We start from the raw sequence: 142889 nt of genomic DNA, 5'->3' as shown, positions 1-142889 counted from the left end.
ATTTATATGGGTTCGCCGGGTCGTCCACCATATCCGAAGGGACTATCCAATTGGATCTAAGGATCGGGACCTCCCCTCGGGATGCGATCGTCCAAGCAACATTCATGGTGGTTCGGGACCTTTCAGCTTACAACGTTCTACTCGGGAGGCCAACTCTTAACGCCTTAGGGGCGGTGGTTTCTCCAACACATATGAAGTTGAAATTTCCAACCACAGCGGGAGTCAAGGAGTGCTCTTCGGATCAGCGACTCTCCAGACAATGTTATGTGAATTATCTTAAGAAAGTCAAAAAAGCCGAGAGATCGGGCAATACAATGAGTATTGAAATTCGGGATGACCGGGATGAAGAAGCTATGCGAGAGAGCCGAACCAGTTGAAAAGCTTGAGCGAATTCAACTTCATCCGGATCTTCCCGAGAGAGGGACTATGATCGGGTCCGAACAACCTACGGAATTCAAGGAAGAACTCACCGAGTTTCTCCAAAACAACCTAGATGTATTCGCGTGGTCGGCCGAAGACATGCCCGGAATAGATCGAAGAATTGCAGAACATAGCTTATGGATAAGGGACGATGCAATTCCAATGATCCAAAAAAGAAGGAATTTTTCGCTCGAGAAACATGCTGCCATCAGGACCGAAGTGGAGAAACTAGAGCAATCGGGTTTTATAAAACCCATAGAATGCCCAACTTGGTTGGCGAATGTAGTCATGGTGAAGAAAGCCAACGGCAAATGGAGAATGTGTACAGATTACACGGACTTGAATAAAGCATGCCCAAAGGATTGCTATCCACTTCCTCGGATCGACCTTTTGATCGACGCTACAGCGGGACATGAAGTATTGAGCTTCATGGACGCTTATTCGGGATATAATCAAATTATGATGAATCCCAAGGACGAGAAGGATACGGCCTTCATGACGGATCGAGAAAGCTACTTTTATAAAGTAATGACATTCGGGTTGAAGAACGCTGGAGCCACTTATCAGAGAATGGTAAACAAAGTCTTCAAAGACCAAATAGGAAGAAATATGGAAGTATATGTGGATGATATGCTCATAAAGAGTATCGTCCGAAGAAGTCATTTGGAAGATCTTGAAGAAGTTTTTGATACTTTGAGAACATACCAGATGAGGCTAAATCCGGAGAAATGTGCTTTCGGAGTTTCTTCCGGAAAATTCCTTGGGTTTATGGTATCCCGAAGAGGAATTGAGGCAAACCCGGAGAAAATCAAAGCCTTGCTCGAGATGGAGTCGCCAAGGACGGTTAGAGACATCCAATGTCTAACCGGAAGAGTAGCAGCCTTAAACAGATTTATCTCACGATCGGGTGAGAAATGCTTGCCTTTCTTCAAAGCTCTTAAAGAGCTCGGGAAGGCAAAGGATACCTTATGGACCGATGAATGTCAGCAAGCGTTCGAGAAATTGAAGGAGAAGCTCGGGACTCCACCTCTCTTAGCTCGACCTTCAACGGGAGAACAATTATTCACATACTTAGCCATTTCTCCAGCGGCAGTAAGCGCGGTCTTAGTAAAAGAAGAAGGTACTTCACAAAACCCTATCTATTTCATAAGTCATGTTTTAATAGATGCCGAGACACGATATCCGGATGTGGATAAACAAGCCTTTAGCACTTGTAATCGCGTCTCGGAACCTCGACCATACTTCCAAGCTCATCCAATTGTAGTCTTGACCAACTTCCCGTTGAAGAAGATACTACAAAAACCAGACTTAGCCGGAGAATGGTCACATGGGCTATTGAGTTGAGCGAGTATCAAATTGAGTATAGAACTCGTCCAGCCATAAAGGGACAAGTTCTGGCCGACTTCATTCTTGAGAATAGCATGCCTAGTTCGGGAGTAAAAAATTCACCCGGTCCAGAGTTATGGACTTTACATGTTGACGGCTCGAGCAACTCTTCGGGGAGTGGAGCAGGACTAATGCTTATCAGCCCGGATGGGTTCACTATTCATTATGCTTTAAGATTCAACTTTAAAGCCTCTAATAATGAGGCCGAGTATGAAGCCCTCTTAGCAGGACTAAGACTTGCCCGAGCCCTAAGAGTCCGAGAATTGGAAGTCCGAAGCGACTCGCAGTTGATCGTGAATCAAGTTCGTGGCGTGTACGAGGCAAAGGAAACAAGAATGGCAAATTACTTAGCCAAAATTGATGATTGTCGCCATTATTTCGATCATCTTGAGATAAAGCAAATTCCGAGAAAGGAAAATGAAGTAGCAGACGAGTTATCCAAGTTGGCTTTATCCAAATATTCGACCTTGGGCTCAGCCGTTTATATTGAACAGTTAGAAATTCCTAGTATTCGGGAGGCCGAGGCGATGGATATCGAAGAAGAGCTTAGTTGGATGAGCCCAATTATAGCATACTTGAAGAATGATATCCTTCCGGAAGACGTCAAGGAGGCTAAGGCAGTTAGAAATCAAGCAGCGAAGTTCACCATTATTGAAGAACAACTTTACAAAAGATCGGTCACACAGCCTCTTCTAAAGTGTGTTGGCCCTTCTCAAGCTCAATATGCCTTAGCCGAAGTACACGAAGGAATATGCGGAGCGCATATGGGAGGCCGAGCTTTGGCCCATAAAATAATACGCCAAGGCCTTTATTGGCCGACTATTCAGAAAGATGCCGTAGAATATGTCAGAAAATGCAAGCAATGTCAACTTCATGCATCTGTCCCGAAGACGCCGGCTGTCCCTCTTACATCCGTCTCCAGTCCGATTCCCTTCGCCATGTGGGGAATGGATCTGGTGGGAAAGCTCCCTAAGGCCGCCAACAATAAAGAATATTTGGTCGTGGCAATCGACTATTTCACTAAGTGGGTGGAAGCCGAACCTCTCTCATCTATTACTGAGAAACAAATGGAGAAGTTCTTCCAAGAAAGAATCATCTACAGATTTGGAATCCCAAAGATCCTTGTGACTGACAATGGAAAGCAATTTATCGGAGCCGGCTTCAAGAATTTTTGTGAAAGATATCACATTGAGCATAGAACATCATCCGTGGCGTATCCGCGAGCAATGGGCAAGTTGAAATAACCAATCGGACGCTGTTGGATGGAATAAAAAAGCGCTTGGAGACGAGTCGAACCAAATGGGTGGAAGAATTACCAAGCGTCCTTTGGTCATATCGCACCACGGCTAGAACTCCTACGGGAGAAACACCTTTTCGGCTAGCCTACGGCACAGAAGCACTTGTCCCGGTGGAGGTATTGGCAGAATCAAAGAGATATACTGACTTCAATGAAGAAGCAAACGAAGAAGGCTTGAAGAGTAATCTTGATCTAATAGACGAAATACGGAGCATGTCAGAATACCGGAATCAAAGATATCAAAACCGAGTAGCTGGATACTTCAATACTCGGGTAAAAAATAGAAGACATCGTACGGGTGACTTAGTGCTCCGCAAAGTTGCGGCTTCAGACCCAAGAAACCAAGGCAAGCTCTCACCCACATGGGAAGGACCTTATCTCGTCGAACAAGAGACGAAACCAGGAACCTACAAGCTAAAAAGCTTGGCCACGGGCGAGACAATTGATCGAACTTGGAATTCCATGAACCTTCGGAAATTCTATCAATAGAATTAATCCAAATATGTAACATTTGCAGGTAAAGTCGAAAGACCATTTGATTTTCAATAAATCCACGTCTTCATTGCCGACATCTATCTCTTGGAATTATTCAATGGCGTTACACTCGGGACCTCACTCGGGTAGCCACACGGGAGTTTTCCCCACCTCTCATGAAAGTCCAAGTGAGAATCTCATGAGATGGAATTATTCAATGGCGTTACACTCGGGACCTCACTCGGGTAGCCACGCGGGAGGAGAATTTCCCCACCTTTTAGGCCCCCTCCTAAGAAGAGCCCGGGAGAGTTCTTAACAAGCTTAAGAACCCAAGAGCGCTCTTCAAATCAACGAAGAACCCAAGAGAGTTCTTGACAAGTTCAAGAACCCAAGAGCGTTCTTAAGAAGAGCCCGGAGAGTTCTTAACAAGCTTAAGAACCCAAGAGCGCTCTTCAAATCAACGAAGAACCCAAGAGAGTTCTTGACAAGTTCAAGAACCCAAGAGCGTTCTTAAGAAGAGCCCAGGAGAGTTCTTAACAAGCTTAAGAACCCAAGAGCGCTCTTCAAATCAACGAAGAACCCAAGAGAGTTCTTGACAAGTTCAAGAACCCAAGAGCGTTCTTAAGAAGAGCCCGGAGAGTTCTTAACAAGCTTAAGAACCCAAGAGCCTTCAAATCAACGAAGAACCCAAGAGAGTTCTTGACAAGTTCAAGAACCCAAGAGCGTTCTTAAGAAGAGCCCAGGAGAGTTCTTAACAAGCTTAAGAACCCAAGAGCGCTCTTCAAATCAACGAAGAACCCAAGAGAGTTCTTGACAAGTTCAAGAACCCAAGAGCGTTCTTAAGAAGAGCCCAGGAGAGTTCTTAACAAGCTTAAGAACCCAAGAGCGCTCTTCAAATCAACGAAGAACCCAAGAGAGTTCTTGACAAGTTCAAGAACCCAAGAGCGTTCTTAAGAAGAGCCCAGGAGAGTTCTTAACAAGCTTAAGAACCCAAGAGCGCTCTTCAAATCAACGAAGAACCCAAGAGAGTTCTTGACAAGTTCAAGAACCCAAGAGCGTTCTTAAGAAGAGCCCAGGAGAGTTCTTAACAAGCTTAAGAACCCAAGAGCGCTCTTCAAATCAACGAAGAACCCAAGAGAGTTCTTGACAAGTTCAAGAACCCAAGAGCGTTCTTAAGAAGAGCCCAGGAGAGTTCTTAACAAGCTTAAGAACCCAAGAGCGCTCTTCAAATCAACGAAGAACCCAAGAGAGTTCTTGACAAGTTCAAGAACCCAAGAGCGTTCTTAAGAAGAGCCCAGGAGAGTTCTTAACAAGCTTAAGAACCCAAGAGCGCTCTTCAAATCAACGAAGCACCCAAGAGAGTTCTTGACAAGTTCAAGAACCCAAGAGCGTTCTTAAGAAGAGCCCGGGAGAGTTCTTAACAAGCTTAAGAACCCCAGAGCGCTCTTCAAATCAACGAAGCACCCAAGAGAGTTCTTGACAAGTTCAAGAACCCAAGAGTGTTCTTAAGAAGAGCCCAGGAGAGTTCTTAACAAGCTTAAGAACCCCAGAGCGCTCTTCAAATCAACGAAGCACCCAAGAGAGTTCTTGACAAGTTCAAGAACCCAAGAGCGTTCTTAAGAAGAGCCCAGGAGAGTTCTTAACAAGCTTAAGAACCCAGGAACACTCTTCAAATCAAAGAAGAACCTAAGAGAGTTCGAAGGCGTTACACTCGGGACCTCACTCAGGTAGCCACTCGGGAGTTTCCCCCACCTCTCATGAAAATCCAAGTGAGACTCTCATGAGATGGAATTTTATCCATGAGATACATTTCTCCCCAAGTCCTTCATTCGGGACCATATTCGGGACCATGAAGACACACGAGACCAGTCAACAGAGAAGCTTAATGCATCAGTTTGAAGAAAACAATAAGTTGCGCAACTATTCAAGACATTTGGCCAAAGGGACCAATAGTACAGAGAAAGCGCAAAGTTGCGCGAAATTCAAACGACAAATATTACAGAGAAAGCGCAAAGTTGCGCAAAATTCAAACATTGTTTATAAAAATTCCAAACGTTTCCCAGAAAACGGAAGGAAGAAAAGGTTGAAGTCTTTCACTTCTCAGGAGAATTCTCAAGCTCGGGAGGATTGTCTTCACCAAGCCCGTCGCCAACGGGAGCTTCCTTCTCAAGACTCTCTCCGGAGCCCCCGCTTGATCTTCATCAACATAGAGAAAAGGGTCGGGAGGGCTAAAGGGTTCTTGGCAGTTAACCCCTTCGGGTACGGCTCTTTGAAGAGTCTCATAAACTCTACCGTCTAGCATTCCGCCTAATTCCTTCGGGTTAGGAATATCGACCCGTCGGAGAACAGCAGTGAAAGCATCATTAAGCCCGAGGCGGTAGGTAGAAGCAGAGAGAGCCACCTGGAGATTCTTGAACTGAGAAGTGCCGAGGTAAGAAGTGATGATCTCTTTCTCGGACCACCTCGGGCACCTCATCGGCACCGACGGGAAGTTGCCCGGCAATGGACTCCATCTCAGCTTTCTCACGCCTTAACTTCTCCATTTCTTGAAGGGCCTCTTCCAAATTTTCCTTGGCCTCGGAGAGTTCCCCCTGGAGAGCCGCCTTGCTTTGAGATATCTCCTTCAGCTTCAAACCCCTTTCTTCGTCACGTTTCTTCAATGACCTGACAGTCTTAATAGACTCAGAAAGGTCTGCGGCGGTGCGTTCCTGATCTTCCTTCAGCTCTCGAAGCTGATCTCTCAAGTGCTCGGAACGAATGAGGCACTCGCCCATGTAATGCGCCCCTCCAAAGAAGAACCTAGAGAAAATACGGAATACCAAGTTAAAGAAATCACTTGGAGAACTATGAGGGACTAAGGATGGAGAATTACCTGTAGGCGTTGGCATAAAATTTGTCGTCCGAAAGATCCTTCAGATACTTTCGGTCCGAAGGGATCATCCCCTCAAGAAGCCAAGATCTGGCAGTGTTGGAGTCCCCCAGCACGGTGTCCGAAGAAGTCAGATCCCAGCCGGGAACGAAGACAGGGGGACTTTGGAGAGTCCTCCTCGACAGCCTTCTCGCTCTCCCGAGCCCTCTTCAAGGGCCTTCCCGAGCGGCTTGAGGGAGAGGCCTGGGGAATACCTATCTCAGGAGGCCCCCCTCCCAAGGAGACGCTCTTCCTTGCCGTCTTCTTGCCCGAAGGCTTGGACGACCCCGGAGCGCCGAGAGCTTGGACAACGGGACCTGTGTCCGAAGCGCCACCTTTCTTCGCTGGCTTTCGGGCGAAAGCCTCTTTGACATTCCCGGTTGTCAATGCCCGAAGAGCGTCGATATCCAATTTGCTAGACACTGCGACAACAAACGAAGAAAGTCAGAAAGTGCAAAGATAAGAAAAATATACAAAATTGAAGAATGTCAATGAAGAAGGGGCTCACCCGGAGAAAAGCCCCACAACTGAAGAGCAGCCGGATACTCAGGTAAATATCCGTGAATTGCGGCTGAATCTCCGCCGACTTGGATGATCTTTTCTAAAGCTGCTTCTTCGGCAGCGGATAACTCAATAGGATTGTTGAGTCTTTTAAGATCAGAGTTGGATTTCTTCACAAAAGAAGTTGGGAATGGCGGCGGAACTGGGGGCTGACAAAAGAAAAAGTGATGTCTCCACCCTTTGGTGGAGGTAGGCATAGACTTCGGCAAAATAATGTTGCCTGACCATTCCACAGCGTCGGTTGCCCGACGAAGAAGAAGAGAGACCCAACCCCCTTTTGATTGACTCTTAACTTCAAAGAAACGATGAAGAAGGGGGAATGTTGGTTCGACTCCCACATTATGACAAAAACCAACAAAGCAAGAAACACTTCTCCAACTATTCGGAATAAGGTTGGAGGGAGAAATTCCGTAATGGACGAGAAGATCTTCAAAAATTTTCTGAACGGGAAAGCGAAGACCTCCTAAGAAGGCATCGTAGTAAAGGGAGAAGGCCCCGTTCGGGGGCTCTCCCACCCGACTAGAAGAAGACGGGAGCTGAAAGAGATAGTCTTTTGGAATTTCGCAGAAATCCCTTAGACGCTGGAGATATTTGGGGCTGAGATCTCCGGGATAGAACTCGGGACCCGAAGACTTGAGGTTATAGTCAATGTGAGAGGGCGTCTTGGGTTTGTTCCTTTCTTCGAGAATTGCTTCTTCGGAGAGCAATTCGGAGAAAATAAAAGCAGGCCAGCGATTGTGGCAATCTTGGGGACGAGAAAGGGGTGGACGAGGCGAATAATGTCTCTGACTCACTCGGAATTTACTAGGAGATTGATTAATACTATCAACCTCCCGTTCATCCGAAGAATCCATAGAAAGACCAAGGTTGACTAAGTCCGTTCCTAAGTCGGAGCAAAGAGGTTCTTGGTCAAGAGGGTCGTCCCTAGCTAAGTCAGCAGTCGCTCTCACAATACGAGAGTCAGAAGAGCCAGAGAAAGCATCTTCACTAGAATAATGCGTGGATTGGGTTCGGGAAGATGTCTCGGGACTGGAGATCGTGGCAGTCGGGACCTCCGATCGGGCAGGGGGCTCGGGCTATTTCCTTGCCTTTTCTTAAGTTATCCATAATAAGGAAATGACAAAGGAAAGAAATGAAGAAAAGTTAGAGAAACTTACCGGTTTGAAGATTGGAATAGGGAATAGCGAGTTGGAGAAAGCAAGCAACGCAGTCAGGGGACTTCAGAGGGAGTTTGCAAGCAAAAAATTGAAAATGAGGTTTGAACCTCTATTTATAGTGAGGAGTAGGAAGATGAAGAGACACATCCAACGGCTGTGAATCAAGCAAAGCGACGGTTGAGATCTGGCACATGAAAGGTCGCAATCCAACGACCAGCAATGAACAGACACAACGGTCAAGATTAAGGGATTCAAGATCTCAATCAAACGGCCCTTGATCGAATAGATCAACGGCCGAGATAACACGACCATTCGCATATCAGGAGCAGCAATAAATGTGAATTAGTACGACGGTTGGGAATTGCGAAGGCCTTGGAGAAATAATGGCTCTCATTCAAGACGACGTCTTAAAAGTTTCTCCAAGAAGAAAGAAAATTTTCTAAGAAGCTTGGGAGTAACATTCCATACGTTCGAGAAGTCAATCGCACGGAATGGGGGGCTCTGTTGTGGGGAAATATGGTCCCGGTCCTCCCCCCTCGGGAGAGAGGCACCCCCCTCGGGAGAGATGCACCCCCCTCGGGAGAGAGGCACCCCCTCGGGAGAGATGCACCCCCTCGGGTTGATGATTCTCTTCCCTCATAAAGGGTCCCGAGTGCCTCACTCGGGACAAATACATCTCTTTTTGTCATCTGGTTTCTTCCTTGAAGAAGGTCCCGAGGGCCTCATTCGGGAGAGACACCTCTATCTTGGCAGATTCATTTCTTCGTTGGAGAAGTGCCACACTTGGGAAAAATATCCAACTCTAGCATTTCTCAGAAGACTCTCTTGACTAAGTCAAGAAGAGTTAGTTACTCATAAACACTCAGCATATCTATTCCGAGAATTGGGGAGGTGAGTCATCATAACGGCGATATCAGGTGCGACAAAGAAGGAGCCGTTATTCCACTACACTCACTCCTCAACTATCGATCCGGAATCTAAGGAATCGCCGCCTCCAGGTAACTTCTATATAAACCTACCTCCAACATGGAGAAAGGTAACGATAACTTTCATCGAAGTACTTACTCATTACGTTCTTGAGAACTCTCTCAAGAACCATTATTGTTACTTAGGCTGATTTGAGCGTCGGAGGCGGTTCCCCGGCCAAAACTAGGCCGGACCGTTCTTGCTTTCTTTGTGTGTGCAGGCATCTCAGTTATTCCAACTTGGTTGGAGAGCTCTTAAGGTGGTCATCTCAATATCCGACTCTCGAAAAAATTAAATAAAAAAAAAAAAAAAATTTTTTAAATTAAAAAAAAATAAGAAAAAGGAAAAAAAAGAGAGAAGAGAGAAGAGACAAGGAATTTGATGATAGAATTCGGCTAAATAAGGCTTACATCTTTGGAGCTCATATGAAACTTAGTCTACTATGATAGATAAATAGTACAAAACCTGAAGTGAGCTTCACAAATCGTGAGCCTCTATTAGTCCTCAAATCAAAATTACAAAGAAATGAACCAAATTTCAAACATAATCTGGTCAAACCCAACAAAGATTAGAGCCGGTTCAAAATGGACTAGACCAGAGAATAAACCAAGAGACCCATAAGATTCAAAGCGAACCAAATAATAAATCTAGATTGGAAATAAGATTGACACAAGGACCGTCTCACCCTAAAAGACATTGGGGAACTCTCGTGTCTTTGAACTAAGATTGTAAGGAATTCTCTTATTTTTAAAAAATTTATAGAGGTTTGTTTCTTTGTTTATTGTATGTCGCTTAGTGTTGCCGGAGCTGAAGAGGGAAGTTGTAAAATGAGATAGGAGGCATTGGTGCCTGTGGTGAATGGATGTTGCTGAGATGAAAAGGGAGAGGGATGAAGTGGTTAAAATCCGACGAAGGTTACTCGACTTTCTCCAGTAAGTTAACCAAAAAAAAAACCTGGAGATAACCGGCGATGAAAATTACCCGTAAGTAGTGGGAAAAATCTAAAACTTTAATGAACGGTTCAAACTTAATTCTATAAATTTAACTGTAACATCTCAATGAGTGTTTAGTAAAGTCAATATACACATCCGTTCAACTACATTTTAGCCAATATATAATAATATTATTATTTTCTGAAAATATCTTAACTTTATGTTTTAAAGTATATATAAACTAAATCCTTCCACTACCCAACAAATGGTCAAAGCAACTATTCCAACTTATGAATTTTTTATTATTATTATATTTTTAGATTATTTTGTGAATTTTTTTTGTACACACCTTGATTAATCCTCAGATTTAACTTTAACCCTAAGGTTGCGTTTGTTTGCTGGAATAAAGGTAGGGTGGGAAAATTCTTGAAAAAAAATGTAGATTTCTTACTTTTCCTTTAAATCTCAAAATGGTAGATTGTTTCTCAAGATTTCAGACTGAAACAAATCATCTACAGTATCAGAAAGAATTCTCATAGTATAATAAAGTAGAGAAGAAGCTTGATTTCTAACCTTAAAAGTTCGATGCTGAGTCCAAGTTCGAGTTTCAGTTTCCATGCTTCTCTGCTACTTAGATTGCTGCATTCCCAGAACTCTTACTGTTTTATAGAAATACAAAGCTTATTGATTCCTTTTAATGATAAATAAATCAACATGAGGAGATCCACGCCAAAACTCTCTCTCTCATGCAAGCTTAGTAGAATGCAAATGAGCAGGGAAGTGGCTTGTTCTTCATTGGTTTTACTCATTATATATTATTAGGTAATCCAAATAAAAGGTGCCAAATGGTACTTTTATTTAAAAAAATCAATGACTCATGGAACTGATGAATGAGCAGGGAAGTGGCTTGTTCTTCATTGTTTTTACTCACTATATATTATATTAGATAGGTAATCCAAATAAGAGGTGCCAAATGGTACTTTTATTTAAAAAAAACCAATGATTTATAATATGATCTTAAAAATTAAAATTTCCTTGATATCAGAGGCAAATCATATATTTAAGGGTAATTTTCATCTGGACCCCCTGAGGTTTGGTCCAAGTCACTTTTAGTCCAGTTTAAGTTTCCTTTTGCATATGGCTCCACTGTAGTTTCAATAAATGATTAAATAAGGACAAGTTAAACAGAAACTGTTAATTTAATTAAATTTGTGACAAAAATACCCTTGTTTGGAATTTTTTATTTTTCTTCGTCCCACGAACGCTTCTTCTTCAGCATCGAATTTTCAAGCGAGAATGGAAACCCTAACAGCAATAACTTAACTCTGATCGTTCTGAATTCAGTTCGGATAGGGATAATCTGGTTGATGAAGTTTTTTAAGCATATACATTTCAAATCACAACCTCTCAAACCCTAAAAAACATCAAAATGGAAGTCATGAGGAACAAATTTCAAATTTCAATTCGATTCTGATCTGAGATGAAAGATTATTCGTCACATACCATACCTATTCTCACCACTGGTTCTCTGAGAAAAAAAATTCAAAACGATGGATCCACAATCCAAGAAAAACAAAACAAGAGCACCTGCAAAAATGAAAAAGGAAAGTCAAAAGCCAAAAAAAAAAAAAAAAAAAACTGACTTTTTCTATTAGACTGTAGAGGAACTTCAACTCGAATCCATCTAAAATAGAAGGGAAAAAAAAAAAAAAAAAAAGAAAGAAACAAAATTATAAATGGGTATATTAATGTATTCAATAATCTCCCACAACAAAATAACCGATTGTCGATGCTTTTCTCTGCGATTCTACAGAATGAAGCAAAATATCCACTTCCAACAAAAATAGCAACTGATCCAAGCTTGAAACATGAGAAATGTAATACTTTTGAAGAGCGATTACCCGAGTTGTAGACAAAGACCAGTAGTATTAGCAGAAGAATAGTAAGTCGTCCTCATTTTCTTTTTTTTGTGCAGTCCCATGAGGATCACAGGTATGGTTTTTATCTCCAAATGTGGCTCACTCTCAGATCTTCTTCTTCGACGGCGAATGTATTCCGACTCTGACCGATAACTGGACAAAGGGAATCGTGACTGTTTATTATTTATTTATTTTAAGGTATTTATTTTTGTGTATTAAAATTAAAATAAATAAAAAAATCCAAATGACACAAGGGTATTTTTGTCACACAATTTATTAAACTAACAGTTTCTGTTAAGTTTGTCCTTATTTAATCATTTCTTGAAACCATAGGGGAGCCATATGCAAAAGGAAACTTAAACTGGACTAAAAGTGACTTGGACCAAACCTCAGGGGGTCCAGATGAAAATTACCCTATATTTAAATTATGTATAAAAGTTACTTTAATGATGTAGACTAAGAACACGTAAGGTGATCGAATGAACTTCAAATATAATTAAAAGGAAGTTGTCAAAAGAATTCAAATCTTTAACCTCAATATGATTGTAACTCCCTCGTGATATTGCATCAATAATTATATATATATATATATATATATATATATATATATATATATATATATATATATATATCATACTACTATAATAAAAGCATGTACTCTACTTTTTTCGCAAATCTTTTTCTGTCCTTTTCTGTCCTTATCATTGTTCCAAATACCAATAATGTTGTACTATTTGCTATTTCTTTACTTATTTTTACAAGGATAATTTAGACATTTTAGTCATAAATTATTATTAATTTATCATTAATTTAATCCCTCTCTTAATTTCTCTCTCAATTTATCTCTCGACCTCTTTCAATCTCTCTCAAAGTCTGTCACTCTCTATATCCCTCTCCCTCTCTAATTCTCTTTCCCTGAATCTCTCTCTAAATCTCTCTGACGACCTCTCTCAGTCTCTCTCAAAGTCTATCGCTCTATATATCCCTCTCCCTCTCGAACTCTCTCTGAATCTCTCTTTGAATCCCTCTCGATTTCTCTGAATCTCTCTCTCAATCTTTCTTTTCAGATAAAGATACATCTTATTCTTTCTCTTCTTGCTGTTTGTTGGGTGGGCTTAATTTGTTCATTAGTTTTAATTGATCGTGGGTTCCAATGATTTCTCTGATTAATTAGGTTTTTATGCTAATATTTTCTTGCCCTGTTTCCTGCAGTTTGATTTAGAAGTATGAACTTCAAAAACAGGAATTTGCCTTTGGAAAACAATGTTCAAAAAGTTACGATCAAGCTCGATACTCTTTTGAAACCTGATGGGTCTGATAAGATGGTTATTGAAGAGTCTATAAGTTATAATAATGGGAAGCTTGAAAACAGGAAACTTGAAACAACGATGTCGTTCAAAGATTTAGTCTCAAGAAGTGAGGAAGCTGAATTAGCTTCTTCAACTGATAACAAAGACAATGACTCTGTTCGGATTCAAAAACCAAAGATTTCTCTTCCTGAACCAGAACCATTTTTATTTGTCTCTCCAAGGCTTGTAAGTGAGCTTGATGCTGCTGTAGTTAATATTCAGAAAGTATATAAGAGTTACAGGACAAGAAGAAATCTTGTAGATTGTGCTGTCACGGTGGAAGAGCTCTGGTTCGTCCTCCTTTTCTTACCAAAAATTGCCCCTTTTTTTTCTAAAGATTTTGTTTCTTTTGATTTGTTTGGTTTGGTGGGTATTAATGGATGAGTTATTGCAGGTGGAAGGCATTAGATTTTGTTTCATTTGTATTTTTCTCTTTCATCTGATTTTCTAAATTTTGCAGAATTTACATCTGCAGAGGTTCAGAACAAAGTAATAACTGAAGAGATATTCTCTGCACCTTCCGCTGAATCGAAGGTAAGAGCTTCTTGAAGTAAACCCTTGCACAATTCAAGTTCTTCTTTTGGTATATTATTGTTAACTCATGTTCACAGAAAAGCAAGCTATAATGGGTGAGGTGGGTTGCCTTCTACTTCTCTCTTCCTCTCAATTTTAAAATTTGAATTCGATGTTCTATTATATTCGAGAAATTTATTGGGTTTCTATGTATTTGTTCTCTCCTTGCAGAAAGATAATTAGAAGCCGAACGATGGAGAGAAGAAGGAAGATGGATCGATAATGGTGGTTTTGAAGGTCGACATGCATTGCGAAGGATGTGCCAAGAAAATAAAGCGGGCTGTCAAGGGTTTTCAAGGTATTAATCCACTCTCTATAACTTTTTTCGAAGTGCATGAATCATGAATCTTGTAATTTGGGTTATGTCCTATTCAATATTTGTGTTTGTATCTCCAATATTTTCTTGCAACTGAGTGATGGTCTATTCTTTAATCAATAACTTCTTTTCAACCGTATGCATCACCTATGCTCGAATGATTATCTTTTCTTTGTACAGTGGCACCTAGCAACATTCTGGTGCAGTTATGTAGAAACTGATTTTCTTTGATGTGTTACTGCAAGAGAATATCAGAAGGTGTGTGTGCATTATATATGATCCTTCACGCTCCAATCAAGGGGTTTTAGCTCTCAAGGCTATGAAGCTGACGGACTCTTTCATGGATCTTCGTCGCAATAACAATTTTTCTAGGGAAAAGTTAGTGCTGGTTCCTTCATGTTGTTAATGTATGGAAGATTATTGCAAGTTCAAATCTCATCATATTTTCCTTCTCCATATCAGTTGAGAGAAAAAAAATTGATGTGGGTGGAGTAGATACCGGTATGTTCTCAGTGACTCTTTGCACAATTTACATGTATAATTATCTAAAGTTTTGGTAGGATTGGTGATGTGCGTTTGAGTAATCAATTTTGGTCATGGTCCTGTCGTTTTGTGTTCATACATCAAAAAGCAAGAGTCATATTTGTATACTGACTTGTGGAAGAATAGCTTATTCCTCATAGGGTTGCTTATTTCAAGAGTCAAATTTTAAGATTCCGTTAGTCTTTTATTTTTTATTTATTTTTCTTTTTTCAGGAAAAAAGTGTGAACTTTCCCCAACCCCACGATTTCAGTTTCTATTTTTATATTGTAAAAAAAAATCTAATTCTCTCCCATTCTTATAAAAAAACCATATTCTTTTTTTATAAAAGCCAAAAATCCTTATATGAGATTCATTTTTTTTTAGCTGATATTTTTCCAATATTCTTGATATATTGTCACCTTACAAGTCTCATTCTTCCTATCTAAAATCTAAAATAAAAAAATAAAAGAAAAAATAAACAAAATTTACCCCACTACTAAGGTTGGAATTCAACTCTTCCAACTATTTTTCAGCTTCCACTATTCAACGAAAAATTACCTTGTTCTTCTCACATTCTCCTTCCCTCCCTTTCTCAATTACCCATTTTTCTTTAACTTTTTCAAAATAATTACGTTATTCCTCCATTCACATTCTCCTTCCTCCCTTCCTTGTCTTTTCCACTTTCCTTTTCTATTTTGAAAATACATCTCATCTTGGTTTATGTTTTTTTCGGTAAAAAAAAAAAAATCTTTGTAACCTTTATATTTTTATTTTATTTAAATTTATAAGACCAAATCAAGAAAGATAATATTCAATAGATTTCACATAGACCACGAATCAGCATTCACACCCAAAAAAGGAAAAATAATTTCATTGAATATCCAATAAGGAAATCAAATTAAATTAATTTTAAAAAAAAATTACCATTCTTCTCACGTTCTCCTCCCCTCCCTCCCTCTCTTACCCACTTTCCTTTAACTTTTCCAAAATAATTAACTTATTCCTCTATTTGCGTTCTCCTTCCTTCATTCTCTTCTCCACTTTCTTTTTCTTTTTGAAAATATAGCTCATCTTATTTTGTATTTTTTTCCAATAAGATTCTTACTTTTTAATTTATTAATATACAAGGAAATGAGCGTATTTCTGCATTTGTTTCTTTTTTTATCGCATGATTACTTTTATACTTATGATAGGACCGATCAATCTCTATTGTTTTTATCTTCATGTGCAGGTTTTCATGATGATAATAGAATTGTATTAAATTGCAAAGAGATATTAAAGACACTCCTGAATAAATAAGTATATGCATTGTTTGTCCCTCTTACTGCGTTTGCAAGTATTTAAATAATTCAGTAGTATCGATTTTCTTTTATGTCATTGGCTATATTGGAAGTTATAGAGTTCACAAATTGCATCGAGTCCCTTTACAAAACCTTTTGATTACTTTGCTCCCAATCCCTTTGCAGGAAAAAGGAGGTGCAATGGGAGTCACTTTTGAAGATGCATCTAGGAAGTTCTAATATTTATCAAGTTACTTCACTTTTTCTCCTTCACCATCACTGATTTCAATTTCAACATCCTAAGGAGCTTTCTCATATTCTCTTATCTTTTATTTGCAGTCAACAAGCCACTGAAGAAAACCTTTCAAATATATACCCTAAAGCCTTCATTTGAACTGCACAATGTTTTTCACTAACATGGTATTGTAATTTTTTTCCCGGTTGGGAACTTGGTAGATCTGTGTTGTATCAATCGTTTGTTACACTGTCAAATTGGTCTTTGTTTATCTATGTGCTTTGAACTGCCGCATCTTCTTTTACTTTGTTCCGTTTCTTAAGTTTAGAACATCTAAATTTTTGAGTTGATCTTTTTGCACATATCCATTGTACCATTGAAGTACTACTATGAATATACTTAAGTGGAGCAATACTTCTTTCTTTAAAATGGTGATATTTGAGATTTAACGCACTGTACTTCAAGCTGGGTTTCCTTTTACAGAAGATAAAGCTCAAACATTTATGAAGAAATTTATCTTTACAAAAGCGGCATCCATGCTCAAATTTTACATAATAGAAAAAGCTTTTACAAATCTACATTAGGTCAGTTACTTGTGAATATGATGAATTTGTATTTTTAGGTTATTTTAAATTGCTTTTACCCTTTGGTGTTCTAATATAAATCTAGAATAAAAACTAAAGCATATCCAAGGTGCTATAAAAGAAGAATAAGCACGTCAAGATGCTATAAAAGGTTCTTCTCGTGTCTGTGCATATTATTAAATGAGTGAAGACCATGCTTTTGGTTATTCTAGAACATTCTATTAGGGAACAAATTTCTAGAATATTCATGCATTTTAACATTGCTTCCTGTGTTTGGAGAATTACAGATTAATTGGTAAAATTTCAAAGATCTCACTCTCTTAATCCTTCATATATGGTCACGTGCATTTGCACGTGCGTAAGTTTGCTAGTATATATATATATATATATATATATATATATATATATATATATATATATATATATATATATATATAAACTCCAATCTTGGTAGCCATTGCCTCCAAGTTTCTTTGATTACAAAATACTTGATTCTGAATTTTAAAAAATCTTAAAATTAAGTTTTTTTTTATTATAATATTGACATCGTCTTGACCATTAAAATATGGTGAGCATCAAAGTCATTACAGTTGTTACCTCAATAAAAGTTTGCCAAAAACTTGTGAATGGAGTCATGAATTGATTTAAGAATTTTAAAATGAGATCTGGAAATTTTAGCATAAGAGAAATAATAGATTTTTTTAAGGATCTCTTTCTTTGCATTCGTTTTTCTAGATCTAATTAGCTCCTGTTAGTGGTTTCCAAAAAAAAAAACTCCTGTTAGTAACTTCATAAATCTGAAATCCTACTTGACTTATTTTCTGTTGTTGGCCATGTAGCTTCAAAACAACCTTCCCATTGCTAGGATAGCCATTCCTCTGAAACTTGATCTTGTTACATCCGTTATCTTTGAGATCACGCCTAAAAAGCACCAAGTGATTTACTTCAGTTTTGAATACATTCCTGCAAATATATGCCCCAACTGTATTAGAATAGGACACAAGAGCTGTGACTGCCCCTTTAAGACAACAAAAGAGTTGGCTCAATCTATTTCATCAGCTAAGGCTGCTGATAATCTCAAGCTTCTACTCCCCAAATCAGCTATTCCTGCTAGAAGAATGAGTCTACTAGGAGAGATTTACAAAATATATGATGATCTTTTCTTTGGGTCCATACCTCTTAACTCCGCTGATTTGAAAGGCATCCCCAACCCCCCTATCGAAGCACTTTACACAAAAGAAAGACAACTGTGTATTCTCAAAACTTTCCTATGGATGGCTCACACTTTTAACTTGGAGATTCCCAGATATCATGCCCTAAATGATCCCATTCCAAACAATATACATCATTAGACCATTAAAGGACCGAGAGCAATCCAATGAACAAGACCCACCAGAGTTTGAGGATATGGAGTTCTCTATATCTCAACCCACTAAATACAACTCTCAGCCACCAACCTATCTCACTCTTGCAACTCCAACAGCTCCACATACCATCAACACACATAACTCCACTACCTCATCATCCTTAACTCCACTCTTCCAACACTTCCACTGGATGATCCAGCAGGTTCAAAATCAAGGATTCTCATCCAACATGACAGGTACACAATCTGCAAATATTGGTGAAGACAACAATAAGTTGTTAAACAAGGTTGACAAGCCTAATTTGTCTCAAGATTTCCCTTCTTTGACTTCATACAAGCGGAAGTGTACAATCAAAGAAATAGGGGAATCATCTGAAAATTCTGATATTTATTTGAAAAGCAAAAACTCAATCAAACTGATTTTGAGGTGGTGATGGCAGACTGAAAATTGCCATCAATGGAGCCATGATTGCCTTTACCTTGAACTGTCGAGGACTTGGCCAACCCTCGACACAAAGAGAGATCAAAGCCAATGTTAGGAAACTTAGGCCATCACTTGTGTTTCTATCTGAAATTAAAAGTTCTTCTGTTTGTCCTAGATCTTTCACTAGAAAGTTAGGTTTCGAGTCCTATTTTGTTGTCCCTCCACTTCACGGGAGTGGAGGTCTTATTTTGTGTTGGTCCTCTTATGTTAATCTTGATGTTTTGTGGTCCTCTGATTGGCGTATTCATATTCTTGTATCTTACAATTCCATTCAATGGACAATGATTTTTCTTTATATGAGCTCCTATGTTAATATTAGAAAATATCAATGGCTGACCCTTCATAATTTAGCTGAATTTGTTGATAATGCTTGGATTCTTGGGGGGGGGGGGATTGGAACTCATACCTATCTAGTCATGATAAACTTGAGGGTCTTGAGCTAAAACATCATAGAACTATTGATTTTCAAAACTTTTCTTTTGCTGCTAACCTTAGCTCTGTTCAAGATCATGGAACACGTTTCACTTGGTGTAATAAACAGAAAGGAAGAAGGAGAGTTGAAGGTCTCCTTGATGGATTCATGGCTAACCCCTCTTGGATTAGTTCATTCCCAGAAGCCTTTGTCCAACACTATGCAGTAACTAAATCTGATCATTGTGCTTTATTCCTTTACCTTGACCTCCAAATCCTAAGAACTCGAAAACCCTTTAGATTTGAAAAATTATGGACACTTGAACCAACTTTCTTTGATGTTATTTCTGAAAACTGGAAAACTGAGGTTAGAGGATCTCCTTCACACATACTCACTTCAAAACTTCTATTTCTCCAACAACTCGAAAATGGAATTGGTCATAAGTGAATGACCTACATAAAAAGGAATCTCAAATCAGATTGGACATTGAAAATCTCATGAAATGTCCTATGAATTTAAGAGATTTAAATTGGGAAATATTTGAAAGCAAGCTTCTTGCATCGTTTAGATTGTCTCTCAATCAAATTAATCAAAATGGCAATAAAATTCTAGATCACAATGGACCCAATTGGGAGACAGAAATACACAATTCTTTCATATTACAACTATGAAAAGAAGAGCAAGAAACAACATCCGATCCTTAAACTATAATGGAATCAGTCATAATGATCCCAAACACATTGAAGCTGCCTTCATTTCTCACTTCAAATCAGTTTATACCTCTTCTAAGCCCAAATTTGAAGATTCCTATCTTGATTTTATTAGAGGAAGTATCAATGATGAGCATACCAATATCCTGAATTCCCCTGTAAATGATGAAGAGATTTACTCCACCATCCTCAGCATTCCAAATCAAAAAGTTCCTGGACCTGATGGCTTGTCCAGTGGTTTCTATCATTCTGCTTGGGAGATATGTAAGAAAGAAATTCTTGATCATGTCAAGAACTTCTTTAGATCTTCATCCTTTTCATCATCCATTAACCATACATACATTTCCTTCATTCCTAAAGTGGAAATCCCCTCTTCGGTGAATGATTATAGACCAATCAGCTTGTGTAATGTCAGCTCTAAAGTCATCACCAAAATCATGGTCGATAGGATCAAACAAATCCTCCCCAGAATCATTTCCTTCAATCAGAATGGATTCATCAAGGGAAGACATATCCAAGACAATATCTTAATTGGACATGAGGTCATGCACAAAATAAATCAAAGGAAAAAGGGAAGAGGGGTATTATGGCTGTCAAACTCGACATGAGTAATGCATATGATAGACTTTAATAGAATTTCATTGAAAAAGTCTTTCAAGCTTATGGCTTCCCACATCCTTGGGTAAGTTGGATCATGTTCTGTATTACCACACCTCAACTTTCTATTCTTATCAATGGAAACCCATATGATTTCTTTAAACCTGAGAGAGGTTTAAGGCAAGGGGATCCCCTCTCCTCTTATGTGTTTGTCTTATGTGCTAAGGTGCTTTCCAGCCACATTGAAGAAGCTAGATTGAAAAAGAAAATCAAAGGGATCAAACTAAACAAAGGAGGAGAAAGCTTATCTCATATTGCATTCGCAGATGACCTTATCCTGTTTGGCCAAGCAAATCACAAAGAAGTCACACAGTTTCAAAAAATCATTGACAAATATTGTCAAACATCTAGGCAAACTTTAAATACTCAAAAGACTAGAGCTCATTATAGAAAAAGCACTCCCAATCAAATAAAGAAACAGCTGATAGAGCAATTTAATATGATTCCTACTTCCGAGCTGGATCTTTATTTGAGAATCCCTCTTCAGTGCAAAAGCACTGTAATGGTCTTATTGAAAGAGTCAATAGCAAACTTCAAGGATGGAAAGCAAAACTCTTAAGCTATGCTGGGAAAACAGTCTTAATCCAATCAGTGACTCATGCAATGCCGAGTCACTACATGTCATGTTTTATTTTACCAAAAAAGATTCTAGCTACTTTGGAGTTAGCAAACATAAATTTTTTCTGGTCAAATGGTGATAAAAATCATTTACACACTATTGGTTGGAACACCATTTATCAACCATAAAGGGATGGAGGACTGAATGTAAAAATCTAGAAGCATTTAACTTACTCTCATTGCTAAGAAAGTCTGGGAGCTTATTACTGAGAAAGACTCCTTGTGGTTCAGAGTTATGATGGGTAAATACTTAAAAAACAATAGCTTTTTACATGCCTCAGTTCAGCAGAACTCGTCATGGTCGGAAATCTCTGATCAAAGTGCGAGATTTGATAATGAAGAACATATTCTATCTGGTTGGAGATGGTGAAAATATTGATCCTTGGAGAAATAGATGGATTCATCCATCTGTACAGCAGCAAATTATACACCCTCTTCCTATTAATGCTCCTAACAAAGTGTCTTCTTTCATCAATCATGCAGCCTCTTCATGGATTCTGGAGATAGTTCATCAGTGGTAGAGCCCCGAGATGGCTCAACTTATTTAAACATTCATCTTCCCTTAACAAGGAAGAAGGACAGAATCATTTGGGATCAAACCAATTCTGGAGACTTCACTGTGGCTTCAGCCTATAGATTATTCAGCAACAATGAGGGTCTAGATTGTCATCTTCCATAGCTGAAACTATGGCATCTCCCCTGGCGTCGAGAACTTTACATTTCATTTGGAAGCTACTTCATAAGAAGCTTCCTACTACCAATCTTTTGAAAAATAGAGGATGTAAAGTTATTGATGTTTGCTCTCTGTGTTCAACTGAAAATGTTGATCTTAACCATATCCAGTGGATAACTTCAGCAAAAAATCATAAGATGGAAGGACAAGCTCTAACACTTCACTTAACTACACTTTGGATTATATGGTCCTCTTTCAACAAGGCAACCCATGGTGAATCATATAAAACTCCAAAACAAGCGTGATGGCTTGCTCTATCTCTGAATGTTGAATACCACCACTCATCTACTCATGGAGATAGAAGCATAAAGAGAAGGAACAATATTCGTTGGTTTGCCCCGCCAAGAGACTATATCAAATTCAACATAGATGGTTCATCAATGAAGAATCCAAAAGGCAGCTTTAAAGCTGGGATCGAAGGAGTAGCTAGAGATCACCTGGGTCATTTCATGCTTGGTTTCGCCTTCCCATGTGACAACTCCAAAGCTGTACAAGCTGAAGCTGAAGCAATGAAAAAAGCAATTCAAATTGCAATCTCATATAATCTTAAGAAAGTGATCTTTGAATGAGACAATGAAGCAATAATCCATCTCATCAATAACAGGGAATCAGCGGAACCATGGAGTATCAAGCATATATTAGAGGACATCCACCTGATGAAGAAAGAATTTGATTTTATTACATTCACCCACACTTTGGGGGAAGGAAACATTGTTGCTGATAGATTAACTTCTTTTGCTGCTTCTAATTAATCTCATTTAGTAGCCACTTCTACCCCCCTCTTATACAATGGTATTTGTATTTTGATGCTATAGGTGGTACTTACCCTTGAGGTTTTTCTTTCAAATAAATGACTTTTAGCCCCAAAAAAAGAAGGAAAAAAAAAGAAGCTACCAAGATTTAAATATCACCTGTATTATTTCATATCGGTCAATGCATATTGATATCACAAGCATACGGTATAACACAAGCTAATACGCATTAGAATTTTATTTTTTCTCTATCATTTTTCGTGTATCTCAATATATTATAAATGAAAAATTACATATAGACCCTTGTATCTACAATCAATTACATTTACTACTCGTAAAAAGAAATCATACCCTCTTATTTTTAAGTAATAAAGCTAAATGATGATAAGACAAGTAAGATAGTATTTGATTTTTTTTAGGGATAGTAGATGTAATTGATTACCAATTCAGTGGTCTGTATGTAATTCGTGCTATATCAATGGTGTCTCCCTTTTTTTAAAAAAAGAAATACCTTAGTTTTTTTTTGTGAAAAAAAGAGAGTTATGCTGGAGATGCAAAGCGTTACGTACCGGACGATACGACTCAAGGAGATTAGATATGTCAATACGGATATTTTTATTGTCGGCTCGATACGCATCCATACGTAACGAACCGGGTTCAAAAAGGTGGAAAAAGCAAGGGTTTTTTGCAGAAGCGGAACTCACCTATCTGGACCTCTTTCGACCTCTCTCGCTACGAGTTGCAGAGTAGTAGCTTCTTCTTCCTCTTCCTCTTCAGCTTCTGCTTCGGTAACTTCTCCTACTATATTAAGTAGTAGCTTTCTCCTCTTTTCTTCGTCTTCTTTGGCCCTATCGCTCACTCTTCCTTCTTCGTTCCCACAGCTGTCTCCAGCGTTCAAGGACAGAAGCCCATCTCAAGGTTTACTCCCAGATATCTTCAGGTGAAACTTGAAATCGCAGTCATATATCTATGCATTATTAGTAATAATAATGAATTTTGTCATTTTGGTTGTAACTTTTTTGTTCTCCAATTGGTGGTTTTTAGTTTCAATGTGAGTAGGAATTAGGATACAATGGCTTTCATGGTGACTAATACGGTTTCGTGGTTAGATATTGGTCCAGTTTTCTTTCTTACTTTTTATATACAGGACGGAATTGTTGTCTGTAAGCACTTGTTCAGGCTGTAATATTATTTACAGGAATCTGTGGGATCAACCCGAATTCCTGCTTTCAATGTTATTTATTTTTGAGTTTCATTGTGATTTCTTTTCCCTTTTTCAGTCCATCAATTGCTATAGTCAATTTACTGGTTTTTGAAAAGCAATAGCAAAGGGATAGATATTTGCTAGTAATCGTCCATAAGAAACCAACTATGGGCTAAACCAATCGGACCAATAGTTGATTGGGTTATCCATGTATAGGGTGGTGGAGAATACAAAAAGAGTATATTTGCAGGGAACTAGTTACTGTTGTTGATAACCTGGGAAGTGTTTCAACGATTCTTGAATTTAGGCTTTCAGAGAGTAATGTGGTTCCAAAGGCAGAGCTTCGGATTGATTGTTTAAAACAGTGCATGTGATCTATCTACCAAAAAGTTATCATGTAGTCACTAGATGTTACAAAACGGGGAAAGAATCCTAATAGATGGCTAATTACTTGAAAAGCTCCATTACTGTCATGAATAAAAATACCCAGCTATATGCCCAGTCAACAAACACTACCATATGCTAGGAACCTTATGGATGACTAATGTCTTTCTGTCTGTGTTTTTGTTTAATTTTTCTTCTTAGGAAAAGGAAAAAAAAACAGAGCTGAAGTGTTCATTATTACAATCTTTGGTTGCTTTTACTTGTTACTGAACTTGAATAAATGTGTTTGTTTAAGAATAAGATCTTTCATGAGTATAATGAATAAAATCTGATCTAAAGAGTTGTCATGTCTTCTTGATGGTTATGAAATACACATGTTTAAGTAATTGGTGCATGATAGGATGATTATTTATTAGCTACATCTATTGTTTTATTTTTAATTAGACCATTTCCTTACATACTTTGATCATTTCCATTCAATTCCACACCTATCGATACGTGTCTGATACAAAGCTAAACGTCTCTTAAAATCACCTGACCGATACATTACCAATACACAATACTTTAAACCTTGTCTCTGGGTCTGTAATGCCTAGCCTCTGCCACACCACTGCACCGTCTGCATCCTCTGCTTTGACTCTGTCACAAGCTGATTGCAGAAGCAAATCTCCGTTTCCAGACCTGAGTAACAGTTGATGGCAGCAGCGGACGATGAGTATCTATATTTTTGGTAGCTTCCTTCGTCTTCTCTGTAGTCCATTTATATCTATGTTTTTCTTCTCCCATCAATGGTTGGGATGAAAAATGAACCTGAACCAACTTTCCCTATTAAAGGATAGTCCTTCGTCTTCTCTAGAGAGTGTAGTTTACTTCCCACTTCATTATTTTCCTAAGTTTGCATGATCATCACTACTAGCTCTTTCACCTCATGATGATTCAAGTTGTTCTTTTTCTTTTTGGGCTGGTGAGAATTGAAGGAAGTGTCTGCAGGTAAAAATTTTCTTAAATATTTGTACCAGGCCATGATTGTGGAACTTGTTGGCCTAGAACATCACGTGCTAAAGTTTGGAACCAACTATACGCAAGCTTGATCTCTTACTTCTAAACTTAGCAAGTCCGTATTGGTTTGAACTCCATTGACTGATCCATACCATCGGAAGTTCTGAACTAGCCAGACTCAAATGTTTAAAGCACAATATTTTAGTCCTTATGATTGGTGACAACGGTGCAGGCTATGGCATTGCTCAATTGATTAGCAGAAGTTTAATGAAAGGTGGATTGGGTAACTTTGTAGTCGTTAGCCGGGATCTTCAAATCTGCAATTCAAATTCGAAGTATTAAACCTCTTTTTATGATCTTGGCTGAACATCTCTTGAACTTTTTTCCAATCATAGCTTGGAAACCCCAAATCAGTCTGCTGTGTCAACTATCGCTTTAGATTCTGACATTTAACCCTCATTATGAAATTGTTCTTTAGAAGATCCATAAAATGACTGCTTTCTGTGGATGTTCTGTTCCATTGCAAAGTTGCATTGTGTTGGACAGTTTTGTTCGGTATTGCTCCTTTTTTTGGGGATTATGTTTTCTTTTCTGTTTTCTGGTTCCATCATTAACTTGTTATTGTGTATATTGTGTGGCGTAAATGTCTGTTGCGTAGTGAATAAATGCCCATAATTTTGGCCCTAGGGCATCCGTACTAAACATGTATCACATCATTGCCATATTATTTCATGTATTTCTGAAATTATTGTTGTCTAGTTAGTAGTTCATTTAGTACTCATACATGTCCACACCTTTTTCCATTTCAAAATTTAACTAATTAATGGTAAAACACCCTTATTTATAAGATCTTGCTTCTTTCCATTATGTTGTTTCTCTGAAAGTTTGTGGGAATGCAGAGAGACAGACAGAGAGAAAGATGAGGCTTTTGACGCATAACATGCTTTCTAGCGACATCAAGGGTGTGACAAATGGGTTTCCACTGCGTCTTGAAGTGGAGAAATCAGTAACAAAAGAGGTTGAGTTTAACTCAGATTTCCTAAGAAACATGTTCCCAAAGATTGAATGGAAGGCACTCATCGATGCTGCTCGGTCGATGGGGTATGCAGAACTACCTGAAGAGACACCTGAGTCATCAATGCTCGAATCAGATGAGTTCCTCAAGAAGTTTCACCATGCTCTACTTGAGCTCCATCTTGAAGAAGGTGCACTGATCTGTCCTGAGACTGGTCGGCGTTTTCCTGTCAACAAGGGTATCCCAAACATGCTCCTCCATGAAGATGAGGTCTGATTGGTTGATCTCATAGTTTCTTTCTTTGTCAATTGATATTGGCTGGAGCAGGAGGTGCTGGAGTTGGTTTACTTAACCCAACAGCCTAGCAAGATCCGGTTGGGCTGACCCGGAAGAGAAAATCCAAGAAGCTATTGAGGCATGTCCTGTTAATTGCATCTGGTATGAACTATAAACTAAACCAAACCAGTTTATAAATGCGTGGTTGGGTTCCTTTACCTTACTCTCATTTATGGACCAGAATTGAACCGATATGGACCTGTTACAATTGCCATATTTATTGGTTTACTTTACCTTACTCTCATCGACTTGGCCTATTTAGCTAATCAAATGGATGGGTTGGCTGGGTAAGATCTTGCTAGGCTGGTACATCTAAGGCAGTGGTGCCTATGGTGCCTGGTGTCATGGACTCCATTAAATCTCTCAATTGCACACAAAAAATGCTTCCTTTCGAATCAAGGAAAATCGGTTTATTTCACTTACATTGGTATAATCTGTCGCACGAAAAAATAGTTCGATTCAGATCAAGAAAAGTGCAACCGATATCAAACGAGTTTATGTGACATCCATCCGACCCGGGGCACCAAGGTACCACCACGTCAAACCCACCAGCCTAGCAAGATCCGGTTGGGTAAGACCGATGTCAAGAACCTTTCTAATGAGATTTCATGGTGTGTTGATCTAATCCGAATCAGGGTTGTGGAGAAGTCCAACTTAGCAGCCTTAGAATTCTTAATGTCAAAGCAGCCACGTGGCAATGTCAGAATGAGTGCCGGAAATGCAGTTGGACAACCAACGAGCTCCCGATGTATTAACTGAGCTGGAGAAGTTTCAAACCAGATTTGTTGATGCCAAAAGAAAAGCCGCCAAATCTAGTGACTCAGAGGTAAGGCGCAGCAACGAGGATTTCAACTTCGAACTATTTCAGTTTGATTTGAATTTAAATGGGCGGATTTGATTTTGGTTTTTTGTTCTAAATTGACACCCTTCAAAAATGTGGTGTTCTTCTTCTTCTTCAGGAGTCAGATCTCCAAAGAGAAGCCAGAATGTCAGCCATTCACACCATCAGATCATTCTCAAATTGGTGGCACTGGGCAGCGCCCAAATCTGGAGAATCACCGGCTGCAAAAACCTGCCAGAAACTGATTCCAGTTGCCAAAAAGCCCACCACTTCACCAGGTACAGACAAGCTTAGAGAAGCAGTTGCTGCCAGGAGACAAGCTGCAAAAGAGAAAATTGGATCCTCTTCATCTAACAGAAGTTACAGCCTAGATCATGAAGAATACTGGAACCCATCTCCCCTAATACTTTCAGCAGCTATAAAAACTGATCAAAGCTCTGACCCTAATTCAACTCCAGGGTCTAGGTCTAAGAAGACAGGGTCAGGGTCAGAGGTCAAAGATGAGTATTTTCTCAGAGAAGATTACAATCAAAGTGATCCCAACCGATGGAGGATTCCGGTGGCAACAGCGATCATTGGGGCGGTGGTAGTGCGAATTCAAGTCGGAGACCCAGGGCCAAGTGGAAACGGTGGTGGTTTGGACAATCATGTTACTGGCTCCATGGTGTTACAGATAGTTAATAGCAACTGGTTACAGGTTATTTTGGCTGGGTTACTTGGTATCTTATTGGTATGGCAGTGGTAGAATTGTTGGGTATTTTTAGAATCAAGAGAGACAATGAATGCAGTTCACACAAGGAAAAGATAGAATGTATAGCACACAAGAATCTAGTTTGATCATTGGCAAGAATCATTTCTATTAATAATTATAAGGCATAAATGTGGCTGAACTGTCATGAGATTTGCTTGGCTGAACTGTCATACAAATCCCGCCGTTAAATTTATTGTAATAAATCTGAACCGCTTATTCAATAATTGGGATTTTTCATCACCAAATGCATCAACTAAGAAATGATGGAGGTGACTACGGAACATACGAGAATGTTGAGAATGGTCTGAATGACATTTCTGAAGAAGTCGACCAGATGCAGCGGAGTTCTTAAAAAAAAAAAAAATCAAGAACAGGGCGAAATTTGCAGGAAGGTAACAACACCAAAGAGGCCACGATTGGCAGAATAAATTAAAAACTTGAAAAATCCAGAAGAAAAGGAAGAGACAGAGTTGAGGTTAAAACAGAAGACGGGAGCCATTTACTTCAAATTTCACAACTGCTGAACCTCTGAACCAACCCTAACCCCATTCGATGACGTTCTTGGTTCCGACGATTCATAGGAGGAACAGCCTTATTGGATTCTGTTCTGATAATTCTCCAGTAAGAGATTGGTTCGGTTTGTATTTTCATCTTCTGCTCTGTTTCTATTTTCCCTCGCTTTATCTTTTTTCTTCTATTTGGGTTAATCCTTCTTATTTTTTCTCCTTCTTCCCTATTTCTATTTTTGCTTATTCTTCTTCTTTGTTGTTTTCCCACCCCTGGTTGTGGGATTTTGTTTTTGGACATGCTTTCTTCATTGGATCTACAATGAAAGAAAACCAAAACGAAAATCCAAGAACCTTTTCTTTTCATCTCCTTCAAAGGTTGTTTTACTCTTTTCCGATTGTCCTCTAATCACAAGTCTGCAAGAAATGATTGGGCTCCGTTCCTCTAAAACAAAAGAGAATCCTCCACAAATTACAGCTCACTTTCAAGTCGATCCAGTTGATCTAGGGAATTCAAACTCTGTTTCAGTCTTTTTAGCAGAGAAGTAACAATTACATTTCAATAAGAAAAAAACATAAAGATGAGAAGAAGACCAAATCAAAATGGGAAGGGAAGTGAAGTCAACATCATGAAAATTTCTAGATATGCATGTGACAGATCACGTTATAAGCGAATGAGACTTTAAATTTTGTAAACTCACTTTAAATGAAACTATAAGGAAGCAGTGCAATGTGAGGCTGAATTAAGGCATATCCTCTGCTGCAATAGGATGGGAGCACAAAGACAAGCACCCATCAATCAAAGGTACAACAAGATAGATACTTCAAATATGCCTTCTTTGCTTAGCACGCTTCCAGGACTGCTTCCCCTTAATCTTCCATTTCTGGTTCCCAAATGTCTGGTTCTGGCCCTCAATCTCTCGAACCTTCCGTTTCCTACAAAAGAATACACCTCAGGAACTTAGCAACAAAGGTTTGTGCTTATAAACTAATGTATCCAACAGATAATATCATCATTCAAAGATGAGAGTAGCAAACCAGAATGACACTACTCTGCAAGCAAAGAGTTCTGAGAATAAAATTAGTCTCCATGAACTTTTCAAGGGAAGAGTATCAGCTATCAATCTTTACACTACATATCCTATTTTGAAATACTTATCCAAGGGAAGTAGCAAAACTCCGTAAATTGAAATATTTATCTAAGACAACTAGCAAAACTCAAAAATCATGAAGCAGCATTTGTACCTATACTGCACCAGGGACGGATCGGAAAGTAGCTCATCTGCAAGGGTTGCTTTCCTCTCCTTCTTCGTAAGCCTACCTGAGTAAAAGTCTGATGCTGACTCGACCACCGTTCCAACCTGATTAAGTTACAAACAAACAGAGGCTTTGCTAATTATAATAAATTCAAACAAATCAATTAAAAGTTTTTATCTGCTTCACAAAAGTACATACTTCTGCCATAGAAAAAGAAACGAAAATATACTGCTATAATCCATAACTTGCCTGGAAATACTTGGGGAGCGTCTTTGACTTTGCACCGCCCTTTTTATAATGCCTCTTTGGATCAATAACACTACGCAACTGTGTCACCAACAATTAAAAATATCAAAATTAAACAACCATATCTAACACTTCTCTGTCATAATAAAATCACCAAACTATAAATTAGAAGTTGAAAAAGCAATCTATGCACATATTATTCTGGTTGTTATTGCATTTAGTAAAAGGGTTCAGAAAACCTACAGAACAGTAAAAGATAAACCCAACAACGATAATATCTTTTATCAGGCTTACTAATACATACCTAAAGAACTAAAAACTGACATGAGACTCTTGACCAAAAGATCAAGAATGAAAGAAATTAACTTGTCTCACAAACAGCACATCATCGTTTGGGGGAATAATATTATGTGTTTGCTTAGCTTAACCAGAATCGCAATTCTGACAGGATAACTCAAGAGTAGTTCTAAAGACATACCAACCTCAGTGAAGCAAGGTGGTTGTCAGAGCCTAAGTCAGTCAGAAACAACCAATTGGTTACCATGACTTCTTAGTAAAACATATTCAACAAAACTGTTTCCAGCTTTGCATTACTAAACTTGTAACATCGTAACAAAATCATGTACAGCCTCAGAATATAGGACCAAAACTCTGAAAAACATTTACTAATCATGAAGCTCCATTTATACATTAAAAAGGTTGACAAGATTCATCATTTCTATCAATGTAATATGGTGCTTTTCTTTGCACTGCTTTAAGGTTTGTCTTTATCATTTTTTTAATAAAGTTTTTAGTTTATCATCAAATCTTATGGGGGATAAATCTTGTCCAGCTAAGGAAATCAAATTCTGAAGGTTGGTTATGGGACATAAGTTGGGGAGGATTGGTTGAATTCACTAATAAAGTTCATTAGAATAACCCAGGGTCAAAAGTGATACTCAACACCGAGGAGTTTATATATATATATATATCAGTTAAGATATTCTCCCCATCTACTATCAGAAGACCAAAGGAGCCTTTCAAGTTTCAAGCATGGGTAATGTGAGACAAGGTATCATTCAAGCTATCATATGATATTTGTAGAGAATAGAACTTCTTACTCTTCCTTGTCCATCAAAACCTAAGTGAGATAGGACTACGAATTGAGAAGTCAAACCAGTTCATAAGTTAGATCAAGATAACATTACTAAAACTAAAATTAACCTGAAATCAACTTGGATTTGCCTGACTCCATATGGTGAATTCAACCAAAATCAAAATTCATATCACCACACACACAAAAAGACTAAAATCAAAATTCTGAGAAATTACGTCTAGCATCAAAACTAAAATTAACCTGAAATGCCTGACTCCATATAGTGAATTCAACTAAAAATCAAAATTCTTATCCAAAAAAAAAAAAAACAAAACAAAAAATCAAAATCCTGAGAAATTACATCTAGCATCAAGTTTTGGAGAAGAACATAAGAATATACCAAGCTGTATAAATGAACCAATTCAACAGACCACTACAACATCATGAGTAAATGCCCTAAGGAACTTCCTTCAAAGCCGCCAGACAATAACAAAGCTAAATCAGAATCACCGCTAGGAATTGCACCATGTTTATTTTTGTACAAGTGGGATGCACTTATTCCTGAGTGTCTTAATCCTAGAAGTGTCTTTTTGACTGCACTTAAAGAGGTATCAACCCAGTGAGTTAAAAAAAACTTCATCACACATTCTAGAGCCTACATATGCAATTATAGTTGTCAACGCAGCTGGGGAAGAACCAAGGTGATGCTTGACAACCATGATGTGATACTTCAGAAGATGTGATTGTACATGCAGAAGAGACATCATGGACTTCATGCAACTAGATCAAGCAACGATGTATATTTCCATGTAATGGAATGGGAACCTAAAACCTGTTTCCTCATGTAAACTTCTGAGGGGAATAAAATGTTCCCACCAAAAAGTGGTGGAAAACATTCCATTACTTTTACTAGCAGTCTGAATTTGAAAAAAAGATACATTTCGATATGAGATTGAGTCACAAGAAGTTGCCCTGTACATCTACTGAACCATCTTGAAAACAGGATCCACTCCAATATGATGTTGTTACTAAAAGTTCTACTGTATACTTACCAAGCCATTTTTTCCTGAAAGGATAGAGGAGCAATGGGGAAGGTATGCAGCTTGTATAAGTGTCCAATTTTGGTGCAATAAATTTAAGTTGATAGAAATATAGAATACATGAAGGGTTGTGAAGGATAAGGATGAAAAAGAAAAAAGCTGAGGTGCCTACTCTTTGTTATTCTCTTCTCTGTTGTTATTTTAGAAGAGAAGAAAGAAAAGTTGCAGCAGCAAGTAAAAGCAGCAGGGAAAATGGAGAGTTGAGAGAGAAGTATGTGGCAGAGACTGAATTCAATCAATTAATTTTCTGCAGAAACGTTACAGCTTAACTAATAACAACCCACTAAAAACAAGGAGCAAAGTTCACAAATGTAAAAAACAGGGAAATAACTAAAACGTATAAAACAGAAACTAAAATTTGAAAAATTCAAATCTACTAACCCAAAACTTCACAAAGCAGTCCTAAACACTCTCCCCGAAGGTTTAGAAAACAACCTTGTTACCTCTGCATAGGCAACTCCTTGACAACTATCGTACAAACTATGAAGCATCAAGTTTGAGAAACTTGTGATGTGAACCTCAACTGATGACTTAGAAGACTAAAGTTACGCATACAGCAATTTTGTAGGTTGCTCCAACCCAGCCCTAGAAGGTTCATTTATGTTGATGCTTTAACATAAAAAGAAGTGAAGTCAGAAGCCGCATGATCAGCAACTATCTTGTAGGCTATAGAAGTGATTGGAAATTGGCTCCAGTTAGTGAGGGCATTTTGCCCACAAAAGAGTATAACATCCCATGGCTTTTCCTGGATTTAGCATTCCTATGATATGAAAGAAGCTCTTTATGGCACATTAATGTCCTCTCTTCTCTCTCTTCAAATATTAGTTGACTACACGTGCCTAAGATCGCAGGGAGTACTTTCATCCAACATGACTATTCTTCTTGGTCCACAAATGATCTAGAAATTTTTAAATAACCTATAGAATTTGGTACTGGTGGAATAAAGTAGTTTTACAGAGCAAATATATTTTATCAAAACACAAAGAAGAGAAGACCAAAACATTGTTGATGTTAATTTTCGTGTGAACAGCATCACAGCCCCCATCACACAGGCTTATAAGGCCAGCATTAAAAGGTCAAGCCTGTGATAAAGACAGCCCCAGCAGGGCTTTAAGAAGACCCAACAAAATAGCTCCATGATTTTGACAAGGCAGGCTTTTAACTGGTCAATCCTAGTCGATTAGGTTCTTTATTTATTCTTGCATGATTAAACAGCTGGATCACAAAGAGCTAGTTTCTTTTTTCAGTCACTCACTACCGTTGTTAGTTGTTATACTAAACTTTCTACTTTAGTAATTGCTATTGTTTTTGCAAGGAAATTGACAAGGAATCATTGAATGAATCTTTGAAGACATTGCTTGCAATCTATCATGGGACAAAATCTCCCGTTCAACAGCTGAAATAGCTGTGGGTGAAAGACCACCCAGGACTGAGCACGTCTGACCCTTTTTTCTATCGACCTCTCTTTTGCTTTGCAATCAACTTTTGTGCCTTGTATTCTACTGCAACCTATCACCAATCCTACTACAATGACTTTACCCTTACATTAGGGGATCTAACTTTACTCTGAGATGCCCAGTGCCACCACCTCCACCACTGCCAGCCACCAACACCATCACTATCTCCAACTCCACCTACACTCCACCACCACAACATCCACCTCCACCAACTAGGATTTTTAGAGATGGATCATAAGTCAATGTAACCAGCCCATCCCCATTCCCCACCACCCCACACCCCCAATGGAGGGAAAAAAATAAGACCCACAGAAAGGCCTATGGAAGCCATGAGTTGAACCCAAACAGCCCCCCTGTGCATGCAGCAGCAAGGGATGGCCGAATACCCCTAGGGTTATTTTGGTCATTCTCCATGCCCCTCCTTGGGTGTCGTTGGCCTAATTATATTCCTCGTCTTTTGAGAATTCTAAATCTATCTTCTCTTCTTTGATTAGTTGAGTCACGGTCTAATTATCTAGTTTTGTGGGAACCCTAGTTGGAACCTAATTACAAGATTCCTTCGAGATAATGTTTATTTCGTTCGTTAATTTTTTGGCCCTAGTTAGTTGGCAAGTAATTAGAGTTTCATTAGTAATCTAAATGTTCATTTTTTGTTAAGTCCCAGTCCAAGTCCAAGCTTCTTTATGTAAGGCTATACATTGCCCCCACACCTCAATAAGAAATCAGTTGAAGATTAATAATGAAGCTTGGAGTCATGGAGTCAACCACACGGCCTGGGCTGAGTAATTTTCTGAGAATTTCAGCATCCTTCTTCAATTCAATACAAGCATCCTCATTTTACAGCAGCAGCCACCTTATCAAATACATACAGCTCTCCCCTCCATTGCAGCCCTATTCCAGCCCCTTCCCGCCCCTTTGCAGCCCCTACCCAGATCATCTTTCCCTTTGTGGCAGCAACAGGAACAACCCCTCCCCCCCCCCCCCTTGTTCTGAATCTTGCGGCAGAACTGAAAGAAACGAAAAGAAAGAAAGAAAGAAAGAAAGAAAAGATAAATAATCAAGGATCTTGAAGAATTCAAGATTCCATCTAAACTTCCTCCCCCTTTGCGGCAAGACCGCAAGCTCCCAAACTGCAACCTTCTACTTCCCCCTCTTTTCCCAACCACTAGTTCTTTCCTTTCCCAAGTAATTTTAGGTATCTCAAACCCTAACCTTGTTAATCCAAATTATCCCATTCTTCTTCCCATCAACCCTAGTTCATACAAGATGATCTTTGGGTACCCCAACCCTAATAATCTCAAAACCACTAGCCATCCTCATTTTTTTAAACCCTAAACCTTTCCCTAAATCTTCCAAAACCAAAATACTCAATATATTACCTAATTTGCTTCACCAAACCCGTCCCATAGGTTATCCATTAATATCCAGCCACCTCAAAGTATACCCAAACTATCCCATAGAAAACCACAACCATGTTATTAGTCCAAATTTGTGCTAGTTCAAATTAAAGACGGTCCTGGAAAGCTAACCCAGACCTAATAAGTTGCCAACAACTATGCTGCATAAACTCTTCCACATGAATGAATCTGTAAGCATTTTCTTAACAGCCCCCTCTCCTAATAAGGGTGGTGGGAGCACCTAGCATTTCTAAGATGATAACTAATCACATCAAGTAATGGTCGTGACATTGTCAGCCAAAATAAAGATGCAAGTAACCCGCTACAGTTCTCATGTTTCATCTCTTCATAAAGAAGATATCCATAAAAATATGTACTAGGCCTTTCCAGGCTGCAAAATATGAGAATCACAACAGCCAACAAGATTAACCATTTTTATAAGCGCCCAAGTCATCACAAGCCTAAAACTGCCCTCAGATCAGTTTCTAGAGAAAATTTGAGAAAAGTCAATTTTGAATTGAAAACAAGGAAAGACAACACACCTTTATCATTTGCATATCTTTCTTTAACTCCGGAGTGATGGTTGGGGCAGGCATATCAAACCTGCTTACACAAAAAAGTAATTATAAAATTACATTCCAACGTGCAACTGTGAAAAGTTTGTCAGCATCAGCATCACTTACCAGCTTTTACCAGCTGTATCTTTAATTTGTTTCCGCAGAAGCTTGTTCATCTTCCTAGGGTCATTTGGTGGAACAAAGAGTCCATCAATAAGCTCACTTTGAGGCTTCCATACCAGATTTTGGGGTAGCTTCGGTAATGCTTCAGGCCCACTTTTTTTCGTAGATGGGATAACTATTTTTGGCTCCCATGTAAGGCCAGTGCGTCTCTCAGGCATTCTATTGGAATCAAGACTCGAACAGTCTGCCCCAGCTACTTCAGGCCCATTCTTTGTCATAGCTGGGATAACTATATTTGGCTCCCATGTAAGGCCAATGTGTCTCTCAGGCATTCCTATTGGAATCAAAACTCAAGCAGTCTGCCAGGCAGTTTTTAATACAGCAACCTATATTTTAATTAAAAAAAGAAAAAATCACATTATCAGGTTTGGAAAAATCAAAACGCCAAGAAGAAAAGGCTGTCGTCAAAACCACACTTAGGTGACCCTTAATTATGAGAGGAACCATTTACATTGGAGAAAAGATAACCAAATAAAACAGACACTTGAAAAGAGGATCATAACAATGTGTCAACTTCAGAGAACATCAATAACTAGGTTTAATATTCAAACCTGCTCAAATTTCCTCAAGCTACTGCTCAACTTGTTCTAACCCTGTCTCTAATTGAATACCATAAGTTGCTTAAAGACGGATCCCATACTTTCATTTATGATGCCAGTCAGATTATCAAAACATAATAATCCAGGTTGTAAACAAACCCGGAACCTATAAACAGTGCTCAGGCAAAGAGTAGAAAAAGAGAGACATTGGCAAAGAAGCGAAAGTCAGTAATAGGAGAAACGGCTGCATAGTTAAACATGGCTCTAAGATACCAGACAATACATTTTTGTACCAAGTAGATACGAAATAAAAACAGCATGATGGAGATTGTTAAAGATCTGTGTGGAGTAGCAGTGACAAGTGTAAGAATGGTGAAAGTCAAGGTAGTGACTTCCCGATTACAATTGAATTATATGAAGGAGCATTGTTACGCCCTGGTTTGTTTGTGGTTATCGTGGATGAGTTAACCATAGACATTCAAGAACAGGCTCCTACGAACAGGCTCCTTGGAATATGATTTTTACTGATGATATTCGGTAGATGAAAGAAATGCAAGGATTTGTGCCAAGTTAGAGTTACGGAGTCAACGTCTGAACATGGTTCAGGATCTCAATCTCAAGGCCCATCTCGCCAACTCAATTAACAAAGATACAAGTTGACCTGAGATCTTGAAGAGATCTCACCGAGTTGGTGAAATTTTTTTCCCAACTCAAAGTTCTAACTTGAGGGGCATTACGAGTCATTTGGGATTGAAAATTGCTGTCCAGCTTATTTCAGCCCTTCTAAACAAACTGATGACCTCAAATCTATGAAAGCAGAAGTAGTATAAACGAAAATTCTACTTCACAGCTCAGACCCTGAGTTGGAAAGTGCTACGCTAAAGTGAAACCTTAAAATTGCCTATTGTACACACAATATACTCATACATCAATGCTCAAAGTTCAAAATTCAAACTAGTACAATCCATTACACACATTCATAGTTCAAATTATATGCCAATCATCAAGACTAAAAGATCTGTGCAAGTTACAGTTCCATTGAGTATAATTAACATTGAATATTGGGAAAATTCAGGTGTTCTCCAACAGCTGCGACACAGAAAATTTTCAAGGAAGGCCTTAGCTTTCCCCTATTTACTAATATCAGAAAATATCAGCACATATAATTGTAATTGTAATAGGTGCTACAACTACTAAAATTCTTCTTGAAAACTCAGCTACCCTGCATCATTGGCTCCGCAATAAGGGGTTGCACAGCAATGATTCTATGCCAAATTTGCCCAATTCGGCACAGAATGCACATTTTGCTTCTGTGCCGAATTGGGCAAATTTGGCACCGATTTTGTACTGAAATCTTGTAGGGTTGGGATGGGCATGTTTCTCTGGCAAACCCTTCTTTGCCGAACTTCCCATCAAAAAATAACTGCATAACGAAAGACAAGGAATGATTGTTCTCTCTGAAGTTACAATCCCTGCAGCCTTAACGTGATCCTTCATGCCAACGACATTCTTGGCTTCCCTGCCAGAGTCTTAATGATAAACAAAAGAAGAAGAAACACAGTAAAGCGACGAGGTAGCCACTCCAATTACATGGAAAAAGCAAAATAAACCCTGTCTTCTCTCCTCTCTCTCCTCGCTCATCTGACCAGAATTATAAATCTTAATCACATACTCCCAAGTCCCAAACCTTAAACCAAACTGTAGCCCCTAAACATTAGACATCCATTTTGTTCTCTACCCTATTCTGTGCCCCCAAACAGTGCTAGATCCTGAACCTTCAATCCTAAAATACTTCACTTGTGGGTTAGGGTCAATTGTTTTTTTTTTTTCCCCTTCTTTTTTGGGGTGGGGTGGGGGGGGGGGGAAGCGTCAGGTTCATGTCTGTATGAGTTTTATAGATTTCTAGAAGTTCTTATTTGATTTAATCAAACGTTTAGTACCTGCACCAATTTGGAGGTCAATGACAATATACATTAATGTATTGGTTCTGAAGATCTCAAATTTAGGGCTGAGTAACCTTTTCACATGCTCCTTTGCTTAGGATGACAGTAAGCATCAGTTCCATGACAGACTTTCTGGAGCTAGTCAAGCAAAATGCTGTCTAATTTGGCTTTCAGACAGAAGCTACAATAAGATGTAATTTCATTATAGATGTAATTTCACAAACCCATTTCACAAACCCATTTTGACACTGGAAGACAAAATCAGAAATGTTATTTGAGCCATCAGTAGCACAAAAAGATGGGGAAAAAACAAGGTATGCCAGCAAATATGACAGTGAGGCATAAATTCTATTTCTGAAAGAGTCTAAAGATCACTTGCACACTAATGGATGAGATAGGACAGAGCATGACCATCGTGGCTGATCCCAATTTTGGAGAGAGTTTTGAGTCTGGATCGTGCAGATTGTGCTCTCCCGACATCTTTCAGCTACATATTTAAGAGGGAGACTCACTTCTAGTCTACCTTATCAGTACTTAGAGGTAACATAGAAAAATATAAACAGAACACAATCCTCTACCCTCACGAACAGAAGATCCTAACTCGAGGGTTCTATGGAAACGTAATGTGCACAAACATCCAATATATTTTTCTTCTTGGACTGCTTAATTAGTTGTTTTCTGAAGAAGAAGAAGAAGAAGCATAGGAAGCACATCAACTGACCTTGAACAGCCCTACTTGATAATTAAGTTAGTTGAACCACCACTGGGTTCAATTAAAACTGTTCCAACAAGTCAAGATCTACATATCCCAGGTTCTGGATTTTCTCCATTTGTGTTGTGATGGAACCCAATCCAACTACTCCCTCTCCCTACCCACCATTTTAATGTGATGGATTCCTTTATGTGGCTTCTACTTCACACCACCAAGAACAGAGCTATAAGAGGGATTAGTTGTCTTCTGAGATTTCCAAGCCAGAATAGTACAGATACATTGCATCTTTTTCTTTTTATTTTCTTTTCTTTTTTCAAAATCCCAACTCTTAAGCTTTTATGCCACATGTTGAGGTCAAACCCAAAAAGCTTCATTCAACTACTGAAACTGAATCTGTCCATTTCCATTCATTTTCTCACCTATGTGCAACAATGTCCAAGTAAAAATCCAACAAACACAATTAGCTTCAAACAAAAAACAATTTTAACCAGGTAACTACATCTTGATATCACTGTACTAGCCAGGTAACTACCTACAGCAGTTATCATTCATGAGTTCTTTCTTTCAATTTTCTCCCTCTCTTTTGATGAAAACAGAAATCAATTAAAACAGGAAAGTTACGAAATTTTAAATGACAGTTATGCTCTGCAAAATGATCATTCAAAATCAAATTGTTACGAAACTTTTTTTTTTATTTTTTATTTTACTTGAGTTTGTTATTTGTAAATTGCTATAAAACACCGTAGATTCCATAAAAACAAAATAAATAAAAACAAGCTAACAATACCACCAGGGTACAAGATTTTGAATGCTCATCACTGTTTTTCATGTTAGGGCAGCAATTAGCATTTGAACATAGAACTGATGGCACCAAATTCACTGCTAGAAATGTTGTTAATTTTAAATTTGTTATTGAAGCCCCTCTATGAAGAATGTCTCCATTTCATACTCTACTATTACTGCACTTAACTGGGGATTATGGTCATGACCTGAAATACCTTGGTTTTTCCTTCAAATAACCATCAATACCCTTTTATCAGAGCCGTAGCAGCAGTAGGTACAAAAGCTTAATTCAGAAACAGGGAGCTACACTAGCTCAATAGTTGGGCTGGCACAGCAGAGTCATACACACCTTAGAGCGAGATGAGAGAGACGAGGTGAGAGACCTTGAGAGCAGAATCCACAACCAAAAGCTCTTTGGTAACCTTGCTCGAACTACAACGCAGAATCCACAACCAGAGGTTAGGGTAAGCCCTAATTTCACCCCAAACCGAACATAAATTACTGGCGAAAAAAGGACTAGACAAAAACATAACACGGGCGAGGGCAGTCACAGATGCAAGGGCTCCTCTTCTGGCGAAATCGGTTGATGCTCTTCTTCAACCTCCAATACAAAGCAGGCAGACAAACTTGAGGGAGTCCAGCAACCCAGATACTTAAGCGAGACAAGACAGCGCCAAAGAGATGATAGAGGGGCAGAGAGACGAGAGAGAGCAGAGAGAGAGCAGAGAGAGAGAGCAGAGAGAGACGACAGAGTCGAGAGATTGACAGAGACACGAGAGAGACGAGAGAGAGACGAGAGGGCTACAGAGTGCAGAGAGATGATCGTTGAGAGATGACCGTTGAGAGACGACAACCAGAGGTCGCTACAGAGTGCAGAGAGACGAGAGTGATGAGGAGCTGTGAGGAGCTTTCAGGGCTATCATGAAATTACATTAATAACCCTAATCAGCGTCACTGGCTTCACTTGTGCCCCGCAAAATGGTAGATAATGACTTCTGTGCCAGGGAGCTTCTCTGACACAAGGAAAAAGTGTGCCCATTGTCTGGTTCGGCACACATTTGCTGAACCAGCACAGAAAATCCAAACCGGTTTACCATACAAGATTCTGGTTACTTCTGTGCCAAAACGAGCAAATGGCACAGAATAAGTGTGCCAGAATCGTTATCATACAACCCCTTATTCTGTGCCATTTGCTCGTTTTGGCACAGAAGTGACCAGAATCTTGTATGGTAAACCGGTTCGGATTTTATGTGCTGATTCAGCAAATGTGTGCAGAAGCTCTGGTACAGAAGTGATTCTGTGTAAAATGCGGGGCACACTGGCTCTCGTTGACGGTACTTAGGGTTATCGATGACCCTAAAATGTGTTCTCTGCCATTCTCAACGTCTCTCTGCACTCGACATTTTCTCGGCCATTCTCAATGTCTCTCTACACTCGACTACAGCAACGGTCATCTTGCCCTAGTTCTACATCTCGATCTATCCCTTCTCTCTCATCTCTCCCAACTCTCTCTTACTTTTTTTTTTGGTAAGAAAGATATTTTACTGATTCAACAGAAATCCTCTAGGAATTTTACACATAAGGGAGTCAAAAAGAAGGACTCAAGATAAAAAGGGGGTGGGGAATGTAGATATACACAACTGTCCTGGGATATCGCAGTATTTTTTGCCAGTGTGTCTGCCACAAAGTTAGCCTCTCTGGGAATATGTATGAAAGTGCACTGCGTAAAATAAGAGGCTAGTTGTATGATGTCAGCTATTATGAGAGAGATTTTCCAGCTATTGCGGGACATCGGATTTTGTAGAGATAGCACGAGTGCTTGGTTGTCGCTTTCCACACACACGTGTGACAGATTGAAATCCCGTGCAAGAGCCAATCCTCTGCGGATGGCAAGAGCTTCCGAGATAATAGAGTCCTGGCAACCTGTACCTTGGCTAAAAGCAAAAACCATCTGATGGTTACAATCCCGAGCTATGCCACCGATACCTGATCTATGTCTTTCAGAGAAGAAGGATCCATCCACATTGAGTTTGAAATGCCCTGTCTCTCGGGGTTCCCAACTCTCTCTTACTTACCAATACTTAAAAGCAACATATGAGGTAAGTACGTAAATTCCGATTATACTAGCCCATCCCTATTCTTGCATGCGACGTTATGAGAGCCCACTTGGCAATCAAATTATTCTCCTTTACGCTTTAGACCTGGTCTTCGACATTGGCCGCACTACCCCTCACGTGATTCCCTCACGTGACTGACACGCAGGTCATATTGGCAATTTGGGGTCGGTCATCAGTGTCCTCCCGCAAGCACGCAATCCGGTTGATGCTCAAGATCTCGAGAGCCCAAAGTTTTCAAAACTAGTCGAAACGAATAAGGCGGAACGAACATAACAACTGAGGATTCCTTACCGTAGCGCTTCCTTATTCGATTTCATCAATTATAAATTGTTCAGTACTTCGCTGCATGCGGTTTTCTCATCAAAATTTCGCCAATTTCTTTGTTTCTGTGGTTCCCTGGCCTTGTGTCTGTTTTCTTGAAGTGATATTCCCTCGCTGAAGATTTCTTCAGATCATGGCGGTTCGTTTCAAGTTCAGGAGCTCCGTCGACTACGGTTCCATCGACCTAGACGGTCGTCCTTCAATTTCGGTTCGAGACTTAAGGTCTAAGATTGTTCAACAGAAGAATTTGAAGATCTGTGAAGATTTCGATCTCGTCATATCAGACGCCGAAACTGGGGAAGGTATCTTTTAACATTCAATGTTTTCTACGACGTTTTTTGCCTTTTTAATTGTATGGAAATATTTTCTTAGTTGACTTTGTTTTTTCAATTTAGAGTACGATGACGAGGATTTTCTCGTGCCAAGAGGTTCAATTGTGGTAATTAAGCGAGTGCCTGCTGGTGCTGGAAGATCAGTGCATTCGGCTGTGTAAGATTTCCTCTTTAGTATTATTGCTTCGTAGAATAAACATGTGGAAACTAAGAAATTTGCATTCGTGTGAGTATTGGATTGCTTAAACTTAAAAGCCTTCGTTAGATTATTTATAATGATATGAAGGCGATGATACCTTTCTCAGTAGTTGTTAATTGTTGTATAACTTTATATTTGAGGATTAAATGTGCATATTTCTTGTCCAGTAAATGCCTATGCACAAGTGATATAATCTAGATTTAACGAATTAGAAGAGGTAGGGGTAGACCTAAGATAACCTTAAAGAAGTGGTGATAAAGGATATGCATGGCTTAGTCCTTGTATCTAGCATGACCTTAAATTGAGCTAATTGGAAGGCAAGAATCCATGTAGCCGACCCCATTTAGTTGCGACAAAGTTTCTTGTTGTTATTGTTTGTTATATTACTCTATATTTGAGAATTTAATTTGCTAAGTGATGTAAGATCCTATAAGGCCCATAGGAATGTAGTATTTCGAGGCAAAGTAGGAATCGTAGATGCCATGCATGACAGACTCTTACTGCTACCAATAGTTCAGGGGAAAAAGTCATTTCTCCTGTAGTTGATAAACTTTTTGACTATCTGATGGCTAGTTTGTGAAATCACAAGTACCTTCCCTCTCATATCTTTCTCACTACTTCTAGCCACTTGTTTGTGCCTTATTGGTAACCTATATCTAAGAAAATGATAGACTTACAGAAGATATCTTTCTTTTTATCCTTCTTATATAATGAAAAAGTGGTAGATTACAGCCTTCTTCCCCCCCCCCCCAGTGGTGAATAGATTATTTAATGATTTTTTTTAGAATTCCTGGTCATTTGGTATCCGTATTAATTTGAAAGCACATGAGTCATATTCTGTATCAAAATACTTTCTCATTTTACTGTTAATGCTTTTTATGTCTTAGGATGCAACTCAGGTTTCCTTTATGGAAATATGTGAGGTAATTAAATGTCAAGAATCAGGAGTCATTATCTATTTGATATGGATATTTATTTCTGTAAGCAGTATGATTCAGATATAGATTCTCAAAATGCAAGGGAAAATTAGGAGAAGAATGAATACAATGTGTCTACCTTTTCTGTGGTGTGAATCCCTTTTACTATTTTTCCAACTTGAACTTCACAATTATTCAGGATTAACTTAATGTTTCTGTTCTGTTGTTTGACGTGCATTATCATATTTCCCCCTGTTGCCACCAAAAGGGGGGGGGAGCAGAAAATTGCAGCATTATTCAATTTATTGTATCCATGAAACTGCCACTGCAACTGAGAGTTTATAGATGCTGGAAAAGTCTTTTCTCAAAGAGGAAGTACTGGATAGATTATTCAGTTATATGTGAATTCGAACTTGTCATGGCATCTAAGTGATCCAAGATGTTGGAAGGGGCCTGGATGCAAAGTAAATGATGCAGTGCTCTGACACCTATTATTAGAAGGAAAAATAAAATAAAATAGAGTATTGTAACATTTTTAAGAGGTGGGCTACTGGCTGAGATGTGGTGATTCAGATATACTGCTTTAGACCGACCCAAATCCAACTGAGTTTTCTGGCCTAGATTAAGGGGTCTAATTTAAGTCACGCTCCGATAGAATTTTAGGAATTATCTTATTCGGGGAACAAAGTCTTTGTTTATTTTATTGTTTTATTTATTTTAGAAGCTAGTTGCATAGGATACTTGATTCCTAATTGATGTTAGTTTCCTTATTCGAATTATTATCCTAGTTAGAGAGTCTGTCTTATTTTAAGAGTCCTTCAATGTTCTTTATATATGATGTTATACCCCGTTGTTAAAGATATATAGAGAATATGAATTGAATTTTATGTTCATGAAGAGCTTGTGTGGTTGTCTCTGTGTGTACATGTTCTTTCGCCCAACTCTTCTTATGCATTCCTCTCTTTCCCCTTGCATCTCTCATTTCTCTGAGGCTTTTTCTTTCTCCTAGCCAACTTATTATGAAGCCAAATTAGAAAGTTCTCTCGCCCTTCGACTTGTTTATATCCATTCAAAAGTCTCCTTGCCCTCTTCCATGGATGCCTCCATAATCCTTGTGATGTTTCTTCTTTGTGTTATTCTGCCTATCCTTCCCCTTCCATTTATTCGATGAATTATCCAACCATTAACCACCATTCCTCAATCCAAGATTTCAATGGATGATTTCCCAACATTAATATGAAAAAGCTTTCTATCCTCTGTTTCAATTAAAGGTTTCACCATGAGTTGATGCGGGTCCACATCCACAAGAATGCCCATAGATAAGCAACCGAACCTTGAACTTTTCTCTCTAACAGCCTAAAATGTGATGAAGTACAGGGATTTTTTTTAGTAAATTTAGGAAACTTAAGAGGGGTTTGGTGAAATAAGAATTTTATATCTACACTTAAATCTTCGCCTTTTCAATCTACACAGTCGGATTCAATTGAATTTACGTGGTGCAATCGTGACGGACTGGAAGCCATGCGACCGTAAAAAAAAAAAAAAACTCTTCTTGTCACTCAAGCAAAAGACAGGAATAAAGCGAGGCAAAGCTTCATCAATGTCATCAAATCTGTAGCTGAGAACAGCCAAGTACATTCACACACACACACACACATATATATATAGAGAGAGAGCAAGGAGTACTCACTCGGAGGTCGTAGTTGTCACGGCGACGAGGCGATGCGAGGCGGTTTTAGCTAATTGAGTCGATGAGTCGACGAGGCGCCCTCCGAGGCGCTTTTAAGGCGGTCGAGGCGTTTTAAGTGAAATTTTTACTTTTCAGTGTACATCTCATACACTAATTCATTATAAACATATCTTTTATATAATAAAAAAACTAATATTAGCCATTTAGCCTACCTCAAGTCATCCATCATATTACAAACCACACATAGTAGGTCCTAAATAAATTCCAAGTATCATACTATCATTAACAAGAATCAAGATATGATAAAATGTAACTAAATAGTAAAAACATAGATGCATGAGCAAGTTCAATGATAAGAAAAGAATCATTACATTTAAAGGGACCATTTAAATCTAAGAGAAACCTACAAAAACCTCCCTGAAGCTTATGCAAGGAAAGAATTCATCGGCTGGACCTAAAGTACCAAGTTGCTGAATTATCAGAAAAAAACCAAACAACAAAAGAAAACAGAGACACACGTACACCAGATAAGAAAAGAATCATTACAATGATACAATCAGGTAGATGAAATAGAGATGGAACAAATTCAATGAAGAAGAATTGTTACAAATAAAACAAAAAAACGTAGATACACCAGATAGCAGGTTCAGAGTATGCAATGAGGTGCAATTTGTAAGTCACAGATTCACAGAGATGGTGAACAAAGTTACCGACGACATATAAGTATATAACATAGCTACAACGCAGAAAAAAAAAGCATTCCGGCGACCTACTGTCGCCTGAGATGGTGAACAAAGTTACCGGCGACATATAAGTATATAACATAGCTACAACGCAGAAAAAAAGAGAGCATTCCGGCGACATACCTCTCCACTTCTCCCTGTCTCTGCTTTTGAAAAAGAGTTCCTGCGACAGGTTTTCAAACACCAATTTACGGTCCTAAAACATTTTTGTCAACACAGACTGGAAAAAAACATTCTAGGCGTGAAACATGTGTTTCAGAACAGAATGGTTACCAAACAGGTCCTAAAAATAAATTAAGTAAAGAAACGAAACTAGCTACTACCATAAGCATTTTAATTACCCATATCATAGGCCAAAAAATCTGGCCGATTACATGCCAAACATACATGTAACCTAACCATACTCTTGTTCCCATTAAATTTTTTGCCTCTTTTGCTGATGTGACTACAGCCTTTAACACCCGTTGTTTTGTGTTTGATGGATCTCCTTTTAAGATACTGTTGCACTAAGATGAATCCTTGTACAGGATACTACAGTACAATCAACATTGTACAATGTTGAACTTTACACCAACACACACTGATTCCAATTTGTCTGTAAAGTCCTGTATCATTGGCTATTCAACATCATTTATCTATTTCAATATTTAATAGGTATTATATCTGTTTAAATTAATTCCAAGAGTAGTAGTTGACATCTCATATGAAAACAAACTGTAACTTGATTACTGCAAGAAGAATCTTGTTGCCTACAGTGTCTGATGATTGATTCTGTTACAGAGATGAATTGTTTGTGACATACTGACATTATGTGTCTTTTAATAAATTTTCTGTATGATGGAGCTAGACTGCTAAATTTGATTATACTTGATTATTTCCAGAACTTTGAATAGATGTTGTCATTTTGGTTTGTATTTTGGCTTACAAATTGAAATTCTGCTTCAGGCCGCACATTAATTCAGTTGAGAATTGGGTGGCCAAATCTGCCAATTTTATTGGTAATGCTGGATCTTTTCCTTCTATGGTATGTCTCAAACCTTAGCTTGTTGAAGCATGAATCTTTCTCTCATATATGTAAGCACTAGTGCAATAATATGTAATTTTTAACAAGAGTGGATGCTTTGTGGTTATGATTCATAAATTGACATTGGACTGGATGGTACCTGAGAAAGATGCATCCAACAGTTGTAAAGAGAATAAGAGAAGGGAGAGCTAGAAAATGGTAGAAGAAGAGGAAGAAGTGGTAAGGAGATTGGTTATAGAATGTTGTGGGATGGAATAGACTTCACTTATCAATGTATTGATTCACATTACTTACCTGACCCCCATAATAATTTAAGGGAGCTAAGGGAGGTAAAAAAAAAATAATAAACTATAAAGCTAAAACAAGATAATATCCCATTCCCAGGTTTCAAACTACCTTTATCACATGATTTTTTTTTTAAAACACTTCCGTGTAAGGTGGAGAATAAGTGTGTTCAATTCCTAGCTTACGTAGTCAGAAGGGTGCTGGACTGATAAAAGACGAGCCCTTTCATGGAGATATCTCAGCGAACTGGTCACATACTCTCATAAAAGGGCTGCATATGTGGCCAACATCGATCTCTTTTTTAATGATATGTCGGTCTTCATCTATCCACTTTGTTTGGCAATGTTGCACAAGATTGTGGCATATACTCAGAGCAGCTCTCTTATCACCATAAAGCCTCATATAGGTGATTTTTCATCGAATTCCGACTCTTGCACCTGCTTTCTTATCCATAAAAGTTGACATAATCCATGAGCCATAGCAGCAAAATTCTGCCTCTGCACTCGATTGGCTACAAGTTATTGTTTCTCCTCCATGTGAGCAGGTTGCCACCCACAAATGTACAATAACCGTAGACCTTTTATGAGAAATTGAACAAGCCTGATCAACAACCATGTAGCCTTCTATTCTCAAGTGCTTGTTGTAATGAATCAGGATCCTGCGACCAGCTTAAAGACAAGAATGAAGAGAGAACTGAGAAGAAAAAGTAGGGAGGAAAGCTATTGCAAGCAGTAAAGAAGGCATGCGATCGTGTGTATTTCCCCAATCAGTTTCTTCATCATGTGAGATCGATTGGTGATTCTATAGTCTTCATCCATGGCTTACCTCATGATTTCTTCAACCTCTTCACTTTGCAGCCTCATCCGTGGAACCTCTTTGTAACCTAGGTTCTAATGATAAGTGAGTTGGAATTCATTGGTTGATAGAACAAGAGAGAGATGAGAGTAGGAGGTAGAAAAAGAGGAGATATATTGGCCCACTTAGCCAAATACGAGGAATTGAATAGCTGCTGCTGTGCGTACATAAGGTAGCTTAGGAAGCTAAAAAAGGTAAAAAGGTAAAAACATAATGCAACATAATATCCCAGTACCCAGAGTATCCTTATTGCATGAATCCATAACACAAAATCATGACATTGATGCCGATTTCCATCCATATATAATTGAAGTTTTCAACTTTGATGATTAATAGGCGAAGTTTCTAGTTTCCAGAATTTCTGTACTGTCCATTTTGGGATTTTTTGGGGGTTATGAATGGCATTACAGAACATCACTAGTAGGCATGGAAACTCCCAAAAACCTCCTCTTCCCATCTTCCCACCATAAGGGGGAAAAGAAGGAAGCAAAAAAAAAAAGTCCATTAATTTATAAAAAGAACGTAAAACTGGATTCAGAGGTTTTATCCCCTGGGTAATCTTTCCTATAGGGAACTCTAGGGTAGAAAAATAACGTGACTTCTGCCTTGAAGCTGCTGGATTGCTACTGTAGAGTTTACCTGCTTTACTTTCCTCAAAGCACCATATGCTTCTTTTGCTATGAAGTTATACATGCACCCTTGAATGCATTGTTATTTTGTTCATATTCTATTTTAGATATTGATATTTATTACCTATTTTGCAGAATAATGATGACGATAATTTTGATGACTTCGGAATTGATTTGTATTCTGCTCCTGATGAAGCTATATTGGACTCGGATCTTGATGTAGATAAAGTGAATTCCCTTGGTAGCAAGAAGGCTGATAATGCTTTTCAAAGGTATTGCATTTCTCTTGACTCTCTGGTTAAAGCTGCACTTTCAGTTCATCTGACTGTGCTTGTATTATTACTCCTTGTGTGCTTCCGCCAGTTTTTTTTCTAGCCTGATGTCAACTGCCTACGATATCCGACTTTAACTCATAGGTGTCCTACTAATTTGTGTACAGTCAACCTGAGAAGTTGCCTAACCATTTCTGCATTTCCAAGATAATTCTGAAATCTACTAGATGTGCGTACCTCAATGAATGATAGCTTTCTCTGTGTCTCTTTGTCAAGCAGATACTGTTCTTTTATGATGTGGAATTTGTCTTGAAAATACCTAAGCAAGCTCCCAAGGGGGGAAATAAGCAACCCATCTATAAGATCCAGTTGAACTCTAAACTCTCATGAGAGATTTCATGCTCTAGTTAGTAGGTTGATCAACTCGTTTTCTAACAATATTTTCACATTTCCAGCACAATACTCTCAATTGTTTTTTCTTTTAAGAGCAATATGAAGTCTATATGATTGGTGTCAAGAGTGGGGGAGGCTGGAGGCACCATTTAACATTTCCTGTAATTGGTGGAGGTATATAAGAAGAACTTTGACTTCTAGCCTAGTAAGGAGGTTTCAAAACCATGTCAGAATGATATCATTGTCTTTCATCTGCTCCCTGCATCCTTCATGGTCAGGAGCAGGAGGACCAGATGGAATGTACCTGATCTTGTCTTTGGCCATGATGTAGACTCTCACAGCCTGAGTCACAGTGAATAGTAGTTTTCCCTTTGAGCTTTATTGATGTGATATTTGGACATTCAAATTGCTTGTAGCAGAGGTAGTAATTTGGTCTTTCATAACAGGGTTCTGGAAGGTCATTTGGTGGGGACCTAAAAATGGACTTTAGGAAAAGAAGATAAATAGACAAGAAACAAAGGCCACTTTATACCGTTGTGGGCTGGAAATAAGAACCAGCAATATGGCACTCTTTGCAGAAATGAGGACCTCCAGGAATCCATACATAAAACCAACAATCTTGTACGGACTTGTTGCATAGACAAAAATTGATTTGTAGGATCATAGAGAAGGTAGATGTGGTAAATATTAGCATCATAAACTTGTAGTCTTGGATATGTGCTTAGTCCCAAGAACACATAAAAGTTCCAAGGTAAACTATCCCAGAATAAGATGGTGAAATTTGAAAGGAGATACTCTAAATCCTTCGTTAATGAAGTAGTCAAACAAGGAAAATGGGATTTTAAAGGGGATACCAATGCAATGTGGAATGAGATGGCTATGTGTATTAAGAAGGTGGCTAAAGATGTTCTAGGTGAATCAAAAGGAAAAATCCATTCTTATAGAGAGACGTGGTGGTGGGACCTGATGAAATCCCAATTGAAGTATGGAAGAGCTTAGGAATCCATGGACTAGTTTGGTTGACTAAGTTGTTTAATAAGATTATGAGCACAGGGAAAATGCCAGATGATTGGAGGAGAAGTGTTGTGGTTCCAATTTACAAAAATAAAGGAGATATTCAAAGTTGTAATAACTATAGAGGCATTAAATTGATGAGCCATATGATGAAATTATGGGAGAGAATAATTGAAACCCGTTTGAGACACTTAACTACGATTCGCGGAGAACCAATTTGGGTTTATGCCGGGAAGATCTACAACGGAGGCTATTTACTTAATTAGGAGACTTATAGAAAGGTATAGAGAATGTAGGAAAGACCTTCATATGGTATTTATTGACCTAGAAAAAGCTTATGATAGAGTCCCTAGAGCGTTAATTTGGCAAGTACTAGAGAAAAGATGTGTTGTAAGTAAATATGTAGATATAATTAAGGATATGTATGATGGTTCGGTGACTAGTGTTAGAACAGTGGGGGGACAAAGTAATGAATTCCCGATAACAGTTGGGCTACATCAAGGGTCAACTTTAAGCCCATATCTATTTGCACTGGTAATGGATGAATTAACCAAAGACATTCAAGATGAGGTCCCCTGGTATATGCTTTTTGCAGATGATATTGTGTTGATTATTGAGACTCAAGTGGGGATTAATACCAAATTAGAATCATGGAGAGTAGCTTTGGAATCAAAAGGCTTTAAACTTAGTAGATCGAAGAAAATATCTAGTTTGTAACTTTAGTCATGATCGGGCGGTGATGAGGTGGTGATACTTGACGATAAAGAGATTCCTCAGAGTGATTGTTTTAGGTACCTAGGTTCAATCATAAGTAAAAGAGGTGATTTAGAGGATGATGTTTCCCAAAGAATTAAAATAGGGTGGATGAAGTGGAGAGGTGCGTCCGGGGTCTTATGTGATCGGCGTATTCCATTAAAGCTTAAAGGAAAATTTTATAGGACCGTTGTTAGACCAGCTATGATGTACGGTGCAGAGTCTTTGGGGTGTTAAAAAAGAATCATATAGATAAACTCAGTGTAGCAGAAATGAGGATGCTAAGATGGATGAGTGGCAAAACTAGGATGGATAAGATAAGAAACGATCATATTAGAGTTGGTCCGGGAGTTGCTCCTATAAGTGATAAGCTTATAGAAAGTCGTTTGAGGTGGCACGACCACGTTCAACGGAGACCTATAAATGCTCCTGTTCGGAGAAGTGATATAATCCATATTGAAGGAACTAGAATAGATCGGGGTAGACCTAAGATAACCTTAGGAGAAGTGGTGAGAAAGGATATGTATAGTTTAGGCCTTGTATCTAGCATGGCCTCGAACAGAACTGATTGGAGGGCAAGAATCCATGTAGCCGACCCCATTTAGTTGGGACAAGGCTTATTGTTGTTGTATAAAACTACTCAGAAAAGCCAAGGAACCAGCCATCAAGACTAACCTGAATAATCGACGTGTGCAGGAAATGGGGAGAAAATTGATTCTTGCTCCTCAAGTTTGCTAACAAACATAGATATCATGTGGGTGACATAACATGATAGGGGGACTAGGGAGCGGTGTAAACCCAATTTTAGGGTTAGGGCTTTTGTGGATTTTCCCTAAAATTAAGGGCTGCCCAGAATCTTCCAGCAAACAAGTCTAAGGGTGTTTTGGACTGGTTTCACAAGGGCTAGGTCAAGGCCAAGAGGGATTCTGTCAGGCTTGGGTGAAGGGGCTGTCGGTTTCAGACTTAGAACTTGCTGTAAAATAGTTTCAGATTAGGGTCAACAGTAAGCTTGGAAACTATTGGGGTTTCGACTAGGTGAGGAATGGGGCTGCTGCTGTTGTCTTATAATTTCAGATTTAGGCCCATCAGATTTAGGGTGAACTAGGGTTTAGGTCTAGAGGTTGAAGCTGAATTGCAAATTGTAATGAAGAAAATGAGGTGCAGAATTTTTAAAAGTGTCAGGTTTTTAGGCTTTAGATGGAATTTGGGGTAGGGATGGGATGAGGTGATTTGCGATCCAGTTAAGAGGCAAAGGGGTGGGGATTAGAGACCTTATAGGGGAGGGATGCTACTGCTGCCGTAGCGAAGAAGAGATAGAGAGGGAGGGCTGAATGGGTTGGAGAAGGAGGGGGGGGCAGGTTGCTATCAAGTTACAACAGTAAGGGGGGGGGAGAGGAATTAGGTTTGCATAAGGACAGGGGGAGGGACTGGGGGTGAAGGGGAAAGGGTGGGGGAGCCGTGCATGGGTAGGGAAGAAGGGGGAGGGGGCTGGGGGTGTAAACTTACTTGATGAAGCTGCTGTTGAGGATGAATTGTTGGTGGAACTTGAAGATGTACTGCTGTAGTTGAATCTAAAGAACTGAAAATCCGCTGTGGACCTCCCAAAGAGAACCATGACTTGTTTCCCACAAGCAATAACCAAATTTTAATCCAGACTTACAAAGAAAGAGTAGTCCTTGATTTATAACCCACTAAAAGAACTTAACATTAGGTAGGATTCCTTTATAGATTAGGATCCCACCACATGATCTCATCCATTGAAATAAATCTAAACATCCAAAGGTTCCTAATTGACACATGCTGAAGTAAAAGCTTAAATAACTTAAACTCTAACAAGCACATGCTAAATTCTTATTTAATGAAAATTTTAATTGTCACATGTGCTGGAGTTTTAATGAACTAAGGACTCAACTTCTAACTCAACGACCATCTCAAAGCAAGACTTCCTAACCAAATTGGACTCTCGAATTGAACTGGAATTAAATTCCAGCAAGTAATTAGGGTTGAAAATGCCCGAAATACCTCTCCTAGAGGGTTTGGCCAGCCTAGGGATGCTACCTAGTGGCATCATGTGGGCCCCACTTAGGGTTTTGGCTAGGGGCAACATTGTGGTAACATCAGGGAGTCCCCATATCATGGTTTCCTTATTGTGTAATGTCTTTAGTTATTAGTGTGCTAATCTAAGTATGTTTCCTCTCCGGCTTTAGACTTGGTTAAGAGTTAAATGCCCTTTGACTTATTACAAATATAATATTGGGGGTATGATGAGCAGAGATTCTATCACAGAGCCCTTCTCTCCCATTGTTTTCGCTTCTTTCTTCTCTTTACCTGGTCCTGGTTAGAGATTCAACTGCTTACATGGTATCAGAACGACCATAGCCAGCTGCCAGTACTTCTCTTCATGGTTTCTGTTTTGAGACTCATCTTTGGTTTTTTGTTTGGAAAAAGAAGCCACGATTCATAGATAACGAAGAACTGGGGATTTGAATATTAGAGACTGAGATATTAACATTTTGATACTACAATTGAACATCTAGTTGATTCCTGTTCTTTTCTTACTGATATGCGGATCTCAAAATTATCAACCCATGACAACCTTAAAGATGCAATCCGTTTTCTGACGGTAATTGAGGGATGGCGTTCATTATTTATGTTTTTTTATTTATTTTTTTTTTTTTTTTGGGGGGGGGTTTGTTGCTTGATTTTACTTTGCCTGTTGTGAAGAAGATCTCTGATTTTCTGGTTTTTTGTGTTGTTTGACTTAGTTTCTGGAGGGATCTTGTCTTTGATGTTGGTTATTGGTTTCAAGTGGAATCATATTCATAGGTGGTTCAGACCTCTGAAGACTGATCCCTGATTCCCCTTTAGTTGCGAGTACAGAAGCCTGCAACACTTACCACCAAGTTTCTGTGTCAGGTTCTCCTGCATCCTCCAGGATTGCAGTTTCTGTGTGTGTGGGTGTGACCTGAAATTCCAGGTCATTCTGGACCTAGTTGGAAAGCTTCATCTCTTGGAATCAAGCCTCCCTTTTTTCCACCTGTTTCTGGTATTTGAAGATCGATGACAACCTAACAGTTGTGTTTCTTGATCCCTTTATAAATTTGTTTCCAGATTTGTGTTCATCTCCTACTGTTAACCCTTGTTATTCTTATCCTCCTCTCCTAGTTCACCCCTCCCTTTAGTACGTTGCATCCCATTCACTTGAATCTCACTAATTTATGACACTACTACTCAATGATAAACTTTTGCCTGTTTAGAATTCTGCCACTGGTCGTATTTACTCTTTTGCCAGTTGTGCTTGTGATTTGATTATCTAATTCTTGGATGTACCTTTAAGCAATCCAACTTGGGGTACCCTAATGTGGGATCCACGTCAATTAGTTTCTGCATGAAGGTTCTGTAAATTTTTATTGGGATTCTATTTGTTACCATGTGGGATGATTGAAGATATACTTTTTGGGATATGATTTGCTAGTGCTTTTGATTATGGGATTTGTTGAGATGTTCATTGTGTGGTATGATTATTGGTCGCTATTTTTTTCATGTGTAACACTGCATGTGGGATGGAGAGAAGATGCTGCTGTAACTTTCTGGAAATAGAAGTGACTTGTTGGAGTGCCTTCCTGGAGATGGCCTTTTTTTTTTTTTGGTGTCTGAGGTTCATCCGGGTCACCTTGCGCACACCTCGATTACATCCTCAGAGGGAGCTTTGTCGTAGTCGAACCCATGACCTCTCCACTGAGAAGTATGGATCTTACCATTGGAGATGGGTAATTTTATAGCCATGGAAGTTGCACTTTTATGGGATAGTGTGTAGGTGTTGGACCTGCGCTATAATTGATTTTTTTGTGCAATCATTCGAGCTGAATTCTTTTGGACTTTTATGTAGCTGTTGGGTGCTACATTTTGCCATATTCTTTGAGAAGAGCATTGGGATTGATGTATTGTTGATTGGATTTATTTTGGGCTGCTATTATTGATGGGGTAAAGATAATTGAGTAGAATGCTGCTTTGCAGGGGCGGACCCACTAAGGGGCCAGGGGGGCCATGACCCCCCCTCGGATTTTTAAATTTTTTTTATTATTCCTTTAGTTTTTCACTTTTTATATTAATTTTCTTCATTTTTCCAATTTTTTTCTCTTCTCACATGTGAAATGTCACTATTTGGCCCCCCCTCAATATTGAGAATGATTTTTAAAGGGAAAATAATGGGTATAAATGTCATCCCTAGTTAAAAATTAATTCCTCATTCTCTATTTATTCTCCCCTTTCCTCTCTCACATCTTTTCTTTTTATTTATTCTCTTCTCTTTCTATAAATGTGGGTTAAAAGAAATTTTAAAAATTTTTGAAAAAAAAACTTATTAGATATTCAAAATGTCATTCCTAATTAGAACTAACTCCTCAATCCCTATTTATTCTCTCATATCTCTCCTCCCTCCTATCTCTCCTCTTTATTTCATATTTATTCTCTTCGGTTTCTTTCTTCCTATTTATTCTTCTCCCTTTCTATAAGCGTGGGTTAAGGAAAATTTGGGAAAAAATCTTCCCCACAATAGGTACTCTTTCTCGTTCTCAAATTATTTATTTTTTATCTTTTTTTTTCTTTTTCTTTTTTTTGTTATTCTTTATTTGATTTTATATTCTTTGTTTCTTCTGCAATTTTTGTTATTTGATTTTATATTGTAAATAAAATATCTATAGTTAATAAGGTAACTAACTACCATTGATTTGCATCTCATACCTAAAAAAAAAATTTGGTTTGCAACTAACTTTTTAGGGTTGAAGTCATGTATATATATTTTTTTAACTGATGCTTTAATTTACCTATATCTTGTTGAAAAAATATATCATTATCAATAATTTACCTAATTTTGTTAAATATGTGTAGGCCCCACAAAATGTATGTGGACATGTTCCTTAATACAACAAAATAATTCATAGGTGGGACCCCCTATGGGTCTTATAAGGGCCCACACAATATGTGTGGCGAAAAAGCATTGATGCTTCCCAATTCTAGACTTCCATTCTTCGCCCCCCCCCCCCCCAAATATTGAATCCTGGGTCCACCCCTGCTGCTTTGAGCTCAATAGTGATTATAACTACCAAGTGTTCAAGATTGGTGCTGCTTTTATTTGTTCTTGTTAATCCAAGTTAGCGCTTTCTTTTGATATGTGTATACGTCAGCTTGACTGGGATTGTTAGAGATATGATCTAACACTACAGACAGAAATCCCCCTATCATGGTTTTGTTGTTGGTTTGTTTCTTTAATTATTGGTGTCCTGGTCTAAATATGTTTCCTGTTTTGCTTTAGGCTCGGTTTGGTAAGGGTTACATTTCTTTTGACTTATTATAAGTATATGGGTGATTGGTACAATGGTATACACATCCTATTGCTGGGGCCTTTTCTCCTATTGTTTTCTTCTTCTCTTTACCTGGTACTGGTTACAGATTCTGGAATATTCTATACGTAATAACCAATAACTCTACTGATGAGAGGAGTGATGCAAGCATTAACATACTGGTTCAAATTGGTTTTGTTCCGACCCCAAAAAGTGCCGGTGTAATGGGGTTTGGTCCAACAAGCATTGGGCTTAATTAAATAAAGTAGGTGCGTTTTAATTTTTGTTTTCTTAGTTGTTTTAATTTTCCTACATAGGATTGAGCTAGATTTTGGTTCGAACTTTGTTATGAGTTTAATATTTCGACTAGGTTTTAAGTTTCTTTTTTTAAATAGCTTGTAGTAGGATGCAGTTTTCAGAATGAATGAAGAGATAAGCTTAGAGTCATTTGATTATGAGATTTCCTTCCCCTGTCTCCTGCTTCCTCTGTCTTGGCTGTGTGCACCACAGGTTTTTATAGAGAAGAAAGGATCACCAGAGAGGACATGACAAAAATCTAGATCTGATTGCAGAAGCTCTAATAATAGTGTTAGAATGTTGGGTTACCGTAGTCAGACCAAGGCAAAGGAAAAGAGAGAAGTACAGCGACAGCTCAAATCGTGGGAATGCGATTGTTTGCAGGGATTAAAATATCCATTTACCCTGCACACCATTACCAAAAGACAACAAAAAGAAATAATATTACCAAAATGCCCCTAGAAACTCTTGTCCTAGTATTTATCGGTGTTTGATGACCTTTGCTCAGAGCCCATCTGGAGAAGTTGTACTAATGTAATGCCTTGTTCCTTTCTCTTAACTTTGAAGGTTGAATAAAGGATCGAAGGCATAGCAAAGTATCTTTTTTAAGATGCATGGTATCAAAAATATTGTCTGAAACGTCAAATAAATATTTTAGCAAATAACTTTGGTGCACCTTCTTTATGATTGGTCAAAATGCTGTTGTTCACAAGATTTAATGCAATTGCTGTTGAATCAGAAGCTCTGAGCCATCCACAGGAAGATGTCAAAACATTGTACCTGGTGATGTCATTCAGGCCATTCCTGAAGGTATGTGGTGTTCTTTTCTTTGTTCAATCTTTATTGGATGATTCAGTCACCTCTAAACCCTGCAATACCCACAACCCTCCCCTCCTTATCAGTCAATGTTGAAATTGATGCTTCACCAATCGGTATCAAAAAGGGTAAATGGTAGAAATCCAATTTCATATGGAGAGTATGGATATGAGTAAAATTATTTGATCTGGGTTGAAACCTGCTGATCCGGCTGTTCATTATTGACTGGCTCCGATGCTGATTTCCCAGTCCATGATCAGTCTGAATGTGCTAGTCTTTTACGTTTTCCCTTATTTTTGTGTATGTGCATGAATACCAAGTGTCTTTTTTTTGTATTGAAGGGTTACAGATGAACTTGAAGCATAAAATGGAAGAACCCAAGAAGCTGGAAGTGTAAGATTTCTTGCTTCATCATTTTGCCTCATTCGTCTAATGGTCATCTGATTTCACACATTTATTACTTATTGTTCTTGTGGATTCTTATAGAATGGTGAAGGCCAATCCTCCTGCATTACTGAATGTTGATTTGCCGTCGGAGCTAAAATGTTCCCTTTGCAATACCATATTCAAGGAGGCTGTGATGATTCGATGCTGCCAGCATAGTTTTTGTGAAAAATGTAATGTGCTTCATCGGAATAAATCTTTCTCCTGAATCTGTTTTTCATCTTCTAGTTTTGAAGCAAAATGTTTTCAAGTCAAACTATTGGAGAATCATCAGATTTCCTGACCAACTGATTGCAGTTCTGTAGGCTGAGTCGAGCCTAGGAAATACTCCACCTGAACAGAAGTAACTTTTGACAACTGCTTGAAGGCCTTACTCTAACAACCCGAAATAACATATATAAATGTTTGATACATATTAGCACATGTATGATAATAAATAAAACCAATGAATGGCCAGAGAATTACCTAGTTACCTTTTCAGAACTTCCCTAGTTCTATGATTGGCCTTCCTGGACCTCCTGGCTGCTGCTTTCCTAGTGCCCAGGTGATATATGGTTGTTGCCTTGACAATGCTATTAATAGCATGTTTTTAATCACATTTACAGCACAAAAACACAGTCAAGTGGATTTTGAGAAATCTTGTAATTTACCTCTAGTGAAATATGATTAACTGGCTCACTCCCTGTGTTTCCATCACCTGCACAATGACAATATGGATTCTGACTGCAGGTATTCGTCTGGTGTTGATTGAGAAGGGAAGGTGCCCGAAGTGTTCTTCCTCCAAATGTAATATAGAAGATTTGTTGCCAAATGTTTCTCTCAGAAAGGCAATTGATCACTTTCTTGAGTCGCAAATGCTTCTCAGTGGTTCAGACAATATTATTCCTCAATATGCCCCCGGTAAGATTGTAAATTGTTCAACGGCATACCAGATATGCTTTTTCTTGCAATAAATCATAGCAATTAATAGTTTTATCTACTCAGATGGAGAATCTGGAATCCATGCAAACGAACTTTCTTGTGCTATATCAATATGCCAAGGACAACCAGTTTTGCCCCATTCTCCAACTGCAACAGGGAAAGGATCTAATATACTAATGGCAGAATCTGCATCTGAGTCAGTCTTTAGAGGCAATGCGTCTGCTGCTGGCACCAGTTCTCGACGTATCAATGGAGGTGCTAGTAAATCCATGCAGTCAGTTCCACTGCAAAAGATAAAACAGGTGAATGGAGAAAAGGGTGGACCAGAAGGCAAGCAGTCTGTCGCAGAGTTTCAAGGAGAAAACCAGCCCATCAAATTGCAGCAAACTTTTAGAGAGAAGGGAGGTAAGCTTTCTGTTATTACTTGGGTTTGTCAGTCATCTGCAATATCTAACTATGTTGCCTGTGTCTGGAAAAGTTTCATTGCATTTGATGGGTGCTGCACTGTTGCTTTCTCTTGATAAGCTTTGTTACTGTTCATGGAAGGATTGGTTACTATTTGCATTGCTTTATATGGAATTTTTGTCATATCAGTTTCTATTCTGCTTTTGGTGCTCTAATATTTTCATTTTTTTTCTGATGATGTAGCAGCCACAAATATGAAAGAGAAAGGTTTTTGGGTTAATACCACAGGTAAAGCTCTAATGTCTATGATGATTCCTGAGGTATCTTGTGGATATTTCATCAGATATCAAGTATATCTTTATTGGAATTCCATTTGGCTTTACAGATGGGATTGGAAGTTTTACAGCTACAAGCAGACAGATAAAGGTAATCTTTTATATTGAAGTCTTGATTATTTCTGTCTTGACAATCTCAATATTAATTTTTGGTGCGTTTGCGGGGTCAAAGTCTTGATTTTAAGCCTGGTTTTTGTATGGTCGAAACTGAGATCTTCCAGATTTCATTTGGAGATTTTAACACAGTTTTGTTTCTTCCAGGTCTGAAACTGAGATTAAGTTGGAGGTCTCAATCAGTTTCGAGTCTTTCAATTGAGATTTAGTTTCATGTTTACACTTCCCCTTCCCATATTTTTTTTTTGGGGGGGGGGGGGGGAATAGTTCAAGTTCTAGTGATTCCTTAAACTATACATTGGAAGCAATTTATTTACCATTCAAAGCAGTACTGCTTCGATTACTACTAATACTACTATACATTACCATTGTGTGTATCATATTGTATGTAGTATAAAAATAAGGTACTAGGTCTTTCTATTGAACTTTATTGATTGTATATGCTGTAGTCAGGGAGAGTTTTATTTCGGTTAAGTAGAGTCAATCTCCTCTCATCGTAAACTCCCAGCATTTTGACTGTTAAAGATATTGCTTTACCTTCATTTTCTCAATACTGCTGCTACTCCATACTATTAGCAGTGCAAATGTTTTATTGTAGCATTTGATGTTTTCCTCAATACGGCTACTTCTCCATAGCCGAAGGGTTTTATTCTTTTTTTTTTTTTTGGGGGGGGGGGTTGTGGGTGAATGAAGAGATTCGTTACCAAGACCAGGGAGGGGAATAAATAATGTATAGGGGAGGAAGGAAGGGGGGGGGGAGTTGCAACTGAACAGGCTAGGTAGTAGAAAAGAAAAACCAAGATCCTAGGCAACAACAATTAACCTTTTCCTTTGGGTATCCAAATGAAAAGGGTGGGTGGGGGGGGAGTCAGAGTCCTGGAGGATACATCAAAGTAAATGACCGTCCAAATCATTCAAGTGATTTAGAGTCAGAGTTCCATTTCCTAAGATTCCATTCCCACCATAAATTAGAGATCAAAGTGCCAAAACCCAGCTTGTGAACCGTATCATAAATGGACAATACATAGAAGGATCTTAAAACCCATAACAAATCTCACGAGAACCCAAATGAGCGTCTAGAGAGGGGCCAGATAATGGCAATGGCTTTCCCCCAAAGAGAGCAAGAGAAGGGATAGGGTCATTCCAAAAAAAGATACAATTAAGGTTGACAAATAGGTGTCTGCGCGCAAGGGTGGGGGAGACAAGGTAAAGATTCTCCAAAGTCCAAACAGTGAAGGAGTGGCGGAGGATGTGACCTTTAAACCAAACCAGGCACCACAGGACGAGGAAGCTGGGGAGCGAATAAAATTCCAGGTAGAGAAGGTGCTAGCGGAGGAGGGATGCTAGGTTGGCCGATCATGGAGGATAGGGTGCAAGGGGTGAAGGGTGGACCAAACTTGAGTGAGACTTGTACGGGAGAAGGTAGGGTGGGGGGACCCTGAAATTGTCACACATGAAGTTTGAGAGAAAAGTTAGCTTCGAGATTCTGGACTTATACACCTGAAGGTGCCCCAGGTTGGAAAGGACACTAGACGGATGCTAGGGATTCAGCCAAAAGAAGGTGGAGGAGCCATCAACACTCTGGGTGGAGATGGCAGGAGAGCTACAGGCCTAAGGAGCAACTTCCTCTAGGTCAAGAAGGAAGGCTGGCTGTCCAAATGGAATTCAATTTCAATAGGTTTGAGTAAACCTAGTTGGCCTAGGTGGAGTCATACCTAGAGGAGATCTTCTAGATGAGTTTCATCAACCAGGCAATGTTTTAATCATGGATTCAGCAGAAACTGAGACCGCCTTTGGATTTGGGGCGACAAACTGAGGACCAGCTGATGGGTTGGGGGAAGTGGGAGGATTCTTGTCTCTTCCAGAGAAAGGCAAAGGAAAGGCCCTCCATAGCCCGATTAGTGGCTTTAGGGTTCAAGAAGATGCCACACCAATAAAGGTAGAGGGATTGAAGGACTGATCTAATTAAGACAACTCTGCTAGCAAAGCAGAGAGGCTTGCCTCTCCAAAGTTGAAGCTTTTTGCAAATTTGGTGATGCATTAGGGAGTAATGATGGATGGTAAGCCTACCGGGGACAAAGGGCAGCCCCAGATAAGCGACAGTGAAGGAGTCAGGGGTAAAGCCATTGAGTTGGAGAAGAGAGTCCTTAGTGGAGACAGGGATGCTAGCTAAGAACAGAAGGGATTTATCCAGGGAAAGTTATTTCGGCGAATTTCGCCTAAATATCGGCGAAATTCACCCAGTTCGCCGGTGGGCGAAATAAAAAAGAGATCGAAATCGATATTTCAGGATTTCGCCGGAAAATCGCCGATTTTCCTGCAAAACAACAACCTTTTGCCAGAAAACCGCCATTTTCGCCGGAAAATCTCCATTTTCGCCGAAACAACAACCTTTGGTGTGCCGTTAAATCTTTTGACTCACCGTTTGGGATTCTTCTGTGGTAGAAGAGAAGAGAAGAAGCCGTCTTTAACACAGTGTGTCTGATCAAAGAAACCAGCAGAGACCAGGGAAGAAGGAGAAGTCCAAGTTCAGAAAGAAAATACTCAGTCAGTGGCAGGTGGCAGTGGATGTTGCCACCACGCAGGCATCTCTCTACCCCTCTCTCTCTTCTCATTTTCTACCTCCCTTCGTTATTCATTCATTCTTCTTCTTCTCTCTCTTTCATCTTGGTGCCCCTGAAGCTCTGAGAAGCAACTGAAAATCAGAAATCAGGAATCATACAAAAGCTTGGTGCCCCCGAGTTTCCTCATTTTTCCGGCGAAATCCAATCGACATTTTACACAATCTCGGCGAACTTTCGCCGAGATTTCAGGGTTTCGTTGGTTTCGCCAACCAGGCGAAACCCGAAATCCGGCGAACTTCCGTTCCCTGGATTTATCTAAGTTAACTTGAAGGTTGGAGAGAGGGATTCAAAGGAGAGGGAGAAGAGGATAGATGAGCTAGAAGAATGAGAGGCTTTGCAGAAGATCATAAGATCATCAACAAAAGCCAGGTGGTTAAGGCTGAGGAATTTGCATTTCGGAATAGGGGAAATGAGATTCTGATCAATTTTGGCTTGGCTAAACCTGGAAAAGGCCTCAAGGCCAAAGGAGAAGAGAAAGGGGGAGGGAGGGAGAGAGAGGGCAACCTTGGTGGATGTCAACAGGGAGGAAAAGATGCCTGCTGGGGATCCATTAGTGATGTTGGAGAAAGAGGGGTGGAGATGCAAACTTCAACCCGATGGGCAAAGGGAGGGGAGAACCCATCTAGGACAAGGACATCAAGGATGAAGTCCCCATGGATGGAGTGCCAAAGTTTTATTACCAGCATTTGATATCCTAATTGCTGCACTGGTTGTGAATTATTTGTCATATTGAATATATTCAGACTTATGTTTGTTTAACATAATATCCATGAGCATGACAGTACCTATGCCAGAATCCCTGGGGGAGTGAAGGGCTTGGGAGTCATTAAGAATTTATTGTTAGTGTAGATAATTCTTGTCATTCTTGATACATTATCTAAGGCTTCAATATACTTTGAAGCAAATTGTCGAGGCAGCAATGCAAGCATAGGATGTTGGAGAGCCTAGAGGGCAATAATAAAAGATTTGAAAAGAAAAAAGAACAAATAAAAAGAAAGGCAGCAAGGCAACTCGCTCCTAGGGTGCGCAAGGCAATCAAGGAGTTTAGACACCATGTCATTGCCTTCGGTGATGCCTCGATAGCTACTTTGAACAATTGTTGAGTACATTATAAGCTTTATAGAATTCTATTTAAGTCTCCTGCACATTTTCTTCCATATCCTAAGGTTCCATATTCCAATTGGGAGTGACTGTTATCTGGGAGATAAGTGGAAGTATTAGTTCAGAACTTGGCATCATAATGAGTTCAAAATTTTTAAACCTAATGAAGTGGCGTTTAATGATTAGTCATCTGAGCCCTGCTCTTCTTTGAGAAAACCTTGGGTACCAGAGACTGAGGTTTGTGGGATTTTGATTATTATCTCTTCCACTTCCGCCCACTCAAGTTCCAGATTTGTTATGGAGTTTGACTGTTACTTGGGCCGTAAGTTGAAACACTATCGGTTCAGAACCCGGCATCATAATTAGTCTGCAAATTTTTACCCATTATCAAGTGGCACTGCAATGATCTGCAATCAAAGTCCTGCTGCTCTCTTGCCTTTAAAAATAAAAAAGAAAAATAATCTGGGTCTTTGCTCTATTTTAAACAATCAGTGGGTACATTAAATTGAGTTTTGTGGAGTTTTATTTTAGAGTCTCCTTCACTTTTTCGTCTATCTACTCAGTTTTCAAAGCCAGTGTGATTTGACTGTTGTTTGGCCTATATTTGGAAAAGATTTAGAACATGGCATCATAAGGAGTGTGCAAATTTTACTCCTTATCAGTTGACATTATTATGATTAGGCATCTGAATCTTGCTCTATGTTGTTTGTAAGCAGGGAGACCGTACCTGTTACATGTGTGGTTCTCCTGATCATTTCATACGGAACTGCCCTGTTGCTTCTAGACCACATCCTATGCATCAGACAGGTACACGCTAATGTGGGTTTGTGCCACATTTTTTTCTGTAGAGGTACTTATATCTTGCTGAAAGTTATCTAAATGACTGCCACGTTTTCTTCGTGTTCTTGTTCAGGGGATGCTGTGTTCCCAGGAGGTGGCATGTCATCTTTTGGACCATCATTATACTGGCAAGGGTCTTCATTCTCCCCTCATATTAGGCCCTTTGCAAACATGTACGTCAATCATGGAATGATGCCCTTTGATCCAGCCATGGTCCCTGTAGCACCTTATGCTGTTCCTTCTTATATGCCATCCATGTATTCCGGGTCAGCGGTCCCCTAGTAAGTATCATCTCCTTTGTTTTAGAAAAAATATTCTTCAAATCACATCTTTTACTTTATTATAAATGAAGTGAATGTAGTGCTTTTTTTAGTCAATTCATATGTAAGTATTTTGCAGTGGACCTATGAGGATGGCAGGGTTAGTGCCTCCCATTATGTCGGGGGCAGAGTGTCCTGTGAGCCATTCAGAATTAATGGAGCTTCAGGATTGTGAACAGAGACTGAAACATAAGCAACAAAAAAGGTAAATTAAACAGATAGCTGATGTTTAGCCTTCATCTCATCATAAATATAATGTACACTACAAAGAAAAGCTTCTTGCATTCCCATTGCCCTTTATCTTCGTTTACTTAAGGAGGAATGGAGCTTTGTTTGAATTTTCTGTATTCTTATGGATTTTTTTTTTTCACTTACAATATCTATTGCAGACTTTACGTTGAAGTGGTTGTCAACTTTTTTGAAGTTATTGGCACAATGTCAACTATGTTTTGACTTATTGATGTGTGTCATAAGAACTTAAAATGCATGGCTTGAAGAGATGTGTCATTTGGCTTTAAGCCACACTGTAGTTGGAGATTCAAACATCCCTTGTGCCTGGAACAGTGTTATTTGACCCTTAAAATTGTGTTGGATAAGTGGCATTTAAAAATGTAGTCTTAAATTTTTGAAATTTTACTTTGTAGTTTTTATGACAAGGGAGCTTGAAAATTCTAGTATTATAGTTGATGTGTGTAACAAAACTAAAATTAAGATTAACTAGAAATAACGGAGAATAGAAGGGAAGTGAGAAGAAGTGGTGGTGGAGGGATGGAGAGTTGTGCAAGGTCAACTCTCCTGTATTTTATATAGCTGAAAGTTTCCAGACTAGAAAATATCTTCAAATGTCTTTTCAGATTAGAAAGATCTTCAAATATCTTCCAAACTGATTTACAAGTACTGAAAAGGAAAGCAATATTGCAATCCTAGACTAGACTTGCTTGACATCAAGCAACAAGATGAACAGGGGAACAAACTAAGACTAGAAAGAAACTAATAAAGGGAAAAGTGACTCGGTGAGCATGTGCATGACACATGTGCACCCCTCGATACACAAGGGTGTCATGCCCCTCATGATACTTATTTGTTAACAATGTGTTCATTCTGGGATTTGTATTTTGCAAATGTGCTAAAATATGTGTAAATGTAATCTAGTGGGAGGGTTAATAGGTACCTCTAGTGGATTAGTTTAATTGTGGCAATTATTGCATACTAAAAATAATTAGACAATTGGATTCCATTCAGGAAACCACAACACAAAGATATTAGAGTGATTAGACTTTGGTATAAGTCTGCGTCTACCCCTATTGGACTCAAGAAAGATTCCACTAATGTTTCTCTTTTAATACAGTGGTAGAGAACGAACCCTTACAACCTTAATTTCCCATGCACGAGTACGCTTACAATCTGTATTACGAGGGCACAAGTACCCTCCAAAATCCTAATTCAACCTAGAATTAGAAGTCAAACTATGAAATACAATAATAGAATTTACCTATCAAGGGGTGTGGCAGTTGACTGCTTGAGTGAATTGTGATGCAAAATGGAATTGGATGCACGAATGAAATGCTTGCACCACTCTGAAATTGCTTGAGCTCCCAATGCCTTCTATCACCTCAGCCACAACCAATCTTGATGGGGTTGATGCCTTTGAGAGATTCTTCAAGGTGTGCAGAAGGGTTGAGAGGCTTGAATGTATTTGTATGTGAGGATTTGAGAAATTTTGGGTCACTCAATGATGGTCACAATGTAGGCACTCGTTAGAGTATTACCATTCCAAATGAGGTGTTGTATGTAAGAGAAATGGTGGGTAGACTTGGGTTCCAATGGATAGAAATCACTTTTGACTTGAAATAATGAGCTGTTTGGTGAAATTGTCTAGCCATTTCCCGATGTAGCCCTTGGTGCTCAAACAACACACCGTATGGGGAAACGGCATCATGCCGTAGCCCTTGGTGCCCAAACAACACACCGTATGGGGAAATGGTGTCATGCCATCTGCTATCTGGAATTTCAGAAAGTGAACAATGTATACCAAACTGCAGGTCATTTGAGGAAACATGCTGGATGACCTCATTTCGTATCCATTTGGTTCAGTGTGTGACGTGATTTTTGGGATTTTGCACTTTCTAACCATACTGAAGCCCATTTTAAGTCTTTTTAACATGTATTCTAGGTATTTCTAGGGTTAATTTGGGCATGATGCTTGAGTGTGTGCTAAATTACTAGTGTGTTAGGTGTCATAAGTGCACATGATCAAACTTGGTCTTTCTTGAGCTTGATTGATCCTTGTCCTTGGTCTTCAAGCTTCGAGTTACTACTGATCACTTCACTGTTTGTCTTGTGTTTGGTCTGAGATTCATGTCTTGACCCCGTCCTTATTTCAATCAACTTGCCTTGGTTTAATTCAGTCGGCTTGATTCAGTATGCTTGATCAACTTGTATTAATCCTAATTAAATACTCCTGTAATCAAGGTATTAGTATGTTGTGTTTATCATCAAAATTATGTGAGGGATGATATGGCAATCCTGAACATTATGCTTCCTGAACACAATAACAAGGATGTTTACCTTACTATTGTCTAAGCACTCTTGTTGGTACTAGACCATACCCAAGTCTATATCTTTACAATACCATGACAATATTGCTAGAGGTTAAAATGCAATGATGTTTCCTGATATACCACTTTTTCCATTATTTTGATATTGTGAGATTGCTAGTTATGCAGTCGGTAATGTGCAATTTGCAGGGGGTAATCGCCCACAAAAATAATGCAATTTGCATGTACTTATTCCGTTTTTAACAGGGATCGCTCGCATGATGGTGATGATCACTTTCTGTATAGTCGACCAGAAAGATCACATGACTACAAACAGCAGATAGACAGGGAACACGATGAGAACTTCGCCAAGGAGACCTTTAATCGACGGTCAAAACAGAAAAGCTCTGGTGACAGATATTCAGATGAAAATGCCCATGTAACAACTGTTCGGAGAGATGATTTGGTTCACAATTCTAGAAGAGGTCACAAGGGACACAGCTCAGATAGATCAAGTTCAGAAATGCAGGATAGCTCTGATAGCTCAAACTGGCATATGAAAAATAGAGAGAGTCACCATAAAAGTTCAAAGCAGCATAATGAAAGAAGGGTAGAGTGTGGGAGTAATGCCAGTGAAAGGAATCACCATCGAAGCCAAAAAGAAATAGACAGACATAGGAATGCAAGTGATGCCAAAAGATCCAAGCGTAAAAGTCATAGCCGCGTAGAATTGGGTTTGGAGCCAAGTTCATCCGAGGATCAGAAAAGACAGCGAAGAGAAAAAGAATGTAGTCACAGTTCCAGGCATTCCAGCCGCAAGTTGAAGTCATCAGAAGGTCAATCAAGTCATGACAGATGGGAAATGGTTGAAGGCTTGGATGAGGGCTACAGAGAAGATAAATATCATCACCATAAGCACAAGAGACTACATTAAAGTATACATAACTGGTGTTCTTTCATGTGGATATAGTAGGAATTTTAGCAGCAAGGTGTACAACTGCTTAAGATGCACAGCCAGCTACAGCAAACTTGGCGTATGAGGTAAACATGTAAATAAGACCAGAGTGCTCCACTTGGTCAGTCCTTGTGGTACTAATACCATTACCCATCATTTTTTATTTGATATCAAGAGATTGTATGAAGTTGATTTTGATTAGTTCGGCTTCATTTTGATTACATATAATTCATGGATTTGTTGAGATGTCTTAGCTGTTTCATATACTTGGTGGTGGTTTTCATTTAATTTTCTAATTTAACTATCTGTTGGTTTTGTTGATACAGATCTTGTACAGTGGTCGGCATTTGGACAGTAATATCATGTTTGATATTTTGTTCATTTCTGGCACTCTAATATTTTTGTGTGAAGGATAGGGAGATTGAGTTTTACTTGGGAACATGGCACTGAAATGGGATGAATTTTAGCTCAGGGCCTGTGAGATATCTGACGCCAGTTGAGGTATGTTCTCTGTTGTTATTACTCAACCAAGTGCTTTGTAGATACGATCACGATTCCTTTTAAGCCTCAGGTAAATGAGCCCAACCAAACTTCTAATGCTTACAGCCAGAAACTAACCTGGCTTGGACGGGTTAGAAAACAGTTGGTGGTAGAAAATAATTTTATAATGGAGATAACGCCTTGAAAGAAATGCATGTTACAGAAATGGATAGAAAATCCTTTTGAAAAATCAAAATTGCCCCGTTTCACTACTGGACTTGCCTATCCAGAGAAAACTTGTCAGTTTTTACTACAGGACCTGCACTTAGGCTATAACTATCTGGTTGATAGGAATTTGTGCAAAATGAAGGAAAATGAGACAAGAAAAGAGAGGGGGGGGGGGGGGGGTTTGAAGCTAGTATGAACCTTGTATTTCATCAGAGGATTTTGCAGTGATAATGATAAATGATGCGACAGTCTCGAATTGGCTTCGAGGGGGAAAAAAACCGCCTTGCTATGTGGCCAATGCTAGCACTATCAAGTACTTTTCTCTCTTCTCGGTGTGGAGAGACACCTTGTCTCCCTTGTTTTGAGGAGAGGAGACTCATGAGAGTGCTTGGTTTACATGACTACATTTGTTAGACAGAACCATCTCCCTTGTTCCTTTATTTGATTTTTGTCTATGGTTTCTTGGTCTTGATATAGATCGTTTTGACTTCATCATTACTACCAAGTCAGCCAGTTTATATTTTTCGAGTATTTTAACTAGTGGTTTGTTCTGAACTTGGCATACTGCATGGAGTTTGTTCAGTCTTAGAGAAGCAAAACGAATTTATGTTTCGTGTGTTTGGTGTTCTGTAAATATCCGCCATTCTGTGGTTGGTCGCAGGCGTGTTTACGTTTACAAGTAAAAGTAAAAATTAAATAAAATAAAAGATAGTAAGGGATTGTTAGTTTTGAAAAAGAAAGGAAAGTTTTGGTGTTTTGGTAAACAAAGGTTTAGTTATGCCATCACAGTTTGTGTAGCCTATCTGATGCTTTTCCCCATATTTTCGTTACTTGTATGTTCATTTGAAATTGGTTCTCAAAAAATCTTCTACAAAGTATGTATGTTTTATGACATTATTTTTTTTGGGGGCAAGTATGACATTCTTTATTATGTTCCAGAATATGCAACTCTGAGAGACTGACTAAGAAATTTTCTAAATTGAATGCCAACTGATAACCATAATTAATTCATTAACCCAAATAATGTGTTGGATAAATATGTTGACTAGAGATTTCTGCTAAGCTATATTCCAACTAATATCGAAACTAACTGGAATGTTCAACTTTTGCTTTCAATAACCATCTTCGTTTCCCCCAGAGAAAATGCCATCTGTGTTTCCAACAGTGTCATTTGGGTATGGGGCTGTCTTCAAAGTTCAAACAACCTGTGAAAGCTGGGAATTGACCGGTTCCATACAGTGGTTGGGCATTATTTGAAGTCGAAATTTTGTCATGCAAAAATAGAGGTGGCTGTTCGGTTGGCATTTTAGCTGAGGTGGTGAACCTGACATTACGATGAGTAGAAGTGAAGGGATTCAATCTAGTTTTCTAAGAATTGAAAGCCAAGGAACCGACATAGCATGCTTTTCTTTTCTTTTTCTTCTTTATTTTAGGATTATTTAGTTCATGATAGTTATCCTTGTTTTGTTTTCTAGTTAAAAAAGGAAATATAAAGCGGTATTAGTCATCTAGCTGATTGTTATTGTTAACTATGTATGTGAATGAACTTGTGCGTTAACAAACGAGGGTCGAGCTTTTGATATCAACCGCTCGTTTTTCGAAAGTTGTTTTGAACCACTTATGCGAAACGAGTAGTCAAAATAGAAATCCTGGCCCTCATTTTGATATCCCCCATATGCAGTTTAGTGCTGAACAGCTCCTAAGTAGAGTTCATAGGTTTAATCCTGGTTTAGAAACCTTCGTTGGATTGTCTCCTTGGGAGTGGGACCAATGATTAACCATTCTGATTATCTAGAATCCTTGTTCTATATGTTACTAGAGGTGTATCGGATCAGATATAATGCTAGTTCTTGCTTCAACGTATAACCTGTTTTGGCTTTTCGCAGTGGTTCACAATATTTTACAGCATAACAAATCTTACCATCTCTTTGTATATGGAGTCATGTAACAAACATAGGTTACTATTGGTTGCTTCAATTTGCCCAAAATCGTTGGAATTCAGTTTTTATTTTTCCGTAAAGATTGGTATTCAATTTCACAGTGATACCTTTTTTCAGTTCAGTGCATTTGTTTTCTTAAGCACAATGGGAGAATGTTATAAGGTACGAGAATGTGTGGGGATTGGTGGGCTTTTCATCCACATTCCTGTATGTACTAATTAGTTAGTTGTAAATCTTTGAAGAAATTGTTTTTGAAATTAAATTCACTTAGACCATACAGGTAATTTTCATTGGTATGTGCGGATGGAACTGCCATGATGCTTGTAGGTTTGCCGTATTTTTTCTTATATTACTGTTATATCCAAAAGACGGCTAAAATGTTGTCTTTATCATTCCTTGATTCAGTGTTCAAATTTTGCATGCACAATGTATTTGCAACGTGGAAGAGTGATGTGATACTTAGGGTCAATAGGTTTCCTAGGGAGTGATGTTGATTGCTCATGTGTCATATTCTAAACCTTACAGGTATATGGACCCATTTATATTTATGTTACTCGTAGTATTTCATTTGTATTATCTTTGGTGTTGTGTTTTTATAACATTCAATCTATAATTTTTTTTCTTTTGCTTTCTTTCCCCAAATGTTTTGAAAAATAGAGAAAAAAAAATTGTCATTTAAGTGAAAAATTGTTTGACCTTACCTTCCAGTGGGTTAAGGGGTGTCAATCTTTATAGCATTCAATAGTTTCCTACAATGCGAGGTGCTAAGAAAAATAAATCTGTTACAAGTGGTGCATGTTTGGCTCTAACGGGCCTGAGCCTGAATCGGGCTTGGGCTAAAGATTTTGGCCCTAAGGGCGGGTTAGGGCCAAAATATTCTGGCTCTGAACTAGGGTCAAGGGCGGGTTTGGGATTACTCTATGGCCTGCCCAACCTGTCCCAGCTCGTCCCTGATCTTGGTCCTACTCTAGGCCTATGATTTTGATCTTGATCCTGTCTTTGATTTGAGTCTGGACCCTCCACCCATATAGAGATGAATTAATTCTAATCCGCATGGGTGAATATTTGACATGTATCAAAATTTAAAAACATGATCATGTTTTCATAAAATTAATAAAAATAAATTTAATCCTCATTATCAATGTAGTAAGCATTATCTAATTTTGACCATGATCCTGACCTTAATTTTGGTTCTAATCTTAATGTTAATTTGACCCTGATCATGTATTAGATTTTTACCCTAATCTTCATATTAATATTGATATAACTACAAGTCTTGATTTTGTCCTTCAGTCTTTTTGCATATTAGACTATGAGTTCACTTTTTATATTATTTTTAAGATAGTTTTTTTTTCGAACTAAGTCATTTTTAGTTCCCAAAAAACATTGAATTTTTTTGGGACTAAGGCGAGATAATATATTATAAATAATGAAAACTAGTATTTAGAGAATTAATATCTAACAAATATACACTCCAAACTTCTCATCATGAATATTGACATCTTTCTTTTGAGAATTTGATATTTCAAAGAAATTTATTAAGGATAGATAGCTGTGTTTGTAACTAAAATATCATTTTCTTTAACTACAAATATATATATATATATATATATATATATATATATATATATATATACACACACACGCACCAATACTAAAATTATATCGAATATGGAATTTGTTTTTTTTTTTTTTTTGGTTGAATAAGGATATCAATGGGAGATGTTTTCAATTTCCATCACCAAAGTAATGGGAGACTTTCCTCAATATAGGATTATGAAGTGCGAATTTCTTTATGTTTAAAGTAACACTGATCAAAGCATAGCTGGTCTAGTGGTTGAAACCAACACCTCTTAGTAAAGAGTTCATGGGTTCGATTCTTGCTAAAGCATATTAATATCCAATCCCCCGGCTTAATAAAGCCCCTTTGTATAAAAAAAAGAAGAAAGAATCAACACTATCAACTTATTGACTATTTTATCATTTTGTAGGAGCTTGAATCATCTTATATTTGTGACAGTGTTGAAGTGTGTTGGTTCCACCTAAGTCACCTTTGCAACTTCTCCAGATCGCGAAGCTTGAGGCGGAGAGGCTCGCCTAAGTGGTCTCTCCGCCTCCCGTGTTCCTCTTCCCCTCATCCGATCTCCTTCTCCTCTCTCGTTCCTCTTCCCCTCATCTGATCTCCTTCTCCTCTCCCGCCTCTCCGTCTCCGGCCTCCCCTATTCCTCTTCCCCTCTTCCCCTCATCCGATCTCCTTCTCCTATCCCGCCTCTCCGTCTCCGGTCTCCTTCTCCTCTTCCTCCTCTCTCGATCTCCACCTCCCGCCCTCCCTCTTCTTCTCCCTCATCCCGTTTCTCCTCACCTGCGCGGAACGCCAGATCCCAGATCTAGTGTTTTGTTTTCCTTTTCAGCCCTCCTCATCTACTCCCCTCCTTCCTTTTTCTCTCATTTCCTCATCCACTCCTCTCCCTCCTTGTCTTTTGATCGAACACCCAGATTTGTAGCTTTTTTTTGGCTTCGATCTGTTTGTTTTTCCGGCCGATCTCTCTCCCTGGTTGCAGCATTCTTTTTTCCTTTTTCCAGTTTTAAAATAAAAATAAACTCTTTGGTTGCAGCGATCGTCAGTGCACACCGCCGATTAACTCCAAATCTGGATCCAAGTTCTTCTGCGGCTAGCTTGATAGGTACGCCTCTACGGCAGAGCCGGATGGTAGGTCCGACCTTCCTCCACACTTTTAATGCTACCACAGCAACAACCGCACGAGTTTTGTGTCCGCCCTTGAGGTGTGTTATATTTTGCTGTTGTAGTTGCTACAGTCTTTGTTCTATGGTTTCTTTGGGCGTGACCCATTTTGGGCTTGTCTCAACCCTTAGTCTAGATGACCCTGTCAATTGCATGAACGACAGTTTGGTCACTTTTCGCTCCTTGGTTCGGTTCGAACCTTGTGTATTCATGCGGTTATATCTGTATTTTTTTTTTCTGGTTACAAAACGGGGTCAAAGACCCAAAAAACAAAACCAAATCAAACTAAAGCACAACTCTTGAGAAAATACTCTCTAAGGATGTCTGTTATTTCCTGCGGGGTATCATTGAAAAAGACCAGATCATCTCTTCCAATTAGCCGCCTCTTAGACAACCAATCAGCAGCCTTGTTATTTTGACGACTAACATGACCAAATCTAACATGGCCTCGAGAAGCATATAGTCTTCGAATTTCAGCAACTAATCTTCCCATCACTCCTTGCTTGTTAACTTCTAGGTCCAGTAACCTTATGGCCTTCAGCGAGTCTGATTTTATTTGGAGTGGCCATGCTCCCATGTCCAATGCTACCTTCACCCCTTCTTTAATTGCGTGCATTTCTGCCTCTACTACATGGCATAGAGGAATCTTGATAGCAAATCCTCCTCTGAACAGGCCTTCTTGATCCCGGATCACCCCAGCTAATTGAGCGTAGCATTCCTTCACTTTCATAGCAGCATCCGTGTTGCACTTAAACCATCCTCTTCTAGGGCATGTCCACCCTAAAACTTCCAACTCTTTACTTGGATCAAGAATAGGGCTTCGGCATATTGTCCAAGCTTCCTTATTGGCTCGATAAAATTTCTCGATAATGAGCACACCATTCCCTAGTCTGGAAAAATCTACCTCATGGATATCTCGATTTCGCCATCCCCAAAGAAATTGTAGGTTACACACAAATTGCTCAGGCCAATCGTTGCTCCATTTGGCAGCAAACCGACAGATATTGGCATAGATCCATTCATGTTTTTTGCACCTAAAAAACCATATTTGATATCGTGGTTTAACCATACGTTTCCAAATGCTTCTTGCAAAGCAACAATCCCTAAATACATGTAATACATTTGTACTTTCTTTAGTTTACTGAATGAAGTGTTGTTTACCAAAAAAAAAATCATCTTATATTTCTATGAATTTTATTTTTAATTTACTTGTGATATATATATATATATATAATTTTTTAATTTTTTTAATTTTATGAATTTACATTGATATTTTAGGTCCAAGGATAAGACCAATTAAGGCTAGGGACAATGCCAACCAGGGCCAATTAGGGTTAGGGACAAGGTCAGGGCCAATCAAGCTCAAGGTTAGGGACAGGGCCAATCAGGGTCAACCCATCCTGACCCGGCCCAATTAAAATTGTAGGTTACACACAAATTGCTCAGGCCAATCGTTGCTCCATTTGGCAGCAAACCGACAGATATTGGCATAGATCCATTCCTGTTTTTTGCACCTAAAAAACCATATTTGATATCGTGGTTTAACCATACGTTTCCTTCTTGCAAAGCAACAATCCTTAAATACATGTAATACATCTGTACTTTCTTTAGTTTACTGAATGAAGTGTTGTTTACCAAAAAATAAATCATCTTATATTTTTACTGAATTTTATTTTTAACTTTTACTTGTGATAAATATATATAGATATATATATATATATATATATATATACATATATATATATATATATATATATATATATATATATATATACCATATACCGATATATATAAATTTTTAATTTTTTTAATTTTATGAATTTACATTGATATTTTAGGTCCAAGGATAAGACCAATTAAGGCTAGGGACAATGCCAACCAGGGCCAATTAGGGTTAGGGACAAGGTCAGGGCCAATCAAGCTCAAGGTTAGGGACAGGGCCAATCAGGGTCAACCCATCCTGACCCGGCCCAATTAGGGCCAATTAGGGCGAGAATGGGTTTGGCTTGGCCCTGTAAGGCTTAGGGCTATTGCAATAATCCTTGGCCCTGAACTAGGATCAGGATGAGAATAGGCTCAAACTAGAACATATAGGGCTAGGCTTGGGATTGTAAAAGCCAGGCCTAGCCCTACCCTGTTGCAGCCCTATCTGTTACCATCTATCATCGTTGGAGAAATAATTAGTGTCACCCTTGTGCTATCCCCAAATATTGGTGGCATTCCAAAATTACTTAAAATATCAGTTGGATTTACAAAAACAATTTTTGCTTTTTTCTTTAGAGAAAAGAGTACTTGTAAATTGATATGAAGTAATTATTAGATTCTTTTAGGGCCTTTTTGGTTACATGAATCCACAGATTTCATTCAACATATTTGGTTAACCAAACAGTTAATTTTATAAATTATGACTCTACAAATTTGAAATCCATAGCTTTAAATTTTCTAGATATTTGAAATCTCTAAACTCATGTAACCAAACAGGCCCTTAATTAAAGGAAACGGTCAAAGAATCGTTGTTGTGATATTATTTCTTTTTGTTCAATGCTTTTTACATGACTATCCTGGTTCTTTTTGTTAAAAGGGTAGAGTAGATCCTTCACATTAGTATGGTATTTCTATCTTTTAAAGTTAATTTATTGGTTGCAAAGGGAAGTCAAGGGAAAAAGCTTCATACTTAGGAAAACTTTTGTAACCATTGTTGTATATGACTCTATGGCTCTTTTTGGTATCAATTCTCATTCTCTATTATGCCTATTTAAAATAAATAAGTACAAGAATTCATTATTGGTCAAGAATGAAAAATGATTTGGTGAATTTTATCGAAAATAAATTATGAAATGGAAAATAAGTTTGGTGTCAAGATAAAAAGTTATTAAAAATGATAGTAAACAAGTGAGAAAAGAAGGAAAAAGTATAGTTGATATAAAAGAATGTGTATTGACTATTTTACCCTCATCTTACTTATAGAACTTTAAGTAAACTTACACAAATGAAGATAATGAAATTCTCATCACAATCCATAATGGACAAAAAGTTCATTATGGATTTTGAAAGTTTTTCTATTATTTTAAATAAAAATAAAATTCAAAATAGATGCCAAACAATTTAAAATAATGAAAATTTCTCATAATTGACAATGATAATTGATACCAAAAAGAGCCTATAAGTAATTTATTTATTTATTATTTTTTTTTTGGTAAAGTAATTTAAATTTTACAACATATTTCATAATGATGTATCCTTTTTTTTTTTTATTTTATTTTTAATTTCTTAATATCAAGGAATTGGATATAGAGTGAAACTTATTAATCAAATTGAGTTTATACAGAGTGATATTCATTAAAGTTCCCTCGACTTAAAAGCCTTTACCATTATATAAATTCCTATACCATTTCTTGGTTCTTCATATTTTTATTAAACAGTAATCAGTGTTGATGACAATTTCTTTGTTTCAATGGTGATGACAATTCATATTCATACCCTAAGCCCTATTTGCACCTCTTATCATCACCAAATTCAGATTCATTCTCTTTCATCGCCTTCATCTGTCATTGATCTCATTTCTTTTCATACAGCCTTCCTATGGAGTATTAAGCATTGCGACTGTTTCAGAATTTCAAACCCGTTTTTCAAACAACAGAAATTTCAAAATAAATGGTGCCAAGGCCGAGTACTGTTTTATAATGGTAATAGACAAATGCTGCCAGCTAATTAATTCTATTAAGAGCAATTGATAAGGCATATGATATTACTAACCAGCCCAACATGAAGTAACCAACCACCCTAGTGGGCCCCACATCTTCAGGCTCCTGTAAAACATAAATAAGAATGATAATTCAATCATCACTTAAGGTTGGAAAAGTAAAAATAGTAGGGTTCTAGATCCTGTGCACCCACTCTCACATGGAAATTGCTTCAGTCCTGTGCGAGACTATCAAGATAAATTTCGGATCCTCGGATCCAAAATTTCAGTCGAAATTTCGATCCAGTGGCCAAGACTATTTTGCTTGATATTTTCGCGCATTAAATCTGCAGGACTGAAGCAAGGTCCCTCTCACTTAGGATGTGACACTCACTTGTGCATAGTAGATATGTGGGGGAGGGGATGGGCAATTGGGTGGAGAGGATCTATGAGCAAATAGTAGGGATGTTAACGGTATCTCGTTAGCCCAAAATCTTTTTGGCCCAGCTTGGACCCAACCTTGATTTTTCAACCAAGGCCAGCTTGGGTTTGCATTGCAAATGTCCTGGCCCAAGTTGGTTGGGTTTGGGTTAGGCCTTTAGGCTGAACTTGGCTCTACTCAGTACAACCTGATCTTGTACTATATGTATAAAACATAAAGAGCAAATTGCCTTGACACCATAAAATAGAGGCTGTAATATACTTGCACCCATTTTTATGTTTGATAAACACCCAGCTTGAACTTGAGTGAAGCAATGAATCTTTAGCTCAATTGGTAGAGCACTTGGAACATAAGCATGTTTTAAGAGGATGGTGGTTCAAATCCACCAAGATTCTCTTGATTTGTTGTGAGTTCAGATGATACATCGTAATCAATTTCGGATGTAAAATATAACCCCGTTTTGGAGAGTCCAAAAAGGGGAGGGGGGGATTCATAAAATAGGTTGGTAAATGCATCAATTTTGCAGTCGGCCAAGCTACTTGGTAAAATTAATTTCGCTTTACTTTGAGTATGCGGTCATCTTTTGTAGTTAATTAGATAATAATATCATTTTTTTAATATAATTATCAACACTTGTAAAAAAATGAAAATCCACTCAGAACAGACTTTTTAGAATGTGTTTATAAAAATATTTAAACACATTTTCTAAACATATGTCAAAATTATTTAGAAAATACTTTTTTTAAGCACAAAAACACTTTTTTTTTGTTGTTGTTGCAAAAAAAAAAGTGTTTCTAGCAATGAAATGTTATCAAACAGATACTAACTTATTAGAAAGTCAGAGGCAAAATAATGACAAAATGAGATTACTTATCAATTTACCTTTCAAGCGATGTTGAGGTCGAGACATGGAAGAGGAGGGCTTTCTAGATCAAGGGAGAAGTGAAGTCGAGAACTTGACTTACATGGATCGGGTTTCCTTCTTAGCAAATAGGGGGTTATGCCCGTTCTACAGTAGGATCTTCACACTTACATGAGAGTTTTAATCTCAACCATCCAATTTGCATTTTTTAAGTGTCATATTCTCAAGCTGCACTGCTTTGCACAACAGAGGTTTTATTTAATTTGCACCCGCTATATGCTACTAGACCATGGGGTACGAGAAAGTAGAGAACTTCTTTTTCTCTCCGCCATTGAGTGTGTTCCCTACCTCCGTTGTTGAGCATGGTCCTACTACAACAACCTATTACTTCCTCCTAAACCCTTTCAACCTAACTCTTCTCCACCCTATTCTCTCATCTGGAATCATCATAAACCCTACAACATCTTAGTATCTCCCCAATACCTTTACCCTAGAGCAGAAACTATGGCCAGTTTTGGTGGTTTATTGCCGCGAGTTGGGGAACTCATTTCCTTCCCACAAAGACCCTTCCCTTCCAATCGAATAGACTACCCCCTCGCTTATCAAGAGACCTCTAGTCAAGCTTCTACTGAGTGTGACGATAGTGATGATGATGTGCAATTAGATGCAGCAGATGTTGTAAGGGTTGCTTGAGCCTGGCAAAACACCCTAGTTGGATATGTTACGGAGGGTCGTCCCTTCCAAAGGTCTTCTAGTGGCTTGGAATGCAAGGTTTAAGATAGAAGTGATTGATATGGATGAATGGAAGTTTTACTTTCACTTTCATCATTCTATGGACAAAGATAACGTCCTAGCAGATGGGTCATGGTCGGTAGTAGGAAACTTGTTGGTTTTGCAACCATGGTGTGAACTTTGTAACTAGGATTTATCAACTTGTGAGTTTTGGTCCAATTCCTGTTGAACTAATTGATGCTTCTAATATTTTGAAGATGCTATGGAAGATTGGAAGCATGAAGAAGGTACTAACAGTTGAAGGAATGCAGTTTGGGTCTCGAAAGAGCTATGTGCATGCAAGGGTGGTGGTGAACTTGACAAAACCATTCCGGTCCTCCATCTATGTCAAAGGTTAGTTGAGTGCGGCAACAACAGTGATGGTGAAGTATGAGATACTTCCCTTGTTCTGTTGTTACTGTGGTCGGTTGGGGCATGCGGAGAAGAACTGTAATAAGTTTTTCGAAGATTGTAAGCTACATTTGCAACTTCATGGCTTTAGCGAGTAGGGAAAATGTAAGGAACTTCCTCTGCCCAAAAGTCACTCGGAAATCAAAGCCTCCATGCCGAATGAGCGTATGTTGCATAAAGCCGTTTTACTTTTGAGGAGACATGCATTGTTGCGGAAATGGAAAGCTCCGTAATCAGGGAGATATCGGAGGTATGGAAGGTGTGTGGCCATCTACAAGAGGACAAGACTTTGGTAGTCAAATCAACCATACTGATATGTGTCACAGGAGGATGATCAGTTTATTGGAAGGCACGTGCATAGGGTTTGACAGCCGAAGATAACCTAAGGAGGAGAAACATACCCATAGATCCAAGGTGTCGAAGGTGTGGAAATCTTGAAGAAACGACAAATCACATCCTGTTTGAATGTGACTTTGCCCGTGCATACTAGTTCGAAGTAGTGTGGCACTTTTGGCTCCTCAGGGTGAGTTTCCAAGTTGACGAAAAATGTTTGAGATCTGGCATAAGCTGAAGATTACCTCAAAGAAGGTGAATAGGGAAACCTTTTTCCTTTGTCTCTTTAATTTGTTGGGAACTATGGTGGGCACGAAACAAGTTGATCTTCAAAGGGGAGCTCTCTGACACAAGTTGCATTTTTGGAGTTCTAGGAGTCATTGGCCGAGGAGGTTCCAAGTTATCAAAGCGATGGGCAACCTCTTGGTGAAGTGATAATCCCTAATGAAGGGGTTGTGCGGATTAGCAGTGACGCTTCTTTTGTGGAAGTGACTGGAGTGGCGGGTGGGTTGGATTCATTCTCAGATGCCTTTCTCGCTCCCCATTAATGGCGATGGCAGAAAGAGTTCATATTACAAGGACCCTAATGGGTGAAGCTTGGGCAGTGCATAGTGCTATTAAGGCTGCCTCATGGATGGATCTAGTAGTGGAAACAGACTCTTTGAAACTATATAATTTGGTCATTGATCCAAGTCACTCACCACCAATTGAAATTATGGGCTTTGCAGAAGATATTTGGGCTTTGTCTTCTTTGTGTCACTTTTGTTAAAATTTATAGGGTTAATAATGTTGTTGCGGATGCCTTAGCTAGGAACGCCCTGTTTGTGGCAAGCCAAACTTGTTGGTTCACTTTCGATCCTTGGTTACTGGAGCCTTGTCACCAGTCTTGTGTAATAAATAGAAAAAAGCCATAGGGTACTCTAATAAGAGAGATTGAATGGATGCAAGTATCATGCACAAGAAGTGTCAAGCACAATTGACGTTATTCCTACTTCACAATGTTCTTATGGCTGGGCTTCTTGGTGTTAGGCATGATGTTTTGAAATAGTTACCAACTAGAGATCTACAAAGTTTGTTTTGGCTGAACATACTATGATAGGTTTTAAAGTTCAGCATTAGCCTATACTACATGAGCTTTACACAGAAACCTGGCATGTGCTTTAAACTATATTATAGAAGCATTCGTAGAGTTAGTTTCGGCTAATTCCATACTAAGATATGTCTAAGTTTCAGTATTAAGCTGATATCCCACCGCTTCATGCACAAAGTTAGGAAAGTCTCATCATTAACCCCCCGGTTGCCATTGGTAATGACTAACACCTCTTAATAGTGAAGATGTTATAGGTTTGACTCTCCCTATGGTATTCGTAACATCCCTCCCCTTATATATATATAGAAAAAAAAAAACTCTATTATACCTAAAAAAATGTCTCAATCATTTGGTTTCATCTAATTTTGTCTACTCTTTTGAGCTTCCAAATTCATGGAGTGGTTGCAATTTATCAGTTCATTCAGGATCTTCAATGCACAGTATTCGTAGTGGGTACAAACCTCCGGTGGTGGAGTCCCTTTTGGTGTTTGTGTTATGTCAACCTCGAATGGCCATGTATATTTGTCTGGATTCGCAGCCCTTGTTAGGCTCCAGTCATATATTCTCCTTTCCTGTTCTGAGGATAGAATTGAGTATGATTCCTAATAACAGAACACAACCAGATTCAGATATCGGGAAGAAAGACAAAACAAGAACATAATAAGTGAGAAATCCACTATACAGATTTTAAAAAAAAAACCAACCTTTAAGAGATCCAGTTTCTGGGTGAGATCTTGTTCATCCAGTCCTTGATTCATAAGTTCCTCGTACTTGTTCTTATATGCAACTGCAACCTAAAAGGAGAAGAGGTGATTCAAAGATCAAAGAAAACTCTCTGATAAATATAAACAATCCAAGAGATTCACCGGGTGTTAAAACCTAACAGCAACAAAGTGGAGTGGGAAAAATCTATGATGATCATTAACGGAAATGGTAAAAATGTGATCTTCTAAGCAAAGAAATTGGATTGACGCTATGATTGTTTTAAATATCAATTAGAAGGTCAATTTAAAAGTAAGAACTGAAATCCTTCAAGCTAAGAATGTCAGGATGAATTGAAGCGGAAAACCATTGTCAATCCATTTACTACCTTGTTGGACTAAATAACAACGGAAATTCAGAGAATTAAATAAAATTGAAACTATACGACTCTCAAATCCTAATCTTGTCGTGAAAGAAATTAATCAGAGAATCCTGACCTCCTCATAGGTACATCTTCTTTGAAGTCCAAGTCTAGCATAGTGATCTACCTCAGTAATGGCTGCACTCTAAACCAGGAATTTCATCAATGAAACCGCAATCCGAGAAGGAGGACAAACGAAAACGTATAGAATAAGCAAAACTTGTAGTGATTTTTAACTACCAATGCCTCGAAGAGCCTTTTCGACGTTCAAAGCTGAGATTATAGAAGGAGGCGACTTAGATTCTTCAACAGATGTCTCTGAATCAGTTTCTTTTTCCATTTCGGTTGCAGTTTCTTGCGAAGCATCACCTGAACTCCTCACAATTAGATGATTTCGTTGTTGTAGTCGTTGTTTCATGGAGAGTCTAATGGCACGCTGAAGGAGAAAACCAAATTTTGGTGTCGAGTAGCAAAGTCCATTGGGATCTCGCCAGGTAATGCAAGGGTTTGCAGGGGATGAAGAAACTGCCATGGACACTTTCTGTGAATCTTTCTCCCTTTCCCAAGTAGAATTCTACCGATTGTTGCTCAGACCATTCGAAGTCGATGGGTTTGGGTTGAGATAAAGAAACATTTTCAACCTGTCCATTGTTATCCAGATTCCAGACGCACAGAAGAGATGATGTGCGGCATGTGGAGCCCGCATCACCATCCCCATCAAGGGGAAGAAGGTGCCACTTATAGGGATTTCTCTTGGGAAAATTACGTGCGATTAGCTCTTTTTAGTTTCTCTTTACAAAAATAACCACTCATGTTTCACCTTACAAAATTAGTTCAAACTGAATTTACATTTACAAAATTAACCAAAATAGTGTTTTTCCACTTCACTGGACATTTCCCCCCCCCCTAAAATTGACCATACAAAAATGTGCAAAGGGTATGTACCCATTTGGACAAAACAACGATTTTCTCACTCGATGTGATCAGTTTTAGGGGTAAAAAATGTCCAAAAATTAGTTAAAACTGAATTTACATTTACAAAATTAACCAAAATAGTGTTTTTCCACTTCACTGGACATTCCCCCCTAAAATTGACCATACAAAAATGTGCAAAGGGTATGAAAAAATAATGATTTTACCCATTTGGACAAAACAACGATTTTCTCACTCGATGTGATCAGTTTTAGGGGTAAAAAATGTCCAAAAATGTGAAAAATCAATATTTTTACTAGTTTTGTAAATGCAAACTCAGTTTTGGCTAATTTTGTGAAGTTAAACATTGAGTGGCTATTTTTGTAAGGAAATTTAAAAGCAGCTAATCACGTAATTTTTCTATTTTTCCTTCACTTGTGCGACACATGTCCATCTTTAATCTAACGGTTAAAGCTAAACGTATTTTGGTAATTCGCTCATTAAAGTTATAGAAATTTGTAATTTTATAAAATAAACACCCTAATAATAATCATATTCGCTGCATGATGCCCAACCCATTCTCTCTCCCTCTTTTTTCTTCGAAGTTCTTAGAAATCCGAGACATAATTGAGCTCCTTGCTAAGACTTCTCAAGAAAGCTAGTAGAGATTCAGAAATGGAAAATGTGATTTCTAAGTCTTCTCTAGCGACAACGAAACATTAAGTTTTTCTGATTTAGACCTTTAGGAAGAGAAGCACCAAGAGATCACTCATCACTTTCGTTGCCATTCTATTCTCTATTCTCTTTGTCGACCCAATCTTCTCCTAGCGGTCCTGCTTTAACTCTAATCTTTGATTCTCTGAAATTCCAAGCCTAATTTTATCTCTTTTCACGAGCTACCTCTCATTGGGAATTAAGCCAAACTACCGTGAATATAATTCTCAATCCCATATTCATTTTGTATTATTAGAATCATCTTTTTTTTCCTTCAGATTTTAGTTTGTAGTTGGGGGGAAAAAGAGATCAGACATTAACAGTTGTTGCTGCCAGAGAAGATGGCGTTCATTTAGGGTTAGGTTTGCGATAAGATTTCCCCTCATAACCAAGGTTTAAAGTATCCCATGATACCATACGATACGTATCCATATTTGACCAAATCGATACGATACATCTCGATACGTCTCTCCATTGAATTACGCTAAAATACATTAGCTAGAGCGATACAATACTCAATATAGGATGATACGTCTCTTAAAATCACCTAATCGATACGATACCAGATACCGATACTTTAAACCTTGCTCAAAACTAGGAATTTGCGAGTGTATTAGTTAAGAGTAAACGATTCAACTTGTAAATTCTTATATTTTTGTAACTTATAACTATAAGACGTTGTTACCAAAATGCCATAGTTCTTCAACCGTTAGATTAGAAAAGTACACATGTCGATAGGTAAAGTACACAATCGAACTTGAGTTGTTGTAGATCAAGTCTTTCCTTGCTTGGTCATTGGAGTTTTGACCTTCTTTATTGAATCCTCGTCCACAAATATAAATGTGCGATTATGACAAGCAACAATCTCTAGGTACTAAACCTGGAAGTTGCAATGATTAAGTCTTTCTCTTCCATGGCCAACTCTGTCTATCGCTTACAGTGCCTTGCTCACAAGCTCTTCTACGGTTTGAAAGCAAGATCCTAACGCACGCGCAACTCCTTCTTGCTTGGTCAAGAGTAAGTTAGATTCAAATTGGCCCCTGTTGAGTTTGAAAAACCACCTTGAGGTTGAAAAAGAATTGGCTGATCACCTCTCAGAAAGGGAGGGACAGAGGGGCACCATGCAAGAGAGACGGAGGAACTCAGTAGGGGGCGAAAGTTCGCGAGCCTTTGGCTCGCCTTTACTTACTCGGCCAGGGCACGCTAGCCGTTGTGATCTAGTCGAGCCCATGCTTCTTTAGGTTGAGATAGAGATCGTCTTTATATAGCGGTAGTTTCTTGTTGGGCGCTCAAGCAAACGAGGCCGTCTGAGCGCTAGCTGATCATAGACCAATTGAGCAACGGCGAGCTAGTGCTCACATTATGTTGACGCATTAGTACACGCATCTTCTTCTTGGTTGGTAAGTCTTTATATTCTTCTCTTGTGTACCTCTCTTGGTTTGTTTTCTCTGTAATAGATATATTCAGTCTTTTCCAACCTGCAACTCTACGTGGGAAAAAGCTAGCATCTGGTCTGATCAATCAAGAGATAGGGCTTCGGCCAAACATCTTTTTCCTAAGCTAGGATGGAGCTATCGAGTGACGATCTCCCGATCAATCAGATATGCGATGGCCTGAAAAAGGCATTATTGAGTCAAGCCTTAAGTGCAACACCTCCTTGTCTTGTACTTGTAGCTCTTTTTCCTGATTGAGATGATAGAGCGAATCTAGAATAAGAAGAGCTTGAACTGGAATATGGATAGGAACAGATAAATAATAAAGCAAGGGAAGGACCTAGGGCAAGATCGAGTTAGCAAGATTTTCCGATAGCTCCTTGACTTAGCCTGGCCGAAGGAAAGATTGTAGGAATTCCTGATCCATGGTAGATAGACACAAATTCTGAGCCTATACAGGAAATATCCGCATTGAAAAATCCCTCCTTGATGGTGGGTTAGTAAAGCGGATAAAGGCCCAACCTCCCATGGGAAAGTCTTGGGTTTGCACCCATTCGGTGGCATTAATATTCTCATTCCCATCCTGGTATATAAGAAAAAAAATCCCTCATCGATGCTTCTCAACTGCACATCCAAGGGTGAGACCCAACGCTCAGTCGAGGACTAGTATGTGCTCTCCCAATGCTTTTTGCTACAAAAATTATGTGGGACCCAGACTTGAATAATTAAAAAAAAAATAGAGGTGGGATCCAAGATGAATCCTCCATGGGGCCTCATTTTTGTGGTAAAAAAGCATTAGGGGAACACATACTCCCCCTGAACGGGGAGGTGATCCAAAAGTCTCTAAATACCAACACAATGGACTAGAGAGGGTCACCCCTATTGTGTGGTTGAGGACGTCAAGGGAGAACTTTCTCACATGACAGGGAGGTGATCTAGACTCCAACATGTGAGGCTGTATTTGGATAGTCACAGGGAGTTTGTTGAGTCCAGAGTGGGTCATGAGACCACCCAACCCAGTTCGAATCCCATAGAGGGATAAAAATTGCTGCTATGCATATCTTCTATATTGCACAATAGTGTAGCCTCTTAAGATGCCACCATGGAAAATTACAATCCCAATGGTTAAATTGTTTGAATATCTTTTACCAAACTAGATTTGCTTTTCTGGGCTCACCTTTTATGCTCAAGTCAAATACCTTAGCCTCATGAGAAGCTAGCCTCCGCTTGCTCTGCAAATATTGTTGTTGACGACACAAGAGCTCCCGATACCGACAAAGCTATTGTCACCTATGATTGGAATCCTCAAACAATACGCCCCTCCAAGGTCAACTCCAAGAATGTTGCAACTCCACCGCACAACCCTTCCCTTCAATCTAAGAGAACTACTCATTTCCTATAATTGGAAATTAGAACCCAACTTTCCTTCGTCAAGGGCCACTATTTACGTTAGTGTGTCATTTAGAGAATAAACAATAATTTGGTGAACTGAAACTCTATTTTGAATAACCCCAAAAGCTTCCCAATATTTTAATCCTTGGACTTGCAATGATGCAATCAATTAGATTTCGTCGAACCAAGGTACGTGATTAAAAAATTTGAACATAATTCCTCTCGCATGATTAACATATTCTATTTGCTTCACAAGGAAGAATTGGGTTTCCTTTTCTTTCTCTTCTTTTTGATAAGTATGATGCCCCTAACGCTTTTCCACGATTCTTGGATGTCATAATTAGGAAGTCTAAGGGGCGTTTGGTTTCGCAATTCCTCGAATCCGCAGTAGGGAATCATGAGTCTTGGAATTAGGTTCTAGAATCATATTAGTAAAAAATGTTTGGTTACCCGATTCGGAAAGTGAATCCATTGGCCATTTGGTTACCCCGATTAGAAGTGAACTGCGTCTAAAAACTATTTGGTTCTTGTGTGAGTAGATTCAACCTGATCACTTTGAACAACCATTTATTCTGGTTGAGGGCTCTTGAGATGACAAATTTTTTCCCCTGTTAGTGTAATATATAATTTTATATAAGTGTAACTACATAATATAAAACATGTCAAGACCAAAACTTTATGAGAGTACCACCACCACCAACAACGCTTAGAATCGGTCCAATGTTGCATGATCCTATAATTGAAGATAAGAGGTCCACTCCTAGTTTAATTAGGATCCTTTTCATGCACTGCTAATGTCAACCTCTTGGATCTCTTTCTGTTTATAGCCAACTTGCCATTGGCTATAAATCTAAGGTCCATACTTTGTTATTGGCATCGCAACAGTGTGCAGAATTGAGGCGTTGAAATTAAATGGGATCAAAGTCCGGGTTAGGATCAAATAGTTGATCATTTTGTAGTGTTTAACTCAAGTGAGTTTGTATTATGTCTTAATTTTTTCCTTTGTTTATACCCAAAATGTATTCACTATACACTATAGATACATGTTGTGAAACTTTTACCACTCACTCTTAACCCTCATATACCATCCCAAGATTCCAAACACCTCTGGGTTTTTTTGGTTCTTAAGTAGGGGAAAAAATGATGTGGAAATGAACTTATTAGCTTTATATGGGCGGTGATGAACTTATGTCCAGTCAACAATTAGCCTTGGTGGCTTATAACATCTTTTATGATACGAGAAGGTGGCAACATTGATACTCGGTTGGTAGATTATAACATCGGTCAATTGATATGGGAATAGGTATAAACTACAAAGAATGTTTACCAAAAAAACTACAAAGAATGACGTTATGATACTCGGTTGTAGATTATCTATATCGAACCTCATATCTTTCCAAGGGATTTTTTGTTTTAGCCATGAGAACAGATAGGTGAAATATTAAAATGTACCCTTAACAATACATGTTGAAAGGCAAGTGTTTTTACCTATTTGTTGCATACAAATACTACAAAGTAAAAGGAACCCACACACATAAGAACAGATTCATGATACAACATTGTGATTCGGTTTGATTTCGTGTGCACGTGCTCAGTAGGGGCTCACACCGCACCCAAATTCTTCTTGTTGATGTGTCATATGATGTTGAAGCTGTGAACCCTCTTCCATTGTATGATCTCGGCATATTATCTAGCCAATGTTTGGTGGTTACTCCCTTGGCACCTATAATCTTGCCTGGATTTTCCTGGTTCTTGAGTCTTGGATCATCCTTCCTTGCCACATGCCTGGAGGCTGTTGTTCCTTCTGTTTGGTCTTCACAATAGTAACCCCCTCCTTCCCTGCATTGTTGGTATATATCTGATACTTTGGTTGAAAGGTCTGTTGTTTTATTCTTTTACTGACATGGGGAACACTATCATTGTTCTTACTGTCACTGCTGATTCCGGTGCTGTGTGGCCTCTTGCTGCCTTGCCACCTCCTAGCTTTTGGGTGCGAGCTTATCCCGCTGGTGGGTCTCTACCCCGCCCTTTTCCTGTGGGCTTGTTTGGAGGAGTCTCTTCTCGTGCGTTTGTGGTTTCCCGTTCTATCCTTTATAGTGGATTGGGGTTTTTTTCCGGTTGATCCTTTGTTTTGTTGGATGAGAGGCGAGTTGATCCTTTGAAATCCCTGTTAGACAGCCCCTTTCCCTTGCATCCCTTGGCTCTCGTGTTGGCGCGGTTCCGCCCCCGGCCCCCCCCCGCGGCCCCCCCCCCCCCCCCCCCCCGCCCGGCCGGCCCCCCCGTCCCCTCGGCTCTCCTCCCCCCCGCCTGCCCCCCCCCCCCCCCCCGCCCCCCCCCCAATGTTTGAGATCCGGCATAAGCTAAGATTACCTCAAAGAAGGTGAATAGGAAACCTTTTCCTTTGTCTCTTTAATTTGTTGGGAACTATGGTGGGCACGAAACAAGTTGATCTTCAAAGGGGAGCTCTCTGACACAAGTTGCATTTTTGGAGTTCTAGGAGTCATTGGCCGAGGAGGTTCCAAGTTATCAAAGCGATGGGCAACCTCTTGGTGAAGTGATAATCCCTAATGAAGGGGTTGTGCGGATTAGCAGTGACGCTTCTTTTGTGGAAGTGACTGGAGTGGGGGTGGGTTGGATTCATTCTCAGATGCCTTTCTCGCTCCCCATTAATGGCGATGCGAAAGAGTTCATATTACAAGCACCCTAATGGGTGAAGCTTGGGCAGTGCATAGTGCTATTAAGGCTGCCTCATGGATGGATCTAGTAGTGGAAACAGACTCTTTGAAACTATATAATTTGGTCATTGATCCACTCGAAATTATGGGCTTTGCGGAAGATATTTCGGCTTTGTCTTCTTTGTGTCACTTTTGTTAAAATTTCTAGGGCAAATAATGTTGTTGCGGATGCCTTAGCTAGGAACGCCCTGTTTGTGGCAAGCCAAACTTGTTGGTTCACTTTCGATCCTTGGTTACTGGAGCTTTGTCACCAGTCTTGTGTAATAAAAAATAAAAAAAGGCCATAAGGTACTCTAATAAAAGAGACTGAATGGATGCAAGTATCATGCACAAGAAGTGTCAAGCACAATTGGCGTTATTCCTACTTCACAATGTTCTCATGGCTGGGCTTCTTGGTGTTAGGCATGATGTTTTGAAATAGTTACCGACTAGAGATCCTACAAAGTTTGTTTTGGCTGAACATACTATGATAGGTTTTAAAGTTCAGCATTAGCCTATACTACATGAGCTTTACACAGAAACCTGGCATGTGCTTTAAACTATATTATAGAAGCATTCGTAGAGTTAGTTTCGGCTGATTCCATACTAAGATATGTCTTAAGTTTCAGTATATGAACCATCACAGGGTAGTTCAATAATTGGTAATGACTAACACCTCTTTAGTGAAGATGTTATAGGTTTAACTCTCCCTATGGTATGTGTAATATCCCCTCCCCTTATATATATAGGAAGAAAAAAAATCCCATTATACCAAAAAAAGATGTCTCAATCATTTGGTTAATTTCATCTAATTTTGTCTACTCTTTTGAGCTTCTAAATTCATAGAGTGGTTGCAATTTATCAGTCCATTCAGGAGCTTCAATGCACAGTATTCGTAGTTGGGTACAAACCTCCGGTGGTGGAGTCCCTTTTGGTGTTTGTGTTATGTCAACCTCGAATGGCCATGTATATTTGTCTGGATTCGCAGCCCTTGTCAGGCTCCAGTCATATATTCTCCTTTCCTGTTCTGAGGATAGAATTGAGTATGATTCCTAATAACAGAACACAACCAGATTTAGATATCGGAAAGAAAGACAAAACAAGGACATAAGAAGTCAGAAATCCACTATATAGATTCAAAAACCAACCTTTAAGAGATCCAGTTTCTGGGTGAGATCTTGTTCATCCAGTCCTTGATTCATAAGTTCCTCGTACTTGTTCTTAAATGCAACTGCAACCTAAAAGGAGAAGAGGTGATTCAAAGATCACTAAGATCAAAAAAAACTCTGATAAATATAAAGAATCCAAGAGGTTTCACCGGGTGTTAAAACCTAATGGCAGCAAACTCGAGTGGGAAAAAAGTTATAAGGTACCTGGAGATGACTAATCTATGATGATCATTAACGGAAATGGCAAAAATGTAATCTTCTATGCAAAGAAATTAGATTGACGCTATGATTGTTTTAAATATCAATTAGAAGGTCAAATTTAAAAGTAAGAACTGAAATCCTTCAAACTAAGAATGTCAGGATGAATTGAAGCGGAAAACCATTGTCAATCCATTTACTACCTAGTTGGACTGCAATAACAACGGAAGTTCAGAGAATTAAATTTTAGATTGAAACTATACAACTCTCAAATCCTAATCTTGTCTTGAAAGAATTTAATCAGAGAGTCCTGACCTCCTCATAGGTACATCTTCTTTGAAGTCCAAGTCTAGCATAGTGATCTACCTCAGTAATGGCTGCACTCTAAACCAGGAATTTCATCAATGAAATCGCAATCCGAGAAGGAAGACAAACGAAAACGTATAGAATAAGCAAAATTTGTAGTGATTTTTAACTACCAATGCCTCGAAGAGCCTTTTCGACGTTCAAAGCTGAGATTATAGAAGGAGGCGACTTAGATTCTTCAACAGATGTCTCTGAATCAGTTTCTTTTTCCATTTCGGTTGCAGTTTCTTGCGAAGCATCACCTGAACTCCTCACAATTAGATGATTTCGTTGTTGTAGTCGTTGTTTCATGGAGAGTCTAATGGCACGCTGAAGGAGAAAACCAAATTTTGGTGTCGAGTAGCAAAGTCCATTGGGATCTCGCCAGGTAATGCAAGGGTTTGCAGGGGATGAAGAAACTGCCATGGACACTTTCTGTGAATCTTTCTCCCTTTCCCAAGTAGAATTCTACCGATAGTTGCTCAGACCATTCGAAGTCGATGGGTTTGGGTTGAGATAAAGAAACATTTTCAACCTGTCCATTGTTATCCAGATTCCAGACGCACAGAAGAGATGATGTGCGGCATGTGGAGCCCGCATCACCATCCCCATCAAGGGGAAGAAGGTGCCACTTATAGGGATTTCTCTTGGGAAAATTACGTGCGATTAGCTCTTTTTAGTTTCTCTTTACAAAAATAACCACTCAATGTTTCACCTTATAAAATTAGTTAAAACTGAATTTACATTTACAAAATTAACCAAAATAGTGTTTTTCCACCTCACTGGACATTTCCCCCCCCCCTAAAATTGACCATACAAAAATGTGCAAAAGGTATGAAAAAATAATGATTTTACCCATTTGGACAAAACTTTTCCACCTCACTGGACATTTCCCCCCCCCCTAAAATTGACCATACAAAAATGTGCAAAGGGTATGAAAAAATAATGATTTTACCCATTTGGACAAAACAACGATTTTCTCACTCGATGTGATCAGTTTTATGGGTAAAAAATGTCCAAAAATGTGAAAAATCAATATTTTTACTAGTTTTGTAAATGCAAACTCAGTTTTGGCTAATTTTGTGAAGTTAAACATTGAGTGGCTATTTTTGTAAGGAAATCTAAAAGCAGCTAATTACGTAATTTTCTATTTTTCTTTCACTTGTGCGACACATGTCCATCTTTAATCTAACGGTTAAAGCTAAACGTATTTTGGTAATTTGCTCATTAAAGTTATAGAAATTTGTAAATTTATAAAATAAACACCCTAATAATAATCAGATTCGCTGCATGATGCCCAACCCATTCTCTCTCCCTCTTTTTTCTTCGAAGTTCTTAGAAATCCGAGACATAATTGAGCTCCTTGCTAAGACTTCTCAAGAAAGCTAGTAGAGATTCAGATATGGAAAATGTGATTTCTAAGTCTTCTCTGGCGACAACGAAACATTAAGTTTTTCTGATTTAGACCTTTAGGAAGAGAAGCACCAAGAGATCACTCATCACTTTCGTTGCCATTCTATTCTCTATTCTCTTTGTCGACCCAATCTTCTCCTAGAGGTCCTGCTTTAACTCTAATCTTTGATTCTCTGAAATTCCAAGCCTAATTTTATCTCTTTTCACGAGCTACCTCTCATTGGGAATTAAGCCAAACTACCGTGAATATAATTCTCAATCCTATATTCATTTTGTATTATTAAAATCATCTTTTTTTTTTTCCTAGATTTTAGTTTATAGTTGGGGGGAAAAAGATATCAGACATTAACAGTTGTTGCTGCCAGAGAAGATGGCGTTCATTTAGGGTTAGGTTTGCGATAAGATTTCCCCTCAAAACCAAGGTTTAAAGTATCCCACGATACCATACGATACGTATCCATATTTGACCAAATCGATACGATACATCTCGATACGTCTCTCCATTGAATTACGCTAAAATACATTAGCTAGAGCGATACAATACTCAATATAGGATGATACGTCTCTTAAAATCACCTAATCGATATGATACCAGATACCGATACTTTAAACCTTGCTCAAAACTAGGAATTTGCGAGTGTATTAGTTAAGAGTAAACGATTCAACTTGTAAATTCTTATATTTTTGTAACTTATAACTATAAGACGTTGTTACCAAAATGCCATAGTTCTTCAACCGTTAGATTAGAAAAGTACACATGTCGATAGGTAAAGTACACAATCGGAACTTGAGCTGTTGTAGACTGAAGTCTTTCCCTGCTTGGTCATTGGAGTTTTGACCTTCTTTATTGAATCCTGTCCACAAATATAAATGTGCGATTATGACAAGCAACAATCTCTAGGTACTAAACCTGGAAGTTGCAATGATTAAGTCTTTCTCTTCCATGGCCAACTCTGTCTATCACTTACAGTGCCTTGCTCACAAGCTCTTCTACGGTTTGAAAGCAAGATCCTAACGCACGCGCAACTCCTTCTTGCTTGGTCAAGAGTAAGTTAGATTCAAATTGGCCGCTGTTGAGTTTGAAAAACCACCTTGAGGTTGAAAAAGAATTGGCTGATCACCTCTCAGAAAGGGAGGGACAGAGGGGCACCATGCAAGAGAGACGGAGGAACTCAGTAGGGGGCGAAAGTTCGCCGAGCCTTTGGCTCGCCTTTACTTACTCGGCCAGGGCACGCTAGCCGTTGTGATCTAGTCGAGCCCATGCTTCTTTAGGTTGAGATAGAGATCGTCTTTATATAGCGGTAGTTTCTTGCTGGGGCGCTCAAGCAAACGAGGCCGTCCTGAGCGCTAGCTGATCATAGACCAATTGAGCAACGACTGAGCTAGTGCTCACATTATGTTGACGCATTAGTACACGCATCTTCTTCTTGGTTGGTAAGTCTTTATATTCTTCTCTTGTGTACCTCTCTTGGTTTGTTTTCTCTGTAATAGATATATTCAGTCTTTTCCAACCTGCAACTCTACGTGGGAAAAAGCAAGCATCTGATCTGATCAATCAAGAGATAGGGCTTCGGCCAAACATCTTTTTCCTAAGCTAGGACGAAGCTATCGAGTGACGATCTCCCGATCAATCAGATATGCGATGGCCTGAAAAAGGCATTATTGAGTCAAGCCTTAAGTGCAACACCTCCTTGTCTTGTACTTGTAGCTCTTTTTCCTGATTGAGATGATAGAGCGAATCTAGAATAAGAAGAGCTTGAACTGGAATATGGATAGGAACAGATAAATAATAAAGCAAGGGAAGGACCTAGGGCAAGATCGAGTTAGCAAGATTTTCCGATAGCTCCTTGACTTAGCCTGGCCGAAGGAAAGATCGTAGGAATTCCTGATCCATGGTAGATAGACACAAATTCTGAGCCTATACAAGAAATATCCGCATTGAAAAATCCCTCCTTGATGGTGGGTTAGTAAAGCGGATAAAGGCCCAACCTCCCATGGGAAAGTCTTGGGTTTGCACCCATTCGGTGGCATTAATATTCTCATTCCCATCCTGGTATATAAGAAAAAAAATCCCTCATCGATGCTTCTCAACTGCACATCCAAGGGTGAGACCCAATGCTCAGTCGAGGACTAGTATGTGCTCTCCCAATGCTTTTTGCTACAAAAATTATGTGGGACCCAGACTTGAATAATTAAAAAAAAAAATAGAGGTGGGATCCAAGATGAATCCTCCATGGGGCCTCATTTTTGTGGTAAAAAAGCATTAGGGGAACACATACCCTCCCTGAACGGGGAGGTGATCCAAAAGTCTCTAAATACCAACACAATGGACTAGAGAGGGTCACCCCTATTGTGTGGTTGAGGACGTCAAGGGAGAACTTTCTCGCATGACAGGGAAGTGATCTAGACTCCAACATGTGAGGCTGTATTTGGATAGTCACAGGGAGTTTGTTGAGTCCAGAGTGGGTCGTGAGACCACCCAACCCAGTTCGAATCCCATAGAGGGATAAAAACTGCTGCTATGCATATCTTCTATATTGCACAATAGTGTAGCCTCTTAAGATGCCACCATGGAAAATTACAATCCCAATGGTTAAATTGTTTGAATATCTTTTACCAAACTAGATTTGCTTTTCTGGGCTCACCTTTTATGCTCAAGTCAAATACCTTAGCCTCATGAGAAAGCTAGCCTCCGCTTGGCTCTGCAAATATTGTTGTTGATGACACAAGAGCTCCCGATATTGACAAAGCTATTGTCACCTATGACTGGAATCCTCAAACAATACGCCCCCTCCAAGGTCAACTCCAAGAATGTTGCAACTCCACTGCACAACCCTTCCCTTCAATCTAAGAGAACTACTCATTTCCTATAATTGGAAATTAGAACCCAACTTTCCTTCGTCAAGGGCCACTATTTACAGTGTAGTGTGTCATTTAGAGAATAAACGAATAATTTGGTGAACTGAAACTCTATTTTGAATAACCCCAAAAGCTTCCCAATATTTTAATCCTTGGACTTGCAATGATGCAATCAATTAGACTTTGTCAGAACCAAGGTACATGATTAAAAAATTTGAACATAATTCCTCTGCATGATTAACATATTCTATTTGCTTCACAAGGAAGAATTGGGTTTCCTTTTCTTTCTCTTCTTTTTGATAAGTATGATGCCCCTAATGCTTTTCACGATTACTGGATGTCATAATTAGGAAGTCTAAGGGGGCGTTTGGTTCCGCAATTCCCTGGAATCCGCTTCTGTAGGGAATCATGAGTCTATGGAATTAGGTTCTGTAGAATCATATTAGTAAAAAAAAATGTTTGGTTACCCTGATTCTGGAAAGTGAATCTGTCTGAAAAACCATTTGGTTACCCTGATTCTGAAAGTGAATCTTGCTGAAAAACTATTTGGTTACTGTGTGAGTAGATTCAACCTGAATCACTTTGAACAACCATTTATTACTGGGTTGAGGGCTACTGAGATGGCAATTTTTTTCCCCTGTTAAGTGTAATATATAATTTTATATAAGTGTAACTACATAATATAAAACATGTCAAGACCAAAACTTTATGAGAGTACCGACCACCACCAACAACAGCTTGAAGTACTGGATCCAATGTTGCATGATCCTATAATTGAAGATAAGAGGTCTGACGAATACCTAGTTTAATTAGGATCCTTTTCATGCACCTGCTAATGTCAACCTCTTGGATCTCTTTCTATTTATAGCCAACTTGCCATTGGCTATAAATCTAAGGTCCATACTTTGTTATTGGCATCGCAACAAGTGTGCAAAGAATTGAAGGCAGTGAAATTAAATGGGATCAAAGTCCAGGTTAAGGATCAAATAGTTGATCATTTTGTAGTGTTTAACTCAAGTGAGTTTATATTATGTCTTAATTTTTTCCTTTGTTTACACCCAAAAGGTATTCACTATACACTATAGATACATGTTGTGAAACTTTTACCACTCACTCTTAACCCTCATATACCATCCCAAGATTCCAAACACCTACAGGGTTTTTTTGGTTCTTAAAGTAGGGGAAAAAAATGATGTGGGAAATGAACTTATTAGCTTTATATGGAACGTGAATAGAACTTATGTCCAGTCAACAATTAGCCTTGGTGGCTTATAACATCAGTTAATTGATACGAGAAAGGTAAGCAACATTGATACTCAGTTGGTAGATTATAACATCAGTCAATTGATATGGGAATAGGTATAAACTACAAAGAATGTTTACCAAAAAAAAAACTACAAAGAATGATGTTATGATACTCAGTTGGTAGATTATCTATATCGAACCTCATAATCTTCCCAAGCAAGGATTTTTTGTTTTAAGCCATGAGAACAGATAGGTGAAATATTAAAATGTACCCTTAACAATACATGTTGAAAAGGCAAATGTTTTTACCTATTTGTTGCATACAAAAATACATAACAAGAAAGTAAAAAGAAACCCACACACATAAGAACAAGAATTCATGATACAACATTGTGATTCGGTTTGACAGAATTTCAGTGTGCACGTGCTCAATAGGGGCTCAACACACAGCACCCAAATTCTTCTTGTTGATGCTGTCATATGATGCTGTGGCTGTAGAACCCTCTACCATTGTATGAATCTCAGACATATTATCTAGCCAAATAAAAGAATTTGGATGGTTACTACCACTTGGGCACCTATAAAATCTTTGACCTGGATTTTTCCTGGTTCTTGAAGTCATTAGGATCATCCTTCCTTGCCAACAATAGCACAATGGAGGCTGTTGTTCCATTCCAGGTGAAGTTTGGTCTTCACAATAGTAACCACCCATCACTTCACCTGTAAAACAAATTAAGTTGGTATATATCAAATAAAGAATACTTTGAGTTGAAAAGGTCTAAGTTGTTTTATTCTGTTTTACTAGACATGGGGAACACTATCATTGTTCATTAACATGGGTACACTAGCATTAGAATTCACTGAGTAGCTGTAGTAGAGCACTACTATGACATAAAGCCAATTGAAGGCCAAAACCTCCTAGCTTTTTAGGGTGACAGAGACATTATCCCAAGCAATAAAATGGTGGAAGTCAAAAATACTACCACCTGCACAACTTTTCCTTGTGAGAGACTTTGTTATGGAGGAAGTCGATCTTTACATCGTTGAACAGGTTTGATGGTTTTACCCAGTTTGAATTCTAATCCTTTATAGACTGGATTGGGGGAAAATTTTGAAATTTATGAGCACAGATCCAAAACTGCCACAGAGTTAGATCCTTTGAAATTAAAATTGTTGAAGAATGAAGAAGGCAGAGTTAGATCCTTTGAAAAATCCCTAGTTAAGAACAAAGCCCCCAGAATTTACCAACAGAAACTTGCATCCCAGATATTGGTCAATCAATCAGGCTTGTCAAGAGCAGCAGAGAATAATAAAAAAATACGATGAAACTAACCAGGCACTATAAAAGTTATATAACCATAACATGGGCAGAAATATATGCTGATCCACAACCCTTCTTTCAAAACTTTTGTCACAAAGCTAAACAGAGAAGAGTTCTCTAAAAAGTTGAAAGGAAATAAAAAAGCAATTAAATATCAAACGATCACACAAAGAGGAATCAAGATGAAATATTTTAGACAAATATCAAAACTACCAAACAGAACTAGCCTCAACCAAAAGAACATCAAACATGAACAAACCTATATATTGCAAATGTATGATTAGTAATCGATTTGATCACATCCAAAATGCACTTGATGCATGGCAGCCAATAGACACAAAAATAAGCACAAGTCCTGTCCCCCCCCCCCCCCCCCCCTGTCCCCCCCTTTTCCCCTTTCTTTTCTTTCTTTCTTTTTTCTTTTTTCTTTTTTTTTCTTTTTCCTTTCTTCTTTTTTTCCTCTTTTTTCTTCTCTTTCTTTCTTTTTTTTTCCTCTTTTTTTCTTCTTCCTCTTTTTTTTTCCCTCTCTCCCCTTTTTTTTTTCTTTTTTCTTTTCCTTTCCTTCTCTTTCCTTCCTTCCTTTGCTCCTTTCCTTTTCCTTTTTTTCTTCTCTCTCCTCTTGCTTCCCCCTCTTCCCCTCTTCTTCTTCTTTTTTCTGTCTCCTTGTTCCTTTTTTTTCTCCTTTCTGCTCTTTTCTCTTCTTTCTCTCTTTCTTTTTTCCTTCTTCCTTCTCCTCCCTCTCCTTTTTCTTCTCTTTTTCTTTCTTCCCTTCTTTCTCTTTTCTTCTCTTTTTCCTTCTCTTTTTTTTTTTTTCCTTCTTTTTTCCTTCTTTCCCTTTTCTTTTTTTCCCCTCTTTTTTTCTCCTTCTTCCTTTTTTTTTTCTTTTCCTCCTCTTTTCTCTCCTTTTTTCTCTTTTCCTTTTGTTCTTTCCTTCCTTTTCTCGGGGTCCCTTTCTTTTTCCCCTTTTTGGTTCCTTCTCTTTTTCTCTCTCTTTCCTTTCCCCTTTCTTTCTTTTCTTTCTTCCTTTTCCTTTTTTTTTCTTCTTTCCTTCCTCCCTTCTCTCCCCTTTTTTCGTCTTTTTCCGTCTTTTCCCCTCTTTCCTTTTTTCCCCTTCCCGTTTTGCTTCGTCTTTGCTTGGTTGCCTCCCCCTCTGGGTCTGTCCTCTCTTTTTTCTTGGTTTCTCTCTTGCTTTTTTCCTTTTTTCTCTCTGTCTTTTTGTTCGCTTCCCTTTTCCCTGGGTTCTTTCTCCTCGGTTGGGTTGTTTCTCTTTGCTGTTTCTTTTCTGTCTCTTTCTTTTTCTCTCTCTTCTTCTTTCCCGTTTTCCTTTGTTCTGGTCTTTTTCTTTGTTCACTTCCCCGGCGAATCAAGATTCACCCATGGGAAAGAGAAACAAAAATGCACAATCGAAAAGTGTTGGAAGTTTCCAACAAATAAGAACAATAGGGTTTCATATATTTACCTCTCATGAGGTTGGTTACCTCCCATGAGAGTTACCCATAATTAATTCTCATAAAAACAACCCAAGATAGATAAAGGAACATCTCATTAGTATTTCAAAATAAAGAATAGAATTAGGAAGGGTCTACTAATGAGAGAAATAAGGTTCTCAATTAAAGTGAAGGGAAACAAATTCAAATCATACAATTAGGGATTTACTAACAAGAATCCGTGTATCCCACTAAAAGACTAAGGAGAATAAAGATTCACCCTTAGGGCAAGGAATTTACAATCAAGAAGGTTTTGGGGAGGGTCCAATGAATTAATAGAAAATAAAAGGGTTGCCAATTGTTCCAAGGAAAAACAGGATCAACTCCTCAATCATGAGGACACAAGGGAAGGTCATGGTAATAATATGAGACTTTCCCCACAATAATAAAGATAGGTAGGAAATTAGGAAAGTATCATTAAGAGCTTTGGTGGAATCAAATTCAAGGATCATCGCCATATGGCTTCAAGATCATAGAGTGAATTAGGGATTCACTTTAGGGTTAAAAGAATTAAAGAAGAGGTCATTACGTAGTGTAATCCCTTCTCATGATCGAAACTCGAGTAGAGAAGAAAGAATGAATTAAAGAAGAAGCAATTGAATACCAACCTTTAGAAGAGAAACCGATGAAGAAATTAGACAGTGCTTGGGGATCTTTCTTGGCTTCGAAGGAGAGGTTCTAGGGATCTTCCCACGTTCTCCCAAGGCTTAGAAACAGATTGAGAGTGAAACACATGGAGTTCCCCCTTTTAAATAGCACAAAGAGTTCAAGAGTTACTGGGTTTCACCAACCGCCAACCGACCTGTTGGTTGATTGGTTGCCAAGAGGAAGTTCAAGGTCGTCCCCACTATCTAAAGGTTTAGAAACATAATGGAAATAGTTTACCACGAAATTAAAAGAAATAAAGCTTTTGAAAACCTTCAAAACAGATATTTACCAAAATGCCACTGCTCGGCGCTTATTCAAAAATAGGGATTTAATGGGCTAAACTTCAATATTTTTGGATGGGCTTCTTTCAATACATCGTCACTTACCTAGTATGGAGGGAAGTCTTCAAACCAGGTCCAACTAAGCTTTAGGTCCATCAACCAAGTTCTTCTTCACAAATAAATAGTTCAACACCAAATCAAGTAAGGTTTCCATAAGGAAACACCATCATCAATATCCATGGGTTTTGGGTCAAACACCATATCTTCTACTGAGATGGCCCACAAAGACATCTTCCTAAGATTTTCAAAGATAGAAAAACTGAAATCACGGTCAAACTTCAAAGTCAACATTAAATACCCGCTTCACGACGTCGGGTTTCCGGCGATTGGGCTGGTGTCCAGTCCAGAAATAGATCCCTAAAATATATGAACTCAAGTAAAGATGGTTCAACATTAAAGATGGTTCTCTGAAGGGCCTCATTGGATGGTTCAACATTAAAGATGGTTCTCTAAAGGGCCTCTCAAAAGAAGCTTATGCTGATGGCTTGGGTTCTGGAATTTCCATAATCTCCAACTCCAATCCAGAAAATATTTTGTATGAGTCTTATTTCATAATACAGAAAGGCATGAAAATTGTTAATGGAAAATATAGATGCAACAAGAGAAGAGAAGCTAGATGCAAAAGATAGATGGAAAAAAAAAGTATGAATGTAGGAGTTATCAACAATTTTCTAAAAGATGATAAAAACAAAGATTCTCCCCATTGGAGGATTGATTAAACCCATCAAACTTATCTTACAATAGTACAGTTCAACTTCTTAAAATTTTAATAGCCTAAATAAAATCTTAAAAGTCATGATATCTAAACATCATCATTGTTTGGGTGATTCAACAGCACAAAACATCAACCATATTTATCTAAGTAAAACTTGATGATGGTTGCCCTATCCTCCTCTTTCTCTGAAAGTAGTGCATTCCTAAGCCGGATGTGATTTCCAAAGAGGTCTTTTGCACGCAGCCGAGTCTCAAAGTCAAGCTCCGTCGTTGCATTAATGGCATTTTGTAAAAGTTCATCCTTGTCTTCAGCCTTCTCAGAAACAGCTACCTTAGCAGCAACCTCCTCATGAGAAAGCTTCACCATGTCTATAAAAGCAGCAGAGATATTCTCCAAGGGAGCCAATGATTTATCAACTCCTTTCTTCTTCTTCTTGTGGGAATCATGAGACTGCTCATCAACTCTTGGTCTACCTTGAGATCGACTACTCTCATGTGGTGTAGATTGGGCACACGACATGTCAGGTGTATTAGTCTGAGGCTGAAAACTGGAGTTGCCAATCTCATTGTCATCCAATTGGATGTTGAACTCATAGGCTTCATGTGAATTCAGTTGGGAGTCATTCAAGTAGTCTGTAGTTGTTCCAGCTTCAGTGCCAGTTGCAATCTCATTACCTAGGGCTGCACAGCAACCTCTAAGTGAATGGGACGCACCGAATGGTCCTTCCAGTATTTTTGCTCCTTCTTCTACAAATTCAAAATATAAATTTTCAACTTTGAATCAACTATATTAAAACTTCACATTCACTCACTTTTTTTTTTTCGCTAATGTGCGTAGCAGTGAGGAAAGTGTTTTAATCTATAGCCCATCTAAGGCTTTACATCAATGCATCAACCAGTACAATTTAGCATAATTAAATTGAAAACAGAAAATCAGGAACCAATGCAGAACAGAATAGTTTGTGAAGCCAACGCACCTAATGCAAAATCTACCTTGAACCAGGGAACCAGGGAACTAGCAGAAGAATGACTAATAATGGAACTATGAAAAGTAAATTCTTACATGGAAATTCAACAAAAACCCATATTTTATTGCCGAACTACTACTACTTCAAGAATTTACAGAACTGATCCACACACATATATGAGGAATTCATGAAACGAACAGAACAAGTCTAGACCCAAAAAGGAGAAGAAGAGATCATGAAGAAACCATAGAAGCTAGCTGACCCAATTAGATAGACTATCCAAACAGAAGAAGAAGATCAAGAAGAAAACTCAGTTGCAATTTGATGTTGAAGATGAGCTATTACATGTCTCTAACTTCAAACCAGTTACAGTTTGATGTTGAAGATGAGCTATTACATGTCTCTAACTTCAAAACAGCATTACAGTTCTTGACAACGATGTCATACATGTGCATGGACTTGAACCTAGTGAAGTCCTTAGGGAGAGAGATGAGATGAACCGTGGAATGCTTTAAAGCAGTTAAGATTACACGAGTAGAGATGTTACCTTTTTTGTGGATATTTTTTGTAGAAATGGGTGTGAAGCCAAATCGAAGCTCAGAAAACAAGAATGGAGCTCAACGAACCAGCAATGGTGTATTGGGACGACGATTTGCTCTTGTGAAGCCAAATCGAACCTCAGAAAACAACGATGGAACTCAACGAACAATTGCTATGCTCGTTCCCAAACTGAACGGAAACTTGCTCAGCGGAGAAGATGAACCCTAGAGAAAATTTTCACGCTCTACGGAGAAGATGAGCCCTAGAGAAAACGGAGGAGATGAACCCTACAGAAAACGGAGAAGATGAGCCAAGAAAGAGACAGAGAAGAAGAGCCCTAGAGAAAATCACGCTCTGTTGAGAAGATGAGCCGTTGAGAAATTTTCACGATAATAGTGATCCTACGCGAGTCATCCATATTTATATTTGGGGTTGAATTAGGTGAGTCTCTTTGGAAACCACCTCTTAAGGTGGGTTTCCAGTGGATTTAGTTTTTTTAGTGTAAATTGTGGATTCTTGGTGAATCTTGAAGAATCTGGATTCTGACTCAACTACTCAACCAAATGATTTTTTTTATTGGAGTCATGATTCCCTGGAATTTGATTCCAAGGAACTGCGGAACCAAACGCCCCCTAATGGAGTTTGGTTAGAAACCCCATCATATCACACTCTATTGGCGTGGGTATTGATGCCGAGTGACCCGTGGCAGCAGTGTGGGGTGGTGAGAGCTTAAGACCGGTAACCAACCCATGAGAGGACACAACCACATTGTGGGGACCATTCATTGGTAGGTTTGTATATAATAGACTTGGGCTATAGGCGCTCAAGATCGGTAACCAACCCATGAGAGGACATGAGAGCTTCACGTCCATTATATGTGGATGACCAATAGGGTTAAGAGAAGGCGTAGTCCGAGCTGGTTGATACCATAGGATACGTTGACTCTAGTAGGGGACGATAATGAACCAAGATTGTGAGATGCATGAGGGGAGGTATCTGAACCTAGGTTAATGTGACTGAGTAGTTGACTTGCATTGGGCTAGGTATAATCTTGACACGCGCCAGTACTCATACTAATGGTGGTGAGAAAGTGGTGACCTTAACCCCAGCCATAATGATAGTTTGAGGGGAATGCCTTGGCCCTTTACCCGAGATCTCAAGACCGATAACCAACATGTGAGAGATCAGAGTGATAAGACCTACCTAGAAGAGGTTGGTGTTTTATTTTAATATGTGTCTGCATTAGAGACTAGCATATTTTAGAGTATAATTGCATACTTGCATTTTGCCTCATGTCATAATGCACTATGTGATGTCATAGAAAATGAGGCAATAGTCACAAGCTTATTTACAAGGTTGCACCAACGTTGGTCAAAGCCTATGAAAGAAACAACTTACTAAGAATTTGCCATTCGACACAATCATAAGCTTTGGACATATCAAGTTTCAGAGCTACGTAGCCCCTTTTTCTTTTGGTATGTGCCATAAAATGAAAAATTTCATGTGCCATAAAATGAAAAATTTCATGTGCCATAAAAATGTTATAAGATATTTGCCTCTTGGGAACGAAAGTCCCTTGGAGCGGAGATATAAAGAGGGGGAGCAAATGTTGCGAGAATTTTGTAACTATTATTACAAGATCTAAAATCCGAGACTTCCTTCACATCATCTTTCTTAAGGATGAAACAGATTAGCATGTGATTCACTCCCCAAGGCAAGGAAAGTCGAGTGAAGAAGGAATTTACGAAGTGAAAGACACCTTCGAAAATTAGGTCCCACTGCCTTTGATAAAAATTAAGTATTAAAACTATCCACCCCCGACGCTTGAAAGGCCCAAGAGAAAGAAGAGTCTGGATTAGCTACCCGTTGGGGTAGCACTCTGTGCTCTCCGACCGCTTCTATCACCATAAATATAAGGGGACCCAGGAGTTGGGTGATGGGATCTTCTTTTTTTATTTTTACTTGTGGGTCCCACCAAATTTGTGGTGGAAAACCCGTCGGAGATCACAGACTGCTCCCTTGTCGAGTGATGATCCGGACTTGGGAAAGAACTACTTGTCTAGATTTGGCAGTTAAAAAGAGAACCAAAACCATGGAACAATGGCGTGAAGATAAAACATAATATATTAGACATTTTAGCGTTTACGTGGTTGGTACATACCCAAGTTAAATTGTAAATTTCTTAAACAAATTGCATCAAATAAAAATTCTTTGAATAAAATCATTACCAAATTTTTTGTTTTGTTTGTCAGAAATGCAGATTAGATTATTCTTATCGGAAAAGTGCATCGGAGAAGTGCATATTAGATTTCCTCACTCCCACTTGGTCTTTCTGGGTGGCACAGTTCTGAAAATACTCGCAGACCCACGGAAAGAAAGGAGATGAGAGAGCAGGAGTCACCAGGGCCGGTTAACGCCGGCAGTAGCAGCGGCGGCGAGTCGACTTCCTCACCGCCGTCGGCGACTAGACGGTTCCCATTCGCTGCGCAACCGGAGATCATGAGGTCAGCCGAAAAGGACGACCAGTACGCTTCTTACGTTCACGATGCCTGCCGCGACGCTTTCCGCCATTTATTTGGTCTGTTCTGCTCCTCCGCCTCCTCCAATTTTCTATGCGAATACAGAACCTAAAATGACCACTACTTGATTGTCTAAATGTCTACGCCAAGTTCTAATCTTTCTTCTTGAAAGGAAAACCATACATCATTTTTTTTTTCCTGAGAACATGATGACTCAGATTGCTTTTGGCAATTGTTCCGAGTGGAACATCATGTAGATGGAAAATTGATTATCTGCGTATGTTTCTTTTTGTGAGTTTCAACTAATATTTATTTTCTCTTTCGGAATGCCTTGCCTCGAGATTGCTTATTATTATTTTTTTTTCTGGGCAAAAGACTGAAATCATATTTATTTATGAAAAGAACCAGTAGGGAAACCTCTGGTTTAGTACATCCTGTGAATTACAAAAAGGGCAAGTCCCCCACCAAGACTTCGATATCCTCAGACACAAAGCACCTCTTGCAAGCAAATGGAGCTTATCCATTGCAGGAATGAGGAATATGAACAAAACTAACAGAGCTAAACCTATTCAAGAAGGACCCAATATCTTCAACTACAAGATTAGAAGCCCAGTCCAAGTTGTTAAGAGAATCTGTGAGTTCAAGAACAACTGACGAACAATCAGAAAATTTAAAACTAGGTTGAATTTCAAGTGAAGGGCTGCAAGGAGGGCATCACGAATTGCCTCTGCTTCAACCATGGCAGCAGAAAGTGCTGACCCAGCCCTGCATTGAGCTGTGATGAACTTTGCTTCATGGTTTTTGAGAAGAAAGCCACGACCACTCAACTTCAGACAAGCTTTCCATGCACCATCAGTGAACCCAATTGCTATGCACATTGCAGGAAAGGTGTCTGGAGCTGGGGCTGTATAAGTAGCATTCAGGTCATTTCTGGTAATGAAAAGATGACCTGCTTCAACAGAAGGATAAAATTCAGACATGGTAAACAGAAAGTTTGGTTCACGTGTTCAAACACTTCCTTGTTTCAGGCCTTGCAAACCTGCTACAGTAAGGAAGACCATAAGATATTAAAATCTGAATTATTTGGAACCATCATAATTGATTGAATAAGAAATTTAGCCAATCCATAAAAGAAGAACCATTAAAATCAGCAAAATTCAATCTAAGGGGGGAAGCTGCCCAAAATGGTGCAGTAAAAGAACAGATAACAAGGAAGTGCACAATTATTTCTTCTGCAACCTGACACAAAGGAAAATTAGAGTTGATAGCCAGATTATGATGAGAAAGCTGTTGATTTATGCAATAGCCTTTGAGGCACACCGCCAAATGAAATTTTTTTTTCTTAGGATAAAATTAAGCTTCGATATAGAGTTCCACCAATTGTTTGATGAGCTAGATACACATGTAAGGGAATTGTAAGCTAAAAATAGGCTGACTTAGTTGAGGATTTACTATTTTTTGCTGGCAGCCATTACCAGCCATCAGGAACATCCGAGACAGGAAAAGAATCCTTTTGAAAAACTGAACCTCATGAACACAGAACAAGGAGTTCAAGAGACTTTTATTCCACTGTCTCCGGAAAGGAAGGATCAACTCAGAAACTTTCTCTACTTGGATAGGCTCAGACAGAAGGGAGATCTGCCCAATAAAGGAAGGCAGCAATGGGTCTCTTAGGATGGAAGTGTCCTTTCCACTTCCAATTTTCCTTCTCAAGCCTAAGAGCAATAGATCTTTCCCTTTCAGGATACTTTTCCAAGCCCAAGAGCTGGAGCCTTTGGTTGAGCATCACTAAAAGGACAATTGGGAAAGTATCTACCTTTTAGAACTCTTTCCCATAGTGCTTCGCCATTTTGGAGCAGTCGCCACCCTTGTTTGGCAAAAAGGCCAAGTTTTGTGTGGGGAGGTCTTTGAAACCCAAGTCTCCCAAAGATTTATCCTCACAAAGCTTGTCCCAACTAACCCAAAAAATACCTTTACCTGAGTTGTTTTTCCACCAAAACCTTCTCATTAGTCTTGTTAATTCATCACAAATTCCTTTGGGTATAGCAAACATTGACATTGCATAAGAGGGAATGGCACAGTGCTTGCCCTAGTGCTTCACCATTGTGGAGCAGTTGCCTCCCTTGTTTAGCTAGTAAGCCAAGTTTTGTGTGAGGAGTTCTTTGAAACCCAGGTCTCCCAAAGATTTATTCTATCAAAGCTTGTCCCAACTAACTCAAAAAGTACCTTTATCTGAGTTGTTTTTCCACCAAACCTTCTCATAAGTTTTGTTAATTCCTTTGGGCATAGCAAACATTGACATTGCATAAGAGGGAAAGCCAGAGATCACAGATTTAAGCAATATTTCTTTTCCAGCAGCAGAGAGAAAGTTTTCTTTCCAACTAGAGAGTTTTGATTAAATTTTCTCTACAAGACCATAAAATAAAGTCCTTTTTGTTTTACCAAATTCAGTTGGTAAGCCCACATAGTTTCCATGGTTCAACACTTCCTTAAAGGCCCAAATAGGCCAGATTGCTTATTATTTTGGTCGAATTGTTCACAAACTGGGCCCTTATTTGTTATCTTTATGTCTTCTAGAATGAGCCAATCAGCTAGCACTGGGACTTTATTTGCTACCTTTATTTCTTTAAGGTTGAGGTAATCGGCTAAAGGTATTCCGCAAGTGAATAAATTTCTAATGCGTCTTAGCTATAATTGCAGGTGCGAGAGTTGCAGTAGCATACCAGAGTGAGGTTAGTCAATATGAACTGTTTTGGCCCCTAAAGATTACATTACATACAAATGTCACTTCCTTCCCTGACTCTCTTTTGTTATCTACCAACATCACTTTGGTACCTTAGTTTATTAGTTGAATTCTTTATAGTGAATTGAGTCATTGGTCCCATTTCAGTGTCCTCTCTTCCCCCACCCCAACCCCACTTTATAGTATCTATAATTTAGCTTTTCAGCTGTGTCTTCTTTTATATGAACCATGCATTTTATGTTAGCTATTGTTTTCTGATCTTTTTCATCCTTCAGACAAAACTGCTGGGCCAGATGCTTTATTTTATATTGACAACAGGTTCAGGGAAGCAAACGCTGGGGGAAGAATACTGTGACATCATACAGGTTTGTGCCTTCTTAAATTTCAATCTTCTATCGTTAGAGGGTCAACACCATAGTGAAGCCCCTTTGTGTTGATAAATATATGGCTTATTGATCCAGCTGCTCACGATACCTGGTTTCATGGCCTCATGATTTCTCGTAGTGGTGCCTTGTTAAAATATCATATCATTTATCGGTTTATGCCTTAACTGTGTTTGCAGGTTGCAGGTCAATATGGGCTTCCTCCAACACCAGCTAGGCGTGCTCTTTTTATCATGTACCAGACAGCAGTTCCTTATCTTGCAGAAAGAATTAGGTTACTGATGTGTTTCTCTTGTGTCTTCATTTTGGACATTACTTTCTTCAGGCTTTCCAACTCAACTTCCTACTGACTCATAAATTATATGAAATATATCTTTTTTGGCAGTTCTAGAGTGGCTGCTCGTGGGATCATGCTTGCTGATTCGCAATCTGATGAACTGTATAGTAACAATGATACAGGGAATAATATGGTTCAGTCTACTGGTGTTTCTGAAAGTTTATCTCACTCTGATAGAAGGGTATCTTTTTTAAGTGTACAGAGGTTAAAGGAGAAATTCCAAAGGTTTTGGTTGTATGCAGTTCAGAGATGGCCAGTGGTATGTTGTGACTTTTCTATGCTTCGGGTGTTGTTTTTAAATCTATCCCTTTTGTCATTCCTCAACTAAGCATAACCTCAGAAGATGTGCTTTCTTTTTTTCTTCTTTTTGGTGGGGGGGGGGGGGGGAATGAACTGTTCTTTAACGCTCAGATATGGTTTTGTTATGTTTCTTAATTGTTTTTCATTAACTTTGGTGTATATTTTCCCCCTGTCATTAGTTTTTCTATCCCACTTCACTATGCAGGTACTTCCTTTTGCTCGTGAATTTTTGCAATTTCTTCTCCGTTCCAACCTCATGTTTTTCTACTTTGAAGGTTAGTGTATGTTATGAGGATCAATCTTGTTGCTGGATGATTCAGAATAGATCTGAAGAGAACTGATGTCTTACATCTTCGCGATTTTTCTAGGTCTGTACTATCACATATCGAAACGTGCGGCTGGAATTCGTTATGTATTCATTGGCAAGTCATTGAATCAAAGACCAAGGTATTACGCCATAAATTTAGAATCATTTGCATTTTGGTGACTTTCTATCTCATTTGAATAATTCTTTTCAAATTAAAGGTAACTAGTATGCATCAAGGAACAAATTTTGATAAAAACTGAAGTTTTGACCTAAGGAAAATGATTTCCAAGTTTTGATGGAAATGATTTTTTTTTTTGTAATTTCGACCCTAGGTTTTGGGCCTTATATGACCTCCATTTCATCTGATTTCTTGCCTTCTACGTATTTAAAGCATAATAAACACAATGGAACTAGTATTTTGCCAAAAAAACCACTGAAAATTTATCATTTAAGTAGATTAACAAATGATTGGTTCTGATAAGTACAAATTATATTGCATACATGCCTAGAATCATTAGCATACATGAATTGTTTGATAGAATGGTTATATATGCAACAAGTCAATAAAATAAAATGACCAACTAGATCAAGTGATGGTGTCTCACATATATTAAGTTGAAGCCGAAATCTCATATATACATATGTATTTTTTCAAAATACATAATTTGAAAAATAGTTATTAAAATTGGAAAATAAAAAAAGTGGTAGCAAATAATAAAAAAAAAAGTTTGACAACATACAATCATAGATCATATTCCTAGACTAAACATATATTAATTTCAAGGCAATACAAGATCATTTAAGGTCCTAGCCTTGGCCTACATTTGGCCCAGATCACGACGTTCATTTAGCTTTGCTCGAGACTGGAAATGGATCTTGAGAAACTTTGCCGGTGCCACTATCTGTGACCAAGTGGGTAAGCTTGTCTTTGCCGCCATTATCCACCATCTTTGGTAGGAGCGTAACTTGAGAAGATGGATTTCCAAATCCCAATCCCTAGATATGATTTGGATTGCCATCTATTTTGATGTTTCGTTGAGACTTCGCTCTCTTCCCCACTCTCTGTTGTTGATTCTCTAAGAAATAGGTTGATTGTTAGCTCTTGGAGTCTATCTTCTCCTTTCTAGTCTCCTCCTTGACTTGGCTCCCCCCTCTTTTCCCCTTTGTACATGCTCTCTTGTTTGCTTTTAGTAATTTAATTTATTACTCATCAAAAAAAAAAAAAAAAGATCATTTAAGGCATGAACAAAACAAAAATAAAAAAATTGGAAGTTTGGAACTGTTGGGTATGGCTCATGGATCACATTCTATTGCTGCCGAAGTTTCCTTTGTAGTTGTTGTAGCTTAAGAGGTGTTTGGAGACAAAAGATGAGAAAAAGAGGTGTTTAAGGAAAAAGAGTCATGGAAATTAGGTGAAAATGGGATAAAAATCAACAAAAACCGAGGAAAAATAAGTTAAGAGCGTCGAAACTTGCGAAATTAAGGTCGAAATATGTGAAAATGTTGAAATCTACGAAATTTCAGTCGAAACAAACCACTTCAATGAAATATTTGAAGTTTTGTTTCGATTTGAAAAAATACAGTCATTTCGATCGAGATTTCGACCATTTTGACCAAAATTTAGTCCATGGTATTCATTATTAGTATAATGGCCTTGTGACTCCAATTTCTGGCATATCTGTTTGCTGTCATTAACTGATGCAGAGGTCTACAAACACGTTTTGTAAATTTGTTCGTTCTCCTATACAAGGTTTAGTTCAAGTGGTTGACTGGAAACTTGTGCTCAGTGGTAGCAGCTTGGCTAATCATGTTGACTCTCTTCCCTCAGCATTTTTTTCACTTCTAATATCAAATATACCTATCCCTCCTAAATCCTGGTGGGTCTTGGAAATGCACCTGAATTTCAATTTTCTCCTTTTTATAATGAAAAGATTATGTATTCAGTGGATTCACCAAAATGACCTATGCTGTTTTGCATGTCTTATTAGTTTCCTTTTAAGGTAGGCTACAATGGGGTCTATAGTAATATAAAATTCCTGTTAAAATGGCTTAGAATCAGATGCCGTATTGGTCATGCAGCCCCAGTTTAATGAGGGCCAGTTCTTCCAAGATCTTAAGAAGAGAACAAACTCGTATGGGACCAAGAAAGGGTTTCTTGAAATTTTGGTTATGGGATATGGAGGTCTTTGTGGTATGAGCTGTAATGGGATGATTTTGCTAGTGAGGATCAATGTGGTCAATGGCCTTTGAATTCTCTGGTTGGGTTAATCAGAATGAAATAGTTTCAAGACTGATGGGTTGATAGTTTTGGAGAAATTCAGAATGGTGGTATTAGGCCTGTTTCTTGACATATGAAATGAAAAGTTATTTGAATGGGGCAAGTCCTGGAGGGAATGTAGGTAACAATATAAAGATATGACCCCACAAGTTTGGTTGGGTTTGGATGGCTAAATTGGAAGATACAAGATTTTTTATTTTGGGTGGTTTTAGTAAGTACAAGAATTCAAGAGAATATCTATACCTTGAAATTGGATGGTCGATGGGGTCAAATTGGGAACTAAGGTCACTCGAGTTGGGGGGTGATGTGCCTAAAATGTGGGACAAATGGGACAATTAGATCGGCATAGAGCTGACCTTGAATTTTGGCTGTCTACTTAACTGCAAAAATTCAAGAAAATTCAAGAAATATGTGATAGGAGAAGGCAATTGATGTAGGCTGATAGTAATACCTGAATGTTGAATTTTGATCTTCAACTAGACATAGGCGTCTAGACTTAACTTCACCTTTAAAACCCTTTTCTCATCCTTGGATTTTCAATTCTTAAAAAACAGAACCAGGATTTACCAAGAAGAATTACCCAAAGTTCGATCTCTCCCTATTGAGTGTGGGTGCGTCTGTTTATAAATAATCTGCTAAAGTCCTAATCTGATTTGGACTCCAAGTTGGATTCTAACTCGAAATTAGAAACTAACTTAAAATTGAAACTAATTGAATTAGGACTTCTTTGAGTCCTTTTTTAAGTCTTTTAGTTATGATTTTGGTTTGTGTGGGCTTTAGGTCTGAGACCAAGCCGGCTTGAGTTTTTTTTTTGGTCAAAATAATTAAACCTGTGGCCCTTAGGGTGTGAAACAAACCCCTAAACCGATTGAACCCCCAAATACCTCTTGAGTCGTCTTCTCCATATTTGGCAAGAGGAAACCCTTGCCATTGCCTCCATTTTACTGCCATTTGCTTCTAATCTCACTCTCTTCGTCTTGTCATGGCCTTTCATCACGCCATCCCTGGAATTTACAGTATGGAAAGTGTACACCCCCAAGCCTCTTTTCTTCGCTCTTCTCCATGTGCTAAGGAGCAACTCTCATTGCTTGGTGGCACCTCCTGGCCATCGACTCCACTCCTCCTCCCTAGCGATTGCACCTCACGGATTTGCAATTCCATCTTGCTATCAGTGATCAAGGTTTCCATACGATCGGTATCCAAAACCACCTCCTGATTCGTCTCCTTTCCATTTTGGAATTCGACTTTCAAAGCCTCCTTGAAGCTTGCCCAGTCAAACACCAGCCATTTCTTCCAGTAGAGCCACTCTAGGGCTTCTCCTTCCAGATGCTGGAGAGCCACTCCGAACCCTTGCTCCTTGATTTGGTTCCTAGCAAAACAGCAGGACCTCTGCCAACCATCCGCGCACTTCTCCTCCACCGAAAAACGCAGACAGTGCCATATCACCTCCCTGGGATTGTGACTTCTCTGATACCAGTTGACAAGACCCCTGATATCTCTCCTGTGACCATTAGCAACTCTCCTGCAAAACCAGCTCACAGCAGCCCTGCCAATGTCTCACTCTCACTGTTTCTCTCACAGTAATTGAAATGCAAACACAAGAATGTGTCTGGAAGCTCTTTGATTAATTCATTGAAAGAATGGCTCCATCAGCCTGCAAATACAAGAACTCCCACACCGTGCATATCCCAACTGAATCACCCCTAACCTGAGAATAAACCTCTCCCTGAAGAGCAACTCTTACAAAATTCTCCTCCCATACACAAACACATTCTTCCCCTTATATATCCCCAACACAATCTTAACCAACTAGTTCCCTTATTTGGAGTTGACCCCTACAACTCCCTGGTACTCTATGCCTATGGTGCGCCTCCCTCAAAATTGATGTCCTAACATGAGCCAAGTCATAACGGTAGAGTTGTCTCCCATTTTGAGATATGTAGGATCAGTCTTGAGGGGAGCTTTGATAGTCCCTGTTATGTAGTCTAACTTCCCCCTACTTTGAATGGAAAATTTCACAGAATGTGACCAATCTAAGTAGTTGGTAGTGTCCAACTTTGCTAGGGAGATTTGAATATTATGGTGTCAAAGAACACTTGAGCAGGTGAAGGAGTTGTTGGCGGTGAGGTGACTTCTGCTGATCCATGAGTTCATGACATTGGAAGGAGGGGAGAAAGGTCTCAACCTTAAAAAGAAAAAAAGGCAAGGAGAAGAGGTTGGCACTCGAGCTCCAATGGGAAGAATAATCTCAACCCAAAAAACTTCAACAAAGCAGCAAAGAAGCTGAATATTAAAAAAAAAGGGGGAAAAAAAAGACGTGCAAGCAACAGAGCCCTTCAAAACAGGGGAGGAACAGCCAATATACTCCCGTAGATCATGTCTTCAGCACCCAATTACATCAGTTATCAAGCACAAAAAGAGAACCAAGCTTCACAGTTTATAAAATATCAGTTTCAGGAGAGAAAGACGGTAGCAGTTTTAGCATGAAAAGCATAAGTTATGAGGTCCAATTCTTTAAGGAACAAGAAACAGCACTACAAGAGATTTCAGTACGATCCACAACGATGCTCCTTGTAACTATTCTTCAAATATTTTTCATGTGAATCGAACCTGTTTGTAATTTAGGGTTCCAAAGAGAGACGAGGCGAACAAGCGAAGATATTGACTCTCAAACCAATGAGCTTCACTCTAGTACCACGTTGGAAGTTGTTAAGACACCAATCTGTGGGGGATCATTCCCACCCAACCATGTGGGGAACAAAATCAAAGGACAAGGACACATGGCAGGGACTCATTGGGGAGCAGCTACTTGCTTGTTGGGAATCTTAAGAGGGTATGGCTGAAGTGGAAGGGGTTAGTTAGGATTTGTTTCAAGTTGGGAATCTCGAGAGGGTACGGCTGAGGTGGAAAGGGGTTTGTTAGGATTTGTTTCAAGGTATTGTTCTGGTTATTATTAGGGGAGAGAGGGTGAAGATAGAGGGGGGATTGAATTTCTGTTTTTGGGGCAAGCTTGTCGGTGTGGAGGGGAAGACCCTCGAGTGAGCGGACTGGGGAGAGGTTCACCAAATTGGGTAATAGTTTTTGCAGTCTGATCTATTGGTAACAGAGTACGGGCAGGCATTGGTGCAAAATTTGGTGGACCACAGTTGTAGCTCGGAGGTCCAGGCATTGAAACAGCCTCCCAACAAAAATTGTTGGTGTAAGACTGTGCAGGAAAACTACCCCCCGGACTCTGCTTGTGTGGATGCCTTTGGCATTGGGAGTGAGCATTTATATGTTATTATGCCATTTTGAATCAGTGTGTTGCAGTTCCATTTGAAGTTCCCATTGTTCCTTCATAATTTTGCCATAATTCTACTTTAATTGCTTCCATTCAGATTGGGGGAGAGGCCTGTGGGGAGTGATTTGCAATTGAAGGCACTTGGGTTGTCAGAAGTTAACGGGTGTGAACAGCACCAAGAACAATGAAGAAGAGTTGACGAAGAAGGAAAGGATAGAGTGTTGTGTGTTGGAGGGAGTCCCCAATACACCCATATTACTTTACTAATGCAAAAAACACCTCCTCAGGGTGGTGAAAAGGTCAAAAAACAACATTACATAATAAGGCAACTGGTTAATAGGCTAGTTCCTAAAATACCCATGTCACATGAATCTTGCGTGAAGACCTATATCTTGAATCAGCTTTATTTTTTTGCTCAAGTCTAGCCATCAACAAGCTGCTCCCAAGGTTCTATTTTAGTAACTGTACATTTTTTTCCCCAAGTCTCCAGCCCTCAATTCTTCCAATCGTCTATTTTCTCAAACCCTAACATCCTTTTTATTAGAATTTTGAATTTATAAAGTCCTAATTGGTCCACAAGCTTCACAGCTCTGTTCCTTCCGTCAAACTCATTCAAACTGAAATTACTTTGTATCCAGCCATGAAAACCGTCCATATCCTGAACATACAACCCCCTTCCGCTCCTTGACCTTCGATCACAAGCTTGTTCTCCAAATCCATCCCTAACTTAGGAATTCCTTAAAACCGAAATTACTTTTAAATCAGCCTTCCAACTCACCATATTTTGATTGCACATTTCCTTTACCTCATAACAAAATTACTTGAGTTTGGTTGCATTCTAACCAGCAAAAATCCTAACATGTCATCTACCACTTTTTCAAGATGTGGGAAAACCCTAATTTTGCTAAAACCTTATTCACAGAACCCTGGACGTTCACTAAGGCATCATTTGCTAGATAAAAGGGGATGGAAAAAAAAAACATTTGGAACCCACTTATAGTGGGGTGAGGGAATAGGAAAGGAAAATTTTAAAGGATTTTGTGGAAATATTGCAAAAGTGGGTCCCCCTTTTATTATAACCTTCACTTTCCTATAAAGTCCCACTAAATATGTGGGACTTTTAAAAGGGATTGGGAGTGACATGCCACGTCAGTAGATAAACTTCCTTAATTTGAGGAAGCTTGTCTACCCACTTTTCCACTCCGATTGATTCAAACTGACCATGCTTTGGGATTTCATGGAAAAGTTCACTTTTTTCCCACCCAACTTCAAATTCAGCAAACAAACGAGGCCTAATAGAATCTCCATCACTAACTGGTTGTAACCCTACCATCCAACCCTAGGCTTGACCTAATCCTAGCATTCTAGTGGGGCCCCACTTAGTTTTGACCCATTCTAATGCAGCCTCTGACTGAAGAGGTTCAACTAGGGGCCAACTTTCTAGGATCTCAACTCAAAAAAGTAAGAGTTTATGGTTTGAAGATTTTTGGGGTACTTGAATGGGATATGTAAAAACGTAGGCTATGATGGCTAGATAGCTTTGGAGAGACTTAGACTAATGGGTGCATGGATGGATGGGGCATGTTTTTGAGATAAGGGATGAAAAGTTATTGGAATGATGTGAAACTTGGAGACTTAGGTATGATATATGGGGATGATCCCTAATGGTTCTAATTGGTGTAGATCTAAGTTTGAATTTGGGTATTTTGGGGATCACAGAAATAGAAAGAAAAGAAAGGGTAATTGAGGTTTGGGGAAGTTTAGAAGGTTAGAAGAAGAATTGGGAATGGGAATTCAACTTGCAGTTTTAGAAGAGAGCGATTACTGATGATTTGAACTTATAAGAAATTCAAGTAATGAAAAGGAGAAGATCACAAGAGAGGGGGGCAGATGCAATATTATTGTATCTCACAGGCAACAACAAACAAAACCAAAAATTCAATTCATCAGTTCATCATTTGATTGGTGGGGGATGCATTGCACATATACAACAACAACAATAAGCCTTGTCCCAATTAAATGGGGTCGGCTACATGGATTTCTTGCCTTCCAATCAGTTTTGTTTGAAGTCATGCTAGATACAACTCATACAAGGCCTGAGCTATGCATTGCACATATATGGACCTAAAATTCCTAATTTGACTCATAAATGGACTCAGTAAGGTAAATAAAATTAAAACAGAATTCTATCTAAGAATTAGATGCGTTGCACATATATAGACCTAAAATTCCTAATTTGACTCATAAATGGACTCAATAAGGTAAATAAAATCAAAACAGAATTCTATCTAAGATATAAGTATCCTAATCTAACTGAAACACTAAATCAAATATTGAATTTAACACCTAATCCCATGTACCATCATTACCCCCACTTTAGGGCTTAGAAATTAGGCCCATTACATCATAAACCCAAAAATAAGAAGCATAATGTCTGTAGAACCCATCCATGGGTCAAAATTAAGTATTTCAGAAATTCAGGGCCCAATTCTCTCTTTTGGACATTCTTCACTGTATCACATTCAGATGGCCTGTTCGTAGCAGATCCTTGTTAATTAGCCCTTAGGGTTACATCAGAACTCAGATAACATGTAGTGCACAAAATGGTCGGGAGAACAAATTAAGTAGGAGAAACAGCATGAGCAAGACTAGGGTTCCCACTCACCGAAGGCTTCACTGCATCCCATAGAGATGGAGTTCTGAGTCTCAGACAAATCAGAACACATAAGCTTGACAACTTGTTTGATTTGAATCATTGGGAATTGTGATCCCTTACTGCTGGTTTATGACATCAATGAAACAAACATAAGGAAACTACACCGTATGGTAGGGACTAGGGAGAACCCTTTACAACTCAAGTCTTCCTTGACATGGAAACTATTATGGAAATTTAACTGAATAGAAACTAGGGGCAGAAATTTAGGACATCCATACATCCTAAATAGAAACTAATACCAATCCTGGTAGTTCTTAAATCCCTAATGTCTGGACCTGTAGAAATGGCCCACTGTAACCTATTGACTCAAAATTGAAAATAGTAGCTCTTCCATGGTCCAGCAGTCAAGATTATTGGTTGGTTCAGTCCTATTAGCGGGTTTAGTATATTTACTTAGGTTGTTATTGCTTGTTGCCCAAGTAAAGGTGTTTATGTAATATTGTACTTTTCATTGCATTATAAATAAAGGGGCTTGGGATCACATTGATTCATTCAAGCCATTCTATCACAATCAACTTTCTCAACATGATATCCATGGTGGGAGATCTCGCGTGATATCTCGCTATTTCTTAATAGTGAGACGAGATCTCAAGCGAGATCTGAGAGATGGTAGGTCTCGCGAGATCTCACCGAGATATTGGCAAGATCTCGCCAACGGCCACTTTTTGGCTGCTTTAGGGGCTTTAAAAAGCCCCTGTCTCGCTTGAGAGAGGCTCGCTCGAGAGAGGCATATCTCGCCTCTCTCGAGCCTCTCTCTCGCCCTTCTCTTGCTGGAGCTTCAATTTTGGCCAGAAAACTCGATTTTCGGCCGGAATTTGTTGGGGATTCAACATAGCAACATCATCAACTCATCTACAACAACAAATTCTAGCATATTTCAAGTGATTCAAGCCTATTTCAAGTGATCTTCAAGAAATGTAAGATTTTCCCCCAAAGTTGAATTTTTTTCAAATACAAGGTTCTACAATGATTGTATGAGTGTGGTATAAATATATGTTGATGATCAAGCTTTGATCTACACTTTCATGGAAAAATTTTAATTTTTTGTTTATTAATTTTTTTTTTGAATTTTCGTATTTAAAAAATATATTATCTAAAAAATTAAAATTAAAGATTATAAATAAATACTTATGATATGAATGTTTATGTTAAACTACATTTAGAGGGCTACAATCTCATGTATTATTATTTTGATTATCATGGTTACTGTATTTATTTTTATTTTTTAATTTAAATAATTAAATAAAATAATTATGAAAAATAATATTTTATTAAAAAATTATCTTCTTCATTCTTTTAAATAATGCTTATATTATGTAGTTTATTTTAAAAATCAACATTTTTATTGAGCTTGTTTATGTTATCTAGCTCATTGTGTTTTGTTGTTTTTTTTTTTTTTTATTGTTTAAATGTACGTTTTTTTGTAGTTTAGTTTAAAAATACAAACATGTTTGTTTGAGCACTGTATATATGTTATCTTAGAACAAAGAGTGTGTTTTGTTGTTTTTTAAATTATTTTTACATGTTTTTATGTATCTAAAAATTATTCTAATGATTATTTGGGAACATTCATGTATGTATTTCAGACTTTCAGTGCTTTACATTTGACTCTTAAATGGCAACTAGTGTGAGTGGCGGCACTAGTAGTGGGACTCAGGACATTGCTTGGCAACATGGGGATCCACTGACTGCTGACAAGAAGAAATCCCGATGCAAGTATTGCCCAAGACTTTGAATTCTGGTGGTTTAACCAAATTAAAACAACATTTGGCTGGTGGTTACAAAGATGTTTCCAAGTGTCCCAAGGTTCCTTATGAAGTGCAAAAAGCAATTGCAACAACTTTAAGGGGAGGGAAACAAAAAAAAGACGAGATGGCACAAAAACAAAGGGAATTTGAGGATACAATGCTATCTAGACCTATTTTTGATGTTGATGAGGAGTCAAACGACGATGATAAGAGGAGGGTTATAGGTGTTGAGTCACGTGCCAAATGGAGACAGATGAAGGTTGCAATGGAAGCTAGCAGACAATCCTTACATGCTAAGAGTGTGAGGCAATATGAACAAACAAAGGGAGCAGGTGGTTCGGGGTCAGGGGCATCCATGCCACCTAGACATAGTTTTCAGGGAACTGAGACTGAGAGGACCGAAAGGAGGAGGAGGAAGACTAGACATTATGATTCCACATTTGACCAAGATCCTCCCTCTTCAACCAACAAGACATCTATCAAAGAAGCATTACATATATGTTTGTTGGAGGTAGAGAAGGCAGTAGGGAGGAGGAAGCTAGGTTGGCAATCAACAAATTCATGCTTTACAACAACATTGCAGCCAATGTAGCCAAAACACCATACTATCAGGGAATGATCAATGCAGTTGCTAAGGCAGGTGTAGGGGTTAAAGGCCCAACAACTTGGGAAGTAATGAATAAATATTTACCCAAGGTAAAGCAAGAGGTGGATGAATACATTGGTTTATTAAAGGAAAAATGGAGTACGTATGGTGTTACTGTGATGGCTGATGGATGGATTGGTCCTACTAGATAGTCCAACGTTAATTTCATGGCAAACTGCAATGGAAAGATAGCCTTCCTTAAGTCAGTGGATGCCTCAGATAAGATCAAAGATGCTGACTACCTTTACAAGCTTCTTAGGGAGGTGGTCCTCGAGGTAAGGCCAAAGAATGTTGTTCAAATTGTCATAGATAATGGTGCTAACTTCAAAAAAGCTGGTGAAATGTTGATAAGGAAGAAGAGCAGCAGGATCCACCTCTTTTGAACACCATGTGCAGCTCATTCGATTGATCTTATGTTGAAGGACTTGGGGAAAAGAAAGTCAATCAATACTGTGGTTGAGAGGGCTAGAAGGGTAAGTAATTTTATTTATAACCATGGTTATGTGCTGAAGATGATGAGGAACCACTGTAAGGGTGATCTAGTCAGACTTGGATTGACTAGATTCGCCACCCAACTATGTAGCTCTGATTGGTATTGTTGAAGTATATACACTTGGGATATTTATTGTTCACGACACTATTCACGTGGATAATGCCTTTTGCCTACCTACTACTTGCATAACATTAATAGCATAATATTGTTCACGTAAACAGTACAAACAAAGTTACTGTTCACGTGAACAGTAAAAAGCAGATTTTACTGTTCACGTGACGTGAATAGTGTCGTGAACAATAAATATCCCAAGTGCATATACTTCAACAGGTATCAGAGCCAAAAGTTGATTATGGAATTAAAAAAAGAAAAAAAAAACCATCGATTAGAGGGGGGAAAAAAGGAGAAGAAACTCTCTCTCTCTCTCTCTCTCTCTCTCTCTCTCTCCCTCTTTCTCTCGATTCTGCATCACTGCCACTTGCTGCTACTCCACCATTGATTGCTGAAGCTTCTGCAACTTCCATTGCCACCTACACTTCTTCAACCCATCACCATCTTCTACAACTTCTGCATGAACCTCCATCGAATCTTCTGCACCTTCGGCCTTCCTACTGCCACTTGCAACCTCCGCCACTTGCAACTTCTTCAATCCATAGCCAGCTGCAACGTCTTCAAACCATTGCCACTGTCTGCAACTTCTTTTTAGCTGGTGCCTCTGCACCTTTAACCATCGACAAACCTGCAAGTCACCAAAACCCATCGCCCAGACCTGCGGTTCCTCTTCTTCTTCTTACCGCCAGAGTTGCAACTCCTTTCAATCGTTCAATTCAGAAATTTTGATCTTCTATTTATGAAACCCTTTGTTCAAATTATGGACCTCTCTGCCAACCTTTAATTTCCTGTCGACCCTTAATTTCCCTTTAAACCAGCAATTCAAAATAATAATAATAATAATAATAAATTAATGTTATTCCTTATCATATGAATCCTATGAATCCCTAGATTTATTTCGATGGTCAAACTATTTAAGTTTGCGACGTTTCGATTGTTTCGAAAGGGTGAAGGCTAAAGAACAACAAAAGTTTTTTTAACATATGGCAACCACTGATGTACTACTCCCATTGGCTCCGAACATTATCCTACTCTTCCTCCTCTTTCAGTACGGTTTGATGGGACGAATTATTTGATTTGGTATTTTTTACATACCTGACTATTGCTGGAAGAGGACTTGTTGGACATATTACGAGCACTACAGGCAAGCTTACACTTGCAGACACTTCTCAGGATAAATGGATTTCAAACGACTCTCTCATCATGTCGTTCCTCATAAATTCCATGCATCCAAACCTTGCCTATGGATATCTATTGCTTGCAGCATTGCCTAGATCTGGCAGATTATTGTAGAGACGTATGAACAATTGGGGAATGATGCACAAGTCTATGAGCTCCGAAAGAAACTTCATGAAACTACCCAAAAAGGGTTGACTGTGGCTCAATACCATGTTGAATTGCGATCTCTCTGGAAAGAGTTAGATCATTATGGAGGTTATCACCCCAAGGATCCTGATGATGTGGTTGCCTACAAGAAGTATGTTGACAAGATTAGAGTCTATGATTTCCTTGCTGGTTTGAATGTTGAGTATGATTAGATTAGAGTGCAAGTGTTGAGTCATTCTTCCTTTACCACAATGGAATAGTCTTATGCCGTTGTTCGGTGGGAGAAAAGTTGTCGTCTGGCTAAGCTTCATACTCCTATTATGGAGAAATCAACTCTTCATTTGTTAGTAGAAAATCCGATCCGGCCAAGGAGGTGTGAACACTACCATATCATACCAATGCCACTTGTTGGAATCTCCATGGAAAACCTACTGATTTTGAGTAGAAAATGGCACAAAGAAGGGGAAAACTGAATGCCAATTTTTCTGATATTGTTCCCACGACACCCTTTGTAGACATTGGTTTTTCACCGGAGGAATTAACTACTCTGTGACATATTTTGTAGACTTCTTCTATTGGTGTAGCCTCTACTGCTACTCCTTCCATTACCTATACCAACTCCTATCTTGCTACATCAAGTAAAACTTTTATAGGCTTCCATGTTTCTTCAGTTTCTACTTCTTGGATCATTAATAAAGGAGCCACAGATCATATGACAGGTCCATCCTCCTATTTCTTACATTATTTTTCAACCTCAAGGAAGATAAAGTTCGAAGTGCTGGTGGCTCTTAGTCTTCCATTGTTGGAAAAGGGAACATTCAACATTCTCCCTCACTTTCTTTGTCTAAAGTTTTGCATGTTCCTTCATTCTTAACTACTTTCCTTTCTATCAGTAATCTTACTCATGACTTAAATTATAAAGTGACTTTTTTTTCCCATCCTACTGTGTCTTCCAAGATCTGGTAATGGGGAAGGAGATTGGACATGGTAAGTTGGACAATGGGCTTCATTTGCTGGAGCCAGTTAGAATATCTACTTCTGCTTTGGCTACATTTTCTCATCAAGTCCATTTGGTTATGTCAATCATTCATTAATGGCATTGTAGGCTAGGTCACCCCCCCCTTTAGGAACTCTTAAGAAAGTATTTCCTGATTTATTGTGTTTTTTTTTTTTTTTGTATAAAGACGATTTTTTTGTGAAGCCTGCATTTTTGCAAAGCAGACTCATTCTACTTATTTATCTTCTCTCCATAATAGAAAATCCATTCATTTTGTGTCAATTCATACTGATGTGTGGGGCCCTTGCTGCCGTGTGTCCATTACTGGCCATAAACACTTTGTTACTTTCATTCTCGTTCTACTGAGTATATTGATGGTGAATTTTAGAGATATCTCTCAGACTCTGGCATAATACACCAAACCAATTATGTTTATATGGCTGCCCAGAATGGGGTTGCCGAAAGAAAGAACCGGCATCTGTTAGAGATAATCTGTTATATTATGATTACTATAAATATCCCTGACTAATATTGGAGTGATGCTATACTCACTGCCTTTTACCTAACAAGTAGGATGCCCAGTAAAATATTTGGTTTTAAATGTCCTAATGAGATTTTTCATTGAGACTCTTCATTTTTTTATTACCTCAAAGGTTTTTGGATGTGTATATTATGCTAGAATCACAATCCACTAGAGTAAGCTAGTTCCCAAAGGCCTACATTGCATATTTCTGGGGTATTCTGCTACTTAAAAAGGGTATAAATGTTGTTATCCTCCTTCCCAAAAAACCATTGTGTCCATGGATGTAGTTTTTAATGAGTCTTGCCGTTGCTATACACCTCTCCAGGGGGTAAGTCCTAGAGGAGAGGTGTTTTTTCCAACTCTGGACTTTCCTCCCACACGCATAGATTCCCACACACCACCACGACACAACTTAGGAGTTCAGGAAGAGATTCCCGACCAGGGGAGACTCCGGTCAGTATACCTAAGGACTTTAATTCTCTCCCTCCCTTTTCAGAACCTTGTGAGGAATTTGGTTAGGGGGAGACCACTTTCGTGAGGTGCACTATTGAGGTCTTTTAAAATAAGATTGACTAGAATAAGGAGGTGCAGACTTATTAGAGGAAATTACAATCGACCAAAGAAGGTGGTGAAAGTTGACATGTTACCATTCTTGCTCCAGAATCATATTCTACTATTCTCCTATGAGGTATCTTCTTCTTATCTTCCTATTAATATCAGAAAATGAGTTAAATCTTATACTCAGCAATCCCATAGCTAAGTATGTTTTCTATGATTCTGTTTGACTCCTACCGTCCTTTTGTATCCTCTTTATCATCTATTTCTATTCCAAAGAATTGGCATGAAGCATATACTGATAAAAGATGCAAGGCAACTATGGTAAAGGAAATGCAGACAATGAAGAAAAATGATACTTGAGAGCTAGTCACATTTCCTCCAGGAAAAAAACCCATGGGATGCAAGTGGGTGTTTGTAATTAAACAAAATATGGATGGATCAGTTAATAGGTTGAAGGCTAAATTGGTTGCAAAGGGGGTTCTCCCAGACCTATGGGATAGATTATTACGAGACCTTTTCCCCTGTTCCAAAAATAAACACTGTTAGAGTTTGTTGTTTGTAGTTGTAAACAAATATTGGAACTTGCACCAACTAAATGTGAACAATGCCTTCTTACAGGGGGAGTTGGAGGAAAAAGTTTATATGGAGATCCCATATGGCTTCTCTGATGACAGTAGTGCAATGAAAGTTTGTTGGTTGAAGAAGTCAATTTATGGATTGAAATAATCTCCTAGATGTTGGTTTGGACGCCTTGAGAAGGCAATGATTTCTATTGGGTACAAGCAAAGTAATGTTGATCATACACTGTTTGTTAAGAAGGCAAGTACCAAGATCACCCTTCTCATTGTTTATGTGGACGATATTGTCACCACCGGGAATGATGGTGAGGAAATACAAAGGCTAAAGGACTTTATTGGCAAATAATTTGAAATTAAAGACATAGGGAAGCTACAGTACTTCCTAGAAATTGACGTGGCTTGGTCAAAGAAGGGTACATACCTATTCAGAGGAAGTATGTAATTGATTTATTATCTGAAGTGGGAATGTTGGGATGTAAAGAGTTGATACCCCTATTGACGCTTGAGCTAAACTCAAGGAGAAAGAGGGAGAACCAGTGGACAAAGGAAGATATCAAAGACTGTAGGAAAACTTATCTACTGGTCCCACACCAGGCTTGACATTGTTTATGCTATAGGGCTGGTGAGCCAGTTCATGCATGATTGATATTCAACTCATATGAAGGTCGTTACCAGGGTACAACAATATTTAAAGTGAACTCCCAAAAAAGGGATACTTTTGTCACCCACAGATAATCTAAAGGTAGAAGCATATATTGATGCAGAATGAGTTGGGTCTTCTAGTAGGAAGTTCGTTTCAGGTCATTGTACGTTTGTTGGAAGTAACCTAGTTACTTGGAGGAATAAGAAGCAGAATGTGTTAGCCTTATCAAGTATAGAAGCTGAATATAGAGCTATGATTCATGGAGTTTGTGAGCTACTGTGGCTAAAAGGTTTGCTATAAGATATTGGAGTTCAATTCCCAAGCCTTATGATGTTGTATTGTGACAACAAGGCTGCAATTAATATTGCCAATAATTCGTGCAACATGATCAAACCAAGCATATTGAGATTAATAGATTTTTTTGTCAAAAGAAAGCTGGAACAATGGCTAATCTATATGCCTTTCATGAGATCTGGAGACCAAGTAGTTGATATTTTCACCAATGATTCATAGGAAGGAGATTTCCTCCCTATTGGAGGTAAGTTGGCACAACTAGCATCTATGCCTCAACTTGAGAGAGAATGTTGGTTGGTTGGGTCCTATTAGTGGGTTTTGTTATTCCTCGTTGTCCTAGTAAGGGTATTTATGTAATATTGTACTTTCAACTTCATTATAAAAAGGGGCTTGGGATCACATTGATTCATCAAGCCATTCTGCCACATTGGGTTTTCTCAACAAAGAGGCCTAGTTTGCTTCTGCCCACCCTGGTCATTTTGATCTGCATCAACTATACTACAGCAAACAAGGTTTGCAACTGAACAAAATAACCAGTTGAGCAATTTTATTCTGCAATCCTTTAATTCTTCTTTGATCAGGGAAACATGTTCTAAGAACTGGACCCCGTAAACTAATGTTTTAACTATGGTTCCAACAGGTTGTGCATTCATTTATCACTTATAAATATTTAGATTACTAGTTTCCAACCAACACCCCCTCCCCCACCCCAAAAAAAAAAAGAAATAAAAGAAAAAAGAAAAAGCAAGCTTGCAGTAGTTTGAGCTTTATGAATTGCTCTTTTTACAGGGTTGAGCGCAAAAGGGCATCTTTGTTAAAGTTGATTTCAGAAAACATTTTATGACTTCAAGATGATTGGACTTGTCTGTTGGAATCTTAACCTGTGTCAGCCCTTTGCATTTCCAGAACTGATGGTTTGATAAACTATCAAATTGTCAAACTGAACAAGATTTTCTTTCAATTTTTTCTGACACAGATATCAAGTACTGGGGGTGTTCCTTTTGATCCAGCTATGTATTATTGCTGCTGAAGGTCTTCGGCGCAGGAATTTTTCTTCTATTACAAGTTCAGTCCATCAAACAACACTTAGGACTCACCACTCATCAGGAGGTCTGAACTCAATTTACCCAACTATCCTGTTATATTGGTGTTTGTTGCATATGCACTGTCGAGAATCCTTGCATAGTTGCATAATTGTTTGGAAAAATAAGAAATTAGTTATTTTTCTTTTATTGCGGGAGAAGTTGTTTTAGTTTTCATTCACCGAGTATGAATTTTTTTGGTAATTTTCACCTAGCATGACAGCTCGGTAAGTTAATTTAATGTTGTGCTAGACCTTAAAGTTGTGATTCACACAAGGAATTGAGTAGTACTGAAGCACTATCTTTCAGGTAAATGCTAAAAGGAGCAGCTTCATGCAGTAAAGAATTCCGTTGCTTGTAAAATATTATAATGTTTCCAATCCCTGTTATTTCTGTATTTTGTATCATTCTCATCTTCGACATTTGTTGGACTGCAGTGCGAGGGTTACCTGTTCTGAATGAAGAAGGTAATCTAATCACTACCGATTTGGATTCTGACAAAGGCAGTTGGAACTCTGAATCCATGGCTGTTTCAGAGGTATTTGTACCTTCATTTGGTCTTTTTATAGTATATATTTTTACTACCCACAAAGGGAATCATTTTCACTGCCAGCATCAGTTTTAGGGCGTTGGGGTTTTAAACATTACCAACCACAACAACAAAAAACCTTGTCCCAACAAAATGGGGTCGGCTGGTGTTTTAAACATTATCAAAAACCAAATTTGAACAGAGGAAAAACATGAAAATTCTTTTTCCCTTGAGTGGGAGATGTTCAATGGCGATGCTTCACAGCTTCAGTAGGAGTAACAATTCAAGGTCATTGAATGGCAGTTCATTTGTTCTTCACTCAAAAAGAGAAACGTTGTGCCATCTGAATTAATTTTAGAATTGTCTCATGTTTGCCCCAGGCAACTGGTGGGACAAGCAAATGCACACTCTGCCTGAGCATTCGTCAACACCCAACAGCCACACCTTGTGGTCATGTCTTCTGTTGGTACTGTTTCTCTTCCACCTGGATAAATTCTAGAGTGCCTTAAAGGTTGTTTGGTTAAATCTCTCATTGTTTGACATGATCTTTTCACAGGAACTGCATTATGGAGTGGTGCAATGAAAAGCCTGAATGCCCTCTTTGTCGTACTCCAGTAACTCATTCAAACTTGATTTGCATTTATCATTCAGACTTTTGATACAACTCTGCTGGAGAGCTGTGATCTGTCATCAACACCAATTGCAACTAACCACATTTAATCAAGAAACTCAATGAAAGGCTTACGTGTTCAAGCCTGCAGAATGGTAATACAGTGAATCATATGCCAGGAGGAACGAGTACAAGCTACAACTTCAACTTGATCTTTGGGTCTTACATAGCTTCTGTAATAAGGTGATACTGGTATTCTGTTGCGATGATTTTGCAAATGTGAGTCATCATCATGGAAGCATGGCATATTCCTCAGATGAACAAGCATCATATGTAAATTCATGCCGGGTTATTAAACGGCGTTACTATGACACATTGTTTATTGTAGGTTAACTTTTTTATATTCAATAATCATTTACAAATCCATTTTAAGTGACACTTGGGTTGGTGTTTGGAACACAGGGCATTCATTATCTGAGGGGAAGCAGAATAGTAAAGGGGGGGGGGGGGGGGGCAGCAGAGGATCAAGTCCAGATTATCTAGATTGTGTGAACCCTAGTTTTTTCCATTACAGACTTAGGCTGAAGATACATGAAGAGAGAATTTAGAAGTTTTACACGTCCATAATTTGTCGCATTTAGATCTAGTTCTCATGTAAGAGGGTCCATATACGCCAGCCAGGGATGAGACATCTTTTCCTTCTTTTTATTTTTTGGGAGAAGCAAACTGCCATAGTTTTATAGAACATGATGAGATTTTGAAATAAGTAAATAGAGCTAAAGAATTCTCCTTTGTGCATATGCAAAGGTATCCCACTCTTATTCCCACTGGCTACATTTGATTGCAAGAGAAATTAGAGGCAAGGAAGAGAAAATTTTCAAACCTACATAGGAACTGTTATTTTTAATCGATGTGATCACCAAGAATAAGTTTAAAATTTCACTTAAAAACCTTCAAATCCCCTTCAACCAAAGGGAGCAATCCAATTTTTTCCCCCTTCAAACAGTGCCTCAGTAATTTAATCCAAACATAGTCACAATAGATTGCTCTTCTGCTTTCAGATCGTGGAATTTCATAATATAATGTTGGAATGTTCGATATTAACTTTGCTGCTTGCATGTAACATCAAATGAGCTTGGTAGAGCAGTGCCTTATTAAATGAGGGTAGGAGACCCAGTCAGGCAATGAACCACCTTTCTTCTGGTGGTAAAGATGTATCCATCCGTTTCGTGAAACATGTGGTAGATAAATTACAAAGGTCCATCAACTACGGAGAGGAATTCGACCACCTTGTACAGTAGAGAGGTATGCATCCAAGCAAAGAGAGAGAGATATATATACTCTTTTTAGCTCATCAGCTAAACCAACTTGTGTGTCTACCAGCCTTTGAGCTGCACCAATATATCACTGGAATATACATATACAACCTAGAGACACTCTCAAGAGCAATGCAAGAAGCTTCAGTTGCTGAATGTTTCAAAATGATTATGTTGTGAGAAGTTTCTCTATGAGGCATGCATGACTGGAATGAATTTGTTTGGTAAACTCTGAAACTTGGAATTAGAGACATCTTTGTTTTTATCATTTTTACACTTCACCAATAAACAAGTGGAGCCAGAGCTTAGAAGAATAATTGTTTGTCTCACTTATCATGCTGTTGAGGGCTGAATTATCACTGAGGTTGTTGCTGCTGCTCTGCCTTCTCAGCCAAGGTACCAAGGAATTCTTTCCATTCTGTCACCTTCTCTTCCCCGTTCACCACCTAGGGTCACAAAGAACCTGATTATATGATATTTGATGACTATGTAAATCTTAAAGTTCAACAAGGGGATTATGGCTTGGGCAATCCCAAGACTGATGCCACTCGCTAGGTTTCTATTCATGAAAATATGGACCAATATGTGCCGCAGCAAGGATCACAATTTTGGTTTCGAAGCCGGTTTCACCAGCCAAGAAACTGAGATATGGTGGTTTTTGACCGAAGGATTATTTTCCCCTCTTAAGTTTTGACAAACTTCCAGTGTTTCCCCCCAAGTCTTTGACAAATTTCAACAAATGAGTTACTGATTTAGGGTGAAAAAGAGGTTGAAATCACAAAATCCAGCAAAATTATGGTTTGGGGGTTGAAACTCAAAGGGTGAAACCTGACAGCTGCCAAAACCTGCGACATCTCACAGGTTTTGACAGGACTTTTTCGATTCCACCAGGTTTCATCTCTTTTTTCCAAAAATCGAAGTCGAAATTTTGGTGGTTTTGACTGAGATTTATACCATGGCTCCAAGGTTTCCCATTGTTTTCGATCTTGGTAAAATTTAAAGTAAAAATATACAAAACCATAAATAATGAAATGATGATGATGAATGGAAAATGAAAATCTTCTAATCAGGCATGAGGTTACTCAACCTCTCTCTTTGTGATAAATGTTTTTAGTCTTTCGGGCAGAAACTAAAAGTTTTGGACAAAACATTATGAAGAATTGAAAATGAAATTCTAGAGTTCCAAGTGTAGTTTGATACTAATTAGAAATGGTTTATGTTTTGTAACCAACCTCAAAGATGATTCCTCTTTGTGGTACTGTATCAAGTGCTTCGACACAAATAAAGGCAGCATCCTCCTTACTCAGTCTTCCTTGTCCTGCACTACCCTAAGCATGGTATAAAAAGTTGTGTCATTCTATACGTAACAAGCAGTAAACATACTTTGGATAAAAAAACTCCAGAATAAACACATTGTTATGCCCAATCATAACATTAATAAGGATTGATCAGCCTGAGATTGAAGAAGGCAATAAGGTGCCATGTAACTTCCCCCAACCAAACAATCCTCAATAATGGTTAGTCAATAACTCTTGGAAGGTAAGGCGATAGAAATCGTTAGCAACATCCAGAAAGGAATTTTTGGGTATGCAGTACTTATATGGACTTTCTTATTGCAAGTTGACACAATTCTTGGACCACAAAGTATCAATAAGCTCACCTGCCAAATGGATTACCTTGACTAATTATACAGAAGAGTCTCCTCTGTTCTACTTAGTGAGGAGACATGTTTCAAGTTCAAGCACTCAAATCACGCATGTGAAGTTTGTACTATCATTTTCAGTTTCAGGAAAGCTTTGCTAAAACATGGTCTGTTCTTTTCCATCTGGTTTGTACTGTCTCACGATCTATTGGTCAAAGTAGGCATACAAAAGATTCATGAAACACACCTTTATTGTTTCATTTTATTTTGTGTCTGTTGGGAGGGGGGAGGGGATGGTAATGTTAACAAAAGCTTATAACACCCATGAGTATGTTCCAAGTTTCAATACCGGCGGCAAAATGCAACAGTTACAAGGAAAGCTGAATTTGGAAGAGCTCGACTGATATATAAAAATTGCACTGAGTTATATGGTACACCAAAATGCTCCCAAGTAGTGCCCAATTTACATCAAATAGGAACCTTTGCAGGATCCCACTTGCACTATGCATAAAAAATTTCAGTCCCACTATGAGAAAAATATAAAATCTAGGAATGTGGAACAAGAATCACCTCTTTAAAGCAGAAACCTTGATTTCCGCCTGGAGTATTTTCCAACAACCCAGCTCTGATAATGGTGTATGGTATCCCTGAAGTAATCACTGTTGATTCATCTTGCTCAGCCAATTTTCTCTTGTTGCCAGTCATAAGAGCCAGAACACCACTTCTGCCCCTATAAGCAGCCAACTGTAGCTCTTGTTAAACCTCAATCATATAAAACAATGGCATGGCAAAGAGAATAATAACCTGAGATAGAAGTACTATATGTTGTAGCCCTTTCAAGCTCTCCTTGTCAGTAAAGAACCCTTCCTACAGAAGAGACATCATCATTTCAAAACAACTGAGACAAAAATTCATTCCTGTATAATGGAACACAGTTAAAAAGTAAGGGATGTACATCAAATAAAAAAGAGTATGCGAAATACAGCCAAACCTTTACAAGAAGATGATAAAGGAAACAGTTCAATTTTGATGCATTTCCTTAAAAGTTTCAGTGCCAGAGATCTTATTTGATGGAACTGATAAAGATCTCCCACAGAAATGAGGAAAGAACAAGAAAAAATTACTCTGAATGTTCATAGTCCATCCAAGAGACGTAAGTGCTACATAAAAAAATGAGATTCATCAAAATCAATTTGTCCTTTCATTAACTTAGGAGGATTGGAGTAACACTTCTTGTACAATTGAAAACAACTGTATCAAGAAAATTTAAAAAATAAGACAAACAATATGCATCTGTGACCAACCAAAAGCAAAATACAAGGTAAGGTGAAATTAAGTATTAAATGTATAAAACTTGCTGAGAAAACAGGCAATAGCAGTAGCTAGAAAATGAGGGAATGATATCCTAATTATTACTTCCATGCATGCACATGAACTGCATAATCTTAATAAGAAGATGGGGGAATGATATCCTAATTAGTACCTCCAAGCACGTATATGAACTGCATAATATCAATCATTTCATTCTTTAATGATTGTGTAAGGTAAATACATCATAGACATCCATACATTTGGGCATATTATTGCACGAACACCCCTCAGAGCCTTCTTCAGGAACGACCTATCATTTGCATCTCCAGCTATTGACTTTCATGCAAGAAGACAAATGAGTAAGCATCAATTCTTCATTGCCATTGAGACCTTCCCTCCACGCCCCACACCCCCCAACAAAAAAAATAATAAATAAATAAAAGGAGGGGAGGGGGGGGGGGGCAGAGAAAATAATAAAACTGATGCACAACAAAATGACAATGCAGCAGGAATACATTAGGCTATTACCTCAACATAAGTACCAAAGGCTTCAGCAGCCGCACGCCTATCTTTCACTAGTGCTTTCACTCGAGTTCGTTTGACTATTAATGATAATATTATCATCTGGAAAGACCAAAATTTAGAAGATTAAGGGCTCATCAGCCATAGCACAACCACAAGTCATACAATAAGAAAGTATAACAGACAGGAGATCCAGTTGAAATTCGAAAGTATGAAATATTGACATGCTGAATCCCTCTAGTGGGTCATCAGAAGTTAACTTTCCAAAGTTTTGCCATGTCATAATGGTCTTTATTGCTTTCAGACAGGGCTCTAATCAGTTGGAGGAACATGCAGAAGATCATGTTGAAAATATGGTGGTAGAACGTATTCAGACTCATTGATCTCCAAGTGATCCTGTTGAAAACTGTCTTCCACTAACTTTAATATTTTACCACTGAGAGCTCAAGGGTGATCCCCAAATTGATGAACTCACAGGTTGGAGTACTATTTCTCAGCTCCAGTTTGTGCAGCATATTACTGAAATAAATAATGAATAATTAGGTCCAAGTTGAGGAGTACCTGACCCATCTCGCTATCTCCATCTGTTACCAAAATTGCATCCCTTATTGCTTCTTCTTCTTCTGTGCTATGAAAAGACACATTGAAATGCTTTAAATGAATCAAAATGTAGCACAAACATTTATTTATATGCTAGCGATGATTGGTTACCTGCATACTCATTCCCCTCATTTGTTAGAGCCCCATCTTTTGGTAGTTGATCCGGTGCACCATACCACTTGCGTAACTTTGGTCCTCCTTCAAATGAGACACATGGTAAAAAATTTAGGATTAACTGAACTAAGCCTATTATACACTCCCACCCAAAATAAAGTAATAATAGATAAGAAATCCAAAGTGCATTCTAAATTCAAAGCAAACATTTCAATCTAGAAGTTCCCCTCAAAGATGCTTGGATTTCTTAGATGGATCTTGAGGTTTACTTTGAAATTTTAAGAGCCAGTTTGATGAATCCCAGATGGCATATTTTTATACAACAAAAAGATAAAAATGTGACACTGAGCAAATCTAAGCAAGCTTGCAAGTATAACTTGGGTGTAAATAGATAACCAAAATCTGCTCCCATATTCGCATCCACATCCACATCCGTATAGGGGTTTCCAAATCCATCAGATTACTAATAGGATGTGGATATGGTATACCCCTTTCCTACCAATTATTATCCGTCCGATAAATAATCCGTATAAGCTACTTCTTGGTATTTATTTCTCTTATTTTTATAATTTTTTCACTTAAAATATGTGACTATTTTTCTGATTTTTCTAGTAATATAACTACCAAAGTTGCTAATATTCTTAAATTTCAAACTTAACCCTCACAAATAAAATGGTAAAGATGTCAATAGATAGTTGAAAACTTGCATTCAATTTGTATTCGTGTCCATTTTGAAGAATCTACTTAAGAAAATAACTATCTGATCATCATCCGAATCCGACTGAATCCATCTGAAAACCGATAGGATATTATCTGAGTCCGTCTGAATATAATAGGATATGGGTATATGGTATTACCACTATCTGATCTAAATCCAATCCGTTTACTCCCTTAAGTATAAGTAGACCAGCTTGTAAGCAAACTCACTATAGCTATCCTACAGATAGCTTTTCCCACATACTGTATGCTTATATTATCATAAAGTCTTCATATTTTTCACCTTGCTTTTACGACAACTGCTTAGTTTCATTTTTGGCAAATTTATACCCTTATAGATCCTGTACCTCCTTAGTCCTTGCCATATCTTAAAACTAACTCTATTAAACTTAATGGTTGTTTGAACCTCATCATCCCACCAACAACTCTTCCTAGAAGAATGGCATGTTCCTTTCAATTTGCCTATGACATCTTTAGCAACATTCCTAATAATAGCCATCTCATTCCACATCATATCAGTGTCTTCGTTAAAGTCTCACTTTCCTTGGTTGACCACTTCATTAGCAAATAATATCAAAATATCTCCTTTTAAGCTCCACCACTTTATCCTAGGCCAATATAATATATTTTATCTGTGGATGAAAAACATTTAAATGAAGAATGCACTTGGAGTTTGTCTTTCATGGACTTCGTCATTGAAGGGAAGGGAGGGTAGATCACCATACAACTTTTATGTTCCCTTGTTTATTGTTACAGCTCTAAAGCACTCACTTCAGTTAATCTTATAGCTCACTGTCCACCGGATACAAGCAAGCTATAATGAGCATGCATCAGATAGTATCAAATAGAAAAATTGGCTTTATGTGATAACATTATGAAGTGAGGCTCATATTGGGAAAGTAAATCTGATTCCCCGTTGATAGGAGATGAAGATTCAAACCAAGGATGAAGAAGAAGCCACTAATTAAAGCCATGGCATTACTACAGTCAGGGCATCCTAAGAAGGGGAGCAAGAAGTCCAAGCATTAGAAATTAAGCACTCTTCTCCCAAAGTACAAAAATTGCAACCCCCAACGAGCGAGAGAACTCTAACCATATAAACAAAGTTGCATAGAAGGTGAAAAATCCAGCGGGAGAGTTTGAAGCAGCTCATGCAGATCATCATTGAAGAAAACCTTGTAGCTTTTCCTTCGTTTACTGGGCATTGTTCAAACGATAATTGGGATGAGAACAATGTCCTTCAAAGGAAAAGCATTGGGTATTTTACTCTACTTGAAATTCTTCACTGAGAAGAGTTTGGACTCTGGAAATTAGATTCCACTTGAAGAAGAAGAAAATTATTCAGGTGGTTTGTCCCCCTGAAGAGGACAATTTTTAAGTTTCTCTTCTTTATGCATCCAGTTCAGAAAAGTGTGCATTGCTTTTCACTTCGTACAATTTGCTAATGAACTAAAGATTTGATTTTCGTATCTAATTTGGCAAAAGACTTGCAACGTTAGAAAGAGAGGGGGAGATTGAGTATACCTTCTATGTAATCGAGAATTTGATCCACGAAATTAATCTTCTTCTTGGAAAAACGGCAAATGAAAGTTGTTCGTGGGAGCTTCGTAAGGGTAGAGAAACTTAAACATTTTCCATAGTTGGAATCTATCCTTTGGTTCCGAGGCGGAGAAAGGCAAGGGTAGAGGAGAGAGGAAAGAGTAACTGCCATTTACTGCTTCTGTATTGCAATGGAGTGTGAACTAGTTTTCGTTTCAGTTGTATCCACCCAAAGAGAAGAGAAGATAACGGTGTGAAGTCCCAACAAACAAAGAATGGGAATAGAAGGAAGACAGGGATTTCACCGGGAAAAAGAAAAAAAAATATAAGAAGCTTTCACATATCTAAAAAATTCAATTTTTATTTTTTATTTTTTATTTTTATTAAAGACAGAATTTTCCCCAAAAATAAAAATAAAATAGAGAGAAATATGTTCCCAAAACAAGGTTCGAAAAATCGCTCTACATTGCTGTGTCGGTGGCTGGCGACACCACCGACATGGTGACATATCATGATATGTCGGCCTACATTTGGAGGGGTGTTGAAAAGTGATCCATAGTTTTGAGGGGTTTTTGAGTTATTTTAGTCTGAATTTTGTTATATACCCTATCTTGAGGCCAATAAACACATTGAAAGCATTCATTTGATCTAAAACATAATCTAAACTAATGTTCTTAATCAACACATGCCGAACTGTATACAAGCAAACTAAAATTCTAGAAAACTCTAGGATTTGTATGAAATCCTGTTTAATCGACACAAATAATGTAATAGTCGGCGATAACAAAATAAGATATAATCATAAACGACAAAGATCAGAACAAAATGACGTTAAAATGTAAGAAACAGAAAAGAGAAACGACATTGGTGACATATCAGCGATAAATCGTTGACTTATTGTTGACCTAGTGTCACAACACTTCGACATGGCGATATATTGCCGCTGACACTTCAAACCATGGCCCAAAGGTCCCAAACCAAAACCATCCAGTAAAACTGCGGTTCAATCTGGAACCGTTTCGGGTTCGGTCTGGATCCGGTTTTTCGGTTCGAGTCAAGATTGAAATCAACATATGCTCGGGATGGCGGTTCATTTAAAACACTCTCAAAGAGGGAGAGGGTGGGAGAGAAATTTAGGGTTTAATGGTTTGTGAGTGTGATAGACTTAATATCGTCCGTCCAAACCAGGAACGCGGATTATTGATCGTTCGATCGCTTGCAGGGATTGCAGGCTTCTTAAGGTTGTAAGCATTCCACCATAGCGTAAAATTTAGAGTTCCTGCGAAGAAGCTGAAGAGAACTCCTGCGCATAATCGTCGGATCCAGCAAATATGGCGGCGCAGATGAGCAAAAAACGTAAGGTTGGTATTTCTTTTGATCTCTGCTACTGCTACTTGATGAGCTTCGGTTTGAGGTTTCGTTAATATATTGGTTTCCCTCATTGGTAATAGTTCGTTGCCGATGGAGTTTTCTTCGCGGAGCTCAACGAGGTTCTCACTAGAGAGCTTGCTGAGGATGGCTACTCTGGTGTTGAGGTCAGAGTTACGCCTATGCGTACAGAGATCATCATCAGGGCTACTCGTACTCAGAATGTTCTAGGTAAATGTCTGATTGGATGGGTTTTCCGGTGATATTCCATCTTATGGATCCTACGATGAATGATAGGGTTTTATCCAATTTTTATAGGTGAGAAGGGCAGAAGAATTAGGGAACTCACTTCAGTTGTTCAGAAACGGTTTAAGTTCCCGGAGAACAGCGTGGAACTTTATGCTGAAAAGGTTACAAACAGAGGGCTCTGTGCCATCGCTCAAGCTGAGTCTCTCCGTTACAAGCTTCTGGGTGGACTCGCTGTTAGAAGGTATGTTGGTAATCCTTTTGGATCTCTTAAGCTGCTGTTGTTTGATTTTAATTTTCATTTCATAATTTCTTTGGGATAATTGAACGCACCTCGTAATCGGTTACTTTGTAGTGTTGGCACTTCACGTCGTATTTTTGTTGGTTTCATTGCTTCTTATTCTTTTGAGATTCCTGGGGTGTTGGGGAGATCGATTTTGTTTGTGTAAGCTTTTCTTTGGCGTAGAGTCTTCTCGGTAGTAGGGGAGCCCTCACGAGCCGGTTTCTCATGTGTCAGGTGTCTGAGTGTGATTATATTTGATCAAGGAACAACTTATACTGTTCTCTTGAAGTACTTGCGGGAGCAGTATATAGTTGGTTGCATGTAGTTTGAGTTGGTTCCCCTAAAGAACTAGATCTTGTAAGCAAGTAGATGCTAGTAAAGATGAACGGTCTTTTGCAAGCCCCTTTTTTTTTAAATGGAAGTTGAAAGTCAATCATACTCATGTCAGTGTTGTTGCAAATTTCTTCTCGGAGTTGGCAACTATAAGTTTACTTGAGGAAAAGGGGCTAAGCACACCAATCTTACTAGTGCCATGCAAAGATCCAACTAGAGGTGATCGTCATAACTATCCGACACTTAGGCTAGCATACCTTTCTTTGAAATACATGAGAAGGAGATCCTCTATTGGCCCTATCCTTAGGCTTTCATATGTTCCATTCGGATAGGTGAAGGGGGGATGCTCTGTCAACAACTGGGCCCCTGCCTATCAGTTGAGCCTGATAAACGATGAGAATTTCCTTTCAACAATGGGAAAGCTTGCAAGAGGTGATGTTTATCCAACAAGATTGTTCTTCTTGTATGCGGTTAAGTGCAGGGGGCGGGTTTCTGGTTGCACGTGTTAAATTTATTGGATCTATTCGAATCTCGTGTGATATCTATTATGGGTAGAGTTGTACTCAATATTTTTATGGAGGCTGATTTTGTAGATTCTATGAAGAGTGATATTTTTGGATTAAACAAATTGAAAGATGAAGGATTAGGCTTAAGTTGACTTGGGTAAGTAGTGAGAGAACAGATTGAAAGATTTTGCTATGGTGTAAGTAGAGTTGAATGGCAAAGCAGGATTTGTGTAGCCAACCTTATTTTAGTTGGAAAAAACCATCAGTTGAGTTATCTTCCCATGTTTTCATTTAATTGGCATTGGTTATTTTCCTCTCCACCCATTTATGGGTGATGAGGTTTTCTCATCAATGCCTAGAGGAAAGATTTTCTGGAATTTGTCAGGCTCGTTGCATATTGATTGCTTGGAGTTTGGAATAATTTCCTACATTCTTGTCAACCATTAATACAGTTAGTAATGATTATATTATTTCACCACTCATTTCATACTTTCGCTTGTAAGCTTGCCTTTGTCTGGTTAAAGGAATTGAAAGATAAGGGCTTGGTTGAGATTGACATGGGATTCAATGAGAACATATGAATTGGAAAGCAGGATTCATTGCGTTATAACCTTAGTTGCCATTGTATGATTAGAGGAATAGAAAGTTGTGAGAGAAGATATGATTGACTTTGCTGTGGTATAGGCAGAGGGGAAGGGCAAAGCAGGATTCATATAGCCCTCCTAAGGTGGTTGGAAAAGTGTTCAGTGAGTTTTGTGGAGCCTTTTTCCTTTCCAATTGGCATTGATTATTTGCATGCTCTCCTCTATAGGGGTGATGTGAACTTTTCATCCATGCGCACCTGAAAGGTTTTCTGGAATTATCAGGGATATTGTGTATTAATTGCTCAGAGTTTGGGATAACTTGCAGTTTATCATCAATCCTGATCATATTATTACTCTCTTTTCCCCCAATGAGTTACTTGCTGCTGCAAGTAAATCTTGCCTTTGCCTATTTCCTAGTTTTTATATCATTAGTTCTTGAGCAAATGACCCCCTATGGATTGAAAATTTCAGTGAAAATAACCCCCCCCCCCCCCAAAAAAAAAAAAAAAGACCGTAACCCAAGACTCCCCAAGAGTAAATATTAGTCTTGGATTTTGTAGTGTGAAACTAACCCCCCTACTGACAGTTCAAAATTGGTAGTCATGTATCTTGTACTCTATGGAGTTGCTATTCATTTGTTTATTTGATGTTCAAATCTGGGTGAGATATGGTAGTCCGCAATCCATCCCACCAAGCACACCTCATTTTTCAGAGCTGCAAAAGAATAAAAAGCTTCCAGTCTGACGCTTGAAGGCCATGAACTTGCAAGCATTGCAAGTAAGACATCGTGTTGTCATGGAGCCCATTTATGATTTCATAGGCTCCCCTCCTAACCTCTTTATTCTTTCCTTAGTTCTTGCTGCTGGCTGCTTTCATCTGATTAGTGACGTTTACTTATCGATTCGTGCTAAGGTTAACAAATAATTTGCAACCCTGTTTTGTTCCTTATAGTACGCTATGGTTGTTTGACCTTATCCAGTGATGGTGACGCTGTAAATTCATGTAAAAAGTGCATTAAATGCTACATTAAAGTTTCTTTTTGAAACCCTTTTTGAACCCCCTGCACTAAATACTAAACTGAAAAACCTTTGGGAATAACACAAGGAGCAGTTAGGAGTTGTCACATTCTAGACAGATCTGTAGAGGTGTCTTTCAGACATTCCGATCAGATTATCCGATGCAAATGGAACGAGTTTTTATTTGTTGTTTACTAATTTAGTGGTTTCTTTGTCGCAGGGCCTGTTATGGTGTACTGAGATTTATAATGGAAAGTGGAGCTAAGGGCTGTGAGGTTTGTTTTTCAAAAACTCTCTCCTCACCTCCTCCATGATATGATTAGTAATTATTCCATTTGGTTTGAGCATTTTTGTGAACTGTTAACAGGTGATTGTTAGTGGGAAACTAAGGGCTCAGCGTGCCAAGTCCATGAAATTTAAGGATGGATACATGATATCCTCGGGTCAGCCTGTTAATGAATATATTGATTCAGCTGTGAGGCATGTTCTCCTCAGACAGGTTGGTTTAGTAGCATCGATTTCTCTTGTGCTTTTGATTCATGGTCATGTATAGAATCAGTTATTTGTTGCTCTCCCACTTGTTGATTAGATGCAACTTTCTTCCATTCCCGCCACCGTCCCATGCGGCAGGAGAAGCTGCAATCATTTTGATAACCCTTTGTATGATTAATTTTTCATGTCTTTGGTGAAGACTGATGTATGCCTTTGATTTACTCTTAGGGTGTTCTGGGAATCAAGGTTAAGATAATGCTGGACTGGGATCCCAAGGGCAAGCAAGGACCCACAACTCCTCTGCCTGATCTGGTCACCATCCACCCCCCAAAGGATGAAGAGGAATACATGAGGCCGGCGGCACCAATGCTAGTTCCCGAGATGGAAATTCCTGTGGCTTGAGATTCATCATATATGTTGTTAGTGGCGGTGTAATTTGTCTTCAGTTAGGAGAGGGATTTTGCCTAATCTTTTGATGTGATCAAGGGGAGGACAACCATTTCAGTAGCTCCCTTTTTTTATGGTCGTGCTTTTCAGGAATTTTGCCTAATTTCTGACTTGCTTTTCAGACGAATTTTTACTTTTTATTTTTGTGGTTCCTTTTTATATAGCAGTTCATCTCTTTTTTGGTAAAAGCGAATTTTATTAACTCAAGGGAGAAACCCTATTACAACCTATTCCTAATCGGTCAAACATTAGCAGCCAGCGAATATTTGGGGGGGGGGGGGGGTTGGAGATAGTTAGGAAAGCGAATTGTGTAAGAGCACTTTCCTTTGCCAGAATGTTAGCTACTATATTAGTTTCATGATAAATGTGTCTGAAGGTTATGGAAGGCAAATGAGAGATTGAGATTTATAGTGTCTACTATGATGGGAGAAACCTTCCATGGAACTTTGGCCAGGCTATGTTGTAGGATGTGGAAAAGGGCTTGATTGTCTGTCTCCACCTCAATGTTGGTCATATTGAAATCACGGGCCCACAATAATGCTTGACGCATTGCTAACGATTCCATGATAAGAATCTCTTGAATTTGTGTGTCTCTACCAAAACAGAAGATCTCCTCAGAAGCTGCTTACTTTGTACAATTAGAAATAAGATCCAGCACATTTAGTTTTATAGAGTTGGGCTTTTTAGGATCCCACTTAATAAGAGGTGGTAGAAGGTGCATATGCCCAATATGCGAGGACCCCTAATTGTAGAATTGCAAGCTTTTCCAAATACGAAAAGGAACTTTTTCGGACGAAGGCCGTCCCTGAGTATCGATCAGACCTGTATATGCTTTTTACATGGGCCATAGTGATATGAGAATATTCAAAGGTTGTTTTGCTCACAAATCATTTCTCCACTGATCAAGGAGGAATAAGACTTTGTCCATTAGGTGGCCTAGCTGTTCAAGGATGGAGAAGTGTAAGTTCTCCCAAACTGCATGAGCAAGTTGACAATTGATGAGATGTGATCAGGGGTTGTTTGTTTGTTGTTCACCACAATGAAGGCAATGTGAGGGACACGAGCAACCTCGCTGTTCCAGTAAAGAAGCAGTGGGCAGTTTTTTATGAAGAACTTTCCATAAGAAATGTTGGACTCGAGGTAGGAGAGGTACTTTCCAAAAGCTTTCCCAGTTGAATGATGGAACTTGGATGGATGCACTATTAATGGTAGCAAGTAAATAGGCCGATTTGACCTTGAAAATTCCGTTTGTTGTCCATTACCATACTTGTCGATCTGATTGACGAGTTACTGGTATAGGAATCTCCAGAATTTTGTTTACCACTTTTGGTTGCCACCATCTGAGCAATAGGTCCTTATTCCATGAATGAGACGTTCATCAATGAAGCATCCCACATCCTATGTATAATGTGGGATCAAATTATCTAACCATGGGTTAATTGTTTGACCATCACCCACTTGCCATAGGAGCCCTTGCTTCAGTAGATCTCTGCCCATTAAGATAGACCGCCAACCCCAGGAGTTGTTAGCCGAAGGATTAACTCTTAGGAAAGACTTGTGATGGCAATACTTCTTCAACATAAGACGACCCCATAAAGAATTTGGATTCTATAACAAATCTCATGCCTTCAGAGACAGAAGGGCGAGGTTAAAAGCAAGGAGGTTACAAAAATTCAGTCCTCTCAATTTTGGGGTACACAACGTATTCCAATCAATGGTGTGAACTCTTTGTTTGTCTCCATCAGACCAAAAAAAATTTCTCATCTTGTTCTCCATTTGTTGAATGGAAACCTTTGGTAGTCAAAAGCATGACATGAAGTGTGTGGGAAGGGTTGCAAGGGT

General features: G+C 38.7%; 7 protein-coding genes and 2 pseudogenes across 14 annotated transcripts; 5 read left to right on the top strand and 4 right to left on the bottom strand.

Moving 5' to 3' along the window:
• The first annotated feature begins 23311 nt into the window (after positions 1-23311).
• On the top strand, positions 23312-27171 carry LOC149011848 (multifunctional methyltransferase subunit TRM112 homolog A pseudogene; annotated as a pseudogene). Of its 2 annotated transcripts, XR_016174344.1 has the most exons (3): positions 23312-23400; positions 23494-23552; positions 26099-27171. The product of XR_016174344.1 is annotated as a multifunctional methyltransferase subunit TRM112 homolog A pseudogene, transcript variant X2 (transcript). The 2 variants fall into 2 exon arrangements; XR_016174343.1 differs by having other exon boundaries at positions 23318-23552.
• On the top strand, positions 26585-28605 carry LOC149011847 (chaperone protein dnaJ C76, chloroplastic-like; annotated as a pseudogene). The gene is made up of 3 exons (XR_016174564.1): positions 26585-26652; positions 27186-27376; positions 27510-28605. The product of XR_016174564.1 is annotated as a chaperone protein dnaJ C76, chloroplastic-like (transcript).
• A 13-nt stretch (positions 28606-28618) lies between these two features.
• Positions 28619-40406, bottom strand: LOC149011846 (rRNA-processing protein fcf2-like). Its single transcript, XM_089160812.1, has 6 exons — positions 40247-40406; positions 35864-36246; positions 35723-35783; positions 30155-30232; positions 29894-30009; positions 28619-29584 (listed from the first exon to the last, which is right to left on the bottom strand). The coding sequence occupies exons 2-6, from the start codon at positions 36190-36192 to the stop codon at positions 29473-29475; spliced, it is 696 nt and encodes a 231-aa protein (XP_089016938.1). The 5' UTR covers positions 36193-36246; positions 40247-40406; the 3' UTR covers positions 28619-29472.
• A 1578-nt stretch (positions 40407-41984) lies between these two features.
• LOC149011845 (uncharacterized) lies at positions 41985-72732 on the top strand. 4 transcript variants are annotated; one of them, XR_016174280.1, is made up of 16 exons: positions 41985-42637; positions 42731-42824; positions 47162-47240; positions 49145-49281; positions 57820-57890; positions 58238-58289; positions 58383-58513; positions 59070-59240; positions 59325-59666; positions 59910-59954; positions 60052-60092; positions 64557-64647; positions 64754-64961; positions 65080-65205; positions 67805-68578; positions 68819-72732. XR_016174280.1 is itself a non-coding variant. In XM_089160393.1 (15 exons), exons 1-15 carry the CDS (start codon positions 42469-42471, stop codon positions 68469-68471), a joined length of 2421 nt encoding a protein of 806 aa, XP_089016519.1. In that variant the 5' UTR covers positions 41985-42468; the 3' UTR covers positions 68472-72732. The 4 variants fall into 4 exon arrangements, 3 of the variants coding, with proteins under 3 accessions (XP_089016519.1, XP_089016518.1, XP_089016517.1); XM_089160393.1 differs by having other exon boundaries at positions 57823-57890; positions 67805-72732; XM_089160392.1 differs by having other exon boundaries at positions 59913-59954; positions 67805-72732.
• A 4394-nt stretch (positions 72733-77126) lies between these two features.
• Positions 77127-83212, bottom strand: LOC149011844 (NAD(P)H-quinone oxidoreductase subunit U, chloroplastic-like). Its single transcript, XM_089163518.1, has 5 exons — positions 82838-83212; positions 82674-82735; positions 82179-82268; positions 81936-82076; positions 77127-77692 (listed from the first exon to the last, which is right to left on the bottom strand). Exons 1-5 carry the CDS (start codon positions 83127-83129, stop codon positions 77591-77593), a joined length of 687 nt encoding a protein of 228 aa, XP_089019644.1. The 5' UTR covers positions 83130-83212; the 3' UTR covers positions 77127-77590.
• A 6245-nt stretch (positions 83213-89457) lies between these two features.
• LOC149011843 (NAD(P)H-quinone oxidoreductase subunit U, chloroplastic-like) lies at positions 89458-92009 on the bottom strand. Its single transcript, XM_089162101.1, has 4 exons — positions 91609-92009; positions 91445-91506; positions 90911-91000; positions 89458-90814 (listed from the first exon to the last, which is right to left on the bottom strand). The coding sequence occupies exons 1-4, from the start codon at positions 91898-91900 to the stop codon at positions 90581-90583; spliced, it is 678 nt and encodes a 225-aa protein (XP_089018227.1). The 5' UTR covers positions 91901-92009; the 3' UTR covers positions 89458-90580.
• A 13237-nt stretch (positions 92010-105246) lies between these two features.
• PEX10 (peroxin 10) lies at positions 105247-128462 on the top strand. Its single transcript, XM_089160546.1, has 11 exons — positions 105247-105588; positions 108230-108261; positions 108548-108637; positions 108835-108929; positions 109041-109251; positions 109498-109567; positions 109661-109739; positions 126767-126900; positions 127310-127410; positions 127782-127867; positions 127958-128462. The coding sequence occupies exons 1-11, from the start codon at positions 105393-105395 to the stop codon at positions 128058-128060; spliced, it is 1197 nt and encodes a 398-aa protein (XP_089016672.1). The 5' UTR covers positions 105247-105392; the 3' UTR covers positions 128061-128462.
• A 143-nt stretch (positions 128463-128605) lies between these two features.
• On the bottom strand, positions 128606-136063 carry LOC149011841 (NAD(P)-binding Rossmann-fold superfamily protein). 2 transcript variants are annotated; one of them, XM_089163494.1, is made up of 9 exons: positions 135758-136063; positions 133514-133600; positions 133364-133425; positions 132809-132904; positions 132539-132616; positions 131774-131836; positions 131540-131713; positions 130560-130655; positions 128606-129773 (listed from the first exon to the last, which is right to left on the bottom strand). In XM_089163494.1, the coding sequence occupies exons 1-9, from the start codon at positions 135942-135944 to the stop codon at positions 129684-129686; spliced, it is 933 nt and encodes a 310-aa protein (XP_089019620.1). In that variant the 5' UTR covers positions 135945-136063; the 3' UTR covers positions 128606-129683. The 2 variants fall into 2 exon arrangements, 1 of the variants encoding a protein (XP_089019620.1); XR_016174646.1 differs by having other exon boundaries at positions 129686-129773; positions 130560-130645.
• Positions 136064-136907: 844 nt separating this feature from the next.
• Positions 136908-141218, top strand: LOC149011840 (small ribosomal subunit protein uS3x-like). Its single transcript, XM_089163311.1, has 6 exons — positions 136908-137133; positions 137224-137371; positions 137459-137630; positions 140329-140383; positions 140476-140607; positions 140829-141218. The coding sequence occupies exons 1-6, from the start codon at positions 137104-137106 to the stop codon at positions 141000-141002; spliced, it is 711 nt and encodes a 236-aa protein (XP_089019437.1). The 5' UTR covers positions 136908-137103; the 3' UTR covers positions 141003-141218.
• The last annotated feature ends 1671 nt before the right edge of the window (positions 141219-142889 follow it).

This window comes from Hakea prostrata, chromosome 7, assembly GCF_041222555.1.
Source record: "Hakea prostrata isolate BN-2017 chromosome 7, UWA_Hpros_2, whole genome shotgun sequence".
NCBI classification, from domain to species: Eukaryota; Viridiplantae; Streptophyta; class Magnoliopsida; order Proteales; family Proteaceae; genus Hakea; species Hakea prostrata.
This window is presented reverse-complemented; position numbering and strand designations above follow the sequence as displayed.

Bases quoted from the DNA above. Each gene is read 5' to 3' on its own strand.
- LOC149011844 (XM_089163518.1), bottom strand. From the start codon at position 83,129: ATGGCAGTTTCTTCATCCCCTGCAAACCCTTGCATTACCTGGCGAGAT. The intron at 82,077-82,178 runs GTTGGTTTTTTT...TTCTGTTATTAG, and splicing joins AGAAACTGGATCTCTTAAAG to GAATCATACTCAATTCTATC. The intron at 77,693-81,935 runs GTTTGTACCCAC...TATGTTTTACAG, and splicing joins AAGGGACTCCACCACCGGAG to GAGCCTGAAGATGTGGGGCC.
- LOC149011840 (XM_089163311.1), top strand. From the start codon at position 137,104: ATGGCGGCGCAGATGAGCAAAAAACGTAAG. The intron at 137,134-137,223 runs GTTGGTATTTCT...CATTGGTAATAG, and splicing joins AGATGAGCAAAAAACGTAAG to TTCGTTGCCGATGGAGTTTT. The intron at 137,631-140,328 runs GTATGTTGGTAA...TCTTTGTCGCAG, and splicing joins GGTGGACTCGCTGTTAGAAG to GGCCTGTTATGGTGTACTGA.
- PEX10 (XM_089160546.1), top strand. From the start codon at position 105,393: ATGAGAGAGCAGGAGTCACCAGGGCCGGTTAACGCCGGCAGTAGCAGC. The intron at 127,411-127,781 runs GTATTTGTACCT...TGTTTGCCCCAG, and splicing joins AATCCATGGCTGTTTCAGAG to GCAACTGGTGGGACAAGCAA. The intron at 127,868-127,957 runs GTACTGTTTCTC...ATCTTTTCACAG, and splicing joins TGTGGTCATGTCTTCTGTTG to GAACTGCATTATGGAGTGGT.
- LOC149011845 (XM_089160391.1), top strand. From the start codon at position 42,469: ATGGCGGTTCGTTTCAAGTTCAGGAGCTCCGTCGACTACGGTTCCATC. The intron at 57,891-58,237 runs GTATGTGGTGTT...TTTGTATTGAAG, and splicing joins CATTCAGGCCATTCCTGAAG to GGTTACAGATGAACTTGAAG. The intron at 58,290-58,382 runs GTAAGATTTCTT...GGATTCTTATAG, and splicing joins GAACCCAAGAAGCTGGAAGT to AATGGTGAAGGCCAATCCTC.
- LOC149011841 (XM_089163494.1), bottom strand. From the start codon at position 135,944: ATGGCAGTTACTCTTTCCTCTCTCCTCTACCCTTGCCTTTCTCCGCCT. The intron at 132,905-133,363 runs GTACTCCTCAAC...TGGTCTTTCCAG, and splicing joins GAGATAGCGAGATGGGTCAG to ATGATAATATTATCATTAAT. The intron at 132,617-132,808 runs GTAATAGCCTAA...CTTGCATGAAAG, and splicing joins CCTTTGGTACTTATGTTGAG to TCAATAGCTGGAGATGCAAA.
- LOC149011846 (XM_089160812.1), bottom strand. From the start codon at position 36,192: ATGCCTGAGAGACACATTGGCCTTACATGGGAGCCAAATATAGTTATC. The intron at 30,233-35,722 runs GTGTGTTGTCTT...TTGGTGACACAG, and splicing joins AAGATATGCAAATGATAAAG to TTGCGTAGTGTTATTGATCC. The intron at 30,010-30,154 runs GCAAGTTATGGA...TAACTTAATCAG, and splicing joins CGCTCCCCAAGTATTTCCAG to GTTGGAACGGTGGTCGAGTC.
- LOC149011843 (XM_089162101.1), bottom strand. From the start codon at position 91,900: ATGGCAGTTTCTTCATCCCCTGCAAACCCTTGCATTACCTGGCGAGAT. The intron at 91,507-91,608 runs GTAGTTAAAAAT...TTTAGAGTGCAG, and splicing joins AAAGGCTCTTCGAGGCATTG to CCATTACTGAGGTAGATCAC. The intron at 91,001-91,444 runs GTCAGGACTCTC...TTCTCCTTTTAG, and splicing joins GAAGATGTACCTATGAGGAG to GTTGCAGTTGCATTTAAGAA.